The sequence below is a fragment of the Bufo gargarizans genome, chromosome 5 (assembly GCF_014858855.1).
Source record: "Bufo gargarizans isolate SCDJY-AF-19 chromosome 5, ASM1485885v1, whole genome shotgun sequence".
In the NCBI taxonomy this organism is placed as follows: Eukaryota; Metazoa; Chordata; class Amphibia; order Anura; family Bufonidae; genus Bufo; species Bufo gargarizans.
Genome location: NC_058084.1, coordinates 437,674,811 through 437,818,989, shown reverse-complemented (window position 1 = coordinate 437,818,989; position 144,179 = coordinate 437,674,811). Strand labels below are relative to the sequence as shown.

At 42.5% G+C, this 144,179-nt stretch overlaps 1 long non-coding RNA gene across 1 annotated transcript; it reads left to right on the top strand.

Annotated features, from left to right (window-relative positions):
- Positions 1–43,013: 43,013 nt before the first annotated feature.
- Positions 43,014–101,766, top strand: LOC122939620. The gene is made up of 3 exons (XR_006390124.1): positions 43,014–43,271; positions 54,006–54,139; positions 101,566–101,766. It is a non-coding gene; the product is annotated as an uncharacterized LOC122939620 (long non-coding RNA).
- The last annotated feature ends 42,413 nt before the right edge of the window (positions 101,767–144,179 follow it).

The window sequence follows — 144,179 nt, the reverse complement described above, 5'->3', positions numbered from 1 at the left end:
ATTGGTGGCTGACGTGAAGCCTGATTCTCTGCTATGACATGCAGACTAATTCTCTGCTGACATGAAGCCAGATTGTCTGTTACGGGACCTCTCTCCTCTGCCTGGGTGCTGGGCCTAAATTTATGACAATGGACTGTTGCAGTGGTGGCTGACGTGAAGCCTGATTCTCTGCTATGACATGCAGACTGATTCTCTGCTGACATGAAGCCAGATCCTCTGTTACGGGACCTCTCTCCTCTGCCTGGGTGCTGGGCTTAAATTTATGAAAATGGACTGTTGCAGTGGTGGGTGACGTGAAGCCTGATTCTCTGCTATGATATGAAGACTGATTCTCTGCTGACATGAAGCCAGATCCTCTGTTACGGGACCTCTCTCCTCTGCCTGGGTGCTGGGCCTAAATATCTGACAATGGACTGTTGCAGTGGTGGCTGACGTGAAGCCTGATTCTCTGCTATGACATGCAGACTGATTCTCTGCTGACATGAAGCCAGATCCTCTGTTACAGGACCTCTGTCCTCTGCCTGGGTCCTGGGCCTAAATCTATGAAAATGGACTGTTGCAGTGGTGGGTGACGTGAAGCCTGATTCTCTGCTATGATATGAAGACTGATTCTCTGCTGACATGAAGCCAGATCCTCTGTTACGGGACCTCTCTCCTCTGCCTGGGTGCTGGGCCTAAATATCTGACAATGGACTGTTGCATTGGTGGCTGACGTGAAGCCTGATTCTCTGCTATGACATGCAGACTAATTCTCTGCTGACATGAAGCCAGATTGTCTGTTACCGGACCTCTCTCCTCTGCCTGGGTGTTGGGCCTAAATTTATGACAATGGACTGTTGCAGTGGTGGCTGACGTGAAGCCTGATTCTCTGCTATGACATGCAGACTGATTCTCTGCTGACATGAAGCCAGATCCTCTGTTACGGGACCTCTCTCCTCTGCCTGGGTGCTGGGCCTAAATTTATGAAAATGGACTGTTGCAGTGGTGGGTGACGTGAAGCCTGATTCTCTGCTATGATATGAAGACTGATTCTCTGCTGACATGAAGCCAGATCCTCTGTTACGGGACCTCTCTCCTCTGCCTGGGTGCTGGGCCTAAATATCTGACAATGGACTGTTGCATTGGTGGCTGACGTGATGCCTGATTCTCTGCTATGACATGCAGACTAATTCTCTGCTGACATGAAGCCAGATTGTCTGTTACGGGACCTCTCTCCTCTGCCTGGGTGCTGGGCCTAAATTTATGAAAATGGACTGTTGCAGTGGTGGGTGACGTGAAGCCTGATTCTCTGCTATGACATGAAGACTGATTCTCTGCTGACATGAAGCCAGATTGTCTGTTACGGGACCTCTCTCCTCTGCCTGGGTGCCGGGGCCTAAATATCTGAGAATGGACTGTTCCAGTGGTGGGTGACGGGAAGCCAGATTCTCTGCTATGGGACCTCTCTCCAATACATTTTGGTTAATTTTTATTTATTTAATTTTAATTCATTTCCCTATCCACATTTGTTTGCAGGGGATTTACCTACATGTTGCTGCCTTTTGCAGCACTCTAGCCCTTTCCTGGGCTGTTTTACAGCCGTTTTAGTGCCGAAAAGTTCGGGTCCCCATTGACTTCAATGGGGTTCGGGTTCGGGACGAAGTTCGGATCGGGTTCGGATCCCGAACCCGAACATTTTCGGGAAGTTCGGCCGAACTTCTCGAACCCGAACATCCAGGTGTTCGCTCAACTCTAATTGCAAGCCCTCAAGGGCAGGGCCCTCTCTCCTTCTGTACCGGTTTGTAACTCGTCTTGTTTATGCTTAGTGCAATTGTCTGTATTACTACTAGGAGTACTACAGGGGGCCTTATAGGTGGACTTTTAGTACTGGGAGCATTATAGGGGGCTTATTATTACTAAGGGCACTTTACGGGTCCTTAGTACTATTGGGGGCACTTTAGGGGACCTTATTACTACTGGAGGCACTTTAAGAGCCTTATTACTACTGGGGGGCAGTTTGGGGAGCTTTATCACTACTAAGGGGCACTACTGTGGGAGGGCATTAATATTATTGGGCAGAATATGGAGGGCACTACTACTAACTGGGGCATTCTCAAGGAACAGTATCACAGTAAGGGGCACTATTAGTAATGAGGACACTCTGGGAGAGAATTATAAATGGTGGCATTTTTGGGAGCACTATCAGTATGTTGGGGACTATCTGTATGGTACTGTTATTACTTCAGTATAGTATTTTGGGGGATTGAGGAGCACAGCGGCCACAGTATTGGGGTAGCAGCAGGATAACAGTTGGGGCACCAAAAGGGGAGGATGATGGAAAAGACTCTAAGATGACTGTGTGGCAAACTCTGCAGAGACAAGATATGACTGAAAGATGCCATCATAGTGTTCTGCTCCCAATGGAGAAGATGAGGAAAGAAAGCATATACGTTAGAGAAGACATGCTGGATATAATAGCTGTGTAGTGTATATATTTGGTAGTGCTGAATGTAATGTCCATCCAAATATGCCATTAGTAGTGGAGTGGGGGGTAGATTTTAGGAACAAACACATTTCACCAGACAGCTAATGGTCTTGTCTTTCTGTTCTCCAGCTGTTGCAAAACTACAACTCCCAGCATGCTCAGACTGCCTACGGCTGTCAGCCTACAGCAGGGCATGGTGGGAATTGTAGTTTTACAACAGCTAGAGAGCCGCACGTTGGCCATCCCGCAACAAGCCTCGGGGTAAAGAATCGTCAGGGAGATGCGGCGGGAGCCCAAAAGAAGAAATGAGTAGGGACCAGGGATGATGGAGATAAAGAGGAGCAGGTCAGGCAAGAGGCTGCAGGGAGAATAGGATATTTCCATGGTAGCACTGGAGCTCGCTGCAGGTACGTCTTTCTGTCAGCACGACTTGGCTCCGCATCCAACATGTTTCTTTTCTCATGAAGGCTATCTTACTGTAATTGTGTCACCTACTGTCTCCCAAGTAGCTATCAATATGTACCCAACATTAATTTACGTTATTTTATTATTTCCTAGACATTGACAAAATTATGTATCATTTTCCAACAATATTTTATTATGAGTGGAGCATTTACTGTTTGCCGAGTGCTCATCAACAGACGTACTGAAAATTTCAGCAAGATGGATGTTTACATCTACCGTTGTATGGTTACCATTGACAACAACCAAAGTTCTCTATTATTTTCTATTTTATTATGCTAGTGTAGTGCAAGCCTGCTCTCAGCTGTTTTTATAATGATAATTAATATATGTTGTTATTTTTAGATATTTCAGGACAAACATACAATATTTATATTTATTTTTATTTATTTTATGCACTTATATAGCGCAGCGCTTTACAGACATTAGCATCAAGCTGTCCCCAATGGGGCTCACAATCTACGTTCCAGATTATTATGTCTTAGGAATGTGGGCGGAAACCCACAGAAACACGGGGAGAACATACAAACTCCATGCAGATGTTGTCCTTGGTCAGATTCAAACCTAGGATGCAACATTATGGTTGCCGTTAGTAATAGCTATATTTTATATGTTTTTTATTTGCTATATTCAGTTACCATCATCTGTTTTGTAACCAGATTGCAATTGTTTCGTTTATGGGTTTATTATTCTCTAATGATCATAAATGAGATGAAAATCATTTACATGGTGAGTTCAATAGTTACATAAAACTAAAACCAGACACACATCCAGACCTATATGGGTTTAGGTTATTTTGGATATTGGGATTGAAATCCTGAATAGGATTTCATGATTCCCAGATTACAAATATAAGAAAGTCAACATAAGCAGACTCTTTGAGCTACTGGAAAAGTGGCAGGGAGAGGCCCGAAACGCGTGAAATTTCTACTGTCATCCTCAACAAATGTGCAAAGATTTTAATAAATCAACTACTACTTCCTCAAATGGGTTCTCCAGGACTTAATAACTGATGACCTATCGATAGGCTATCAATATTAGATCGGTAGGGGTCTGACCCCCCCGCACACCCGTCAATCAGCTGTTCTGCCGTAGCTCCTATGCTAATACTACACGGCTTTGACAGCTGGTTACTACATTGCTGCCCCCATTGAAGTAAGTGAGAGTCGCTCTGCTGTAGCAGCTCTGTCCTCTACACAATGGGTGAAGTTGTGTAATTCCAGTGACCTGAGCCAGCATTGAGGAAGGTTAACATGGCCAATTTCCCAGGGCCTTTATCCCTAAAGGGGCCCCTACTCCTAAGTAGCACCTAAGGCAGGAGAAGGGGTGCACGTGATGTAACCTGCAGCATCTAACAATATGTGCTGGCAGAGGTTCTCTGCATGTAGCAGCTGCTAGTGCTACCTTAAAGGGGTTGTCCCAACTGAGACATTTATGGCATATTCATAGGATATATCTGATAGGTGTGGTTCTCACTTCTGGTACCAGCTTTTATCTCAAAAGTTGCACCATGAATGGAGAGGGCTTCCAAAAAGGGCTTCTGTGTAGTCCATGTGTGGCTGGAAAGCACTTGGACATCCCTCTTTCTTGGAAACGTCACAAGGATAACTCAAGGCCTGTTCTTCTCCATCAGAATTTCTATGTGACGGTAAACCAGCAATATACTATGAACTACGTCATTACCGAATAGGTGAACATTGCTTGAAGCCACCACGACTGTATACTGAACTGTGATGATGGATCATGTATTTATTCTGCCATTGGATATATATGAAGCTTTTCTGAAAGCTTCTATGTTCTGCACTATTAGCTACTATTATTTGGACATTATTGAGGGACGAGAGACCCCTTATCTGCTAGAACTGTATGGTGGTTGGATGTATTTCACCTTTATCTTATTTTTACTACGATATCTGATGCATCCAGTGTTATGGTAGAGACTTCTAATAGAAAATGATGTGTGCATGGGCTCTATGTGTCTACAAGGTTAGACTTTTCTTTCAAGGGGTATTCTGGTTAGAGAAGGATAGGGGATAACTATTCGATCTGTGGGCGACCCCCACTGATCACAAGAATGGGGGCCCTGTACCCCATGGATCCCCTCTGAAATGGACAGAGTGGCTGGTCGGAAATGCACGCCGCTGCTCCATTCCTGTCTATGAGAGCGTCGGAAATAGCTGCTTTTATTTTCCAAAAGTATTAACGCTATTGTGACCAAAATAAGCAACGTCCTGAAGGGGTTAAAAAGATATCCAATTAAAGATGATAGTTTCACTTTAAGAAAAAAAAACTGCATAACTATAAGAGGTGATGTCGTCATAGCAACCGGACTGTTCTATTGTTGTGTATTTGGTTCTAGAACACGGACACCTAGAACGCATGTGAATTACACTCAGCTTTTCCTCACACGTCACACATTCCAGGTGAAGTGAACATTTACCTACCGTGCGATTACTGCGATATTACAGGAAGGAAATCTCTGGAAACAAATCTCCGGAGCTGAAACGGTAAAGTATAATAAGTGTAATATAGCGTAATATATCTAATCAGATACTGGGGGAAAGCTATTAAGACACTTGCCTCATACACTAGTATTAATATGTAATGCGCTGTAGTGAGGGGCGCCACAGTTATTAACAGACTTTTTTAAGTGGTGAGAGTGTAAAATTGTAAAAAAGTTGCAAAATGCTACTTGTGCAAAAATTTGCTAAACATCAATGTTAATTCCCTCTATTTGGTTTAGTTTACTATGGAAAATGGTGCACCTCTCTAGTGCCACCTATAGGTAGGTACTTCACAGTATACATATGTAGACAGCTCCAATTAAAAGTGAGAACTATAAATACGTATGCAGTAGCTCCCTCTAGTGGTGACTACCATATTGGAACAGCTTGTATTTTGGCAGACTCTTGGACAGTCGGGGACTGTAGGTAAATATGATATGACCTCCCACCGCTGACCTGCAGCCGTAGTTCCTGAGGTCTTATGCCGAACTATATTATTACGGTACATTAGTTTCAGGGCATTATTGATGTGTTATTCCCTTTGGTAGGTGAATTTTACAGTTGCCAACATAACTTGGGATATTTTAACACCGCCACCAAAGCACCCAAGAAATTCTCACAAACTACTTACTTTGGGGTATTTTCAAAAACCCCGCCCCTTGTTATTGACTCCACCCCCATCCTGTACATTTCCCAGGATTGTTGGCAACTAGCTTGTTACATAAAATTAAAATGTACTTTCAATAAATAAATAAAATGTGGTGTTACCATGACAACCAGGGCGCTCGCTATTGTTTTATAAGCGGTTCTAGAACTAACTGGTTTACATTTTGGTGGTAACTTAGGGTTAAATGTCTCAATTTTAAGTACTGTATCAATTTCCTGCACTTTTTAAGATCTCTCCTTGCTGTCATTCAGTAGAAACCTCACAGTTTATTTCCAGGGGTTAAAAATGTGTTCTGGACATGTGATGGGCACACGGCTCTATCATATATGTGTATGTGTCACATGACCAGGACGGATTTTATTCCCTGGAAGTAAATCATGGGAGTGTATTCACACGTAGCACTTGACGTGCAGATAAAGTCACATCAGCAGAACGGAAGTTTTACTGTAATGTACTGAGGTTTTGTAATGTGATATATGGAAATGTAATCTTAAAGGTGTAATATAAAATAAATGTTTATTTACCTGTACAAAAAATGGGGCTGATTATCGTCTCAGAAAACGAAGGGAAAAAATGCAGGTTCTTCTCAGCTTTGACGGAGCTCTAACTGAACATCAACTGCTATGTGTGAATATACCCTTAGGTGACATGGTACGCTTGTGCCACTTTTTTGCATGAAAATCATACAGCATTAAGTGTCTGATAAGTGAGTGGACTCGCCCGGAACCAAACCTGTTTCAAGATTTTGGCCGTGTTTTGTGGCGGCAGTGAATAGAGAGGAGGCCACACATTAGCAGTTCTCTCCATTCAAAAATAGTTGAGCATTCTTGGCTAATATTGGAACTCCCATAGAACTGAAAGGAGAGAGCCATACGTCCGTAACCACCTCTTCATTTCCTGTGGCCGCAAGATGGTCCCTGTTCTTGAATAAGGTGCGGGTCCTAGTAGTGGGTCCCGGACATGGCATATCCTGTGGAACTGCCATGGATGTCCAAATGGACATACTTCTTTAATGTATGACAGAAACCATGATTCATATACAAGTGCTTCACATGATGGAAACCACTGGAGTCCAACAGACCTCACTGACTTGGGAGGGTCCATCATTTTCTATTGGGGTCTTGTAGTTTTATAAGGGAGAACAGTGCTGCATGTATTATTTGACTAGAGTCTTACATGGTATTTCATTGTCTCGATGTATTGGTTTGTGAGCGTTGTATATATATAATGGATTTTTGTCTTTAAAGGCAGTGTGAGATACTATATAACAATGGCGGACAATGCACTTGAGAAGTCCAGGAAGAGACGCCACTGCTGCCCCGACTTACCAGCCAAGCGGCGTCTTATTGACCCTCCACAATCATCTCAGAGGCGTGTTGTGATCTACACCCCGTCCAGTGAGCTCCTGAGGTGCCTCGGACTCTTTCTACGTCGGAGGTGCTATAAGCTTGATCTTTCCCCTACACAGGTTATAGGATGGCTAAAATGTATTGACAACTATCTCCTTACTTAGGGTTACCAACCCGTAAGTTTCCTGTGCTCAGGCAGCGTGGTCTTCCTCTATATGCTATGCCGGGACCTCATCTCCCCAGAGGTAGACAGCGTAGAACAGCTTCAAGTGTCGGTCCTGACCTGCTACTTCATCACCCACTGCTACACCGGCAATGAGAATGGGTATCCAGAAACACCATTCCTGGTGGGCTCAAGGAAGGCCTTTTGGGACCGATGCCTGTCATACATCAGCATTATGAGCTCCAAGATGATGCAGATCAATTCCGACCGCCAGATTTATAGCGAGACACTCGCTGAGCTAAAAGCTATAGGGCAATAAGACACAACCTGTAACCTACAAGAACTGGATGGACAGAAGATGGATTAGAAAATGAGCCCAGAATATGACATTTTGTGAAGGGACCATGTTTTAGGGAGGTATTAACATCTGAGACCACCATGTTATACATATATGCCATATAATTTATCATGGCTCCTGGAGATTTAAGATCAGGATGTGAAAGACTCCAGGATGCATTGTATGAACTCCTGGTTTATTACATGTCCCCCTCACAAGCCGCTCTGGCTCTTTTTCAAGCTCCTAGAGCTTCTCATTTTTGAAATTGATATCTCTTAGAGATTTCAATATTGGAATTATACCGTATGGCTCTCAGAGCAGACATTGATTTTTCAGATTGCTGCACTATGGTGCAAAGACATAAGTTTTCAGACTGGACTTTACAAATGCATGATTTTTGCTTGACTCTGAGGATTTCTTTATAGGTGACAGCTGTCAAGTTTTTAACTTTATATTTAACTTACATGACATAATCATTTCCTTCTCCGAGCTTTCAGTCATGTGGCCCTGGAAGCACTTTTATGATCTGGTAGCGATGAAGTTTTGTCTACTGGTCACATGTCTTCCAGGCTCCTAAATCATGCCCCGTTGACAGCACATCACCAGTAATATCCCTTTTGGGGCTGGTGCTCTGTGCTGTGTGCAAGGTGCATGACATGACCCAGCGTACAATAGCTGGATACATGCATGCACAGACAAAAGAAGAGTGCTTGCCCTCTTCTACAATGAAGAAAGCAGAGAAGTGAGAGGAAGATAGACAGTGATGCCCGGCACTTAATACTGGAAAATGCAGTTTTTTAAACTACTGACCAGCTCTCCAAATTCAGCATCAGGATATCAACAAATGGTCCATGACAAGGAAGCTGATAGCAGCAGAAACATCCACTGCAAGCGAAGATCAAGTAAATATCATCACAAGGTCTTCTGAACAGAAGAAGAAGGCAGCAGCTGGAAGCTTTCCTGAGACTTGAACTGTGTGCCTTATACACCTAGTGGACTTAAGTTACTTAGGTGACTTTGCTTCTGAAGCATGCTGAATTGTCTATTATTAAACTTAAGCAAAACATTACTATTTCATTTGTTTCTATTTTCTGGAATTGTACTGCTTCCATGTAATGAAGATAAGAGATGAAAAACACAAACTACATTCTAAATCATAAATAGCACAAAAGCTCCAATGCTTGTTCTATTTCAGTAAGTTCTCAACAACCCTTTACCTTTAGAAAACCCCTCTGGGGTCAGTAAAATGAATGTATCATCGGAAAATGACATTTTTATGCTAAACATATATTTTAGAATTTTAGGTGAGGTCTTTTAATTTTCCTTGTCACTATCTATATAGTGTATATAATCCTACAACTTTCACACCGGCCACTAGGTCTAATAATAGGTCATGATTTCCTATTCTGCACAGGTAACATTTCAGTAGCGATTATCATTATCACGAGAGATTAAAAAATTTGAATCAGATTATTCACCGAATTTCCCAAAAAGATTTGATTTGATCAAAATTTATTTGTGACAAATCGCGTTAAAAAACCCCAGCTATTTCCTGGCTGCTGAGAGCCTGTACAGTGCTGTAGAACACTGTGCCTTGCAGTAACACGTATAGGGAGTCCACTGTGGTAGTGAAACAGTACTGTGAGATAGTATGACATGCAGATGACAGACGTCACTTCACACTTCACTTATTTGGTCAGTTACAGGGCCAAAACTGACCAAATAACTCAAGTGTGAACTCAGCCTTACAGGTCAATGTTAGGGCTAGGTATAAAGACCCATGCAGTGGCCCAAGATTGTACTATAGAGTGAAAGAGCGCACTCCTTTTACACCGTTGTCAGCTGATTCCACATAGATTTCTACAGAACCTGTTCTGTTGCACGCTGAGACAAGTAGTGTTTCCCTGACAGACTGAAGAGGGTGTCAGCAGTAAGTTTGTGTTGCCATCACTGTTTATTTTGCCCTTCTTCTCATCCGTCATAAGAACAACCCCCAAAAAATGGATCCTGTCTTTTAAGCACCCCCTTCACACGGTCAGCATTTGCTCAGTAATCCATCAGTATTGATAAGGCCCCCCAAAAAAACAGGAGTGGAACCAAAACAAAAATTTCACGTGATTGGAAAGTTTGCATGTCTTCGGGGTATTGTACCAACTCCTGCTTTTGACTTCCAAATCATGAGCATATCCTGCTACAAAATAGGGACTGTGTGATACAGGCCTTACTGATGCTCCAAAGACAGGATCCATTGTATTTCTCATTTTTCCATCCTTCTGACAGATCAGAAGAAGGGTAAAATAAATAGTGATGTCCACACGGCCAAACAGGGACAATAGTGGCCCGTCACAGAGTGGTGAGGTAGCAACCACATGAGGAGTCAACACAGTGGCCCAGTGACAGAGTGGTGAGGTGTCAACAGCATGAGGAGTCAACATAGTGGCCCAGTGTCAGACTGGTGAGGTGGCAACAGCAAGAGGAGTGAACACCATGGCCCTGTCACAGAGTGGTGAGGTGGCAACAGCAAGAGGAGTGAACACAGTGCCCCAGTGACAGAATGGTGAGGTGGCAACAGCATGAGGAGTGAACACAGTAGCCCAGTAACAGAGTGGTGAGGTGGGGGCAAAAGCAGTGGCAGTAACAGCACAAGATGGTGGGTGGCAGCAGGAGCACATGGCAGCTGGTGTGTGGCATCAGGCGGGTGGCTGCATCTGAATAGTGGCTGAAGCAGGTGGCCAGAAGAAGCGGGTCTCTTTTGACAAAGTTTGGGTTTGTCACCCAGAATGATCTAGTGTGATGCATCAGGTATTGGCGTGTAGAAATCCTGGCTGATCCACCCCTGGTTCATCTTCACAAAGGTCAGTCTCTCCACATTTTGGTTGGAAAGCGAGTTTTACTTGGGGTAACTATGACCCTGCCGCACCAAACACCCGCTCTGATGCCACACTACTGGCGGGGCATTAACGCTTGACCAGGACAAACTCGTCCAGTTGCGGCCAAAAATTGAGTTTGGCTGCCTAGTAGTCCAGGGGATCTTGAATGTGGTATGGCAGTCAGCAGTCCAAGTATGCCACCGAGAATTGTGGCTGAGCCCACTTTTACATGGCCTCTGCTTCCTATGCTGAAACTTGTATCAAATACTGCCCACCCAGCAGAATGAGAAGGGAGGGAGGAAGGAATTATATAAAACTTAAACTTTAATGAACATTTAACTAAAAGATTAAAAATAACTCAGGTTAAAAACCACAGTGCACCGAGGTATATAGAGGAAAGACGGCGGTTACACCATAGATTTAAACTTCTTATAGTATTCACATAATTTTACCTTGAACAATTATCAAATAAGAAATGGTTAGATCTTACCAGAACCTGCAGTGTATTTCTTAGAGGATCCGGATGAGTTGAACAGGATTCCGGACACAATTTTGGAAAGGTCGCCCCAGGCGGAGATGTGTTAGTGTGGCGTCTTATTGTCCAGGGACTGTAGCGTAGTCAGAAGCCACCTATCCCTAAATAAACCCTATAAAGGTTGGGAAGGGACTACAGTACTCTACCTATCTTACACAGAGCACCCGCCCTGAAAGGGGTGACCCCGTCCGGATCCTGTCCCTATCTATAGACAACTCCCTAATCCTGTCCCTGAGTAATTGCTCCCGATGTTTCTGTCCACTCCGTTACCGCCGGACTTTTCAGGGGATAAATATCACAGTCATATGGAACTGACTGTAGGTTCAGATCCACTCTATAATTAGATAATTATATTTACTAGACACCAATTGATAGGGAAAGAAACTCATAAGTAATCCATTAAAGGGATTCTGTCATCTCGTTTTAGCTTATAGAGCTGCAGACATGCACGGCTAGATCGCCGCTAGCATGTCCGCAATATACTTGTCCCATAAAGCGGTGTCCTTTTATTGTGCTTAAAAATGTTTTTTTTTGAGATATGTAAATGAGCCTGGTAAGGTGCCCAAGGGGCTGTACTAACCTTCTTCGTGACTAGCCACGCCCCCTGTGAAGGAGCCCAGCACCGCCTGCGTCCTCCTAATCTCCTCCTTTCTTCACAGTTAGATTGCCGTTAGATTATAACATTGTACAAGGAAGGCAATTTATTAGAATTAGGGATGAGCGAACCCGAACTGTATGGTTCGTGTTCGTACCGAATTTTGGGGTGTTCGTGACACGAACCCGAACATTTTCGTAAAAGTCCGGGTTCGGGTTCGGTGTTCGGCGCTTTCTTGGCGCTTTTTGAAAGGCTGCAAAGCAGCCAATCAACAAGCGTCATACTACTTGCCCCAAGAGGCCATCACAGTCATGCCTACTATTGGCATGGCTGTGATTGGCCAGTGCAGCATGTGACCCAGTCTCTATTTAAGCTGGAGTCACGTAGCGCTGCACATCTCTCTGCTCTGATCAGTGTAGGGAGAGGATGCAGCTGCTGCTGTTAGGGCGAGATTAGGCAGGGATTTACTCAGCAAAAACACTTAATGAAGTGATCGATCTACAGCTGTGAATCATTCAACCTCTGCTATTTAAATGCTCACTGTTTTTAGGCTGCCCAGAGCTTTTTCTGTCACTTTTTTCTGGTGGCAGCTTGTGTCTTGTGGTGCGCCAGCACAAGCTGCCACCAAGTACATTTAACCAATAGTGTTTTATTTTTTTTGCTATATCCTATATCAGGGGCTTGGCTGTGCTTACTATTTTATTGAGGGGTGAAATACAATTGCCAAAATAGCAGTACCCTAAATCTGGTGTTTCAGCTGTGGCTAGCCAATTGTAATACTGTCTGCTGTCTGGCAAAGGATATATTTTTTTCTGGGTTGAAATACAATTCCCAAATTAGCAATTCCCTAAATCAGTGGTTTCCCGCTGTAGCAGGCCAAGTTTAAATCTAATCATAAAAAGGGTATATTACATTGAAGGTGCTGATAGGGTCATCCTCAATAACTTCACACGCTACCGTGCATTTCCAAGTCTAATTCTGTCCGTAAACGTATACCTGTCATCCAGGGCCTAAATACTAGGCCTACAATTTATATTCAGCTAAATCTGTGGTTACTGCTGTGCCTGTATTAGTGTAATACGGTACCTAAATAGATAGCCAGATAGTGTTAGGTGCCTGTAAAAAAAAGGCCTGAATTTGAATTCAATACATTGGGCCAAATAATTTTTTTCTTATTGTTGTGAACGGTAACAATGAGGAAAACATCTAGTAAGGGACGCGGACATGGTCGTGGTGGTGTTAGTGGACCCTCTGGTTCTGGGAGAGGACATGGCCATTCTGCCACAGCCACACGTCCTAGTGTACCAACTACCTCAGGTCCCAGTAGACGCCATAATTTACAGCGATATTTGGTGGGGCCCAATGCCGTTCTAAGGATGGTAAGGCCTGAGCGGGTACAGGCATTAGTCAATTGGGTGGCCGACAGTGGATCCAGCACGTTCACATTATCTCCCACCCAGTCTTCTGCAGAAAGCTCACAGATGGCGCCTGAAGATGGCGCCTGAAAACCAAGCCCATCAGTCTGTCACATCACCCCATGCATATCAGGGAAACTGTCTGAGCCTCAAGTTATGCAGCAGTCTCTTATGCTGTTTGAAGACTCTGCTGGCAGGGTTTCCCAAGGGCATCCACCTAGCCCTTCCCCAGCGGTGGAATACATAGAATGCACTGACGCACAACCACTTATGTTTCCTGATGATGAGGACATGGGAATACCACCTCAGCACGTCTCTGATGATGAAACACAGGTGCCAACTGCTGCGTCTTTCTGCAGTGTGCAGACTGAACAGGAGGTCAGGGAGGAAGACTGGGTGGAAGACGATGCAGGGGACGATGAGGTCCTAGACCCCACATGGAATGAAGGTCGTGCCACTGACTTTCTGAGTTCGGAGGAAGAGGCAGTGGTGAGACCGAGCCAACAGCGTAGCAAAAGAGGGAGCAGTGGGCAAAAGCAGAACACCCGCCGCCAAGAGACTCCGCCTGCTACTGACCGCCCCCTTTTGGGACCGAGCACCCCAAAGGCAGCTTCAAGGAGTTCCCTGGCGTGGCAGTTCTTCAAACAATGTGCTGATGACAAGACCCGAGTGGTTTGCACGCTGTGCCATCAGAGCCTGAAGCGAGGCATTAACGTTCTGAACCTTAGCACAACCTGCATGACCAGGCACCTGCATGCAAAGCATGAACTGCAGTGGAGTAAACACCTTAAAAACAAGGAACTCACTCAGACTCCCCCTGCTACCTCTTCTGCTGCTGCCGCCTCGGCCTCTTCCTCCGCCTCTGGAGGAACTTTGGCACCTGCCGCCCAGCAAACAGAGGATGTACCACCAACACCACCACCTCTGTCACCAAGCATCTCAACCATGTCACACGGCAGCGTTCAGCTCTCCATCTCACAAACATTTGAGAGAAAGCGTAAATTCCCACCTAGCCACCCTCGATCCCTGGCCCTGAATGCCAGCATTTCTAAACTACTGGCCTATGAAATGCTGTCATTCAGGCTGGTGGACACAGACAGCTTCAAACAGCTCATGTCGCTTGCTGTCCCACAGTATGTTGTTCCCAGCCGCCACTACTTCTCCAAGAGAGCCTTCCCTGCACAACCAAGTATCCGATAAAATCAAGTCTGCACTGGGCAACGCCATCTGTGGCAAGGTCCACCTAACCACAGATACGTGGACCAGTAAGCACGGCCAGGGACGCTATATATACCACTGGGTAAATGTAGTGGCGGCTGGGCCCCAGGCGGAGAGCTGTTTGGCGCACGTCCTTCCGCCGCCAAGGATCGCAGGGCACTATTCTTTGCCTTCTGTAGCCTCCTCCTCCTACTCGGCTTCCTCCTCCTCTTCTTCCACCTGCTCATCCAGTCAGCCACACAACTTCACCACCAACTTCAGCACAGCCCGGGGTAAACGTCAGCAGGCCATTCTGAAACTCATATGTTTGGGGGACAGGTCCCACACCGCACAGGAGTTGTGGCGGGGTATTGAACAACAGACCGACAAGTGGTTGCTGCTGGTAAGCCTCAAGCCCGGCCTGGTGGTGTGCGATAATGGGCGAAATCTCGTTGCAGCTCTGGGACTAGCCGGTTTGACGCACATCCCTTGCCTGACGCATGTGCTGAATTTGGTGGTGCAGAAGTTCATTCACAACTACCCCGACATGTCAGAGCTGCTGCATAAGGTGCGGGCCGTCTGTGCGTGCTTCCGGCGTTCACATCCTGCCGCTGCTCGCCTGTCTGCGCTAAAGCGTAACTTCGGCCTTCCCGCTCACCGCCTCATATGCGACATGCCCACCAGGTGGAACTCCACCTTGCACATGCTGGACAGACTGTGCGAGCAGCAGCAGGCCATAGTGGAGTTTCAGCTTCAGCACGCACGGGTCAGTCGCACTGCGGAACAGCACCACTTCACCACCAATGACTGGGCCTCCATGCGAGACCTGTGTGCCCTGTTGCGCTGTTTTGAGTACTCCACCAACATGGCCAGTGGCGATGACGCCATTATCAGCGTTACAATACCACTTCTATGTCTCCTTGAGAAAACACTTAGGGCGATGATGGAAGAGGAGGTGGCCCAGGAGGAGGAGGAAGAGGGGTCATTTTTAGCACTTTCAGGCCAGTCTCTTAGAAGTGACTCAGAGGGAGGTTTTTTGCAACAGCAGAGGCCAGGTACAAATGTGGCCAGCCAGGGCCCACTACTGGAGGACGAGGAGGACGAGGATGAGGAGGAGGTGGAGGAGGATGAGGATGAAACATGTTCACAGCGGGGTGGCACCCAACGCAGCTCGGGCCCATCACTGGTGCGTGGCTGGGGGGAAACGCAGGACGATGACGATATGCCTCCCACAGAGGACAGCTTGTCCTTACCTCTGGGCAGCCTGGCACACATAAGCGACTACATGCTGTAGTGCCTGCGCAACGACAGCAGAGTTGCCCACATTTTAACGTGTGCGGACTACTGGGTTGCCACCCTGCTGGATCCATGGTACAAAGACAATGTGCCCACCTTACTTCCGGCACTGAATCGTGATAGGAAGATGCGCGAGTACAAGCGCACATTGGTAGACGCGCTACTGAGAGCATTCCCAAATGTCACAGGGGAACAAGTGGAAGGCGAAGGTAGAGGAGGAGCAATAGGTCGCCAACGCAGCTGTGTCACGGCCAGCTCCTTTGAGGGCAGGGTTAGCATGGCAGAGATGTGGAAAAGTTTTGTCACCACGCCACAGCTAACTGCACCACCACCTGATACGGAACGTGTTAGCAGGAGGCAACATTTCACTAACATGGTGGAACAGTACGTGTGCACACCCCTCCACGTACTGACTGATGGTTCGGCCCCATTCAATTTCTGGATCTCCAAATTGTCCACGTGGCCAGAGCTAGCCTTTTATGCCTTGGAGGTGCTGGCCTGCCCGGCGGCCAGCGTTTTGTCTGAACGTGTATTCAGCACGGCAGGGGGCGTCATTACAGACAAACGCAGCCGCCTGTCTACAGCCAATGTGGACAAGCTGACGTTCATAAAAATGAACCAAGCATGGATCCCACAGGACCTGTCTATCCCTTGTGCAGATTAGACATTTATAACTACCTCCCCTTAACCATATATTATTGTACTCCAGGGCACTTCCTCATTCAATCCTTTTTTTATTTTCATTTTACCATTATATTGTGGGGCAACCCAAAGTTGAATGAACCTCTCCTCTGTCTGGGTGCCGGGGCCTAAAAATATCTGACAGTGGCCTGTTCCAGTGTTGGGTGACATGAAGCCTGATTCTCTGCTATGACATGAAGCCTGAATCTCTGCTATGGGACCTCTCTCCTCTGTCTGGGTGCCGGGGCCTAAAAATATCTTACAATGGCCTGTTCCAGTGGTGGGTGACATGAAGCCTGATTGTCTGCTATGACATGAAGCCTGATTCTCTGCTATGGGACCTCTCTCCTCTGTCTGGGTGCCGGGGCCTAAATATCTGACAATGGCCTGTTCCAGTGGTGGGTGACGTGAAGCCTGATTCTCTGCTATGACATGAAGCCTGATTCTTTGCTATGGGACCTCTCTCCTCTGTCTGGGTGCCGGGGCCTAAATATCTGACAATGGCCTGTTCCAGTGGTGGGTGACAAAAAGCCTGATTCTCTGCTATGACATGAAGCCTGATTCTCTGCTATGACTTAAAGCCTGATTCTCTGCTATGACATGAAGCCTGATTCTCTGCTATGGGACCTCTCTCCTCTGTCTGGGTGCCGGGGCCTAAATATATGACAATGGCCTGTTCCAGTGGTGGGTGACGTGAAGCCTGATTCTCTGCTATGACAGGAAGCCTGATTCTCTGCTATGACATGAAGCCTGATTCTCTGCTATGACATGAAGCCTGATTCTCTGCTATGACATGAAGCCTGATTCTCTGCTATGGGACCTCTCTCCTCTGTCTGTGTGCCGGGGCCTAAAAATATCTGACAGTGGCCTGTTTCAGTGGTGGATGACGTGAAGCCTGATTCTCTGCTATGACATGAAGCCTGATTCTCTGCAATGGGACCTCACTCCTCTGTCTGGGTGCCGGGGCCTAAATATCTGACAGTGGCCTGTTCCAGTGGTGGGTGACGTGAAGCCTGATTCTCTGCTATGACATGAAGCCTGAATCTCTGCTATGGGACCTCTCTCCTCTGTCTGGGTGCCGGGGCCTAAATATCTGACAGTGGCCTGTTCCAGTGGTGGGTGACATGAAGCCTGATTCTCTGCCATGAGACCTCTCTCCAAATTATATTGGTTAATTTTAATTTATTTTATTTTTATTTTTATTCATTTCCCTATCCACATTTTTTTGCAGGGGATTTACCTACATTTTACAGCCTTTTTAGTGCCGAAAAGTTCGGGTCCCCATTGACTTCAATGGGGTTCGGGTTCGGGGCGAAGTTCGGGTCGAGTTCGGATCCCGAACCCGAACATTTCCGGAAAGTTCGGACGAACTTCTCGAACCCGAACATCCAGGTGTTCGCTCAACTCTAACCACTAGCTGATAACAACCAGTTGGCATTATATTTACAAGCTTTTAATAGGAATAATATAGACACAGCACAACATAGAGTAAAAGAAGTTCCAGAGTTATTTAATGGGAAATACATTTATTAAAACAGACAAGTTAAGAGTGATGACTGACTGATTGCCTCCTTTGCTGGCTGGATTAATTTTCTAATCACAGTATACACTGCTCTTATCCAGCTGCAGTGGATATGCTTGAATACTATAGAAAAAAAATGGTGGACATTGTGTGCTCCCTCAGTCCTGGCACCTGGGAAGCTGGTGCTTTTTCCTATGTTGAGCAGGCTTGGCCACCGCTGCTGGAATGCAGGGTGGTCATAACCATGGAAGCAAAGTCCAGCCAGCAAAGGGACAAAGAGACAACACCTTTAAAATTATTTTTCAGAGAAGCCTAGTAATGATTCTGTTTCCGGACATTATATGTCTTGTATATTGCATTTATTTATCATCCCTTCGACAGTCTCTATGTCAGATTATACGGTGTGCCTGATCTGCTATATACATAAACTACACACACACAGAAAGTAGGAGAAATAGACTTCCTAAGGCTACTTTAATATATTCTGCACAGCTCTCCTGCAGGCTGTCCTAGCAGATAATGCCGGGAATTGACCAATCAAAAACCGTTGCATTATTTGTTTTCCCAAAATCTACCATATTTGCCAGGTAGCAGCTGGATCTGTTTATCGTCAAGTTCTTATTTTTCTTGCTGTGGCGTGTATGTGTCTCGCTCTACCTATGCCTGTTCACTCTCTAGTTCACTTATGCCCCCTCACCTCTCCATAGACCTCTATGTTACCTGTAATCTGACAACTCAGTATTACCCCCAGATGCCTTTGCAGAATGAAAACCAAATTAGGAGGTGAGGGATGGAAGAAAGGAGCTGATATATGGAGATAGGGGCATTTTTTCCTGATTATACAGAGTATATATTACAACGAATCTTATATTTGCCTGTTCTATCACATTACCAAAAGTTATGAAATAGTTAGTAACCATTAAAGGTTATTTATACTATTTCTACAGAGTGTCCTGATGTCGTTACCAACATCTCAGTGGAGCTCAGAAGCGCAAAAAAAAAAAGAGAGAGGAAAGCCAAAAAACTGAAAAACTTCCAAAAATTACTAGTTTCTATAATGCTCCTAGCTGTGGTAAAAGTTATTCTGTTACTGAAGCCACTCAGAATGTAGAAGGCATGCTAGAAAGTCTTACCCCCTCAGCTGCCATAGTGCAGGAGTCTGTACAGGTCAGCAAACTCAGTACTTCAACTGACTTGCACAGTATCCGTGAATAAGGTACTACAGAAACTGGTGAAAGTGAGCCAAGTTGCTCTGATGATGTTGAATTATCTAGCAGTGATTTAGCTACTGGTGCTGATGCCACTGGTATAAATATAGATTTGGCTTCTGAAAAATATGAGAAGGTCAGAGCAAACTTCCCAGTATTTATTACTGATGCCAGTGTGAAGAGATTTGTTATTGCCAATGGTCCTTCTAAACCTCCAGGACCTTTCCCAAGAGATAAAGATGAGCAAAAAAAGGTGCTTTTCTGAGACCTACTATGAAAGAGTAACTAAGACTGGCCACAAATTTCCAATTACTTGGCTATGTTACTCTCCAAATTAAATGCAGCCTACTGTGAGCCATGTTGGCTGTTTGGTGATTGTAAGCTTGGGCCAAAGGCATACAAAATTCGAAAGGCTTATCCACCAAAATACAGCATCATGAAAGTTCACAGACTCATATTGACGCTTGTGTTGTTTATGATGAGTGGTGAAGGGAGGGAACAATTGAGCAGGAAACTAAAAGGCAAATTAGAAAAGAAAAAAACTTCTGGAGTCAAGTTTTAAAACGAATAGTTAATTGCCTTGACAATGGAAACATAGAAACATAGAATGTGTCGGCAGATAAGAACCGTTTAGCCCATCTAGTCTGCCCAATATACTGAATACTATGAATAGCCCTTGGCCCTTTCTTATATGAACGATGGCCTTATGCCTATCCCATGCATGCTTAAACTCCTTCACTGTATTTGCAGCTACCACTTCTGCAGGAAGGCTATTCCATGCATCCACTACTCTCTCAGTAAAGTAATACTTCCTGATATTACTTTTAAACCTTTGCCCCTCTAATTTAAAACTATGTCCTCTTGTAGCAGTTTTTCCTCTTTTAAATATTCTCTTCTCTTTTACCTTGTTGATTCCCTTTATGTATTTAAAAGTTTCTATCATATCCCCTCTGTCTTGTCTTTCTTCCAAGCTATGCATGTTAAGGTCCTTTAATCTTTCCTGCAATCCATGTGCTAGTTTAGTAGCTCTTCTCTGAATTATCTCCAAAGTATCAATATCCTTCTGGAGATATGGTCTCCAGTACTGAGCACAATACTCCAAATGAGGTCTCACTAGTGCTCTGTAGAGCGGCATGAGCACCTCCCTCTTTCTACTGGTAATGCCTCTCCCTATTCACCCAAGCATTCTGCTAGCATTTCCTGCTGCTCTATGACATTGTCTGCCTATCTTTACTTCTGAAATAATGACCCCCTAAATCCCTTTCCTCAGATACTGAGGTTAGGACTGTATCACTGATTTTATATTCTGCTCTTGGGTTTTTACGCCCCAGGTGCATTATCTTGGACTTATCAACATTAAATTTAAGTTGCCAGATTTTTGACCATTCCTCTAGTTTTCCTAAGTCCTTTTCCATTTGGTGTATCCCTCCAGGAACATCAACGCTGTTACAAATCTTTGTGTCATCAGCAAAAAGACACACCTTACCATCGAGGCCTTCTGCAATTTCGCTGATAAAGATATTAAACAATATGGGTCCCAGAACAGATCCCTGAGGTACCCCACTGGTAACAAGACCATGGTCTGAATATACTCCATTGACTACAACCCTCTGTTGTCTGTCCCTCAGCCACTGCCTAACCCATTCAACAATATGGGAGTCCACGCACAAAGACTGCAAGTTATTAATAAGCCTTCTATGTGGGACAGTATCAAAAGCCTTACTAAAGTCTAGATAAGCGATGTCTACTGCACCTCCGCCATCTATTATTTTAGTCACCCAATCAAAAAAATCATTAAGATTAGTTTGACATGATCTCCCTGAAGTAAACCCATGCTGTTTTTCATCTTTCATTCCATGGGATTTTAGATGTTACACAATCCTCTCCTTAAGTATGGTTTCCATTAATTTCTCCACTATTGATGTCAGGCTTACTGGCCTATAGTTGCCCGATTCCTCCCTACTACCTTTCTTGTGAATGGGCACAACATTTGCTAATTTCCAATCTTCTGGGACGACTCCTGTTACCAGTGATTGGTTAAATAAATCTGTTAATGGTTTTGCTAGTTCACCGCTAAGCTCTTTTAATAGCTTTGGGTGTATCCCATCAGGCCCCTGTGACTTATTTGTATTAATTTTAGACAGCTGACTTAGAACCTCTTCCTCTGTAAAGACACATGCATCAAAATATTCATTAGTCTTCCTTCCTAACTGAGGTCCTTTTCCTTCATTTTCCTTTGTAAAAACTGAACAGAGTATTCATTGAGGCAGTCAGCTAGTTCTTTATCTTCTTCCATATACCTTCCTTCTTTTGTTTTTAATTTGTTAATTCCTTGTTTTAGTTTTCTTTTTTCATTTATGTATCTGAAGAATGTCTTATTGCCTTTTTTCACTGACTGAGCTAATTTTTCTTCTGCCTGTGCTTTAGAAGCTCTTATAAATTGTTTGGCCTCTCTCTGCCTAATCCTATATATTTGCCTGTCATCCTCTTTATTTTATTTTTTATAATTACTACACATGGCAATGGCAAATATGACGTTTCGTGGTCACAGAGAAAAAGTTGGAAAAAACAACAGTGGTAATTTCCTTGCAATCATAGAGTCGCTAGCTGAGTATGATCCTCTTCTTAAACAATTGCTACAATTACCAGAGTGAACAGCAAAATACATAAGTCCCCGAATTCAAAATTAATGAATAGATATTTTATCGAAAACGGTTCAACATCAGATTTGTTCGGATGTGAAGCAATCTCATTTTTATTCCCTGAATATTGACACTACTCAAGACATTGCAAAGATAGACCAGATGAGTCAGGTAGAGATATATATCTATAGAGAGAGATAAAAACATGAGAGCCTCAAAAGTTTGCATACACGAGAGTTTTCTTGGCTTTCAGGTAGTGCATGACCAGAGTGCTGCTGGTATAGAAAAAAAAATCTTGGAATGTATTGATAGGCATGGTCTTTCTTTAGATAAATGTCGTGGTCAGGGTTATGATGGAGCTGCCACAATGAGTGGGGTCTACTCTTATGTGCAGACTCGCATTTTATAAAGAGAAGAAAATGCTCTCTATGTTCATTGTGCAGCCCATAATTTTAATTTAGTGCTGCAGGATGCCGTTTCTGAAATCACAGAAATGTCCAGCTTTAATAATATGGTACAAACATTGTACAAATTTTTTAAGGAAATTATAAGGCGTTGGGAAATTCTTTCTTCATTCCAAAGCCAGTCTTCTGTAACTTTAAAGAAATTGTGCCCAACATAATGGTCGTCTCGCTATGAAGCATTCCTTGCCCTTCGTTTTTGCTTTCCAGATGTTTTGAAATCATTGTCAAAACTTATTCTTACTTCCTCCCAAAAAAGTGAAAGAGATGAGGCAATAAAACTTAAAAAGAAAATGGAGTCATTTAACTTTGTTTTCCTGATTGTCCTTCAGACTAAAGTTTTTTAGAGTGTTAATGCATGAATTTATTAAAAGCAACAAATTTGATAAAGAATGTAGCTGATGAACTTTCAAGCTACAGAAACTTTTTAGAAATGGCCAAAGAAAGCTCTGTCTCACTAGCAAGCAACTTTTGACAACAAACGAACTCCCAAGGTGAAAACTCATTTTGATGAGATTTGTGTTGATCACTAGTGTTGAGCGCAAATATTCGAATTGCGAATTTTTTTCTCGAATATCGCGATTTCGCAAATATTTAGAACATAGTGCTATATATTCGCGAAATCGAATATTCGTTTTTTTTTTGTTTTTTTTTTAATGCTCCAGTCAGTGCCCGTTGCCGCTTCTGCCGACTTCCGTGCTCATGGAGCGTCCCCATCACCATGGGAACGTTTCCATATACTAGAATGTACTGTCGGATTTGAGAATTACGTTGAAATCGCAATTCGATTATTTCAAGTTATAATAATCGAATTGCGATTTCAACTTAACACTGCTATATTCCATATTCGTTAATTCTAGCCTAATATGGAATATAGCAGTGCTAAGTTGAAATCGCAATTCGATTATTATAACTTGAAATAATCGAATTGCGATTTCAACGTAATTCTCAAATCCGACAGTACATTCTAGTATATGGAGACGTTCCCATGGTGATGGGGACGCTCCATGAACATGGAATATAGCATTACTAAGTTGAAATCGCAATGCGATTACTTCGAGTTATATTAATCGCATTGCGATTTCAACTTGGACCTGGTTTACTTTGGTTGGCTTCAATGGCTTGGTAGAATTAGCGAATATGACAAATGTATTCGTCATATTCCACAAAACGAATATACGAATGTATTCGTCATATTCCACAAAACGAAGATATTCTCCATCTTGGTTTTAGCTACCTATTCATCAACTTCGCAAATTCTAGCAATCATATAGGAAAGTTGACTATAGAGACAGCTGAGTTTAATTCGCTATGCGATTATATTACTTAGCTTTTTTTAAAAAAATAAATAGAATAATTATAATACCTGATAATTATTATAATTATTCTATTTATAAAAAAAAAAGCTAAGTAATATAATCGCATAGCGAATTAAACTTAGCTGTCTCTATAGTCAACTTTCCTATATGATTGCTAGCATTCGCGAAGTTGATGAATAGGTAGCTAAAACAAAGATGCAGAATATCTTCGTTTTGTGGAATATGACGAATACATTCGTATATTCGTTTTTCGTCATATTCGCTAATTCTACCAAGCCATTGAAGCCAACCATAGTAAACCAGGTCCAAGTTGAAATCGCAATTCGATTAATATAACTCGAAGTAATCGCATGGCGATTTCAACTTAGCACTGCTATATTCCATATTAGGCTAGAATTAACGAATATGGAATATAGCAGCAACCATAGTAAACCAGGTCCAAGTTGAAATTGCAATTTTGATTAATTCAAGTTATAATAATCGAATTGCGATTTCAACTTTTTACGTGTATTCTTAATATTGCTATAACTTCGTCTTTTAGAATATTCGTAATATTGCTCTAACTTCGTCTTTTAGAATATGACGAATATTCGAAAAGACGAAGTTAGAGCAATATTACGAAATTTTCGTAAAACACACATATAGACTGTAATTTAGCTAATATACTGCTATAGTAATTTTTTTAACAGTGTACAAATTTTACAAAACTTAAGTTCAGAAGAGGCAAAAAAAAATTGAGAAAAAAAAATGATTATAGCACTATATTAGCTAAATTACAATCTGTATGTGTATTTTACGAAATTTCGTAATATATTGCTCTAATTTCGTCTTTCATAATATTCGTCATATTCTAAAAGACGAAGTTAGAGCAATATTACGAATATTCTAAAAGACGAAGTTATAGCAATATTAAGAATATACGTAAAAAGTTGAAATCGCAATTCCATTATTATAACTTTAATTAATCGAAATTGCGATTTCAACTTGGACCTGGTTTACTATGGTTGCTGCTATATTCCATATTCGTTAATTCTAGCCTAATATGGAATATAGCAGTGCTAAGTTAAAATTTCGTAAAATACCGTTGCCTTATACTATTAAAAGATAAAAAATCGCAATACGCGATTAATTAAATCGCATATTATTCCCGATAATTGGAAAAATTACGAATATTCGATTTCGACTAATATAACACGAATATTCAATAGAATATTCGCGAAATATCGCAAAATCGAATATGGCACCTCCCGCTCATCACTATTGATCACAGATTGCAAAATCCAGAAGAGATTTTCAAAATCACAGTTTTTTACAACTGCTCAGACATCATCACAAATCAACTAAGTAACATATTTAAAGGAATGAATCAGGTCGTGGAGCACTTTAATATCATTCGGCCAGCAGCTTTGGCTGCCGTATCAGATGACACTTTGTTTGAAACTGCGTCAAATCTGCAGAAAAAATATTAAAAAGACCTGTCACCCGAATTTCCAGGGCAGCTCCTTAGCTTTAGGTCTGCACTTAAACCTGAAATTGAAAAGTCGTCTTCTGTGAAAGACCTTGCAGATTTGCTTTTCGTGGAGAACAATGCACTTTCATCCCATCTTCTAGATGTGTGCATAGCTTTTCTGTTGTTCCTAACTCTACCAGTTACTGTGGCTTCTGCTTAAAGTTCCTTTTCAAAACTCAAGTTGATAAAAAGAAGAGAAGTACAATGTCTGAGCAAAGACTTTCTGGCCTTACTATCCTAAGCATCGAAAATGCCAGGGCAAAACAGCTAGACATAGACCACATAATCAACACTTTTGCAGAAAGCAAAGCACGTAGACAACCGTTCTGAAGTTGAATGTACACCTTGATTATGCAGGTTGGAAAAGTTTTCTTACAGAAATGGGTGACTAAGTGATTCTACTACAGTATTTGCCAGGATTTGAATCGGTTTTAGTCATATCCTGGCAGAGTGGTTCAATTGTCTTATGCATTACAAATTTAGTTTTATCATTATTTAAGATGCATACCAACCGAGATTACCTGTAAATGTTAAAGGGAACCTGTCACTGGGATTTTGTGTATAGAGCTGAGGACATGGGTTGCTAGATCACCGCTAGCACATCCTCAATATCCAGTCCCCATAGCTCTGTGTGCTTTTATTGTGTCAAAAAAACGATTTTACATATATGTAAATGAACCGTCGATGAGTCCTGACTCCTTCATGCTTCAGAGATGAATCCAGCATTCTCTGACTCTGAGCCCAGCCACGCCCACTGCGAAGGAGCCCAGCACCGCCCCGCATCCTCCAAATCTCTTCCTTTCTCTCCGACGTCACAAAGCAAAAGTGCTGTAATCTCGCGATATGCGATCTAGCGCATGCGCAGTTTGTTCCCTAAGGCTGATGCCAGCACAGGGAAGGTACACTATGCCGACACTGCACATGCACTAGCTTTTACGACGCTCTAGCGTTTTGATGTCGGGGAGCAAGGAGGAGATTCGAAGTATGCGGGGTGGTGCTGGGCTCCTTCACAGTGGGTGTCGCTGTGCTCCTGAAATGTTAGTAACAGCTCCTTGAGCTTCTTACTTGCCTCATTTACATATATAAAAAAATATTTTTTTGACACAATAAAAGCACAGAGAGCTATGGGGACTGGGTATTGCGGATGTGCTAGCAGCGATCCAGCAGCCCATGTCCTCAGCTCTATACCCAAAATCGAGGTGATAGGTTCCCTTTAACTGTTTTCATTAATTCACCCATTTCTGTTTATGAAAGTTTATTCGTTTTCATTCTATCAGTTGTGTGATGTTTGCATGAACTTGTTCTTTTTCATATTAATTAGGGCTTGTTTATGTCTGCATTGGAGTCTTCATTTGGGGCCTTCCTGACAGACACATAATATGTTAGAAAAAGCGGAAAAACTAAAATCCCGCATGCAGGACTTTTTTCTCCAGTAAAAAACAGGATACTGAATGGAAACAGTAGTCAATGGAATCTGTTCAGCTTTGTTTGCGTTAGTTATGTGCCCTATCCAGCATTTCTGTTATTTTTGTTGTTCTGCTCCTTGCAGCCCTTAAACGTTATATTTTTCCAGATATCTATACAGCTGATGTATGCCCTATTTCATATAACTATATGCCCTTGCTTGTAGCATGCGAAATAACAATGGAAAATAAAGTAATTCAAATAAATCTAGCTCTTAAATTTATGTTTCTGTAGATACCACTAATTACATTGATTGGTACAATGTTTTTTAGATTGGTATACTACACACAAAAAATGCCAGGCCTGTTAATTAAAAATGAGTTCTTGGTTTTCAGGCCTGACTAAAATGTATTCACAAATTTATCAGTGTAAGATCTAAAAGAATAAGATGGCAATAATATCTGTCAATATTAAAGTTTTTGATTATAGGGTATAAAGCAGCCGTACATACAGTCATGTGAAAAAATTAGGACACCCTTTGAAAGCATGTGGTTTTTTGTAACATTTTTAATAAAAGGTTATTTCATCTCCGTTTCAACAATACAGAGAGATTAAAGTAATCCGACTAAACAAAGAAAACTGAAGAAAAGTCTTTTCAAGATCTTCTGTAAATGTCATTCTACAAAAATGCCTATTCTAACTGAGGAAAAAGATAGGACACCCTTGCCCCTAATAGCGAGTGTTACCTCCTTTGGCTGAAATAACTGCAGTGAGACGGTTCTTGTAGCCATCTACCAGTCTTCGACATCGGTCTGAGGAAATTTTACCCCACTCCTCAATGCAGAACTTTTTCAGCTGTGAGATGTTTGAGGGGTTTCTTGCACGTACAGCCCTTTTCAAGTCACCCCACAGCATCTCAATGGGATTCAAATCTGGACTTTGACTTGGCCATTCCAGGACTCTCCATTTCTTCTTTTTCAGCCAATCTTTGGTTGATTTACTAGTATGTTTTGGGTCATTGTCATGTTGCATGGTCCAGTTCCGCTTCAGCTTTAATTTTCTAACTGATGGTCTCACATGTTCTTCAAGCACCTTCTGATACACAGTAGAATTCATCGTGGATTCTATGATGGTGAGCTGACCAGGTCCTGCTGCAGCAAAGCAGCCCCAAACCATGACACTTCCACCTCCATGCTTCACAGTTGGTATGAGGTTCTTTTCTTGGAATGCTGTGTTTGGTTTACGCCAAACATGTCCTCTGCTGTTGTGTCCAAATAATTCAATTTTGGACTCATCTGTCCAAAGAACATTATTCCAGAAGTCCTGGTCTTTGTCAACTTTATCTTTGGCAAATGTCAGTCTGGCCTCGATGTTTCTCTTGGAAAGCAAAGGTTTCCTCCTTGCACACCTCCCATGCAAGTTAAACTTGTACAGTCTCTTTCTGATTGTAGAGGCATGTACTTCTACATCAACAGTAGCCAGAGCCTGCTGTAGTTCTCGAGATGACACTTTAGGGTTTTTGGAGACCTCTTTTAGCATCTTGCGGTCTGCTCTTGGGGTGAACTTGCTGGGGCGACCAGTCCTGGGCATGTTGGCAGTTGTTTTGAAAGCCCTCCACTTGTAGACTATCTTCCGGACAGTGGAATGGCTGATTTCAAAATCTTTTGAGATCTTTTTAAATCCCTTCCCAGACTCATAGGCTGCTACAATCTTTTTTCTGAAGTCCTCTGACAGCTCTTTTGCTCTCACCATGGTGCTCACTCTCACTTCAACAGTCAGGAGCACACCAAACTAAATGTCTGAGGTTTAAATAGGGCAAGCCTCATTCAACATGCAGAGTAACGATCTACTAATTATGTGCACCTGGTGTGATATACCTGTGTGAGATCTGAGCCAATTTAAGAGGGAATACATGTGAGGGTGTCCTATCTTTTTCCTCAGTTAGAATAGGCATTTTTGTAGAATGACATTTACAGAAGATCTTGAAAAGACTTTTCTTCAGTTTTCTTTGTTTAGTTGGATTACTTTAATCTCTCTGTATTGTTGAAACGGAGATGAAATAACCTTTTATTAAAAATGTTACAAAAAACCACATGCTTTCAAAGGGTGTCCTAATTTTTTCACATGACTGTATAACATGGAAACAGAAATACCAACCTGAGAAAAGGACCTAATATATCTTATTTATGTTAAAGGTTGGCCGATCGTTTTACTGTTTGAAAGTTTGAAAGTTATCAAAGTTTGTTGAATTTGGAAAATCTGAAGCTCTACTGTTGGTTCTGGATGAAAAATGTCACTTGGTTTATATCTGAAAATTCACCGGTAAATACTGTAAGTATTCTGCGTGTAAGGGTGCATTCATACAACCCTATGTATTTTGCAGTCTATTTGGCATCCACATTTTGATGTGGAGCCATTGACATGTTCTATCCTTTGCGGAACGGACATATAGATGCGGACAGCACACATATAGCATTCATATTTTGTAGAACATTAATTTGCTATGTGCAAAACAGATATGGTTGTGTGAATGGTCACGAATGGAATAGATATCCTGTGTAAAATTTGTAGTTCGGAAAATCTTTTGTTAGGTTTCAAAATTTTTACTTTGCACAAAACTTGGCAGGGTCATCTGTTTTGGCTAATATAACAGGAGGTAAATCCAGTATTATTATTGACAACAAATGTATTGAATAAGCTGTAACAGCTCAACTAAACATGTGATATGCATTTTACTCTTTCAGGTTTATTTTCTGATCCCTGCCATGCTACTGTACTTCTTTTGACTTGGACTTTCAGATGCAGAACCATGTCATCTTCAAAATAAGTTAATAATAAAAAAGTTAAAAAAAATGTGGGAATATTTTAAATATAGCTTATCTATAATATTTGATTTCTGTTTTATTTCACAGAACAAATCCTTATTGGAAAATACATATAATTTTTTTTTTAAGTTACTGCAAGAAAGTTGGTTAATAAAAATATAAATAAAAAGATTTATCCCTAACGGTTTCAGTAGGTCATGTATACATTTCTTTAATGGTGGTGTGGCATGGGAGGAGCCAGGACAGGAGGTGGGACGGGCCAAGGGTGGGTAGTAGGCGGGGTTAGGGGGCCCAATTCAGATTCTTGCTTTGGGGCCCAGTGGTTTCTATGTACGCCCCTGCTTCCAAAGTAACTGTTTACTGCATATCTGCATGCCTGAGGCTAGTGATTGGCTGCAGTGGTCATGTGAATGGGAACGGAACATCATAATTTCCGGGCCAGGTCTGAAACGGCAAGATCTTCAAAAGGTGTGTGATGGTTTTTTTATGTTTATTTTTTTTAAGACAGAAAAAATCCCTTTAAGTAACTCCACATTTCTCTTTATCTAGCAGAGAAGGAGAGAAAGTAATAAAATTCGCATTCTGCATTAAATGCCGTTACTTCACCAGTCTCCCCTATTTTCAGAAAATTGGATGTGGTGAAGAGTGGAGGGGACGAGGACAGCGGCCTTTTACCATCTTCTAAGCCAGTAGTAGGCCTTGTTATAAATCAGGCACAGAATCCAGCAGCGCGTCTGGTTATCATAGCCCGGTGTCTTCATACATACACAGACAGCATATGAACTTCGTAAACTATGAAGGGAATGCAAATGAAAATAATATGGTCTAGACGTAATCAAAGTGACATTTTCACAGTAGGAACTGGATTTTATCTTTTAACCCCAGCCAACCAATTGTAGTGTCAGCAAAACAGGTAATATGTTTTAGTATTTTTATCTTCAATGGTATCTATTTATTCTTTTGTACTGAATTTTGCAATGTTATATTTGATATTAAGATGCATAACAAATGTGTTTCTTTATTCCTTTTATATTTTTATCATTTTCTATCCCCACCTTCTTAGAGCCATAACTTTAAAAAATATATATTCCTGGATGAGCTGTATTTTTCAATGGTACAGTTTTGGGGTAGATATAATACGATCAAAAATTATTCTTAAAGCACTTTTTTTTTGTTACACCATGTACAGTATAAAGCCTCATGGAAACTTACCCATTTCATGGTCCACAAACTACAGATCCGCAAAATATGGATACTGGCCGTGTACATAGTGGACAAAAGTAGGGCATGTTTTATAATTTTCAGAACGGCCACACGGATGTGGACGGTACATGGATCATGCTCACCTCTAACGGCCCCTTTTCCGTTTTGGCGGCAATTATGTCCATGTGCAGTAAAAGTATCGGGAGGAGGAGACTGAAGCTTTCCTCAATAGGTGTTGACTTCTTCTTCACTGTGATGCTGTCCAATCGATGCACACTGTTTTGCGTAATCTTGCGAGAACATCCTATGTAAAGAAGTCATTCTGGAGCCGACAACAGAATAACTTCTTTACAAAGGACTATATTTTCCTGCACACCATCTACATTGTAGAGGCTAGGTCATCAATATCATTAAGCTGGAATACTCTTTTAAGGAAACTATCTGCGGCCAATGTGGCTAAGTACTTACTAAGATTTAGTTACTTTCCGGTAGTTCCCTTAACTAACAACTAAAAGTTACAATCTGTTGAGCACAATTCATGTTTTAATAGGATTATCCATTTTATTGTATTCTGATAGATTTACAGTTTTCTAGCAAACCACAAACAGAGAGATTGAGAACCTCAGATCAGCCAAATGAACTGCCAGTGAACATTTTGTGGCTGAATCTAATACATTTTAATCTGGTTAATGGGATTTCAACTTGTTTTCAAAAAGTTGTCTTCCACATTTCACTTTGACTTTAAACCAATGAACACTCCTTTCAATACTTGTCAGGTTTATGGAGGAATTGCTGTTTAGTTGTGTTTTTTTTATGTTGTGAAGATCAACCAGTAATTGGCTAGATTTACAAGATTTTTCTGCTTAGAAAATAAAAACAATCTGACATCATGGGAGGGAAAACTCCTGGAGGAAAGGGGTTAGCAGTAAATTTGCCAAAGTTACATAATTGCATCACAAGGCACGTTGTGCTAGATTTTCCTGGTAGCTGAGAGAAACTTCCCTTTGCAAAATTTCCTCTTTGCCAAAGATGTAAGAAGCCAGAATAGTCTTCACTCTTCAATGTATACGTGAGACAATACTTTCTAATAATGGACATAGCCATGAGATAACTATGGGGTAAAAGGGTAACAATGCTTTGAACTTTTGACTTTCATGCTCCATATCTCACCATTGACTACAGCTTTGGATCCATCATTTTATAGACAATCATCTTGGCTATCTCATACATAAATTGGACTTGCAACTATTTAGCATATAATTAGTTATGCAGATTCTTGTCATGTAACTGCATTGTTACTGTTTTGTTCCTTGTGGTGAAACAATCTTTCTGTTCTTGTATACTACAAATTACAACCTGTTCTCACATTCCCTAATAGCTCAGTGTGTTATTAGGTTGATTCCCAAGGTTTGGAGCGACAAACATGGCAGTGGAGGTGGCTCGTATGCTTCGTAATAGTGAGATTAAAGACATGCAAGCACCATGTGACACGCATTACACAAATCTGGAATGGTGGCCCGAAAAAAGGTAAAGAAGCCTCCACTTCAGTATCGTCATAAGTAGCGTCAGCTCGGGTTTGCAAAAAAGTACGAACGGTGGACAGTAGAAGATTGGAAACAGGTGATTTGGAGCGATGAGGCAAAAGTCAATAGACTTGGCTCGGATGGGTGCAAATAGGTCTGGAAGAAACAAGAGAAATTAGACGGATTGAGAAATTGAAGGAACTGTCCAGTTCATGGAGAAAGCTGTCGGGATTCGAACCCGTGACCAGCCACATCCCAGGCAGTAGCCCTGCTTACTAGGCTACCATCCTCTCTGGACATTCCTCCCTGAAACCTATTATGTAACCTCAGTCCTGCCAAGCCTTGCTCATCACCCTTGATTCCCCACACCTGGTACTTCCCTATATAAGTCCAGCCCCTTGCACTCTAGCTTGCTGATTATTGAGCTCCTGAGCCTTGATCAAGCTTCTCCTCATCTGTTGCTCTTGCTACTGCTGGAAGTCCACTGCTGACCAGGAATTGCCTACCGACTACTCTTCTGCCTTATCCCTACCTACTGAACTGCTACCACCGTTGCCATCCGGATTGTCTGACCACGCTTACTGCCGCCTGCCCTGACCCACCGCCTGCCTACCGACTACTCTTCTGCCTTATCCCTACCTACTGAACTGCTACCACCGTTGCCATCCGGATTGTCTGACCACGCTTACTACCTGCCTGCGGTCCTTGCCACTGGGCTCCACTCCTACCTCCAGCCAGCGGTCCTCTGACACAGGTGAGCCTGTAGGACTGTTACAAAAGCCTAATGATATGGGGTTGTTTCACAGCCAAAGGCGTTGGATACTTGACCAGTATCGATGCTGGTCTCAATACTGAGCTATATGTAAGTATCCTACAAGACGAGTTACTTTGTACACTCTAGTACTATGGGTATGAAAAAGATGACATTGTTCCAGCAGGACAACGACCTAAAGCATAAATCGAGATTGGCAGAGAAGTGGTTCAATGACAATGAAGTAGAGGTGCTGGATTGGCCCTCACATTCCCCAGACCTCAACCCTATCGAACACTTGTGGGTAAAGTTGAAGAAAAAACTGTATTAGTACCCAATTAAGTTGACCAGTACGCACCAACATTGGGAACGTGTAGAAGAGACCTGGGAACAGATTTTGGTCTGAATCTGATCACAAGCATGCCCAGAAGGATTCAGACAATGTTGAAAGCCAAAGGTGGATTTACAAAATACTACCGTAGCAAAATTATAAAAAATAAAATGTTGACATTTAGAAGCACAACAGTAACAATGCAGTTACATGACAAGAATCTGCATAACTAATAGTATGCTAAATAGTTGCAAGTCCAATAGGTATGACATAGCCAAGATGATTATATATAAAATGATGGTAGTCTTACGTTTGAAGCTGTACTGCATCATGAGATATGGAGCCGGAAAGATCAAAACATTGTTACCCTTTTGCTCATCAATGTAACTTTCCCTGAATAAACTGAACATAAGATACCACGCATATACCACACCCACCACTACTGGTATAGCTACTGAAGGCTCACTACGGATGCAGATCGCTATAATCAAAGGTTTTTTTACCTTATTGCAGACTTCAATTTCCACAGCTCTTCTCTTACTTCGTTTGCAGCTAAGAACTCCAGTATATAGTGGGTTGGTATCTGTACTTAGGAGTGTGCCCCGGCTGGTGACTCAACTCCTTTCCTTATCCAAAGCTCGCGCTCCACTAGAGCACCTAGTGACGTCACTGCATGAGCTACGGATGGCTGGATGTGCCAAACTTCCAATGCGTTTCGGACAGGTCGCTATTCTTCGTCAGGGATTCCTATGCATGCTCCAGAGTGGCATCGGACCCATGATGGTGCAGATGTCCTGGCTATATGCGTATGGGCCTTTTCTCCACGTGGCACCATAGGTTTACAATCATAAATGTATCAGGCCTTTTTCTTTATTTCAGGTCATTCTATAGTATTCTTTAATACTATATCATCTGGCACAGTATTGCACAGTGCTCATTATATATTATTGCGTATTGCTGACTGTAGAGTGAGGACACGGTTTGCTTTCTCCATGCAGGGTTTGACTACCTACCTGACCAGGGGTGTGGGGCTGTTGTATTATAGAGTGTGTTAGTGGTTTTAATCATTTTTGCTGAAATTGATGCTTCAGTAAAGGAATATGTATATTTTTAGAGGTACAGTCTATTATATGCTTTCTTTTCTGAGTGACATGTCTATTTGATACAGCATATAGGCTAGTATTCTCTGTATAATCTATTAGGGTGGTGCGCGCTGATTGTTTTCTATATAGGCAGGAGATAATGACGGCATGTGCTAGCATTTTTGTTGACTCAAGTTTGAGGAAAGAGCATTTACGAGAAAGATTTTTTAGGTGGAGGCAGGAGGTCGTGAGGTTTGGGTGTGCAATTTGAAAAACAGAACAGAATCGAATGTTATCATAAGGCAGCAGATTTGTGAGACTAGAGAAAGTGTGGAACCATTAAAGAAGACCTGTCACCGCTCCTGACATGTATGTTTTAGCAATTAATCCTATTCCCCACACTCTAACAATTCTGGAATATATTTTCTTATGACTCTGTGTTGTACCATTCCTCTGTAATTTCTATTAGAAGTGCTGCCAGTAGCAGACTGGGCAGTAATACAGCCCTTTGACAAGGTGGAAGGAAAACACCTAGTTGTATTAAAAACATCTGATAAGAATAACTGAGGAACGTTACAACACAAAGCTAAAAGATAAGATGCACCAGAATTGTTATTTCCCTTGGTGTTACTGTATTTACTCTATCAGAGAGAGGAGATGTTACAGGTCATCCTTGGCTGTGATCAATAGGTCTAATGGGGGTTTTAATGAGATGGGAAAAAATGATGAATTTAGTTTTCTCTATATTGAGTTTTAGAAAGAAGAAGAATGAGGATATAGCTGATAGAAGCTCTGGGACTCTAGACAGCAGAGAGATAACATCGGGGGCAGAGATGTTAATCTAACCATCATCAGCATAGAAGTGATACTGAAAGCCATGGGACTGACCCAGGCTGAACGTATAGATGAACAATAGGAATTCACTTGAATAGGGCTGACCTGCACCTAGGTCATGTGACTGATAAACGTGACATCACATGGCTTAGGAAGAGGTCTAATTGCTCTTCGAAAGCCATGGCCTCTTCGTACAGCTGATCTGCTGATCTCATATTGATAACCTATCCTGAGGATAGCACATCAATATGTAAATCCCAAAGAACTCCTTTAATTGTACATACTAAACTATATTGTAATATGATAGCATTGTTACAAATTCGAACTGCACCTAAATGTAGATGCAGGATGTAGAAAGGGCTCCTGCAGCGCTTGTGGACCTCAGTGGAGCATTTGCGTTCCATTACTGCGTTCCACTGGGCTCTAGTGTCTGACGCGGCGTCACTTCCGGTTTCGTTATGCGCTCCATCGTGCGTTCCACGATCCCGGAAGTGACTCGCAGTCACTTGCGTTCCAACGTGCGCTCCAAAGGCCGGAACTTGTTCCTGAGCGTCCGGAAGTGACCGCTGTCTGGCGCAAGTCTTTAAATAGCTGACTCCTCTGCAGCAGAGGTCACCTTTGGACCCATAAAGCCCGACCTTCTGCGTGGATAAACCCCCATCTCTCCCGCCTGTAAGTTTTAACAGTGTCTTATTTTTCTTGAACTGTATAATTTTTACTAATATATGGGTCTGGACTAGTAATATAAAATACATGGAAATGTCACATCTTCTTATCTATTAACTATTTCAATGATCTAGTGTGTGTAACTATGCTGTATATTTCTGGCTGAGGGCCATTTTGGAGGCCTGTGTGGGCCTTCTATTGTGCGGCGTTTGATCTGCTTTGTTGGCCTGCCCCTGACAGGCCGCCCTTTAAGTTACACCTCTATTTACTCATTTATAGGCACCATTGAGCGGGACGAAAGAGGTCCATTTCCTCTTCCTGGGGACCAGCAGCAAAAAAAGTATCGTGGTCTTAACCTCTGGTCGCAAAGCTAAGTACCACAATTCATTTTTTACCCCCTGATGAACCTAAGAAGTATTAGGCAAAACGCGTCGGGGATTACTGGTGACCATTTTATTGTTGGGAACTAATAGTGACCAACAGTTGTTGATCTTTAGAGAGTAACGGTGACATACATCTATATAGAGCACCTGTTATTCTTTATCTTGTTTATCCTGGAGCATTTTTATGTAGGGATTTCCAGGGACCGGTTAGCACTAGGTACGGGGACAGGGAACCTGCACCTTTAGGGGGCCGCCCTGGGCACAGCAGACCTTTAGGGACTCTAGGGGTATTTGGTTTCTGTTCCTAGCCCTGTACATTTCGGGCTATAATTTATTATTTAATTTTCCTGTACCTTTCCATTGTAGTGTTTATCGTGTCATCATGTGTGTTTTTTTTTGTACAAGGGGCTACTACTCCCCTACTGAGTACTCTCAGCCAACATAGTTCTTTCACAGTTGGTATATATATACCTATACCCACTTGAATATTTATTAAAGGTATTTTTAACAAGTCACTTTCCTATTTCACATATGCTCTTTACTTAAAAAACTATTGTGACAATTTATCCTATTATAAAATCTTTAATACTGATAGCAAGTTTGTTAAATGTAGATGGACCATTCGGAGTCATCACCCAAGAGATGTTACTACCTGATACCTAGAGTGAAGTAAAGGACAGTAATATTGTGTCCTAGTAGATTTAGTCAGAGACAGCTGTGTGCCACAGCTGTGAGGTCGTTGCTGAGGAGCAGAAGCAAATGGAGAGAATATCTCCTCACAATAGAGAATAGCCAGAAAGCTCCAAAGCAAGCCAACTGCATAGTAAACAGCCTCCACCATCCAAACAGAAGAGTAACTAAGAACTGAACTTGTGTAATGCACCTAAATTGTGTTACCGGCAAGATTGTGCATAAATTATGTAACCACCAAGATTGTCAAACTATAAATAACCACAGTAGGTGGTGGTATACATTTGATGTTATGTCTCCAAATAATATTGTCAGGGAATCACATTGAATATATAACCAGGAGCATGCCTTTACTAGGAGAGACAATATTTAAAATGTAGCTTTTAATTAGTGTAGGTAAAATAAAAGACATAAAACAGAAAAAAACACCTTTTTCTAATAAAAATTTACAAAAGAGGAACAGTATTACCAGATCTAGGCTACCGTGCAAAATTAATACTCCAGGTGGGATCAGAAAGGGAAAACCTCGCTGTCCCTAGTAATCCCTAAATGCCCTACACCTGATCTGTTTGTCCAGGTGGGCGGAGTGACTGGTCTGTTGGGAGTGATCCTCCTGGATACAGTCCTATAATTGAAATGTCAAAAATGTCCTGATTCAGGAGTGGGTATGCGTAGCTAATGCTGTAGGCTATGTCCTATTGGACAAGATTATGCCTAAATTGTGTGACAACCAAGATTGTGCCTAAATTGTGCAGCCACCAAGATTGTATCTAAATAGTGTAAATGCCAAGATTGTGCCTAAATTGTGTAAATACCAAGATTGTGCCTACTTCGTGTAACCACCAAAATTGTGTCTAAATTGTGTAACTACCAAGATTGTGCCCAAATTACGAACCACCAACATAGTGTCTAAATTGTGTAACCACCAAGATAGTGTCTAAACTATGTAGGGGAGTGGACCGGTGGTGTTGCTACATGATATACTCAAATCAATTGGTCAGTATTTCTTCCATCATATGCTGAATTTAATCCTGATTATCGTTATTGCCTTAGCTTTGACAAATTTGGTGTATATCTCACACCAACTTTGTGGCAAATTTTGATATATATGCATGTGGATATTATTGTGGTATCTAATAGCTATAGCTTATGGATACTATATGTCCTTCAATTGATGACCAATTGGTTATAGTCATGCACTTGCACTTTATATTCAGATATATGTATTGGCAGCTCACCATCGGTCCCCTTGGTTTTTAATGTGTATTGTAACCTGTGTGTATTGTTCTATTTGTGACCAGTGCTGATCATGTGTCTTCTTTGTGATTTTCAAATAAATTGTGTTATTTTTGGACTATTGTAGTATATATTTTTTTGAATTAAAGTGTACTTTACTCATCTCACTCCTTTAATCGGTCATATATATTCTAATTAGGGGTGAGCCCGTAATTTTGTTAGGGCTACATATAGGTCTTTTTAAACTATGTATCCACCAGGATTGTATCTAAATTGTGTAAATGCCAAGAATATGTCTAAATTGTATAACCACCAAGATTATGCCTAATATGTGTAATCACCAAGATTGTGTGTACAAGACTGTATCAGTATCAACCATTACGCTTGAGAGCCTCCACATGAGTAAAGTTGAGTTTGCATTAACTTTCTGTGTCTGCCTGCCAATCCTTACTGCACTATTCCTCCATGGGGTGGTGACCACTTACACCCCTCATTTTTTAAGAGACCCATTCTACCATCTTACATATATAGTTGTTTCTGGGTTTTTTATGTTGCAAAGCTTTAAAAATGAACTCTTCTAAAAAGCAAATGATTACTCAATGCCACATGGAAGAAAATAATTTACTACGGGATCATGCACTTAGCACAATTTCCCGTTGTGCAACTAAGGTGGGACTTCAGCACACTATTTCCAAAATGAAATATATCTGGTATATGTTTCACTGGAACACGCACAAGTCCGTGACACGGTTTTAGGAGCGTGTGAATTTACAACTAGAAAATGAACGTAAACATGTGGAAACAGTACTGTAGGTAAACCAATACTGACGGGTGAGCCTTTGTTATATCACAAAAAGGCAAAGAAGAAAAACCTGATGAAAAACAACAGATGAGGAACAAAACTAAATGCTGTCTTTTCCAGACAATGTATTCCAGCCAAATGTCAACAAGAGGTATAACTTTGTTAGAACAAATTCTCATTTTTTTAATATTTAAAAAAAAATTTTTTTGTAAGATGTGGACTATACAAATATAATTATTGCTTATACTGTAACTGGAATTGAGTGATTTTGTGAAAATTGATGGGATCAGACTTAAGAACCTGAATCTCACATTAGACAGCCTTAGGTGTGTTTTAGATGTAGTGGAGATTATGGGCCAGATTTATCATTAGCTCAGGTCAGAATAATGGAGTGAAAAAGTCCCCAAAAAAGTCCCAAACGCTAAAACTGCGCACAAATTTGCGACTTTTTTCTGCTCTGCACTATGCTCGCCAGTTTTCTGAAAGTGGGCGTGTTTTCTTATGTAAATGAATCTCTAGACAGATTTACTATTGGGACTATTTAAAAAGTCGCAAAAAAGTTGCAATTTCACTCCAGTGAGGACCATGCTTATCTTATGAGACTTTTTAATAGAACATGCGACTTTTTCATAAAAACAAGCGACTTTTTCGTAAAGATGTGCAACTTTTGTAAAGCTGCTTACTGACGGATAAACTGCTACTGTCAAACCACATTTATTACAGTCTTAAAGGGCCGATCATAAATCTGACTTGGCTAAAACTGACTTTAGCCTTATGTTAATGTGGAGTCAGCTGTCAGAGTCATGATAAATCTGGCCCTATGTGTTTAACTTGCATATTTGGGGTATTTCTACCCGTCAGCATCATTTCTGTAAATGTACATTTTCTCTTTTTTTTTTTTCTTTTGTTCTGATTTTTCTTGGTGGCTCCCTTTCCCCCTCTCACAGCATGAGTTTCACTGGAGAAGATTGAGAGTCTGTAACATTATCCACTCCCTCCTCTTTCTTCTTGTATGTTTGGTATAAACTGCAAGGAAGGGATGCAAATGAGCTCTTAACAAGCTCTGCCCCTGATGCTACCAGAAGTAAGGCAGCTATCCTATAATAAGTCAATGTTCAACCATTTAAATAGGCCTTTAGACATGACTCGGATATTAAGTAAGCCAGCACCTCATTTTCAGACAGATGTTTTGGGGTGATTGCCCCTCATCAGTGCAGAGAGTACTGGCTTAACTAGGTGAGAGGCCTAAGTCAGGATTTGGGGGGTACTATCTCTCCTTGGGGAGAGAGCGCCTTAGTTGTCATGAGGAGTCTTATAGGCCATTCATGCTCCTTTGGAATTCTGAGAAGAAAGGGATGCAAATGAGCTCTTAGCAAGCTCTGCCTCTAATGCCACCAGATGTAAGGCAGCTATCCTATAAGTCAGTGTTTGAGCCTTTAAATAGGCCTTAAAAGATGACTCGGATATTAAGTAAGCCAGAACCTCATCTACATGAACTCTCACAAACAGCATTCAATGTTAAAATTATTTTGTGCACATAGGACCAAAGGCCCCTCCTTTACGTAAAAAGACACCCACTTATCGTGCGCTGTTTACAATATTGGAGTCTACAAATGCGTCAGAGGAGCTTTTGGGTCCCCTCAGGCTCCAGGGCGTTGGTATGGCTGCTACCTCTGGAATTTTAGGGGTCTGATCTTGGGTCTGATGAAAAAATATATATATTTTTTTTCTGGTGCATCTTATATTGCGGGAAATGCGGTACTTGTCTGGCAGCAGCATCACTTGTCCTGCCTTGGATGGTGACAGTGTCTATGTACACATTTTTGGTGAATGTATTCTGCTTGGACACTCAGTTTAGACCCCCAATCTTCATAAATAAAAGAACATACCCCTCCTGCTCTGGATGGCGCTTCCACTTGAGAGATTCAAGGTACCCCTCCTGCAGCGCTGCACTCTGACCTGATGTTACACAGCATCAGGTCATAGTGCATGCTTATGCGCACTATGTCCTGATGCAGTACAATGTCAGGACACAGGGTAGTGCCCAGAGAAGACTAGACAGCGGTAAGTAAAGCCAGCACCCGCTATATTCAACACTCCTTGGCCCTACTGTACTAATGAGCACCATCATAATGGAAGCTCTCATTAGTATTCACATTATAGAAAGCACTGCCATTTCCACCAGTTTTAGAAGGAAAAGTGTGTCTTATAGTGTGGGAAATACAGCAACTGGCCAAAACTTTCAGTTGTAGAATTAAAGAACCCTATAATAATGATGTGCAGGCCTGGTGTTACCACAGTAGGCAGGAACACACAGACTGTGAGCCCTAACTGGAGCCAAGGCCACTTTACCTGCCGACTTGCAGTGCAAACGGTAGGCGGCAGGTCTGCAACTAATCGATGTTCCCTACTCTGCTATAGTGCAAGACAGACACACACACAGACAGAACAACACAGCGACGTTGTATGGGAATGAGTCATAACCGGAAGTACAAAACTGTGCAAAATCACAAGACAAAGGGTAGTCACAAAGCCAAACCAAATGGGACGGGAAGCACAGTGCCAAAACACGAGACAGAGAATGGTCAAATTCAAGCCGAGGTCAATAAAAATAATAGTAATCCACACGCACACAGAACCAAGAGCACAGCTAGGGAGTGAAAACCTATCACTGGCAAAGGTGTATGGCCAGCAAGGAATTTAAATAGAGCACCGAGTCCCAGGATCAGAACCTGATAGGTCCATGACTCAGTGCTCCATTAGTCAGACACAGCACAAAGCACGAATAGTTTTCCTCCAGCACATACCCGCTATGGAGAGAAACAGAGCACTGCATCCTGTTGCTAGGGATGCTGTAGCATCACAAGGGGGTGTAGCTTTGCAGCATGTCTCTCCTGGCGCGGTGGCGCCGAAGCTGAAGATCTTGCTGCTGGAACCCAGACAGGTAAGCTTGTGACACCCGATTCCAATATGGTGCCCTTAATTTCACAAGTATAAATGCTCAGGCTCCAAGTAGTATTCTGTCACCTCTATCTTTTCCCAAGGGATCTGCCTAATATATGATATGAGCCTTAGAAGAAAAGATCAAATAATTTCCCTTTGTTTTAGAATCAGTGGGTTACTGTGTTTGAGAAGAACAACATTACTCAAGAGTCCACTAAATGTATGCAAGTACAGGGTCAAGATGGAAGTTGGTGGACACAATAGGGAGTCAAGCACCATGAATATTTGCCCATAGGGGCCAAGATATTTCTGATGGCAGGCCTGCCCAGGTAGAGTCTCAATCACTACAGGAAAATGACAGTACCCTTAAAGAAGCTAAGGTGCTAGGCACTAAAACAAACTTGGCAGATACCCATTAAATACAAAATGAAATCATTCCCAATGATACATTTTATGACCATTCAATAAAGTATAAAACCATCAATTAAGCTCTGCCTAGTGCAGTGATGCCTAACCTCACATGTGGCTTGCAACCCCCCAGGAGCCCTTCGTTTTAACCATATGCTTTGGCCAAAATACAAGATCCACACTGACAATATTGCAGACACATGCTAACCCCAACACCAGTGCCAGCTTGGATGGTATAATACCAGTGTCAAATTTCACACCGAAATATCTATCTGCACATGTTAGAAATTTTGTGATTTCTTGTTTCTGCAGGTTTAATATGTATCTGTTCATAAAGTGCAAAAGGTTGGGGACCTCTGTGCTAAAACAGTCACTTCTTTGATATTTGTGTGACTATTTGATTTAGTTACATCTAAATACTTTCAAAAATATATTTTAAAGTTCTGTGCATAAATTATATCCAGCCTTCTTATTACCAGTATACAATAAAATGTAGAATTATATTCTGGGCTTTATAAAAATATGTAAAATATTGACTATATAGCATTTTCATGATAATTTTATGATCAATAACCTGGAACCCATAAAACAATCTCCTCAAACTCTATAGCAGGCTTGCACAACCTTCTTCCCACAATGCTGTTCTGGGTGGCCCCCAGCCATTAGGAAACAAACATGTTTGTCTATGTCAAAATGGTTCAGCCCTTTCTGTAAAAAAAACAGCTGCATCTTTCTAATGCAGAGAGAACAGAGTGCAACCATTAGTCTTTTCTGTACTGATCATAGCTATCAATATGCTCAGACTGGTCCACCGGGACTCCAGAATCAACAGATTGGCATCCCTGTATATAAGATACAGGCGCTGTGCCACCAAAAACCACCTTCTCCAGTGAGGCGCACACTCTACAACCTCAGGCTGTCACTGTAGCGGGGCCAGTTGCCTCCCTCCATGGGCCCTCCTCCTGAATGCTGAAGATGAATGGGATTAAGCCAGTGTATAGCTTCTTTATTAATTTATTGCAATTCGTGGCTTTGGGGAAATTTTGGAATAACTCAGACAACCTCTTTAATTGTGGGTGTCCCATCGCCCACCCAATAAAACAAACTGTAAAAAGTAAAACAAACTGTAAAAAATATAGAACACATAGTATTGTTTGATTTATTGCTTGATATTCTGACATCCATAACTTTTTTAGATGTCTTTTCAGGACAAGCTGTAGTTTTTATTGGTACAGTTTTGGGGTATTGCTTGATATTCTGACATCCATAACTTTTTTAGATGTCTTTTCAGGACAAGCTGTAGTTTTTATTGGTACAGTTTTGGGCTTTTTTGATCACTTTTTGTTAAATTTGTACAGGCTAAAAACTTTAATATTTTAATAGTTTGGACATTTTTGGGTGCACCAAGCAATTATGTTTACTTTTTTATTGTTTATTTTATATGCAAATTTTTTTTAGTCCTCTAAAGGAGGTAAAATGTGATCATTCTATACCATAATGTATTGTTTCAGTCTATGGGATTTCTGCTGGCTTCCTGTTAAGTTCTGCTGCAGGCAGGGCTTAGTAAGCAGTTTTCTATGGCAGACTTGGGAGCCTTCACAAGGCACTAGACCAGGGATGGGCAAACTCGGCCCTCCAGCTGTTTTAAAACTACAAATCCCATCATGCCTTGCTGTAGGCTGATAGCTGTAGGCAGACTGGGAATTATGGGATTTGTAGTTTTAAAATAGCTGGAGGGCCGAGTTTGCCTATCCCTGCGCTAGACTGCCATAGCAACTGATCAGCACCCCGGGATTTTGCCATGTAGGTGCTGATTGGAAGTCAGAGATGGCTCCCTCCCTCTGTCTAACCTCTCAGATCCCATGATTGCTATTGAGTGTGGCATTTAAGGCATGAAATTACTAGGATCAGAGTTATCTGTTCCAGGTCATTGCTGGCAGGTGTCACCTACATTACAGTCAAGCAAGGTGTAAAAGTCTCTAAAACACATAAATGTGGCGCAAAATGTTTTCTACAAAATGAAGGCAGCATTCTGGTGCATGTAGCTTAGTGCTCTTTGTGCACACGTTCATGATGGCTAAAAATGAACAAGTAATATTTCCTTGTAGTTGTAGGGTGGGCCCCAGAATCTGTTTTACTGATGGGCCATTGGCGACCAAGGCTGACAGTGTTGTACTTGGAAGGTAAATGTGATTGCACTGTAGTTGTTACTTACGTGCACAGTATCTTCCATGTAAGAGAGAAGATAGGTGGAGAAAAATGTCTCACTGCACTGGAGCAGGGGGAGGTAAGTAGTTATGAGGCACTGTATGGCAGGCACTCTCATGGGGGAAATCCTTATGGGGCTTACTATTTGTCTAGCAATTTCTTGAGCTGTATGAGTTCTATTTAAATCAACTTAAAGGAACAATCCAGACAAAACTGTTCCTGTTTTGAATATCGAAACAAAGATTAGGAATCTCTGTATTTGTCATGCCCTGCCCCCTCAGTCAGTATACATAACACAGTGCATCAGCTTTAGGGCTCATGAACAACACCAACGTATGTATTTTTCGTTCCACAAAAACGGATCCGCAAAAAATACGGATGACACCCGCGTGCATTCCGTATTTTATGGAACGGAACAGCTGTCCCTTCATAGAACAGTCCTATCCTTGTCCGTAATGCAGAAAATAATAGGACATGTTATATTTTTTTGCGGAACGGAAATACGGACATATGGAATGCACTCGGAGTAACTTCCGTTTTTTTGCGGACCCATTGAAGTGAATGGTTCCACATACAGTCCCCCCCCAAAAAATGGAACAGACACGGAAAGAAAATATGTTCATGTGCATGAGCCCTTACAGAGAGTGCTCATTTAAAGGGGTTGTCACACTTTAGCAAATGTAGACCAAGTTAATACAAGGCGCTTACTAATGTATTGTGATCGTCCATATTGTCTCCTTTGCTGGTTTGATTTAGTTCCCCATCACATTATACACTGCTTGTTTCTAGGGGTTATGACCACTCTGCAATCCACAACAATGGTCATGCTTGCACACTATAGGAAAAAAGTGCCGACCTCTCTGGTGGCCTGGATTGTGGAAGCACACATAGACATGCATGCGCAGCAGCTCCTGTCCGGGCCATATCTGTGCTTCAGCGGTGGTCGAAACCATGGAAACGAGCAATGCATAATATCATGGAAAAATGAATCCAGTCATCAAAGGAAGCAATATGGATAATAACAATACATTAGTAAGTGCCTTGTATTAACTTTCTCTACACGATAAATGCTATTTGCCGAAGTGACCCAACCCCTTTAAGGCTAATTTCACATCTGCGTTTTTACATTTGGCAGTCTGTTACAGCAGAGGAACAGACTGTCGGATTTCACAGTATCATAGCTGGATACTGCAGTTCACTGCTGGACCCAACTGACTTTAATGGGATTCAGTTGGGTTTTGGAAGGACAAAAACTGGTGAATGTGCCAGGTTTCGTCCATGTGAAACCCAGCATTCATGCTGGAAACTGGCCGGATCGCCCTTGGATCCCATTGTAGTGAAATGGGAATCAGTGGTGCACAGCCCTATCTGGCTATGCTGCATAGCGCGAAACGACAGGCTGTTTTTTTTGCCGGAACAGCCTGGCAGATTTAAAACCCATATGTGAAACTAGCCTTAAAGGGGTTATCCGATGATTAATGTAAAACATGAAAAACAGACATCATATAGTACACGGCAACCTCTTTCTAACAAACCTAGAACATGTGCTGTACCTCAGATAGAACCAGAGATATCTGCATTCATTGCTCCAATTGTTCTGCTAGATTTTTTTTTTCCAAGCTGGCAGCTTTGGGGGCGTCCATTTTCTCAGGGGACATGTCCTTTCTACTGCAGCTGGTGGCAGTTGAAGGATGAAACTGAGCATGTGCTTTCGTCTTAGAATCTTGCTTCCAAAATAGAAACAGAGCAAACAGCAGGTGGCGCTATACAGATTGCTTTCAGGGAATAACTCAGTGGCTATGCTACATTTTTAATTATAAGCAAATACAAAACTATTCAGATCCAGGTGCTGGTTTAAGAAATCTAGAATGTGTTTCGTGGAATAACTCCTTCAAGGAGCATTTCAGTGTGAGAAATGGATGGTATATCCATAGCATATACTATAAATCAGGCATGCTCAACCTGCGGCCCTCCAGCGGTTGCAAAACTACAACTCCCAGCATGCCTGAACAGCCTACAGCTATCAGCCTACAGCAGGGCATGGTAGGAGTTGTAGTTTTATAACAGCTGGAGGGCCGCAGGTTAAGCATCCCTACTATAAATGTTTTACTGTGTTCCTTGGGAGCAGTGCAATCTGACAATGTAGCCCTCTAAAGAGAAAAGTTTGTGCACCGCTGCAATGTATATAAAACAAAGCAAGCACTGAAACAATATAAATCTCAAATCCAAACAGAGAACGGAATCAATTATCCTGTGTCTTGTCTTCTCTTGATTGGATTGGCTTAATTACAAGAAAGGCAAATGCCATAAATTCACAGCAGAACACTTGTGGTTTCTATGTTCTCTGGGTGACAATGTTTGGGTTTCTTATTCTACGTTACACTAATAAATCTGTTAATACTCCATATAATGTATTGTGCGTGATTGCCGTGAGATGCTGTTACCGGACTGTGCTCTCAACATCTTTTATGTGTCCATGTAATTTGCAAGCATTTCTTTTTAATTGTGGATTGGATACATTGTTTTATAAAATGTAAATGTTAAGTTATCTTCTCTTTTTTACTCATTAAGGTGTAACTGCCATTTTTTTTGTTAAATGTGTGTAAAAAATTTTTTTTCCCAAAAACTTTATTTATTGATTTTGCACTTTATTATGAAAAAACTGTCACTGAAGTTTTAGGTAATTCATCTTCACTGACTGCCTAGCCCTCTCTGCCTCCTTCATATATGGCTAAAGATGGCCATAAATACTATATATATATATATATATATATATATATATATATATATATATATATATATAGGGCCCTGTCTGGCATCGGTGCGCTGTCAGCAAAGATGAGCCAAAATGTAGCCAAAAATGAGGAAGGCAGTGAGTTCAGGGCAGCGCAGTGAGGGAGAAACGTCTTTACTGTTCAGGACTACGCTGAACAGCGAGGAAGGACAACTCACTCCAAAAGCCAAATTCAGGGTCTTTCTCTTCATTAAAAATGCTAAATCAATAAATAAAATATACTGAACATACAGTACAGACCAAAAGTTTGGACACACCTTCTCATTCAAAGAGTTTTCTTTATTTTCATGACTATGAAAATTGTAGATTCACACTGAAGGCATCAAAACTATGAATTAACACATGTGGAATTATATGCATAACAAAAAAGTGTGAAACAACTGAAAATATGTCATAGTCTAGGTTCTTCAAAGTAGCCACCTTTTGCTTTGATTACTGCTTTGCACACTCTTGGCATTCTCTTGATGAGCTTCAAGAGGTAGTCACCTGAAATGGTTTTCACTTCACAGGTGTGCCCTGTCAGGTTTAATAAGTGGGATTTCTTGCCTTATAAATAGGGTTGGGACCATCAGTTGCGTTGTGGAGAAGTCAGGTGGATACACAGCTGATAGTCCTACTGAATAGACTGTTAGAATTTGTATTATGGCAAGAAAAAAAGCAGCTAAGTAAAGAAAAACGAGTGACCATCATTACTTTAAGAAATTAAGGTCAGTCAGTCCGAAAAATTGGGAAAACTTTAAAAGTGTCCCCAAGTGCAGTGACAAAAACCATCAAGCGCTACAAAGAAACTGGCTCACATGCGGACTGCCCCAGGGAAGGAAGACCAAGAGTCACCTCTGCTGTGGAGGATAAGTTCATCCGAGTCACCAGCCTCAGAAATCACAGGTTAACAGCAGCTCAGATTAGAGACCAGGTCAATGCCACACAGAGTTCTAGCAGCTAGACACATCTCTAGAACAACTGTTAAGAGGAGACTGTGTGAATCAGGCCTTCATGGTAGAATATCTGCTAGGAAACCACTGCTAAGGACAGGCAACAAGCAGAAGAGACTTGTTTGGGCTAAAGAACACAAGGAATGGACATTAGACCAGTGGAAATCTGTGCTTTGGTCTGATGAGTCCAAATTTGAGATCTTTGGTTCCAACCACAGTGTCTTTGTGCGACGCAGAAAAGGTGAACGGATGGACTCTACATGCCTGGTTCCCACCGTGAAGCATGGAGGAGGAGGTGTGATGGTGTGGGGGTGCTTTGCTGGTGACACTTTTGGGGATTTATTCAAAATTGAAGGCATACTGAACCAGCATGGCTACCACAGCATCTTGCAGCGGCATGCTATTCCACCCGGTTTGCGTTTAGTTGGACCATCATTTATTTTTCAACAGGACAATGACCCCAAACACACCTCCAGGCTGTGTAAGGGCTATTTGACCATAAAGGAGAGTGATGGGGTGCTGTGCCAGATGACCTGGCCTCCACAGTCACCGGACCTGAACCCAATCGAGATGGTTTGGGGTGAGCTGGACCGCAGAGTTAAGGCAAAAGGGCCAACAAGTGCTAAGCATCTCTGGGAACTCCTTCAAGACTGTTGGAAGACCATTTCAAGTGACTACCTCTTGAAGCTCATCAAGAGAATGTCAAGAGTGTGCAAAGCAGTAATCAAAGCAAAAGGTGGCTACTTTGAAGAACCTAGAATATGACATATTTTCAGTTATTTCACACTTTTTTATTATGTATATAATTCCACATTCATAGTTTTGAGGCCTTCAGTGTGAATCTACAATTTTCATAGTCATGAAAATAAAGAAAACTCTTCGAATGAGAAGGTGTATCCAAACTTTTGCTCTGTACTGTATGTTTATTGCCACTTGCCCTACACATTTAACAAAAAAAAAATATGTCAGTTACACATTAAAATACAATCAAATAGTTTTGGAATGCATTTTTTTTTCTGATTGTTTATTTTTTATATTGCTCTTCGTTACTTAATTATAGGGGTGGCGATGAGCTGTGAAATGCAGATAAAGAGATTTCCTATGCAGCAGGAACTTGGATATAAGGACCTTCAGTCAGAAAATGGGAGGCGTGCAGCTGCCATCAAAGTTAAAGTTATAATAATCATGTCCTCTCTGGTTAGCGGAAACATATTTATCCAGTGTGGCATCACACTGTAACATTATAGGTACAATATGTTCCAATAGGGAGGTCCAGGAGGACAGACGGATTTAGTACATAAGCACCAAAACCCCATTCATCCACATACAGTCATGTGAAAAAATTAGGACACCCTTTGAAAGCATGTGGTTTTTTGTAACATTTTTAATAAAAGGTTATTAACTTATTTCATCTCCGTTTCAACAATACAGAGAGATTAAAGTAATCCGACTAAACAAAGAAAACTGAAGAAAAGTCTTTTCAAGATCTTCTGTAAATGTCATTCTACAAAAATGCCTATTCTAACTGAGGAAAAAGGAGTGTTACCTCCTTTGGCTGAAATAACTGCAGTGAGACGGTTCTTGTAGCCATCTACCAGTCTTCGACATCGGTCTGAGGAAATTTTACCCCACTCCTCAATGCAGAACTTTTTCAGCTGTGAGATGTTTGAGGGGTTTCTTGCACGTACAGCCCTTTTCAAGTCACGCCACAGCATCTCAATGGGATTCAAATCTGGACTTTGACTTGGCCATTCCAGGACTCTCCATTTCTTCTTTTTCAGCCAATCTTTGGTTGATTTACTAGTATGTTTTGGGTCATTGTCATGTTGCATGGTCCAGTTCCGCTTCAGCTTTAATTTTCTAACTGATGGTCTCACATGTTCTTCAAGCACCTTCTGATACACAGTAGAATTCATCGTGGATTCTATGATGGTGAGCTGACCAGGTCCTGCTGCAGCAAAGCAGCCCCAAACCATGACACTTCCACCTCCATGCTTCACAGTTGGTATGAGGTTCTTTTCTTGGAATGCTGTGTTTGGTTTACGCCAAACATGTCCTCTGCTGTTGTGTCCAAATAATTCAATTTTGGACTCATCTGTCCAAAGAACATTATTCCAGAAGTCCTGGTCTTTGTCAACTTTATCTCTGGCAAATGTCAGTCTGGCCTCGATGTTTCTCTTGGAAAGCAAAGGTTTCCTCCTTGCACACCTCCCATGCAAGTTAAACTTGTACAGTCTCTTTCTGATTGTAGAGGCATGTACTTCTACATCAACAGTAGCCAGAGCCTGCTGTAGTTCTCGAGATGACACTTTAGGGTTTTTGGAGACCTCTTTTAGCATCTTGCGGTCTGCTCTTGGGGTGAACTTGCTGGGGCGACCAGTCCTGGGCATGTTGGCAGTTGTTTTGAAAGCCCTCCACTTGTAGACTATCTTCCGGACAGTGGAATGGCTGATTTCAAAATCTTTTGAGATCTTTTTAAATCCCTTCCCAGACTCATAGGCTGCTACAATCTTTTTTCTGAAGTCCTCTGACAGCTCTTTTGCTCTCACCATGGTGCTCACTCTCACTTCAACAGTCAGGAGCACACCAAACTAAATGTCTGAGGTTTAAATAGGGCAAGCCTCATTCAACATGCAGAGTAACGATCTACTAATTATGTGCACCTGGTGTGATATACCTGTGTGAGATCTGAGCCAATTTAAGAGGGAATACATGTGAGGGTGTCCTATCTTTTTCCTCAGTTAGAATAGGCATTTTTGTAGAATGACATTTACAGAAGATCTGGAAAAGACTTTTCTTCAGTTTTCTTTGTTTAGTTGGATTACTTTAATCTCTCTGTATTGTTGAAACGGAGATGAAATAACCTTTTATTAAAAATGTTACAAAAAACCACATGCTTTCAAAGGGTGTCCTAATTTTTTCACATGACTGTAGTTACCTGTTAAAATCTTTATAATCTTTAGATGCAGACAAATTATACAGCAAAAGTCATAGTGGACATGTATTTTAAAGTGTATCTATTGTTATACCGTCTTTGTTGCAGACATCAGTAGTGATATATGGGACAGCATGGAAGCTCAGTGATTAGCACTGTTGTGTTGCAGCACTGAGGTTCTGGGTTTGAGTCTGACGAAAGGCAAAATCCGGTTAGAGTTTGTACGTTCTCCATGTGTTTGTGTTATGGATCAGCGAGTGTGGATCCACTGTGCCAATTACCTGGTTTGGCTTTGGGCTAACCCTAAGGGCGTTATTGTTATTATGGTTCTTCCCTGGTATTCACCCTTCAAGCCCTGTAGAAGGATCTGGCATTCACTGCATGGAAGCAACCGGACTGCTACCTTCTGGGATAGTCCTGGTGTAGTTGACAGCTGCCCCATTGAGGTCAGGGACTTCGGTGCAAGTACCAGGAGCTTAGGATACAGCAAATACACCAAAATCACAGGCAAAACAGCAGGAGGAGTCTGAACAGTCACTAAGGCTTAAATGAAGGTTACTAGATCTGGACTGCACACTAGCAGTGTACATGAATGGAGACACAGAATAACCTGGCAAACTGGGTGGTAGTAAAGACTCAGACAGGGGAGGCAGACTGGGTACTCTACTCAGCAGGAACACTGACAAGGCAGGTGGACAGGGTTAACTTAAACACGAACAGAACTTAAATTGGAAGTGCAGGAACACAAAGGCAGGGCAGGTACAGGGCTGGAGCAAAGACAGGAACATTGCATAAGTCAGATGAGGAAGTTCTGAGTGCATTTTGACTACTCCAGCATAATTGCTATCTGTGACCCACACTCTGTTTTTACATCCTAGTAGAACTTGCTTGAACTTTTCTGAAAAAACTCTACCCTAAGACACAGCATTATTGCTGACATGACATGTACAGGGCAGGGTCCAGGGTTTGCATGGTCATTCCATGTTCTCGTTGTGCTTCTTTGTCTTAGTTCGATGTACTCTGGTTTCCTAAAGGTTCTCAGAACTGGAGATATAGCTGTGTCTACACTTACCATTGCTTGAATTTGGTTGTTGACTCCAATTTCTCATCAGATAAAAATGCTCTCAGAGGCTACATTTGGGTAGTGTACCTCTCAGTGAGAGATTGTTAACTGCTAGACATGCCTCTACAATGCACTCAATGACATTTTGACCAGTTGACAGACTTTGAAACGCTGTTCTGGCCTAGTTGTTAGGAGGCGCTGGGAACAGTGGTTACATGAGAACATGCACACATGGAAAACAGGCTCTGGACAGCCCAGATAGATCACTAGTAGAGAGAGGATTATTTGATCCTATGACAAATACAAGCAGCTCCAACTGTTTCATTGTCCACCACCCAGACAAAGGTGGCACCTTTGCTAGACACCTCTGTCTCTTGCCAGGTCACTTCCAGACACTTAGCAGAAGAAAATTTAGTGTCACGGTGACCATTACATGTTCTGCCACAGACAGTCATCCCCCATCACCGTTTGCAGTGTTCTCATGAATGAGAAGCCTGGACTGCTATGGACTGAAACCATATAGTCTTTAGTGATGAATCTAGGTTCTGCTTGGGATCCCACAATGATCAGGTTTGAGTATGGAGACCTTGTGGTGAGCACTTCAGTCCTGTCTCTGCTGTGAAGCGACACATTACCCCAACTGCTAGTGTGATGATGTGGGGAGCCATCAGCCATATGACAGTCGGACACCCCTAGTAGTGATTTGAGGGATACTAACAACTCAGCGATATGTGCAGGACATCCTGCAGCCACATGTGTGTCCTCTCATGGCATTGCTTCCAACTGGCATTTTTGAGTAGGATAATGTTTGCCGACACGCAGCAAGGGTTTCCCAGGAATGTATCCACCAAATCACCACTTCCTTGGTGATAAATCGGGCAACCGGGCTGGTTGCCCGATTTTATCACCAACCGAGCATTTATGGGACCAGCTGGGACATCAGTGTCAGCAACCTACGAGTGTGCAGGATCTACAGGTCCAGCTGTAACTTCTGTGGGCAAATGTACTGCAGGATCCCATACAGAACCTGTATGCCTCCATGTCCAACCATATCTCATCTCACCATATCCAGGCTAGAGGTGGCTCAACAGGGGACTAGAACCTCCTTTCAATTCTATAGTGTTCCCAATAAACCCCTACTTTCGTTCTAATATTGTAATCATTTACAACTCCTTCTTGGTGCCAAATTTTTTGTCAATGCATGTATAACATAGAAAACATTATCTTCTTAAGCTGGTCTTCTCATGCCACACATCTCAGACACATCTGTATTTTATGGGACAGATATATTTTTGAAAACCTTCTTTAGAAATCTAATTTTAAAGCACATAGATTACATTGAACTGCTAAGCATGTGATGATAAAATAGGTTTCAGATCACGCTCACTTTAATGGGGCTCTGTTTAGTGTCCTGTATGCACTGCTGGCAAGGTATTGGCGGTGCTTGACTTGGTGCTGTTTTTCATTATGTGCTTTTTTGCCATGCTGAAGCATGAACCTGTAGGAAATTAAGCCTTGTCAGTAACTACAATGTGCGGCAATAAAACAAGTTTACATTCAGTCTAGATCAGAACCATTTCGATCTTCTGGACAAGGTTCCTCAATACAATATGACTTCCAAAAAACACAGAATAACAGCTCATGGATGACAGTTGTTCAGATGTTCTTGCTGTTTCTGTCAATTAATTTTAAAAAGCTTTTTTTTTTTTTTTTTTGTAAGACCATGTTTTATTAATTACTGCATGTTAGAATGATGCCATGGAATGTTAAAGAGCCGTGTTTGTTTTACTTTAAGACGCTGTTTACACATATGGAAAACACTTGGAGTTTTTTATTAACACTGGGGGAGCTGGAGGTGTGGATGAAACAGAAGGACAAGATGAGGGGACTTTGCCAAGGCAAGACTCAAGCAAGAACCATCTTCTCAAAGTAGGTGTAAGATGACAACTCATCCATTTACTTGATCACACATCAACTGCAAGGAGTTTGAGGATAATGTAGTATTGTAAAGGCTACGAGGTTAATGCCAAGTGTATGTTAACAGAAGGATTTGTAAGGGATTGATGTAAGACAGAGCAGGGGGATAATTCAGTTGGATAGTCTTCTTACATTCACAGCCTTGCAAATGATTAACTGTGATTCAGACAAGGCTTAAGATATTTAGGAAGATTTACTAAATGTATAAGTGGGTTTGTCATTGGAACTGAAGATCTTTTTGGCTTAGGCTACTTTCACACTCGCGTTTTGTGCGGATCTGTCATGGACGGATCCGTTCAGATAATACAACAGTCTGCATCCGTTCTGAACGGAACCATTTGCATAATCTTTAACATGGCCAAGACGGATCTGTCTTGAACACCATTGAAAGTCAATGGAGGACGGATCCATTTTCTATTGTGCCAGATTGTGTCAGTGAAAACGCATCCGTCCCCATTGACTTACATTGTGTGTCAGGATGGATCCGTTTGGCTCAGTTTATTCAGACTGACACCAAAAACGCTGTGTCCGTCTCCAAAGCGGAATGGAGACGGAACTGATGCAAACTGATGCATTCTGACCAGATCTTTTTCCATTCAGAATACATTAGAATGCAAACTGATCCATTTTGGAGCCCTGAACGGATCTCACAAATGGAAAGGCAAAAGCGAATGTGAAAGTAGACTTGCGTCCACCAGTTAAATATATGTATGAAAAATTATACAATAAACCTATGGATGTAATACGTTAATTGCAGTTTTGCAACAGTAATATTTTACTTGAACTTGAACTTCAATTTGTTTCATCTAAATACTGTACAGTAGGTCCAAATTGTTGTGCTGATTATTTATTTCAGTATATCTTTATAACATTAAGGGCTTTGATCATTCCATGTGCACCAGAATTCTGGTGGGGAAAAAAGTTGCACATTTTGGCATAGGCCTTTTTTGCACAAATATTTGTGACTTTTTATGATTCTATGTGGATCATCATTGGCTATGTTACTATGTATATTAAGAGTATGCCAGATTGAGTGTAAAATTAGGATTAAGGCCTCTTTCACACGTCAGTGAATCACTGATGTATGCTGTCCGTGGTCTCCACAGACAGCACACATACCCATTGATGTCAAAGGGAATAAATAAATCTACCATCGCTGACAGTGGCGACCTATCACCCACCCAATGATGCAACTGCAGCTGTCTGCCTGTCCATCATGTTCCATACTGTACTGCTGCTGCAGCTACTACCATTGCTGCCACTAGTACTACGCCTACATAGCCACACATCTCCTGCCTCGCCTGTCAGGTTCCATACTATGCTGCTGCTTCCGCGGGTACTACTGCCACTACTACTCCTATACAGCTCCACTTCTGCCTTGTCCGTCAGGGTCCATAAGGTACTGCAGCTGCTCAAGAAAGAGGGATAATTTTTGGACCCCTTGTTCAGAATAAACCATATGTTTTTCCAATACTGTGTGTATAAACATGGGCAGGCAACTTCTCCCATTAAGGGATAATTTTTTTGAACCACTTCTTCAGAATATGTTATTGCTTTTTTGTATACTACTGCGTGCGTTTAAACACTAGCAGGCATCTGCCCCCAATAAGGGACAATTTTTTGAATTTTGTTATTTTAAAAATGCATAACAAATCTGAGTGCAGTATGTTTTTAAACAGGCTGTTACCACTGGCTTCCGTCAGTTTACCCATAGCTATATATGTTACTGGTACTTTAATATTACCAATTCTGTATTTACATTAATGAGCTTAAAAGGGGTTGGATGCACTGCTAGGAGATCCCAGAGTGTCATAAAAAAAATTCAGGGCAACCTGAGCACTTTCGATTTTGGTTAATATTATTCGTACCTAAATTTAATCTGCCGACCCATTCGTTAAAATTGGACCCAAAACTAATTTTACGAAATTCACTCATGTTTAGTTAATAATAATCATCAATGCAACTGGACCCCAACACGACTGCATAAAATGGGTAGGATCCCCTCTACAGATTTCAATTATCTTACTTGATGATGTTCACTGATACAGGAATTCTCGATAAAGTGTATTGAGGTATTGACTGCTGTAGTAAATGCGCTGGAGCTTCTGGAACCGGCAGGGCATTTTTTTTGTATTTTTAATAAAGTATGGCCACACTTGTATTTCACAGTTTAAGCCTCTATTTTTGGCTTGTAAGGCTATCGCTATGGGTCCGTGACCCCCTATCCTTAGTCCAGTAGTGAAATATGGTTAATGAGTAACTACACTTCATATAGCTAGTGTTGAGCAAATCAAAGTTCTCAAAGTGGACTTCGACATGAATTTCAGGGAAATTTTGATGTGCCCAAAGCTGAATTTCCTCCTGCTTCGTGGTAGCGAATCAATTTCCCCTGAAATGGCAGTAAAAATTAAAAATTAAAAATCATACTTAACTCATCCATTTGAGTGCAAAGAGAATGCTGCCACCATCTTGATTGAAGATCCCGCGCAAAATCCCCTGTGCGGTGGAGTATAACGTCATCATGGGCCGCACAAGATTTCGCAGTGGATCTTTAATCAAGATGGCAGTGACGGGCTCTTTGCAATCAAATGGATGAGGTAAGTATGATTTTATTTATTATGATTACAGACTTATACCTCATTAACACATCAGTGTTAAGTCAGTGATTTCCATCAGTGATTGTGAGCCAAAACCAGGATTGGAGCCTCCATAGACATAAGGTTTAAAGGAAAGATTCTGCACCTGCTCTGTGTTTAGAGCAGCACCTGGTTTTGGCTCAAAATCACTGATAGAAATTGCTGACCAAAACACTGATGTGTTAATGAGGCATTCAAAGGGTTATCCAACCACTATAATGACTTCCCTAATGCCCGGGCCCAAGCCTCCCTAGCATTGCGGGTGATGTTAGGGAGGCTCATCGCTGCAATTGGCTGCAACTCCCTCCATCCCGTCACCGTATGTTTTGATCCGCGCGACGGAGAGATGCAGCGGCGGCCATGTGGGATTAGAAGCGATGCAAGTGCCGGGGAGCGGGGTAAGTATAAAATATATGAGGTGGGTTATTATAGGGGTTGGACAACCGCTTTAAATATTAAAGTCAGATGCTGCGATCAGTGATGAACGCAGCATCTGAGGGGTACAATGAAGCGGGAGCCACAATCGCTGTTCCCTGGCATTGCACCTACTATTTACAAAGAAATGCGCTACGTGACGAAGTAATTCATTACAAAGCAAATTTTTATGTAAAATTCAGCGAAGCAGCCAAATAGAATTTTCCATAACTTTGCTCAACACTAATCATAGCAACATACTAAAGGTTTTGATTAGTGGGGGGTCCGAATGCTAAGACCCCCGCTGATCTTTAAAATGAGAAATTAAAAGTGCTCAGCTGAGCAGTCTCTTCTCATTGCTGAGAGTTTAGTTTAGATGGAAATTCTCTTTAAAGGGGTTTTCTGAGTTTTTAATATTAATGACCTATCCTCAGGATAGGTCATCAGCTGATATGTGGGGGTCCAACTTCCAGAACTCCTGTTGATCAGATGTTTGAAGAGGACAGTGACGGCTCATTCATCGTTCACATGGCCTAGGCACAGTCCCTTTCAAGTGAATGGAGATGAGCTGCAATAACTAGCGCAGCCGCTGTCCAATGGTTTTCACTGCGCTTGGTAAGCTGCGAGAAGACCAACCCACTATAATTCCGCAGCCTCTTCAACAGCTGATCGTGGGGGTGCTGGCAGTCAGAATCCCCCCATCCACCTATTGATGACCTATCCTGAGGATTGCATTGTAGTACCCTGGACTATGGACATTTGCTAGTATGCAAAGCCATCCACTCCCTACTTTATTGCACTATGAGGGGTTAACCTGCACTGTGATTTATGTTGTTTCATATTGGCTAACCTAATTTATATGTTTATTGTAATGTATCCTGTTGATTTGCACTGTTATTACACTATAGGTGCACTGCACTGTGGGTTAATCGGTTAAAGGGTTAATGCACAGCTGAGAGACTTTATGATTTTCTACCTATGCAAAGATTTGGAGAGAAAAGACCAGACACACTGACCTTTTGACTGTCTGGTTTAGCTTCAGGTGTTTATGTCTGAAGACTTGTTTATGTCTGGAAAAGCTGCTTAGTCATTCCCATATACTTGCATTGAAGCTCTGTACATGTCTGTGATAGAAATTATAACAATGTTTTTGTTTAGGATGTGATTCTCCACTCCACCCCTCCCACTAGAAGCTTCTAGTTCAGCTAGAAGCTGTATATAAGGAGAGCAGTCAGAGCCCCTAGTTGTCTGCAGATAGGGACCACTGCTTTGTAGAAGAGACTCTATCGACAGATAAGGACCAGTACTCTGTAGGAGAGACTCTGCCAGAATGCATGAGTGACCAGAACAACATACTGAGTTGGGGATGCTGAGCCACAGATCCTGGGTTACCAGTCCGTTGACAAGGGAACCACAGACCTTGGGCCCACAGCCTTTGGCTAGGGTAACAGGCTTCTCAGAGAGAAAGGGACAGCTAGTTATGGCATTACCTTAGCATGAAACCTTCTTCTGCCAGGGAGGAGACTGGAGAAGGCAGTGCCTTGCCTGTATTGCTTTGCACTTGAGTTCCTCCAATTAAGAAGCACACTGGTTTACTGCAGACTCTCTGGACTTATTTTCCAAGGGGGTGCACCATGCCTTACCATATCTTCTGGAGGGCAGCAACACATGGGGGCACCTCAACGGTGTCTGGGGGACCCAGTGTAGCATTGTGGCCGCCCCAAAACCGTGCACTGCAAGATCATCATGAAACAGTCGGAAAACCCCTTTAAGCAATCCTTAATATTGTGTGAGGGATATCTTTCGCATGTAGCTTCACTTTCAGCACCCTACATAATTTACTAACAGAGCTAAAATGCCACTGTGAAGCAGCCATATAGCAAATATAAGGTAGGCAAATTCCTTCTTAGTGAGGCTCTCTACAGTCGAGGACCATTGTGACTCAAAGTTTTGATCCAATAGAGAACCAATGGCAATTTATAACTTGGGGGTGGTTGTTGACAATCTGTTTATATTTCTTGTATTATATCTGTATAGGGTGCGACCAGTGTCACTGTGTAGCCCTAGCCTAAAAGACCTACTTAGAAAACATTACATACAGTGCTACAAAACATACAGAAGAATACCACGCGCCACATACCTCTTAAATCCAGTGATGTCAACTCTGATGTACAGTCATGTGAAAAAATTAGGACACCCTTTGAAAGCATGTGGTTTTTTGTAACATTTTTAATAAAAGGTTATTTCATCTCCGTTTCAACAATACAGAGAGATTAAAGTAATCCAACTAAACAAAGAAAACTGAAGAAAAGTCTTTTCAAGATCTTCTGTAAATGTCATTCTACAAAAATGCCTATTCTAACTGAGGAAAAAGATAGGACACCCTCACATGTATTCCCTCTTAAATTGGCTCAGATCTCACACAGGTATATCACACCAGGTGCACATAATTAGTAGATCGTTACTCTGCATGTTGAATGAGGCTTGCCCTATTTAAACCTCAGACATTTAGTTTGGTGTGCTCCTGACTGTTGAAGTGAGAGTGAGCACCATGGTGAGAGCAAAAGAGCTGTCAGAGGACTTCAGAAAAAAGATTGTAGCAGCCTATGAGTCTGGGAAGGGATTTAAAAAGATCTCAAAAGATTTTGAAATCAGCCATTCCACTGTCCGGAAGATAGTCTACAAGTGGAGGGCTTTCAAAACAACTGCCAACATGCCCAGGACTGGTCGCCCCAGCAAGTTCACCCCAAGAGCAGACCGCAAGATGCTAAAAGAGGTCTCCAAAAACCCTAAAGTGTCATCTCGAGAACTACAGCAGGCTCTGGCTACTGTTGATGTAGAAGTACATGCCTCTACAATCAGAAAGAGACTGTACAAGTTTAACTTGCATGGGAGGTGTGCAAGGAGGAAACCTTTGCTTTCCAAGAGAAACATCGAGGCCAGACTGACATTTGCCAGAGATAAAGTTGACAAAGACCAGGACTTCTGGAATAATGTTCTTTGGACAGATGAGTCCAAAATTGAATTATTTGGACACAACAGCAGAGGACATGTTTGGCGTAAACCAAACACAGCATTCCAAGAAAAGAACCTCATACCAACTGTGAAGCATGGAGGTGGAAGTGTCATGGTTTGGGGCTGCTTTGCTGCAGCAGGACCTGGTCAGCTCACCATCATAGAATCCACGATGAATTCTACTGTGTATCAGAAGGTGCTTGAAGAACATGTGAGACCATCAGTTAGAAAATTAAAGCTGAAGCGGAACTGGACCATGCAACATGACAATGACCCAAAACATACTAGTAAATCAACCAAAGATTGGCTGAAAAAGAAGAAATGGAGAGTCCTGGAATGGCCAAGTCAAAGTCCAGATTTGAATCCCATTGAGATGCTGTGGGGTGACTTGAAAAGGGCTGTACGTGCAAGAAACCCCTCAAACATCTCACAGCTGAAAAAGTTCTGCATTGAGGAGTAGGGTAAAATTTCCTCAGACCGATGTCGAAGACTGGTAGATGGCTACAAGAACCGTCTCACTGCAGTTATTTCAGCCAAAGGAGGTAACACTCGCTATTAGGGGCAAGGGTGTCCTATCTTTTTCCTCAGTTAGAATAGGCATTTTTGTAGAATGACATTTACAGAAGATCTTGAAAAGACTTTTCTTCAGTTTTCTTTGTTTAGTCGGATTACTTTAATCTCTCTGTATTGTTGAAACGGAGATGAAATAACCTTTTATTAAAAATGTTACAAAAAACCACATGCTTTCAAAGGGTGTCCTAATTTTTTCACATGACTGTAGAAGTTCTCTTTCCTCATCTTCTCCTTTCAGACCAGACCACCATGATGATTTCTTTTAGCAATGTTTACTCTTTGCAAAGTTTGACAAACATGTTAGTTTCCCGCCTTCTCAACACCACATCCTGCCCCCCAATACTGTGTCCACAGTGCTCCCAGATATTATACTGCAGAAGCAGTGCTCCTGAAAATACTAGTACCACACAGATAGTACCCCCTCAATAATTATTGGCACACAGTGTCCTAAAATATAACTGCATCCAGCAAATAGTGTCCCAGCAAATAGTGTCAGTGCTAAGCTGATACTGTCCCAGAGTGCCCCCCATAGTAATAATGCTACCAACACTGACAATATAAATAATAATTATCTACCAGAGTGCCCTTAGTGTTAACAGTGCCTCCAATAGTAATCATGCCACCGCTGTACCCATACTAGTAATCATGTTCCACATAGTCCTCTAGTAGTAAAAATTTATAATGTGCACTAATTCAAGCAATACCTTCTTATAATGTGTGCCAGTACAACGATACCCCCTTAAAATGTGTGCCAGTGCAAAAAGTGTCCCCTTATAATATATGCCAGTGCTCCCCCTTGGTGGCCCAACAGCATGGTGCCAACTGCTAAATATAAAACAATATGGGGCCCATTTTGATGTCTGCTATTAAGCTCCCATGTATGCCAATGACTGCTATCTACTTATAGGTGGACAGGTGCTAAGTGACAGCTTGTTGCCTATTAAGGCCTCATGAACACAATCATATCCATTTTGCAGTTTGCAAACCACAGATTCGCAAAATATGGCCAACAGCCATGAGCATGCTACAATTTTCTTACTTTCTTCACTAGAAAGGATGACATCTGTGTGCTGTCTGCATTTTTTGTAGACCCATAGAAATGACTGGGTCTGCATGCGGTGCATGCAGGATCAGACGTGGTCTTGTGCTTGAGGCCTAAAGCAGAAGACTAGCCCCAATGCTCCTGAGCAATGAGGTTAGAATAAAGTAAGCTTCAGGAGCATTATGTTTGAGATACCATATGTAATGATGTCACTCTTGTCAAAAGTGGTAGAGTACAGACCATCTGTATTCTATTTTGCCTTAGAGGTCATGGCATGGCACGGGGTCCTTGGTCACCTAAATTCTGATGCAGCTGGTACTGCTGAAACGCCTGTTGTTCACAATGAAATATTATTAATATCTGAATACTAAGCTTACATGCGGTTAGCATAACACTTAAATAATAGCAATAAAGAGCAAGCATCAATCAGAGAGTGAATAACTGATCCTTATATATCAGGGTTCACATTATTATCTCACTCGAGTGCAGTAAACTGACTCCCAGCTGGGCCATATTAATAGTTTAATTTGAACAACTTTGAGATTTGAGTCATAAAACCCCCTCCGCCTGCTACTATTTTACTAATACTGTGCCCTCTTTCCATATCCTCAATACTCTGTGACGCACTTCACTTTCCATTTTCATATTAGGTTACAATGCCTCCTAAAATCTTTGGCAACCTTGACTCAATAGCACTGCATTATCAACCGTCGTTTTCTGGAGATTTGTCTGGAAAATGTCTAAATTTAGTTTTGTTGGAACAGTGTTTGCACACCTCCTTGTCTGACTCCAATTTATGTTTCTTCTCAAAAAAATAAAATCCCATTAAAGTTCTGAAATGTAGTAGTAAATGTACACTTCTTACAAACATCCACCATGATATATTTTGAAGTGACTGATTTTCGTGACCTCTCGCAGCAGCAGGGATGTACCTTCCTTATTACCTGTGATACAATACTTTAATGAGATTAGGTATTTCTGAAGACCAGAGCAAGCAGATCTTTTCTTTTGTGTCAACAATCTGAAAGAACTTGTAGGAGTTCCAGCTGAAGTGCTATATATCTCCAAAACACATCAGGGGTGATGAGAACCTGTTGATCCTGAAAGCAGGACTTAGTGAGAAAATAGCTTCAGGCAGGAAATCGGAGTATTGATGCTGGGCAGAAGCGCAGGGCTTACCTTGGAAGAGCGCTAGGTGCCAACGCTTATTGCACTCATCAATGGACCGGGAACACTAAACCTTTTGAAGAGTTTGAGAGGAAAGATAATATAATATATACTGTATATTACAAACCGGATTCCAAAAAAGTTGGGACACTATACAAATCGTGAATAAATACTGAATGCAATGATGTGGAGGTGCTAACTTCTAATATTTTATTCAGAATAGAACATAAATCACGGAACAAAAGTTTAAACTGAGAAAATTTACCATTTTAAGGGAAACATATGTTGAATCAGAATTTCATGGTGTCAACAAATCCCCAAAAAGTTGGGACAAGGCCATTTTCACCACTGTGTGGCATCTCCCCTTCTTCTTACAACACTCAACAGACGTCTGGGGACCGAGGAGACCAGTTTCTCAAGTTTAGAAATAGGAATGCTCTCCCATTCTTGTCTAATACAGGCCTCTAACTGTTCAATCGTTTTGGGCCTTCTTTGTTGCACCTTCCTCTTCATGATGCGCCAAATGTTCTCTATAGGTGAAAGATCTGGACTGCAGACTGGCCATTTCAGTACCCGGATCCTTCTCCTACGCAGCCATGATGTTGTGATTGATGCAGAATGTGGTCTGGCATTATCTTGTTGAAAAATGCAGGGTCTTCCCTGAAAGAGATGACGTCTGGATGGGAGCATATGTTGTTCTAGAACCTGAATATATTTTTCTGCATTGATGGTGCCTTTCCAGACATGCAAGCTGCCCATGCCACACGCACTCATGCAACCCCATACCATCAGAGATGCAGGCTTCTGAACTGAGCGTTGATAACAACTTGGGTTGTCCTTGTCCTCTTTGGTCCGGATGACATGGCTTCCCAGATTTCCAAAAAGAACTTTGAATCGTGACTCGTCTGACCACAGAACAGTCTTCCATTTTGCCACACTCCATTTTAAATGATCCCTGGCCCAGTGAAAACGCCTGAGCTTGTGGATCTTGCTTAGAAATGGCTTCTTCTTTGCACTGTAGAGTTTCAGCTGGCAACGGCGGATGGCACGGTGGATTGTGTTCACTGACAATGGTTTCTGGAAGTATTCCTGAGCCCATTCTGTGATTTCCTTTACAGTAGCATTCCTGTTTGTGGTGCAGTGTCGTTTAAGGGCCCGGAGATCATGGGCATCCAGTATGGTTTTACGGCCTTGACCCTTACGCACAGAGATTGTTCCAGATTCTCTGAATCTTCGGATGATGTTATGCACAGTTGATGATGATAGATGCAAAGTCTTTGCAATTTTTCGCTGGGTAACACCTTTCTGATATTGCTCCACTATCTTTCTGCACAACATTGTGGGAATTGGTGACCCTCTACCCATCTTGGCTTCTGAGAGACACTGCCACTCTGAGAAGCTCTTTTTATACCCAATCATGTTGCCAATTGACCTAATTAGTGTTAATTGGTCTCCCAGCTCTTCGTTATGCTCAAATTTACTTTTTCCAGCCTCTTATTGCTACTTGTCCCAACTTTTTTGGGATTTGTTGACACCGTGAAATTTTGAATCAACGTATTTTTCCTTTAAAATTATAAATTTACTCGGATTAAACGTTTGATCTGTCATCTACGTTCTATTACAAATAAAATATTGACATTTGCCATCTCCACATCATTGCATTCAGTTTTTATTCACAATTTGTATAGTGTCCCAACTTTTTGGGAATCCGGTTTGTATATAACAGTACAATGGGTCACTGAAGGACAATGTGATATTAAAGGCAGTCTGTCAGGCTAGTTTAACACATGCCCTAAAGCTATCCAGCAGGCTGTTCCAGCAGAGGATCTGGCATAACCGGATAGTGGCACGCACCACAGAACCCCATTGACTATAAGGAAATCTGGAGGGATATGGCTGCTTCCCGGCATTAATGCCAGGATTGTCCAGCCAAATCCTGGCATTTACTTTCTCAGGTGTCCTTGTGGCTTAATTTATATAGGCAAGACAACTCGGAATATACATGATAAGACAACACAAATCTACCATTCAAAATCAAATGCTACTCCTGGTGCCATCCCATTTACACAAAGCAAAGCTTAATTTTTCTCAACCTCAATTCCAAGTAGATAACAATTCCCAAAAGAAGGAGAGATAGAACAAAGAGACTGAAACAGAGGCATTTTGGACATGCAGCGTCCCACATCAGTGTGTAAATGGGACACTTTAAACATCTGAATATATATATGTGTTTATTTGCAATGTATGGTATTTCCTATTATCTGGCTGGCAATGTCATTTACATCCATTCGCCCCTAGGTGGTGCTGGCACCACACTATATATAGCTTTGGGTGTGTCTAGCTTAGAGCAGAATGTTAGTTAATAGTTAGTAGTTGGTGAGAGGAGGAGAAGCAAGTTCATGGAGGAGAGTAACAGGCCAAAGTCACCATGTAACTGTTTTCCTTTCCTCTGGGCCCTGATCAAGCCCGGAAAAGACAACCACAGCAACCAAGCACCAGACAGTGAGTCTATATACAAAGATGCAGAGAGCCTAGCGAGGGTAACAGCTAAACTTAGCTCATGGACCTGATTAGCACAAGTGCCTGAGAGCAACTTTCCAAGTGCCACGACACAAATAGACAGTTAGTGCACAGAATTGTCCTTATCCACTACACAAGCCTTCCGGGTTCTAGTGGAAAAACCTATTTAGAAGAGTATCCTGCAAATAATGAAGCAGAAGTGTTTGCCTGTCATAAGGGAGATCGCCCTTAAAGGATAGCTCATAGTAACTATATATATCAGCATGCTTAGTACCAGAGTGCTATAGAGTGGACTTGGGATTACCACCAGGATCCTTGCCTGTAAAGCGCCTACTTTAAAAAGGGACAATTCCTTCATTGACAACTGCAACTACCTGATAATAGGATTACATGCAAACTTATTATTATTTGTGCTATACAAAAAGCTTTTCATTGATGAACTTTACCAACTGTCCAGAGACTCCTCATTCTTACTACTGCTACTCTCAACATTTGCACCTTACGGTGCTGGTATCACGGACCAGGGGCCCAGCCGCCACAAGCACCCTAAACACCGCCACCATCAAGGGCACCTCAACCAACATCTGGCTGGTGTTCCCTGTAACAGAGAGTGCCCCAGAAGATTTTGTGCTATCTTCCTCATCACTGCACGCCGGCACAGGGAGGCATCTGCTAACTGTGAGTACAAGCAACTACTACCCCCATCGGCCCACCGTGAGCCTCGCGTGTTTTCCCCTTCGTGTCCCGATCGCTGCAGACACAGGTTACAGAGTTTGGAACTATGTGGCTTACACAAGGAGTATGAATTCTATGCTTTCATCTAGGCTGGTTAATAGAGTTCATTGTATAATTTATGTCGACTGTAGAAACGTACCTCTCCTGTTTATACGTTGCAGCTTGATGGGCATTCCGGATTCCCGCTACTGTTGCTATACATGTATCTTGATATACTTTCTACCGATAGTCTTTCTTTGTGTCCTTCCCTTTTCTCCCTTCTCAGACCCTCTTTTCTTTCCCCTTTTCTTCTTCATCTTCCTTTTCTTTTCCTTGTATCTCTCTTGCTTTTTCCTTTTCCTCTCCCTCACCTTCTCTTTTTTTTATTTTTTTTATTTTTTATTCTAATTTTTATCTTTTTCCTTTATCTATGTTTTCTTCTCTTTCTTTTTTCTTCTCTTCTTCCTTTATCTGTGTTATTGCTTTCTCTGTCCCAGTATCACATACAGTATACAGTTTGTTAGTATCGCTTTTCATCATTTCTAATTCATTATTACACCATTACTTCATTACTTCACCCTTACCACTTCATACAGCCTTGCACTTTATTTTTATTTAGTTATTTTATGCAGTTATATAGCACTATCTTCAATGGTATACAATCAATATGTCTGAGTAATCATGTGGATATGGAAATGGTATTATGTTATTATGTTAATTTGTATTTTATGACTGTGTGTATTGGGTGGGCTACCTTGTAACTATCAGATGCTTATGTTATGTTAAGTTTTTGCAATTGCTGGATGTTCTTCTCCTTGATTTTAAAACTGATGTATATATTCTCTGTTTTCACTTATAGAGTTTGATAAAGGGCGCCTGGACTGAAATTTCACACATATAAGTTGCCTTGTAAAAAACTTCAATAAAATAAATGTATCAACTTATCTTCAACATGTGTTGCTGAAGTTTATGCTCTTATATAAAGTCTAAATTTAGATTTGCTAGAACAGAGCTTGTACACCTCCTTGTCTGACTCCAATTTGCTCACCTCACTGATTCCCACTATTGCTGTTGTGTCCACACTGGTGTCTACTTCCTGGTCGCTCTCGACACACAGGAACTTTATGCCCAGCCCACCGCTCTTTAAGGTGAGTCACCACTGGTTGTCTGACCTGTGTGTTGTTGGGAACCAGAAAGCAGAGGCCAGCAGAGACCTGAGAAGCATTGGAACAGGAGCAGTGGTGGATCAGTGAGTAGCTAGTTTTTATGCCACTCTGACTCTTAAAAAAAAAAAAAATGGTGGAAAAAAACTGTTAATATTGAATTGAATGCTGTTCTCCTTCATCACAACCTCTTGCTAGTACAGTACCTAAGAGCACTACTGAAAAGAGTTAATTATTGCTAAAAAGATTAATTTAATATTTCCAAGTTAAATGTTGAGATTTGTTGTTCAGGACCGAACAATTTTTCACTTTTAAGACCAGACCAAATTTAGCAAAATTTGCAAAAAATTTGGAAAAATTCTCTACTTTACAGGATAGTAATAGCTCATAAAATAGCTATTACTTAACATTCTCCATATGTCTACTATATGTTGGCATCATTTTGTAAATGTCATTTAATTTTTTAGGAAGTTAGAAGGTTTAGAAGTTAAGAAGCAAATTTTATAATTTAAAAAAAATTCCAAAACCCATTTTTTAAAGGACCAATTCAGTTTTGAAGTCACTTTGTGGGAAATACATTTTAGAAACTTCACTGCTCACATTTTTCAAAACTGATTTTAGAAACTGCAGTAACCCTTTAATTGTCCCACATGAATTTCAGGAAAATAACAGAAACATGTCAAAATGTCACATTGTTTTGCAAATTTTCAATTTCAAAACAATTTTCCTGTAAAACAGCAAGGTTTTACAACCAAACAAACCTCTATATTTATTACCCTGATTTTGCAGTTTGCAGAAATACCCCATATGTCATTGTAAACTGCTTTTTGGCCGCTCGGAAGGGAAGGAGTGCCATATGGTTTTTGGAGGGCATATTTTGCTGTAATAATTTTCTGGGCCCATGTTTCATTTGAAGACCCCCTGATGCACCCCTAAAATGGAAACCACCAAAACATAACCCCACTTTGGAAACTACACCCCCAAGGAATATTTCAAGGGGTTTTTTTTCATAGAAAAAATAAATGCTTGGCAGTGAAAATGAAAAATTACATATTTTGCAAGAAAATGTAACTATAGGCCTACAATTTTCATTTTAAAAAGGAGTAACAGGAGAAAGTGCACCCCACTATTTTTAATTCATTTTCTGTGGTCATAAACTGTTGTATGGGCACACCGCAGACTTAGAATGGAAAGAGCACCATATGGCTTTTGGAGAGCAGATTTTACTGGGATAGTTTTTGGATGCCATGTCACATTTGAAGAGACCCTGTGGTACCCCAAGAAAGGAAACCACCAAAAAGTGGTACAGACTAGCCAATCAGAACGTTCTCTGGCTCAGGAACGCCCTCATTGGTCCCGAGCTGGTTAGCTGAGATCCCTGGCTGTGTGTAACAGCTGCGATCTCAGTGCTGTCACTATGTGTATAGACAATTTAGTGCCATGATGCGTATATATCATGGAGCACTAAGTAGCATTGCTCTATGATGAGTATATATGTCATATAGCATTAAGGGGCTAAAGCACTTATTTTTCTATGCACTGTGTAAACCCAATTGCAATGTATAGGCAACCAAACATTTAACATTGGAAGTCTATGTAGGTTACCAGGGTGATGGACTTATTACACTACGCCACAGCTATCGGTGAAATGACGGGTATTGTAATGAAGAGGAAGCAGAGCTCACATGGAGTGCAGCCTCCTCTTCAAACAGCTGATTGACGGGGTGCTGGGTGTCAGACCCCTACAGATTAGATATTGATGATGTATCTTGATAGGTCATTAATATAAAACCTTTGCACAACCCCTTTAAGTAAAATTAACCAGCATCGTGGTCTAGTCTCAGTTAAACACAAGTCTATTGTTTGAGATTCAACCAATTGCTTTCATATTCAAGTTTTAAATGTCATGAAATCTCTAAAATATAATATTTTATTACAAATATTAATATTTAAATGTAATTAGTTTATTAAGGACATGCACTTGTTTTACTCAGAGTATAGAAAGCAGATGTGTCATCACATTTTCTCAAATGAATATGAATGCACTTCCATCGTGTTCTAGATGCCACTAAAGGAGACTAAAATTGTGCATGAAATCTTCTAACCCTTTCAGGAAACGGCCTAATTTTTGATTTTTTCACTTTTTTTTCCCCTTCTTTGCCCTTCAAGAGCCCTTTTTTTTTTGTTTTCTGTTCACATAGCTGAATAAGGGCTTGTGTTTTTGCAAAACAAGTTGTATTTTTCTGTGGCACTGTTTATTTTACCATAGCTTGTATATTCTTTGTGTAGTGAAATTGGAAAGAAAATGGCAATTCTGGCAATTTTTTAGTTTTTGCGCCATTAACTGTGAGCTAAAAATGATATGTCAACTTATTCTGTTGGTTAGAATGATATTTTTCACCCCATAAGGCCTCCTGCACACGAACGTGTGCACAAACACCCACCGTGGGGCAGCCGCAGCAGATCGTGGACCCATTCACTTTAATAGGTCTGCGATCAGGCTGTTCCACAAAAAGATAGGACATGTTCTAACTTTTTGCGGAACGGAATTACGCGACGTAACCCTACGGAAGCACTCCGTAGTGCTTCCATAGCGTTCCATGCTTCCGTTCTGCACGATTCCGCATCTCCGGATTTGCGGTCCCATTCCCAAGTAAATGGGCCCGCATCCATGATGCGGAGTGCCTACGGAATGGCACCCGTGTATTGCGGATCCGCAAATGCAGTCCGCAGTACGGCAACGGGCAGCACACGTTTGTGTGCAGGAGGCCTAAGATGCATTTTTTTCCCCCCAAAAGTAGAGTAAAAAAAGCCCCTGCTTCTTATGGGGCAAATACTAATGAGTGCTTCCATTATGGAAGCACTCATTAGTACCGGAGGACTAGGAAGCGGTGAAGGCTCTGTACTCACCTCTTCCTGGTCCTCGGCTCTAGGCTATGCAGTGGCTGTGCACAGTGTGAGGGCGCTCTGTGACCTCGCGCTGTGAGCGCCGGTTCACAGCACAGCCGACAGCAGTAAGAAGAAGAGCGCGGGTGGTGAGGAGCGGCGGCGTCCAGGAGCAGGAGTGGTTTATTTATTTTATTAAACATGAGGCAATAGGAGCTGATCTGAGACAATGGGGGCTGCTGGGGGCTAACATTACAGGCAATGTGGGCTGCTGGGGGGCCAATATGAGAGGCAATGGGGGCTACTGAGGACTGATATGAGGCAATGGGAGCTGCTGGGGGCCAATATGAGAGGACAGTGGGGGCTGCTGGGGGCTAATATGAGAGACAGTGGGGGCTGCTGGGGGCTAATATGAGAGGCAGTGGGGGCTGTTGGGGGCTGATATGAGGTGGTGCATGCCCTAATAAATATGATCTGTGATTTCTACAGAACATATGAATAAGGTGTAGCTTAAAAGTTTTATTCCTATTAAAAGGAGAAAGACTGACAGAATAAAAAAGAACAGTCATTAAAGGCTACGTACAGCTGTGTCTAGAAACCATACCAAGAGGGCATTGAGGGAGAACAGACTGTTCAGATATTTCTTAATATAGCTGATTTACTTGACATTTATTAACATAACCTGTGTTCTCGACAAAGTACACCATGCAGGGATTTACAGTAAAGACCAAAAAGATGGCATTGTTACACATATATATATATACATCTGAGAATAATTTTCCAAAGACTGCTCAGCTTTTATGTTCAGTATCATACTGTAAATGTTCAGCTTTGATTCCCGAGGGGCCAAACCCCATGTAAAAATACGTTATGGGAAAAGCAGTGAAGTATTACAGTATTGAAATATCATTCAGTCTGTAGACAACACAATGTTCTGTGAGTTACTCCAGATATTGCGGACTTCAAAGTCACTTATAGTAGCACAGTACAAGTTATATTGCGGTAGCTTACAAAGGCAAAACACTAAACCCAGGATTTGGTAAAAACATAAAGATTTGTTAAATTTAGGTTTTGCCAAATGTTAACAATTTAGAAAATATCATGATTTTTCTGGATAGGCATCTGTAGTCCCTCAGACCTGGGGGTACTACAAATTATATATAATTGTTTATAACATTTTACTTTTTGTTTCTGGCCATAACTATTAGCAAGAAAGGTTGGCAGTTTAGGAGGAAACTACCTGTTCCTCTCTGTAAAACAAATCATGCAATGTAACAGCTCTCTGCAAACCAAATAAAGTACAAAAATGCATAATAATTGCTAATGCTATATATTTTGTACAAAATTATTTGAGCCCGTCTGCCGCACGTCAAGGCGATCTCTATAAGACAGGTTCCTAACACTAAATTCTACCTGTGATGTGCCATGATGGCTACCATACAATTTAGGCAGTGTAGGTTCCACATGCATGCTGGGCCTGCTTTAATTTCTGTCATCTTTGGTGTTAAAATGGCCTCCATTATATCCAAGGAATGCAGGTACCAACATGCATGCCGAGCCCACTCCACACCTCTCCTGGTTCCAAATGGCCACCAAAGAATGAAATGAGAGTCCACACTATACCTCTCCTGGTGCCAAAAGTGCACTCCTGACCAGCTCGCCTGCCCCATAGGCTGATTAGTGTGAGTATATAGCTTAGCCTGCTCTGCCTCATTCACTGGAAGCCATTTGGCACCAGGAGAGGTATAGTGTGTACTCTCATTGCATTATTTGGTGGCCATTTGGCACATAACAGGTAGAATTTAGTGTTAGGAACGCGTCTTACAGAGATCGCCTTGACGTGCGGCAGATGGGCTCAAATAATTTTGTACAAAATGTATTTGCCGAGCATCTCTAATTTATAAGTATAGCATTAGCAATTATCATGCATTTTTGTACTTTATTTGGTTTGCAGAGAGCTGCTGCATTGCATGTTTTGTTTTGCAGTGTTGTTTTCAGCCATAGAAATGTGCCCCTGCGTATTGGGATGTGCTGACTGACCCCCTTTTTCCTTGCAGTTTGTACCTGTTCCTCTCCTCTTGGTAGGAGTGGGTTGGTTCTGCTTCCTGCCAGGATGGGGAGTTCTGGTCCAGAGACAGAAGGGAGAGGAAACAACTTGCTGTGCTCCTGTTACAGATTCTTTAGAGAGTAAATCTCCATTTCTCCTCAAGTAATGCCTTGAGAGTCTGGACAGCAGAGTAACCTGACCCCCTGCATCTACAGACACTGCTGTAAGGTGAGGTACTATATAAGTACTATATTGCACCAGTAAAAAGTACTATATTTCCACTGCACTGATCCCCAGAGAGCAACAGCCTGAGGGAGTTCACCATGACACAACATTTCATCAGGGCCACTACCACTCCTATTCTCTACACCAGCTCTTCAGGGGGTTGTAGGAATTTGCCAACCAAAGAGCCTTAGGTACTTCATGTTTTGCCATATGATGCCTCTGTATGACACCATATTATGAAAGCAAAGCCTCGGACCTGGGGAGAATAGTCTTTAATACGCCAGCAACTAATGAAATATTGTGAGGAATATGGATTATCATTTTTTGACAGCCCTCATTGTCATTTGATTCACCTTTTGGCATGTACATAGTCAGTGTACATGCAAAATATGTTCCCATCCCCCAGCCATCTGATTGTCAGTCCAGGCTTCAAAGAGGCCCCAGGTGGATAACTTCACACCTCAACCAGCCAGTTTGGAGGCAAGCTAATCCTGCAGGAAAACCCCCCAGCATGTGGCCTCACCCCTTGCCCAAGATCAATGATAAATCTCAGCACCTACATTTTATATGGAATTAGAATTCATAATTCAGTTATCTTTTTGTGATCCTGGGGCAAAGGCAAACATCCACGTAGTCCTGGCTTGAGGCTAGGATGCCCGGGAGGGGAGATATACAGACGTGGACAAAATTGTTGGTACCCTTTGGTCAATGAAAGAAAAAGTCACAATGGTCACAGAAATAACTTTAATCTGACAAAAGTAATAATAAATTAAAATTCTATAAATGTTAACCAATGAAAGTCAGACATTGTTTTTCAACCATGCTTCAACAGAATTATGTAAAAAAATAAACTCATGAAACAGGCATGGACAAAAATGATGGTACCCCTAGAAAACACAGAACATAATGTGACCAAAGGGACATGTTAATTCAAGGTGTGTCCACTAATTAGCATCACAGGTGTCTACAACCTTGTAATCAGCCATTGGGCCTATATATATGGCTCCAGGTAATCACTGTGTTGTTTGGTGATATGGTGTGTACCACACTCGACATGGACCAGAGGAAGCAAAGGAAAGAGCTGTCTCAAGAGATCAGAAAGAAAATTATAGACAAGCATGTTAAAGGTAAAGGCTATAAGACCATCTCCAAGCAACTAGATGTTCCTGTGAGTACAGTTGCACATATTATTCATAAGTTTAAGATCCATGGGACTGTAGCCAACCTCCCTGGACGTGGCCGCAGGAGGAAAATTGATGACAAATCTAAGAGACGGATAATCCGAATGGTAACAAAAGAGCCTAGAAAGACTTCTAAAGAGATTCAAGGTGAACTTCATGCTCAAGGAACATCAGTGTCAGATCGCACCATCCGTCGTTGTTTGAGCCAAAGTGGACTACATGGGAGACGACCAAGGAGGACACCATTGTTGAAAACGAATCATAAAAAAGCAAGACTGGAATATGCCAAACTACATGTTGACAAGCCACAAAGCTTCTGGGAGAATGTCCTGTGGACAGATGAGACAAAAATCGAAGTTTTTGCCAAGGCACATCAGCTGTATGTTCACAGACGAAAAAATGAAGCATATCAAGAAAAGAACACTGTCCCTACTGTGAAACATGGAGGAGGCTCTGTTATGTTCTGGGGCTGCTTTGCTGCGTCTGGCACAGGGTGTCTTGAATCTGTGCAGGGTACAATGAAATCTCAAGACTATCAAGGAATTCTAGAGAGAAATGTACTAGCCAGTGTCAGAAAGCTTGGTCTCAGTCGCAGGTCATGGGTCTTGCAACAGGACAATGACCCAAAACACACCGCTAAAAACACCCAAGAATGGCTAAGAGGAAAAAATTGGACTATTCTAAAGTGGCCTTCTATGAGCCCTGACCTCAATCCTATTGAGCATCTTTGGAAGGAGCTGAAACATGCAGTCTGGAAAAGGCACCCTTCAAACCGGACACAACTGGAGCAGTTTGCTCATGAGGAGTGGGCCAAAATACCTGCTGAGAGGTGCAGATGTCTCATTGACAGTTACAGGAAGCGTTTGATTGCAGTGATTGCCTCAAAAGGTTGCGCAACAAAATATTAAGTTAGGGGTACCATCATTTTTGTCCATGCCTGTTTCATGAGTTTATTTTTTTACATAATTCTGTTGAAGCATGGTTGAAAAACAATGTCTGACTTTCATTGGTTAACATTTATAGAATTTTAATTTATTATTACTTTTGTCAGATTAAAGTTATTTCTGTGACCATTGTGACTTTTTCTTTCATTGACCAAAGGGTACCAACAATTTTGTCCACGTCTGTATATATAGATCCCTCCATATTCGAATTTCTTGATATTTAATGTTTAGATTTTTGAGTTGTTTCTCTAAAATCTGAACATTCTGTGATTACAGAAGTTCCTATTCCCTCCATTCAGAGAAGGCGATCGGCGGAGGCCGTGGATGTGGTGGAGGTTGAGGAAGAAGAGGAGGAGGCCGGACCCCCCAGCCTATTGAGCCACCCCCACCAGATGTGGGAGAAGTTAAAGAGGTGGAGGTGGAAAGTGCTGGACCCTCCAGCACTGCCCCATCTCAGGACTCGGAGGAAGAGGAGGAGATCACCAGCCCCTGCCAGGAGGGTAAATATGTGCACATAGCAATATGATTATGTATTCATAACATGTACATAAACATTAAAAGGACCAACAATGAGGGGACAACATACACTATAGTAATACAAAAAAAGAACACTGGACAATAACTCTTTAATCTACATAAAACAATTAACTTAACAAATAAATAATATTAAACTCCATTGAACTATCACTAACTAACAAACAAAATACAATTATACTCTACTGAAATATCACAAACTAATAAACTATATAATCATCATAAATATCACTAACTAACGTATTGAGATTTAAATCGTCAATCTGTATAAAGACTTTAAATTAAAAAAGGTAAAAAATAGAAAAACAGACATATCTATAAAAATATCCTATGACCTAACCGCTCAGGTGAACACTGTAAAAATAAAAAAATTGAAACATAAAAAAAAAACTAATCATTTTGTCACCTAACATCACTAAAAGTGCAACACCAAGCTATCAAAAAGGGCATATGCCCCCCAAAATAGTACCAATCTGTCATTTAATTCGGCTAAAAATGAGCCCCTACCATTAGACAATCGCTGAATTAAAAAAAAATATATGTCTCTCAAACTATGGAGACACTAAAACATGAATTGTTTTTGTTTCAACAATGCTTTTATTGTGTAAAAACGGAAATGACTAAAAAATAAGAAAAACATATTAGGTCTTGCCGCATCTGTAACAACCAGCTGTAAAACAATATCACACGAAGTAACCCCTCAGGTGGACACCTTTCAATACAAAAAATTTAAACTATCCAAAAAGGCATTTTTTTGACTACTTTTATCACAAAAACGTGTAATAGCAAGCAATCAAAAAGTCATATGCACCACAAAATAAAGTTTTAAAGGTTTAATAAGAATTGCAAAGAATGTTGATATTTTTTTTTGACCAACATAAATGATGACATTGAAGGCCAAAATGGCAAAAAGGCTGAAAGTGCAACACCAGGATATGCGGGCCATTCAGGAGCTGATGATGGCCATAGAGGAGAGGCTCCGCCAGGCCATGAAGAGGGTGCAGGAGATGCTCCTGTTATTGGAAAAGTTGCCTTAAATTTTTTTTTTCTAATAAGTTAGATAATTTGTTTATACAGTTATAATGTGTATTTTGATTTTTGTAATATTGCTCTTTTTTAGTGTAACGGGGTAGTAGAAGGCTCCATTCACCTGCAATGTGCGATCCGCAATTTGTGGACCGCACATCACCGGCACTAATAGAACATGCCTATTCTTGTCCCCAATAGCAGACAAGAGTAGGACATGTTCTATTTTTTCGGAAACGGAAATGCGGACCCGGAAATTAATGGGTCCACAATTCTATTCCGCAAAATGCAGAATGAAATTGCGGACGTGTGAATGGACCCTAAGTCCTACACATAGCTCGGCCTAAATCAGCCAGAACTGACAGCAGCCGGTTAATACATGTCAAATACATATGTTTCTTGGTCCTTTCACACATCTTTTATGGTTTTTCTGATACGCAAATTGTGGATCCTAAAAACACGGACAACGGCCATGTGCGTTCCGCATTTTGTGGACCGCACATGGCCACAACCAAGTTATTTCTGTGACCATTGTGACTTTTTCTTTCATTGACCAAAGGGTACCAACAATTTTGTCCACGTCTGTACATATCTCCCCACAGAAACCACATAGCGGCACCATGTTTGGACTCTACTTGTAGCCGGAACCCAGACGGATGTGTTGGTCCCAGAACCATACCCCTGTGACGTTCTTGTCTGGAGTTATAAATCCTAAAGGGTTTTGTGGGTCAGTAAAACTGCCAGGATCAGCAGGGAGGGGGGGACCACTCTCAGAGGCCGGGAGGGGCCGACTACAGGTTTAAAGGCTTGTGCCAGCAAGCGGGCGTGTCTTTTTCTGAAAGGGGGGTCACATCGAGCAAATGTGTTTGGAGAGACCTGGAAACCGCTGACATCACCGCCCCCACGTGATTGCAGCCAAGGACTATTCCACCATCATAGAACTTTCAACTACCCGGTAACTGACTTTTGCTCTGCTTAACCCTGTTGTTCCTATATCGCCTGTATCTGTAACCTCAGACCACTGTATATATTCTCTGTGTATATTGTGTTATATCTAGTGTGCCCTTAAGGCGATTAAATATATAATTTAATCTTGTGCTATCTTGTATCTCGATCACCAATCTCCACGTCCGTGTTTCGGCCTAGTTATAAGCTACCGCGGGTTGGTTTCTCACCCTATATAATCCCGTTGGCGGACCGGGCTTATATCGAACGAGAAGCTGGTGGCAGATTACCCGGGCTAAGACAGCGCTGTTTTCACTGTGGCAGTGAAAAGGCTCTCTCAGCTTGTTGCCTCTCTGTACCCACGTGGACAGAAGGTGTCTGTGTAAGGCCCCATTCACACGTCCGCAAAAGGGTCCGCACCAATTCCGCAATTTAGCGGAACGGGTGTTGACCCATTAATTCTCTATGGGCCCGGACGTGAAGCAGAGAGCACACTATGTGCTCTCCGCTTCCGCATTTGCGGAGTGCGGACCCAAACTTCCGGGTTTCGGCCCGAACTTCCGGTCCGCAGCTCCGCAAAAGATAGAACATGTCCTATACTTGTCCGCAGCTGCGGACAAGAATAGGCATTTCTATAGGGGGTGCCGGCCGGGTGTGTTGCTGATCCGCAATTTGCGGGTCCGCAACACACCACGGACGTGTGAATGAACCCTAAACTGTACCAAGCTGACCTTACCTGCTCCTCTGGAGGGCGTAACGTCACGCTTTGGTAACAAGTGACCATACTGCGTCTCGTGAGCTCGACGTAGGTGATGTCAAGCGGGCACGAGGAGTCTTATTCGTCACAAACATGCATAGTTTCTTTTTTGTCAGATTCCATAGAAATCAGAGAGAAAAGACCTCCTGTATGCCTTCTTATGAAATCAAGGACATGGCAGTACAAGCCAGCACATATAGGCTGATATGGTATTCTGGCTCCACAGAACTCTGAGTTTGTACAAAGCTACTGTAGTTGGGATTAGGTTTTTGTGTTGGTGTGCACAGTGCTTTTTTCCCCTATAATCACATTGCACATTTGTGATAAAAAGTGTCACTTTTGACTCATTTGTCCATAGAACATTTTCCCAGAAGCATTGTGACCAGATGGTCTTTGGCAAACTTAAGATGGGCCGCAATGTTTTCTTGGATAGCAGCAGCTTTTGTCCTCACCATTGTACCAGGCGAGCAGGCATTGGATTCTTGTGGGTTTGAATTTGGGCCATTGTTTCTATGGCGGTTCATGTAGCCCCTGTTCTGTGCATCCTGGCATTGGTTACTCGTGGTTGTGAATTGGTGCCAATGTGCTTTGTATCTCCTTTGTCTCCTAAGTGATTCTGTTGGATCTTTGAACATTCTGTTTGTGTCTGGATTCTGTGATGTCTTTTGCTTAGTTTCTGTTTGGATCTGTTCGCTGTCTATCAGCCATCTTACCTTATCTATAGTTCTGTTTGCTTGCCTGTACCAGGGGTATTGTCCCAGAGTCCATTATATGGATTTTGCCTGTGTGTCTGAATTCTGTCCTAGTTCTGTTTGCCATGCTTTTGAGTCTGTTCCATGTATGATTTGAATTTAGTCCTAGTTCTGCTTGCCTATGAATTCCCTGATCTGACTTGCCAAGTCTTTGCTTCTGGACCTTCTATGTCTGAACTGTTCCCTAGAGTTCTGTGCCTGTTCTGCCTTCCGATGCCTTGCACTGATGATTCTGACCTGTTTGTGTCAGCTGCCTACTACACTAGGACTATTTCAAGAGGTAGCAGCTTGGTGGATCCCCTGCAGCAAAGTTCAGAAGCCTGTATAGGGGTTTAAAGAGTAAATACCATGGGACCGTCAGAAAAAAATCAACTTAAGGAAGGTTGAAAAATAAAAGGATTTATGTTTTGAATGGCCAAATCCTGACCATAACCATATCAAGATGCTGAGGCATGACATGAAAAGTTTCCTGCACACAATGCATCCCAGAAATACTCATGAACACAAACACATTTGAAGGGAAGAATGGTCCAAAATGCCACCTCATTTGTTGGGCAAGTGTGTGTAGCAATAAAAGCAGCTGCAGAACTTTTAAGGTTTATGAAAAGAAAGATAAAAACCTCTGATCTCAGTTGTAATATTACCCCTTTATAAATCCCTCATGAGGCCACATCATGAATACGAGATTCAGTTTAGGGCACCACATACTATAAAGTTTATAGGAGAGCTAGAGAGGGTTCAGAGACGGATGACCACATTATTACATGGGGTGAAAGGTCTCTCTAATAATGAGCTTGTTCATTGGGGTTGTTCAACTTGGAAAAAAGACACCTTACAAATGATCTAATTCTAATAGAAAGAATTGGCACATCATTTATTCATTCTTTACATGTGGAGGAAGGCGACTTGGACATCAATACAGGAAAGGATTATTTACAGTTAGAGTAGTCAAACTATAGAATGTCCTATCCCAAGAAGTAATAATGGCAGATACTATGACAACATTTAAATAAGGGCCAGATGCTTGTCTAATAGCAAACGACATTGAGGATTATAATTAATTTGGTAACAATTAATGTTGTATAATTAATTGAGAAACATTGGACCTTGGTCTTTTTTTCAATCTACCTAACTATGTATGCTATTGTTTAGTTAGATTGTGTTTGTCTATAATTGTGACATTGATAACAATCAGACCACATTAGTACTAAATTCAGAAATCCAGGTAATTCCAAAGTGTTCACTTATTTTTTCTTGCACATGTATGTCAGCAGAACAAGTGCAATCCCGAGAAGGCCCTTCGGATTTTACATTGAACATTGGTTCTCCTGGTTGCCGACTTACTGTACAGCCCCTTTTAAAGGGGTTGTCTTTTTCAAAATGAACCCCAGTTCTGGAACCCCATTTTGCTGGGGAGGAGGGCCCACTAGACAGCCAAAGATGTATCCTGCAGGAACAATGTAGTATTACATGTTGGCCATTCAGATGAGTGAACACATTTATAATAGATGGACCTACTCACCCCTCACCCATGACATCAATATGCCCTAAGAGAGCATATAGACAGGCACTGTCCTCTTCAGATCCCTTGAAAATGACTATGGCAGAGCCACACTTCGCTGCCCAGTAATTGCCCGTTATTGTCACTGCAGGTGAAAATTTTGAAGGAAATGTGCTTTGGCAGCGGCGGTACCAACACTTTGATCTCCACTCGTCAACATGTAATGACATATTAGCAATATGCCATTACTAGTTATAAGAAAAAACGAAGAGAACTAAAGCTCATAGACGTCCAATTATGAAAAATAGGTATACATTATTGATAAAATAGAAGAGCGAGCACTCACTCTATGGCAAAATACTCAGATTTAATATTAAAAATCGATAATCAATATTCAAATATCAATATCACAATAAAAATAAAAATGCAAATAAAATACGATAAAATATAATAAAATACTTGGTCGACCAAATTAGTATTGCATTCCACCTTGGTAGGAGGGCAAATCTCAATGGTAATGTAACGGTGTCTTAAATATAAGTGAACGTGATACTAAGCTGTGAATTAAATCAAATATGAATCCAATAAATTCTACGTGTGAAATCAAAATCAACAGTGCTTCAAATCAATCGGCAAGAGTGTACAATAGTGTAATCAACACATAATAACAACATATGTTGTAAATGAATGTGAAAAGGTGATAGGACACCTGGTATGGCCTTATGTGCCAAAAAGTTCCTCCTATAACGTTAAATAACCGCAACCAGCAATGGCCGAATCAGCCGTTAGAATGTCTCAGCTTGATAGCTGTAATACTTTCAATAATGGCAATAAAGTGACTGTCTTTGTTTCAAAAGATGAACTTTCCTGGGTATGGAGTCTTACCTCCTGTGATGGTATACTTCTGCTGTGCACGTGTGTTGTCATCCACGTACTTACTGTTTGTTTAAAAATGCCGGCAATCCGCTGTACGAGATGCGCTGACGTCCGCGCTCTCGTTGATGCTGCTTGTAAGGCAATCACGTCTGGTCTCGCGGTGTTACGAGTAAGACTTCCGTCCAATCTCTATATCCGCCCGGACGCTATACAGCAGTTTGATTATCCCAGCAAAAGTAATTTCTAATTTTCAAGAATGTCTCTTAGTGCATGGCCATGCATAGAATCTTTCTCCTGGAGGTTATAGCTGAGTATCGCCGAGTATCGCCGAGCATGGCGGCCGAAGCTCCGTGATCCCGCCCCCAGGCATCATGTCCTGACGCAGCGATCCACATGACAGCCGCATGACCCAGGCGTCATACCCTGACGGGGCGAGCCACATGACTGGTCACGGGATGCGCCCAGCTGGCATAGAGACGTCTGGGGGCAGGACACAGAGCGCAGTCCCGCGACCCCGCATGCACCATGTCAGGTAGGGAAATTAAAACCAGAGGTGCGTATTCTAGTCATCAGATCATATAACATGTACATGAAAAAAAAAGTATACATAAATAATTATAGGAGCATATTGTGCATGGAACACATTGTGAGAAAACCCTAATGCTAAGAATTTTACATCAACCATGGTGCCCACAAACAAATTCTAATTTAAATTTGGTTAATCTTTTAGCAAGTGTAATGCTAAATTTCTCCAATCTCCAATCCAAACAGGAAAACCATATTAGCAAATCATCTTCCAATACTAAAATATTTTCTCAAGTTTTTCTTTCTTTTGAAAGCAAAAAAAATTAAACATTTTTTGAAAGAGAGTCAAATCAAATTCTTCTTTCCAACATTAGTAACCTGGACTCAAGACGCTGAGCCAAAAAATGCTGAGAAAACGCTTAGACAATACCTAGGTAGCAGTAAAATGTGTTTAATATATTTTGTCATAATCCTCGATGTAGGTCAATGGTTCCTGTGTCAGCAAGTCCAATCACTTTCTCTCTCTGCCTGAAAAAATGTCCTGGCTCATGTTTAACACATACTTTTAAAAATGTACCTGGCTTGTATTCGCTTTAAAAATTAATGGTGCCAAGGACCAGGTTTCCTTTTCCATCACAGAAATATAACTGAGCTTTTTAAATATATGGACTGTAAAATTAATATTAAATTGAATAGGATCTCATCTGGGACGGTACATGGTGTCAGTGACATCAGAACAGTGTGCAGAGGATTCATAAGAGAATGTGAAGAGTGGAAATATTCATTCAATACGCCGTTAGCAGCTGATATGCAGAGACATAACTAACTAGAAAGTAGATTTCACATAGTAGCATTTTATTATTCTACACATCAATTTCATGGGTTGACTGATTGCTTGGAAAATGAGTCTCTACTACAGAGCATTGAGGGACACAGTGAAACTGCACCACATACCTCCTGCATTTTTTATCAGCATTCCCACAATCTGTCTGCCACTAGAGGGGGCTTAAAGAGGACCTTTCATGGGTCCAGCCATTATGAAATAACTACTAGGATATGTAGGGCATAGTGCACTGATGTAATATTGCTTACAAATTTTTCTGGGCGCCGCTCCGTTCCCCGCTGTGCCCCCCTGCAGTTTTCCCGGCTGGTATGCTAATAAATAGCCTCGGTACTGGGAGGAGAAGACTGCCCTGTTTCCCAATTCCCATACCAGCTGGGAAAACTGCAGGGGGGCACAGCGGGCGAATGAGCGGCGCCCAGAAATTTTTTTAAGCGATATTACATCAGTGTACTATGCCCTATATATCCTGGTAGTTATTTCATAATGTTTCATAAAGGTACTCTTTAATGCATACAGATTTATACACTATATTTCTCTATCAGTTCAATAAGAGCTAAATTGGGCTGCACTGTGGCTTAGTGATTAATATTTCTGGGGTCTTTGGTTCAAATCCAAACAAGGACAACATCTACATGGAGTTTGTATTTCTTACTGTGCTTCCGTGAGCTTCCTTCGACACTCCAAAGACATGGCGATAGGGAATTTAGATTGTGAGCTCTACTGAGGACAGTGAGTAATGATGACTGTAAAGTGCTGCAAATAAAAAATTGTAACAAGAAGGATAAGCTGTAAGTTAATACAAATCAAGGAAGTGTTGGTAAGATCTGAACATGTTAAAAATTTCTAGCACCTAGCTCCAATCTGTGGGAGGGGCATAAAAGCCAGATTGAAGGCAAAGTTTTTTTAGCCTAATTATACCTCAAAAATTAGATCAAGTTGTGTGTGATGGTTGTGCGATGCCTCCTGTTCATTGACATGCCAGTCATTGCCACTTGCCACAAACTGAGAGGGACAGAATCTTTGAGCTGAGAGACCTTGGTTTATCACTCCAGCAGATCACCATGCGCCTAGGCTGAGATGTCAGCACTGTTCAATGTTTTGTGTCCCAGTGGTTGGGAGCACAATGACAAACTGGAATGGAAGCAAGAGGTGCACAGAGGCTAACCTCTTCATGGATAGATCGTCTGATTATAAGAATGGTACGGAGTGAAATTGGAAGTCACATCCCAAGCATAGGGTGGCAAACATTATTACAACCCATCAGAAGGCATTAGCACAACACTGGGCTATGAGTAAAAGATCCAGTTACAGATCTTCCATTGAACTCATGCCACTGCATTCATAGTCTAGGATAAAATGGAGGTCTATCCTTTTCAGCAATTAATCCCTCTTTTGTCTCAGATGCAATGATAGCCAGAGATTGTTCTGGAGACCACATGGGCCACGCCATAAATATATCTTCAAAAGGGAATGTCACACTGGTCATATTCCCAGGATTATGGTGTGGGGTGTCTAGTCTTCATTTCAGGTAAAGTAACAGCTCAGCTTTATAGTGATTTGGTTGTGGAACCAGTGGTATGGCCATTTCCCCAAAATGTCCCAGGAGTCGTTTTTCATAGTATGCCAGGATGCATGTTGCTCGTGCTTCTGTTAATAGCTTGCGTGGCCTAAGCAAGCTGGCATGGCCTGCCGTGTCTCCAGACTTGTCTTTGCTTGAGCACATGTGGGAAGTCATTGGTTGGTAATTGCAAAGGGAGCTGCCAGCAATGGATCTTGATGATTTATGTGCCCAAGTGCATATAGCGTGGCAGAACATTCCTTAGACAACCATTAACCCTTTCGCTACCAGCACCGTACATGTACAGTGCTGGTAGCACTGTGCAAGCATGACGCCCGCTCCTGCATGCAGCGGGCGTCATGGCCGGCAAGTCTCTGCTGTTTCAAACAGCAGAGACCTGCTGCTAATTACCGCAACCAGCAATAATGCCGATCACGGTAATTAAATGCCTTAGATGCCATGATCAAGTGAGATCACGGAAGCTCACGCTTCAGGGATTAGTACTGAAACTCCGTGCGGTCAATCGGGACTTCAGTACTGAATGCTGAATGCTCTGAGTCTTGATGAAGAAATTCTGAGCATTAATGCTGTAATTCTTATTTTGGTCATTTTTTTTAATCCCTTATAATTCAAAATAAAAAACAAAAAAAACATTTATAAGGTCATTTATAAGCCTTAAAATGATATAAAATAAAAAAAAGTAAAAAAATATATATAAAAAATAAATGTTTAAATCACCCCCCTTTCCATATAATAAAAAAACAACAACCAAATAACAATAAATATAAACATCCTCGGTATCACCGCGACTGAAAACAGCCATAATATTAAAATCTTTTTAAAAAAAGGGCGTAACGGAAAAAAGGGTCAAAATGGCCGATTTGCTATTTTTTCATTGCTTCTCTTACCCAAAAAAGGAAATAAAATGTGATCCAAAAGTCATGCACACTCCAAAATGGTATCAATAAAAACTGAATTGTCCAACAAAAAATGAGCCCCTAAACAGCTCAGTAGACATAAGTATAAAGAAGTTATGGGAGTCAGAATATTGTGATGTAAAAAAAAATTCTCAAAGTTTAAATTTATTTTTACACTATTTACACATAAAAAACATATACATATTGGGTATCGTTGTAATCGTACTGACCCAGAGAATGAAGGGCATTCGTTTTGCCGTAAACAATACGCCACGGGAACAAAACCCGTAAAACGGTGGAGGGATTGCATTTTTTTTTCCAATTCCAGCTTTCCACTACATTTCATGCCATAATTAATAGTGTCATTAGAAAGTACAATTTGTCCCGCAAAAAATAAGCCCTCATATAGCTATGTGACTGGAAATATAAAAAAAGTTATGGCTCATGGAAAATAGGGAAGAAAAATTAAAAAAAAAAAACTCCGGTATCCAAAAGGGTTAATCACCCTTATGCCATGGTGTCTAAGTGCATCTATTTCTCAGCATGGTGCTCATAATCGATAATGAATAAAACAAGATGTTTTGAATGTTTTGTTGCCATTTGGTTATAATTTGCATATCATTAACATGTCTATCGATCCTGTGATTTCCATAATGTCACGACTTTTCCTTCTTGCTGTTGAAATTTCAATGTTGAGGAGTGTAAGTCAAATTAATAATAATAAATTCATCCATACACAGTAAGCTTCCATTACAATCAAACCTATGATGGTATGAGGCATCACAAATCAGGACAATGGGGGAGATTTATCAAACTGGTGTAAAGTAGAATTGGTTTAGTTGCCCATAGCAACCAGATTCCACCTTTTATTTTCCAAAGGAGCTATGAAAAAGGAAAGTTGGAATCTGATTGGTTGCTATGGGCAACCTAGCCAGTTTTACTTTACACCAGTTTCATAAATCTCCCCCAATGTGTGATGAATTTATAAAATATTACCAGGATATTAGAAGGATATGCCATCAGGTGCAGCAGCAAGTAAATTACACTCAGCAATCAATTCACTTCTAAATTTTCTCGATTTCTATTTACAAGGCAGTTATCTAAATCACTATAAAAGTAGAGCCTTAGTTTAAAGCCACAAAGTGAGCCACAAGTAATACAATAATACATACTACCATATATAACCATCTACTACATACTACCATATATAACCATCTGGTAACCCATAAGCCCATATAAAACAAATGTACTGAGTACACAGATTGAGAGAGCTCTACACTGACACCTAGTGGCTCTAAAGGGAGACAATGTACATTTGTATTCACAATGTACAATAATAATAATTATTATTATTATTATAATACATTAGTTGTATACCAATACATTAGAAGTCTGAAATAAGTTTAAAAAAATCGCATCCTCGCAAGAAAAAAATCACCAATATTTGATGTAAATTAAATTTTATTGTGCATACATTGAATTAAAAAATTTACATAGATATTCACACAGCAGAATAATAAATTTATCAGGTTATTTAGTGTGAAAAATGAAAAAGATAAACAACATGCCAAAAATAGTTTTTTTTCTATATTTGAAGAAAAAAATCTAAGCTACACAGTAATTTATTTTTACCCCTGAACAATGCCAAAAAATAACAACATTTCTCCCTCATAAATCAAGATGTCAGACGTCAGCCATGTCAGTGAAAAAATAAAAAGGCACAGCTGCATAAATTCAAAGAAGAAAAAAATGAAAAAAATTGCAGATCTTAAAATTTAAATTGCAATGAATTAAAATGAAAATATAAATACTGTTAACATGGAAGTGCATACTTTAACCCATTCACAAATTGTGCAGTACATGTATGGCACAAGCAAGTTCTTGGGCTTTTGCGGTCCGCAAAAACGGGTTCCGTAGTTCCGTGATCCGTGTCCATTTTTTTCTTCCTCCGTGGGTCTTCCTTAATTTTTGGAGGATCCACGGACATGAAGGAAAAAGTAGTTTTGGTGTCCGCCTGGCCGTGCGGAGTCAAACGGATCCGTCCTGACTTACAATGCAAGTCAATGGGGACGGATCCGTTTGACGTTGACACAATATGGTGCAATTGCAAACGGATCCATCCCCCATTAACTTTTAATGTAAAGTCAGGGTATATTTTAACTTGAAGCGTCCCCATCACCATGGGAATGACTCTATGTTAGAATATACCATCGGATTTGAGTTAGATTGTGAAAACTCAGATCCGACAGTATATTCTAACACAGAGGCGTTCCCATGGTGATGGGGACGCTTCAAGTTAGAATATACAAAGAACTGTGTACATGACTGCCCCCTGCTGCCTGGCAGTACCCGATCTCTTACAGGGGGCTGTGATCCGCACAATTAACCCCTCAGGTGCCGCACCTGAGGGGTTAATTGTGCGGATCATAGCCCCCTGTAAGAGATCAGGGGCTGCCAGGCAGCAGGGTGCAGACCCCCCTCCCTCCCCAGTTTTAAATTTATTGGTGGCCAGTGCGGCCCCCCCCCCTCCCTCCCTCTACTGTATTAATTTCATTGGTGGCCAGTGCGGCCCCCCCCGGCCCCCCTCCCTCCCTCTACTGTATTCATTTCATTGGTGGCCAGTGCGGCGCCCCCAGCCCCCCCTCCCTCTACTGTATTAATTTCATTGGTGGCCGGTGCGGCCTCCCCCCCCCCCCATCATTGGTGGCAGCAGAGAGTTCCGATTGGAGTCCCAGTTTAATCGCTGGAACTCCGATCGGTAACCATGGCAACCAGGACGCTACTGCCGTCTTGGCTGTCATGGTTACTTAGCAATATTAGAAGCATTATACTTACCTGCTGCGCTGTCTGTGACCGGCCGGGCGCTCCTCCTACTGGTAAGTGACAGGTCTGTGCTTTAAGCAATGCGCCGCACAGACCTGTCACTTACCAGTAGGAGGAGCGCCCCGCCGGTCACAGACAGCGCAGCAGGTAAGTATAATGCTTCTAATATTGCTAAGTAACCATGGCAGCCAAGACTGCATTAGCGTCCTGGTTGCCATGGTTACAGATCGGAGCCCCAGCGATTAAACTGGAACTCCGATCTGAACTCTCCGCTGCCACCAATGATGGGGGGGGGGAGAGGGGAGGCCGCACTGGCCACCAATGAAATTAATACAATAGAGGGAGGGAGGCCGCACTGGCCACCAATGAAATTAATACAGTAGAGGGAGGGGGGGCGCCGGGGGGGGGGGCCGCACTGGCCACCAATGAATTTAAAACTGGGGAGGGAGGGGGGTCTGGCCCCTGCTGCCTGGCAGCCCCTGATCTCTTACAGGGGGCTATGATACGCACAATTAACCCCTCAGGTGTGGCACCTGAGGGGTTAATTGTGCGGATCACAGCCCCCTGTAAGAGATCGGGTGCTGCCAGGCAGCAGGGGGCAGTCATGTACACAGTTCGTAGTATATTCTAACTTGAAGCTTCCCCATCACTATGGGAACGCCTCTGTGTTAGAATATACTGTCGGATCTGAGTTTTCACAAAGTGAAAAATCTTTTATGCAGACGGATCTTCGGATCCGTCTGTATGAAAGTAGCCTACGGACATGGATCACTGACGCGGATGACAATCTTGTGTGCATCCGTGTTTTTTCACAGACCCATTGACTGTCAAAAAAATAGGACAGGTCATATTTTTTTGACGGACAGGAAACACGGATCACGGACGCGGATGAACAACGGTGCATTTTCCGAGTTTTCAACGGACCCATTGAAAATCACGGAAAACGGAATAACGGACACGGATGCACACAACGGTCGTGTGCATGAGGCCTTACACAGCAGACGCACAGAGACAGAGTTAGTGATTGGCGATAATGTTGATCATTGACATTTAACCCTTCAGATGCCATAGTCAATTGCGACCACAGCATCTCAGTGGTCTTTTCTGAAATCGCGGTAGCTATTCAGTTGCTCTTGTAGCCTCAGGCTTTCTGAAGACTCCTAGGCCTGTCATAGTGAAGTTTCTTTCAGGCCCTGCGCTTTAAAGAAAGGTAGTGATTCTCCTATAGACTGCAACGGTAAATAATTGCAGTCTATGGGAGAAGTGATCAGACCATCGCATGTTAAAGTATGTTAAAATAAGTGTATAGTAAAGTTATGGCTCGCGGAAAACAGTGAACATAGAACAAAGATAATGTCAATTATACTGCACGGTGAACGGCATAAAAATATTTTCCTGAATCAATTTTTAAAATGTATTTACTTTGCCTTCTGATTGTCCTGGAGAGAACGCAGAGGATCATGGCTGCAGCCTAGGACAACCGCCTGTTGGTCGGGACACGAAATAACTAGCCAAGCGATCTACAGTTGTGACTTCTCACAACAACATCCGGTAAGCATATTCTTACTTTTAACCCCTTAAGGACCAATGACGTACATGTTAGTCATCTCTGGCCGTGACTTAAGGACCAGAGAAGTACATGTACGTCATGGTGATCGGGCGGGTGCAGGAGCCCGATCAGCGGCAGGGGTACAGCAGTCACTGATAGCCGGACCCTTGCTGCATGTGCTGCCATCGGTGAAATCACCGATGCCGCCGCATTGACCCCTGCATGGACGCGGTCAGTGCAGGGAGAAAGCAGCCATCGGCCATGGATCTCACAGGCAGGAAGGCTGTAAGTGTATTAAAGTGTGTAATACATTTACAGCCAATGCATGACAATACAGAGGTATTGTCATGCATTGTAAAGGGGATCAGACAGCCAAAAGTTGAAGTCCCAGAGTTAAAAAAGTTAAAAAAATAAAGTTTTCCCCAAACAAATTTTGCCTCCGTATCGACTGGCTCTAATAAACTATCACTTGACCTAGCACATCAAGTGAACACCGTCAAAAAAATTGGAATAAAAACTGGGCTAAATAAACCATTTTTTGGTCACCTTACAACACTAAAAGTGCAACACTAAGCGATCTAAAAGGCGTATACCCCCAAAAAGTACTAACTAACCATCACCTCATTCCGAAAAAAATTAGCCCCTACCTAAGACAATCGCCCAAAAAATAAAAAACTATGGCTCAGAATATGGCGACACTAAAACATAGTTTTTTTGTGTTATTGCGTAAGACTAAAGTAAATAAAAAAAAGTATATGTATTAGGTATTGCCGCGTCCGGAACAACATGCTCTATGAAAATACCACATGACCTAAACCCTCAGGTGACCACCAAAAATATAAAATAAAAACGGTGTAATAAAACCCATTTTTTGTCACCTAACATCACAAAAAGTGTAATAGCAAGCGACCAAAAAGTCATATGCATCCCTAAATAGTGCCAATCAAACCGTCATCTCATCCCGCAAAAATGATACCCTACCTAAGACAATCGCCCAAAAACTGAAAAAACTATGGCTCTCAGAATATGGAGACACTAAAACATGATTATTTTTTTTGTTTCAAAAATGATATTATTGTGTAAAACTTACATAAATAAAAAAAAGATGACATATTATGTATCGCCGCGTATGTAACAACCTGCTCTATAAAAATGACCTAACCCCTCAGGTGAATACCATTTAAATAATAAAATTAAAACGGTGTCAAAAAAGCAATTTTTTGCTCACCTTACATCCCAAAAAGTGTAATAGCAAGCGATCAAAAAGTCATACGCACCCCAAAATAGTGCCAATCAAACAGTCATCTCATCCCGCAAAAATGATAAAATACCTAAGACAATCTCCCAAAAACTATGTCTCTCAGACTATGGAGACACTAAAACATGATTTTTTTTATTTAAAAAATATCATTGTGTAAAACTTACATTAATAAAAAAAGTTGACATATTATGTTATCGTCGCGTATGTAACATCCTGCTCTATAAAAATATCAAATGACCTAACCCCTCAGGTGAATACCATTTAAATAATAAAATTAAAACGGTGTAAAAAAAGCTATTTTTGCTCACCTTACATCACAAAAAGTGTAATAGCAAGCGATCAAAAAGTCATACGCACCCCAAAATAGTGCCAATCAAACCGTCATCTCATCCTGCGAAAATAATAAACTACCTAAGACAATCTCCTAAAAACTCTCTAGTCTCTAGTCTATGGAGACACTAAAACATGATTTTTTTAATTTAAAAAATATCTCTGTGTAAAATATACATAAATAAAAAAAGTAGACATATTAGGTATCGCCGCGTTCGTAATAACCTTCTCTATAAAAATATCACATGACCTAACCCCTCAGATGAACACCGTAAAAGAAAAAACAGTGTCAAAAAAGTAATTTTTTGTCACCTTACATCACAAAAAGTGTAATAGCAAGCGATCAAAAAGTCATATGCACCCTATAATAGTACCAATCAAGCCGTCATCTCATCCCGAAAAAAATTTGCCCCTACACAAGACAGTCGCCCAAAAAATAAATAAAACTACTGCTTTCAGAATGTGGAGACACTAAAAAAACATTTTTTTTTTCAAAAATGCCTTGTTATGTAAAACTGAAACAAACAACCCCCAAAAATTGGCATATCCGTAACAACCTGCTCTATAAAAATACCACATGACCTAACCTGTCAGATGAATGTTGCAAATAACAAAACATAAAAACGGCGCCAAAACAGCTATTTTTTGTTACCTTGCCTCACAAAAAGTGTAATATAGAGCAACCAAAAATCATATGTACCCTAAAATAGTACCAACAAAACTGCCACCTTATCCCGTAGTTTCAAAAATGGGGTAACTTTTTTGGAGTTTCTACTCTAGGGGTGCATCAGGGGGCCTTCAAAAAAACTGTCAAGCAAAATCTGCCTTTCAAAAATCATATGGCCATCCTTTCCTTCTGCGCAATGCTCTGTGCCAGTACAACAGTCTACGACCACAAATTGGGTGTTTCTGTAAACTACAGAATCAGGGCCATAAATATAGAGTTTTGTTTGGCTGTTAACCCTTGCTTTGTAACTGGAAAAAAATTGATTAAAATGGAAAATCTGCCAAAAAAGTAAAATTCTGAAATTTCCTCTCTATTTTCCATTAATTCTTGTGGAACACCTAAAGGGTTAACAAAGTTTGTAAACCCTTGAGGGGTTTAGTTTCTAAAATGGGGTAACTTTTTTGGAGTTTCTACTCTAGGGGTGCATGGCAGCTTAAAATAATCCCAGTGAAATCTGCTTTCCAAAAACCATATTGTGTTCCTTTCCTTATTAGGTATTTTTTTTATAAATAAAAAAAAAAAAAAATTACTCAATTTTACCACTGTCATGAACAGTGGCGTACACACAATCCATGGGGCCCCGGTGCAAAACTGATCTATGGGGCCCCCTCCCCGTCCCCCCCCCCCCCAACCTGCCAAGGTCCCTGTGGTGAGAAAAAAAGAATAATCACATAAGGAAGGGATGGTGACTGCCCCTGTGAAATCACCAGCTGGCCTGTAAGACTGAGCCATGCCAATGTGTAGCAGGGTAATCTAGGACATTTCCCCTAAGTGCAACCACACGGTACTAATGCCCACCTTGTGGCCCCTCACAGTAGTTATGCCCACCTTTGTTCCCGTCACAGTAATTATGCCCAGATATGTGCCCCCTCATAGTAGTTATGCAAAATATGTGTCCCCTTACAGTAGTAATGCCAGATTATGTGCCCCCTCACAGTATTAATGCCAGACTATGTGCCCCTCACCTAGTAACGCCAGATTATATGCCCCTTACAGTAGTAATGCCAGATTATGTGCCCCTCACAGTATTTATGCCCGGTTATGTGCCCCCTCAAAGTAAATTTGCCCAGATATGTGTCCACTCAGAGTGGTTATGCCAGATTATGTGCCCCTCACATTAGATATGCTCACATATGTGCCCCTCACATTGGTTATGCCAGATTAGGCTCCTTTCACACTAGCGTTCGTCGGTCCGCTCGTGAGCTCCGTTTGAAGGGGCTCACGAGCGGACCCGAACGCTTCCGTCCAGCCCTGATGCAGTCTGGATGGAGCGGATCCGCTCAGACTGCATCAGTCTGGCGGCGTTCAGCCTCCGCTCCGCTCGCCTCCGCACGGACAGGCGGACAGCTGAACGCTGCTTGCAGCGTTCAGCTGTCCGCCTGGCCGTGCGGAGGCGAGAGGATCCGTTCAGACTTACAATGTAAGTCAATGGGAACGGATCCGCTTGAAGATGAGCCCATATGGCTCAATCTTCAAGCGGATCCGTCCCCCATTGACTTTACATTGAAAGTCTGAACGGATCCGCTCAGGCTGCTTTCACACTTAGAATTTTTTCTAAGTTATTAATGCAGACGGATCCGTACTGAACGGAGCCTCCGTCTGCATTAATATGATCGGATCCGTTCAGAACGGAACTGCCGGCCCTGTGTGTGTGAGTGCGTGCCCCCCCCCCCCTTACTTGACCCTCCGGCCCCCCCACCCCCCATATTATACATGTAATGGTGGCATGGAGCGCTCTGATGGGGCCCGAAATTGCCACTGTACTTCATGCCGGGCCCCACCAGAGCGCTCCATTACATCTGAGTACAGCGGGAGCCCTGCCAGCGGCCTGGGGGGGGGTCCACAGGCGGCCGGGCCCCCTGGAGTGCCGGGCCCGGTCGCAACTGCGACCCCTGCGACCCTGGTATGTACGCCACTGGTCATGAAGTTCAATATGTGACGAGAAAACAATCTCAGAATGGCCTGGACAAGTAAAAGCGTTTTAAATTTATAACCACATAAAGTGACACATGTCAGATTTGCAAAAAATGACCTGGTCCTTATGGTGAAATATGGCAGGGTCTTTAAGGGGTTAAACTAACAACAGATACCGCACATGGGGCGCCCTATTCTCCCTATTTTCATTTTCTTACCATGTTATTTTGGGAACACTTTGTGGTTTTGTCACAATTTTATATAACTGAAAGCGTACTTTACAAATAACATCAGTTAAGCTCATAATATCGCCAGCTCCTTGGTGTATAAGTGACAAGTACAGTTTAATGCTACGGTTTCCTCTGAGATACATTATCCACAATATCTTAATAGGTAACTTTACTCAAATGTACTTTTGGGCTATTTTTCCAAAGTTGCTTGTGATTTGGTGATTGCAATTAAGCTGCTGCAAGGCGAAACAATTTGTACGGCAATAGACGTGTGGTTGCTGTGGCCTAATGTCAAAGACATTGCTGAATCTCTGGGCAGTTACTGTACAGAGTTTCAAACCAGTTGAAATAATAATGTCTCGGGTGGCCAGCCGCTGTGTTATTTTAGCATTAAATTTGAAACTAATGGTAATTCCTGAGACTGCAGTATATGCACAAGAAATGACGAGTAGAAAAAAAGGAAGTTTTGTGAGAATAAAGGGTCTGATCTAGGAGAATATAGTTATTAATATTTAAGACAACAAAAGAAGAAAGGAGATGGGAATCATATGTAAAGGGAAATATAATTACTTTACTTAGGAAAACAGTGTGCTTTTCTTCAAGGACCACAAAACCAACACAGAGTTTGGTTACATAAAATATATAAGTTCAAAAGCTCTACAGAAAGGCAAGTCCGACATTCAGCCGTGCATGTCGTCTGTTTTTAGGCAACCTCATCTAGTTTTAACGGCAAAGATAATAAACGCTGTCACTAGCCATTAACAAAAAAAAAAACATTGAAGCCATTAAAAAAAGTCTTGCTGGCCTAGGGACAATTGCCATGTGTCCCCTCATATTGGCCCCTTAAAGGGTGATGTTGTATGGGTATTTTCCATACATCATTAAGTATTGATTGATTGTCCCCTTTAATTATGTCACCTTTCTATATTACCTTCTATATTCTGTGTAATGATAGTTAGATAACATACCCATCCCCCATTGTACTCAGAAAGTGAAATTCCTGAGTGCTTCCTTCAGAGGTATGAGTGCTGCACACTGGAAGAGGGGCTGAAAGGTCTAAACTTTGTTGCACACAGTTAATTGGCACTCCATTGAAGAACTTAATTTAGGTAGGATGAATTGATTTAATTAATATCCTTATCTCTTGTATCACCATAAGAAGTGCTACAACATGGAGGACTCAGAGTACCCCCTTATTGGATGTGTAGACCAGTGATGATTATTTAATTTTTACTACTCTGTATGTGATCTGTCTGTTTTACATAATCTTTTATCACACTTAGTAAATACTGGATATTTTTATTTACTTAGCTTGCATAGGCTTATTAATTCTCAAATCTTCTGAATTCACATCTTAAAAGAAGGGGTTTTCCAGGATTGCTTTGGTTTTAACAGATATTGCATAGTTGCGTTCCCATGTTTTGTTTTTTTTTTCAATTTGGACTCTCCTAACCCATTTTTACCATTTAGACCAATTGTTCTTGTCTAATTCCATCCTGTATGCAGCGCTTCCTGTTGCTGCATCCAACCAAACTCATGATGCTCTTCTCCTTTTCTGCCACCAGCACCGCCCAGCTAGATTATAGCTCCTCCCACCCAGCTAGTTACTCCTCAATCACTGCCCCGTCCTTGGACATAACATCACAGGAAATAAGAAAGAGCTGCATGGGCAAGGTCATGTGACCCCAGCCCAGAACAGGAGATAGGAGCCATAAAGGTTAAAGAAATACATTACAAAATAACAGCCACCTTCATAAATTATTATTTTAAAGCATGTTGATGCAAACTGGAAAACCCCTTTAAGGAGGTAGTTCTTTTAGGCCCAAAGAAGTTGTCCAAATGTCACAAACTTACCTGTCCAGGCTCAAGTGCTGCAGTCTCTGGGTTTGGTGTGGCCGCTCGGGGTAAGAAGTGTAGCCAGGCCACGCCTCCTTGTGACGCAGGTGCGTCCCTACCAATGCTCTGTTTCTCCCTGCATCGTGAATGCAGTATTGATTGACTGGAGGAGATTGGTGGTGGGCTGAGTCACAGCCCAGCTTCCCAGTTGCTGTGAAGATTGTATACTGTCCTATGGACCACCGAGTCCATGGACCTATCAGGTTCCGATCCAGGGACTTGACTTTCTATTTAAATTCCCTCCTGGCAATACACCTTTGCTAGTGATAGTCTCTGACTGTCTCTGAGCTGTGTTCCTGGCTCCGGTTTGTGTATTTGTGGATTACTTGTGCTCTGACCTCAGCTTGTCTTTTTGAACACTCTCTGTCTAACGTATTGGTACTGAGCTTCTTGTTTGATCTTGGCTTGGCTTTTTGACTACTCTCTGTCTCTTGATTTGGTACTTTGTTGTCCTCCTGGTTCTGACCCATTTCTGTACGACTCTGTCTTTGTGTCTTGTTTTGTCCCTTGGTGTTTGTCTCGCACCCTAGCAGATTAGGGAACATCTACTAGATGCAGACTTCCTATTTGGAGCTTGCACTGCAAGTAGGCATGGAAAGCGGGGGGGCGGAGTTAGAGTTTACTGTCTGTATCTGTGCCTACATACTGACATTACACCAATATAAATTAAACACTAGGAGCAACTCCACTTACTGTGACCGTTAACTTTTTTATTTTACTGTAAAAAAAAAACACATGACAGCTCATTGCATAATAATAGTAATCTTTATATATATATTTATATTTTTTATATTTATATTCCACAGCTCTCTGCATTTGAGGATATGAGGTGCATATTTCAATGAGGTACATATCATTTCTTGATTCACTTGTATTAACTCCTTGTGGTGAGAATAGAAAAAATCAGCAATTGTAACTGTTTTTTACATTTTCAATTTGCGTCATTATGCACCATAAATTACATGTTACCTTTATTCTGTGGGTAAGTTCAATTACAGCAATACGGAATTTATGTAGCTTTTGATACTTTAGTACTTTTGCACAATAAATACGCTTTTAAAAAATATATATATATTTTTGCGTCGTCATGTTCTGAGAGCCATAACTTTTATATTTTTATGTTTGCAGATCTGTATAAGGCTTTGTTTTGTTGCAAAATGAGCTGTAAGTTTTATTGGTACAATTTTGGGGTACATACAACTTTTTGGTCACTTTTCATTCTACTTTATGGGATTGATGATTAATTATCTATATTATTTTCATGTATATTATTGCAGCCAACCTTGGCGTGGTGAGTGGGCTTATGCCTTTTGATCAAAATGTACACTAATGCCTCATTCAGCATGTAGCATAGGAGGCGGTACACATGCGCTAGTTAGTGCTGTCTTCTGCAATAGTAGCAGGGATGAGATCAAAGCATAGCAGTGGATGTGCGATTCATTTCTTGTCTTTTCTCCCTTTATCATAATTATAGAGATTCTGTCTCTGGATCAGCACTCCTTCCATACGGCCAGGTGATTTTAATTAGCCTAGTATTCTGTAGTAGGGGTTAAATTAACCTATTATGCTCTCAGTTCCTGAGAGCTTCAGATGAGATGAGCTTTGACAACTGTTCACATGGTGCGGTGCTTCACAGGGGCCACTGTGCTGTTTTTCTGGATGGTTGGTGGGGCCCAGTGCTAGGTTTGGCATGGAGGGGTGCTGTTTGGCTGTTGGGTCCCGCCGCCGGCCAGGGTGGCGCTGCAGCGTCGGTGGTTGCTACGCAGCACCGCGCCAATTTTAGGTTAGGAGCCACTCATAGAGGCAACCTTGGCGTGGTGAGTGGGCTTATGCCTTTTGATCAAAATGTACACTAATGCCTCATTCAGCATGTAGCATAGGAGGCGGTACACATGCGCTATTTAGTGCTGTCTTCTGCAATAGTAGCAGGGATGAGATCAAAGCATTTCTTGTCTTTTCTCCCTTTATCATAAATATTATTGCCAGCTCCCACTGCAGATGGTGCAGGCTCAGTTTGTATGCCCATGCCATAAATGTACGTCAGCTCACGTTTAAAACCTCCCACCTGCATGATAAACAGGGAGGGGGTTAAAGGAGCTGTCGTAGGAAGACAACCCCTTTTTAACCCCTTGAGGATGCAGCCATTTTTTACCTTAAGGACCAAGCCATTTCAAATCAAGTGTCACTTTATGTGGTAATAATTTCGGAATGCTTTTCCATTCTGAGATTTTTTTTATGACTTTATGACATTGGTAAATGTGACTAGATATATTTCATCTTTATGTAAAAAAAAGATAATTACCAAAAAAGGAAACATTTATTTTGATCACTCTTTATAAAAAAATTATTGGGTAGTTGAAGTGACAAAAAATGGCAAATTGGCTGTTTTAAATTTTTTTACCGTAAGCCCTTAATATTGTTATATTTTAATACAAACCGGATTCCCAAAAAGTTGGAACACTATACAAATCGTGAATAAAAACTGAATGCAATGATGTGGAGGTGCCAACTTCTAATATTTTATTCAGAATAGAACATAAATCATGGAACAAAAGTTTAAACTGAGAAAATGTACCATTTTAAGGGAAAAATATGTTGAATCATAATTTCATGGTGTCAACAAATCCCCAAAAAGTTGGGACAAGGCCATTTTCACCACTGTGTGGCATCTCCCCTTCTTCTTACAACACTCAACAGACGTCTGGGGACCGAGGAGACCAGTTTCTCAAGTTTAGAAATAGGAATGCTCTCCCATTCTTGTCTAATACAGGCCTCTAACTGTTCAATCGTCTTGGGCCTTCTTTGTTGCACCTTCCTCTTTATGATGCGCCAAATGTTCTCTATAGGTGAAAGATCTGGACTGCAGACTGGCCATTTCAGTACCCTGATCCTTCTTCTACGCAGCCATGATGTTGTGATTGATGCAGAATGTGGTCTGGCATTATCTTGTTGAAAAATGCAGGGTCATCCCTGAAAGAGATGACGTCTGGATGGGAGCAGATGTTGTTCTAGAACCTGAATATATTTTTCTGCATTGATGGTGCCTTTCCAGACATGCAAGCTGCCCATGCCACACGCACTCATGCAACCCCATACCATCAGAGATGCAGGCTTCTGAACTGAGCGTTGATAACAACTTGGGTTGTCCTTGTCCTCTTTGGTCCGGATGACATGGCGTCCCAGATTTCCAAAAAGAACTTTGAATCGTGACTCGTCTGACCACAGAACAGTCTTCCATTTTGCCACACTCCATTTTAAATGATCCCTGGCCCAGTGAAAACGCCTGAGCTTGTGGGTCTTGCTTAGAAATGGCTTCTTCTTTGCACTGTAGAGTTTCAGCTGGCAACGGCGGATGGCACGGTGGATTGTGTTCACTGACAATGGTTTCTGGAAGTATTCCTGAGCCCATTCTGTGATTTCCTTTACAGTAGCATTCCTGTTTGTGGTGCAGTGTCGTTTAAGGGCCCGGAGATCACAGGCATCCAGTATGGTTTTACGGCCTTGACCCTTACGCACAGAGATTGTTCCAGATTCTCTGAATCTTCGGATGATGTTATGCACAGTTGATGATGATAGATGCAAAGTCTTTGCAATTTTTCGCTGGGTAACACCTTCCTGATATTGCTCCACTATCTTTCTGTGCAACATTGTGGGAATTGGTGATCCTCTACCCATCTTGGCTTCTGAGAGACACTGCCACTCTGAGAAGCTTTTTTTATACCCAATCATGTTGCCAATTGACCTAATTAGTGTTAATTGGTCTTCCAGCTCTTCATTATGCTCAAATTTACTTTTTCCAGCCTCTTATTGCTACTTGCCCCAACTTTTTAGGGATTTGTTGACACTGTGAAAATTTGAATCAACGTATTTTTAAAATGATACATTTACTCGGATTAAACGTTTGATCTGTCATCTACGTTCTATTACAAATAAAATATTGACATTTGCCATCTCCACATCATTGCATTCAGTTTTTATTCACAATTTGTTTAGTGTCCCAACTTTTTTGGAATCCGGTTTGTAGTATGGGCATTTTCGCACGTGGCGATGCCCATGATGTTAATTTTTTTTATTGGTTAAGTATTTTTATTTTAAGGAAAGGTGGGTGATTTGAACTTTAGTTTTTTTTTAAATGTTATATTTGTAAAAACTTTTTAAACTTAATATTTTTTTTAAGTCACCTTGGGTGACAATAACTGGCAATCATTATATTGCCCATTGTGTTTACTGATGGATAAAAAAAACATCATTGAACACTTCATTTGGAATATAATAATACAATGCTGCCATCTAGTGGCCTGTATTGATACATTCCTAAAATAGACACCGAAGCCTGCATGAGGCTTCGGTGTATTTCAGCAAAGTAACAGGTTCCCCGATCTCTGCGTGTGACTTCCGCTTCTGGACTGATCAGATGCCGTGGTCACATTTGACCACGGCATCTGAAGGGTAAAATGTATGCAATCAGCCTTATGGCTGATCGCATACATGTGCCGTAAGTCCCTGCAATTTAAAATAGCAGAAACCTCACAGCTATGGCACCCGCTGCGCACGCGATCGGGCGCCATGCTTAAAGACCCGACGGATGACGTACATGTACGTCATCAGGCAAGAAGGGGTTAAGGACCAGTTCAGTTATGAAGTCACTTTGTGGGGCTTACATAATAGAAACCATATAATAACATTTGCAAAGACAGGTGCACTCTATGGTCGTACTAAACCCTCATACTGATGTTAAAATTTAGAGATTAGCCAACATATCCTACTGTGGAGGACATGTCTGCCCCCCGAGCACCGCGCCAAAGTTTCTCAAGTAGCTCGGGACCTAACAATCACCTACCTGGGCAAATTACAGGAGCGTATGGTCCGACTCATAGCCAACTTACTAGTTACCTCCAGCATGTAGCCATGCTTGCGATGGGAGAAGGGAGGAGTCTGCCAGTCCCACTCAAGACTGGCTGATAAGGTGGATGGAAAAAAGGCAGATTTAAATTGGAGTTTATACACCTCCAAGCATTTCTATATACAAACCAACTGAAAAAATGGCATGATGTTAAACAGGCAGGAAGTGCTCCAACCCATATGAAGTTGTGCAAGTGTATACAGGGGAGCAAATCCTGCACTTGTAGCCCGCTGCTAATGGCGATCCCCAGCAAGACAGGTGCACTCTGCGGTCGTACTAAACCCTCATACTGATGTTAAAATTGAGAGATTAGCCAACATATCCTACTGTGGAGGACATGTCTGAGCCCGAGCACAGCGCCAAGGTTTCTCAAGTAGCTCGGGACCTAACACTCACTTACATGATAGAAACCACCCATAAATGACGTTTTAGAAACTACACCCCATAAGTTATTCAAAACTGATTTTACAAACTTTGCTAACCTTTTAGGTGTTCTACATGAATTAAAGGAAAATAGAGATGACATTTTAAAATGCCTGTGTTTATCATCCCTGTACTGTGGCATAACTGTGTTTATTATTTCTGTACCAGAAGAGGTAAGTGTAAAAAAAAAAAAACACGGAAACTCCGGTCGCTGTGCTGGTGTCTTGTAAAATGGTATTTATTGGTAAAAACTAATGATGATGCTACATCCAAAGTCGCTTTGTTCAAAACTTCAGATTAATGCTGTACAGAGATCCGTCTGCGTACAGTATTAAAATGTATGGTCTCCGACGAGCCGAAGTCAAACCACCCTAAAACTTAAAATCGAACTCAGTTTCGGTCCCAAGGTACCAGTTCGGAACCAAAGCAGAGTTCCGTTTCAAGTTTTAAAGCGGTTTTCCACTTTAAACATCAGCTACCTAAGTTATTCAACGAAGACTAGTGCAACTTTATGAATAACTGACGTAACTAATGTTTTGAACCTCTGATCTCAATTACAGGGTGCTCCGTAGTTGGAATGGAAGCAAGGGGCCTTCTGATGGTCTCCAGGACTGTCATGCCCTGGCCATTAAAAACTGATTGGCGGAATTTGTATGGATTCAGGAGCATTACAGTTTATATTACAAACAATCAAAAGCTTGTAGATTCAAGTTCCCTAAGGGAATTTAAAAATGTCAAAAGTTGAATAAAGTATTTAAAAATATTTGAAAACCAAAAATATAAAATATTCAACCCCTCTTTCCACTTCTCATATATTTATAAAGATTAAAAAGATAAACATAATTTTATTGCTGCATTCGCAATGACCTGATGTACTGAAATATAGATTATTTAACCAGGACAGTAAACACGATAAATAAATAAAAAATGCCAGAATTGTCATTTTTTGTTGCCTTCTCAAAAAAAGTTGAACAAAAAATGATCTAAAGGTCCCATGTATCCTGCAATGTATAGCTAAAACTATAGCTCTGTTGGCAGAACAATAAATAGGCATCAGAATATGGTGACACAAAGCAGTCTTTTTTTTTTTTTCAAAATAAGCACTTTAAAAAAAATAAAAGTAGTGCAGCATAACAAAAACCATATAACTTTATAATCCTACTGTCCCACAAAATAAAGTTAACGTGTATTTTTTACTGGACAGTAAACACTGTAAATATGGAACCATATAAACAATGGCAGAATTGCATTGTTTGTATGCTGATATTCGTGCCTTCCACCATCCCACTATCCAGGGTGGGCACATGTGCCGAATCACTTACCTAGATACTGCCTGGGCTAGCCGCCAGTGTCCCATGTTGCAGGCCAAAATCTGGCTGCTAGATCTCTTTGTGTGTGTGTATTAGTGTCTATTCATTGAACCTCACCCTGCAGTACTACAAAGGTTAATTTTCATTTTGTTATCTGTGTAGCTACTAGACTAATCAGCTCTACTATATATGCTGGGCTGTTTGTTCCACCCTTTGCCTGAGCAATCCCCTAGGTCTCACTAGCTTGTTAGGCCTGCCCAAAAGAGCTATGAAGCAAGCAGAACGGTAAACAGGCACAGGTCAGGTCTGGTGACAGAGTCAGAATCCAGGAATCAGGCAGAAAAATATCTATTTGTCTGCCTATGTACTGACTTCTGCCTGATTCCTGGATTCTGACTCTCTGTCACCAGACCTGACCTGTGCCTATTTACCGTTCTGCCTGCTACATAGACTCATACTTACTTTGCTTACCCTGACCTCTGCCTGTTTCCTGCCTATGGGTATTGCCTGATCCCTTAGTGCCCTGTGGGTCAGCAGCCAACCACACTGGGTGAATTCCAAGAGGTAATAGCCTAGTGGCTCCCCTCCTTAGGACAAATCCAAAATCAAATCAATTGATTGAGACAGTTGGTCCACACTCACTGCCAGTAACATTGTTTTTCACACTGTTACCTTCCAAAAATTTTTAACAAAAGTTATACAATTCACCTGATGTACCCCAAAATGGTGACATCAAAGAATACAACTTAACCTGTATAAAACAAGCCCTTTTTCAAAATAAAGAAAGCTATTGCTTTTGAAATGCAAAGATCAAAAAAATAGCTAAGCCTAAAGTACCAAACTGGGCTGCATCTTGACTATACGTATGTTAGCTGGAGAGATAGAAACCTTAGGTGCAGCTGTTATCATTACTTCCCAGGGTTCACGTCAGGACTCACACAGCTCACATCAAAGGAACTTACTCTCCTGTCAATTGTTTTGAGATCACCGTTCTTTCAGATCACAAAGAAATGGATGTCATCTAACCTTGCAGTCATGCAGTCAGTCTGCAAGGATCCACATCTTGTCGGCTTTGCCAGGGCCCTCATACAAGATTGTCTGTGACCTATTAGAATGTATCTAATACTGTAAACGATAGCAAAATACATCACATAAATCATTGGTGACATCTAAGAATCTTGCAATCAATAATGGAGCTGCATTATCCAAATAATCCTATACATTCACATTATCCAGGTAATCTTCATGTACAATAAGTTCACAAAGAAAAAACACTGAGCATGCTCTGCAGAAAAGAACAAAAAAGGTTAATATGAAATTAGATTATTTCATACCCCCTGCATAAAAATGTAATAAAAAGTTAAGCCTAAAACACCATCCAAAAGATGTCATCAAAAGGGGAAAGACAAAAGTAACAAACATAAAAGTGGGCCAAGGTTTAGCAAATACAGATGTGTTTGCTTCCTTTCCTCAGTATCAAAGCCACATCTCCAATGTGGAATTTATTAATGCTTGAAAGACAACGCACAGATAGTTACAAGTTCAAGATGTTATTGGATTCGACTTGCCACATTCTTTGTTTACCATTTGTTTCAAGTTTTAGGACCTTACTTGAAGTCTGTGCCTTTTCAGGTGGCACATTTTAACCTGAATATTTAAGACAAGGGACCATTTCAAAAGCATACAATGTGGAGAGATAAGGTCGAATCTGTAATAGATTTCAGCTCATTATGGTTGGTGTAAGATATGATGTCATTGACTAATTGGGTCAAGAAAGTCACCTAGGTCAAACAATAGCCTCAGTTAACATCTGTAACACAATGGAAAATATTAATCCTGCTGATACATTGCTGGCAATGAAACCCTAAGAGACATGGCTGCCAGTTAATTTTCAAATGTCAAGCTAGACATGCATGACTTTTGTATTACTATTGTTTTTATTCATGGTTCGAATACTTATTATGTCTAATGAACAAGTTACAAACATTATGTTCAGTCTTGTTAAGGATGGAGATGACATGTTTTCTAGTGGCCTTAGAAACAGAACATTAGTATACATGCGTAAGGTCAAAGATATTACAGGCTTTAAAGGGGTTGTCTCACTTCAGCAAATGGCATTGTTCATGTAGACCAAGTTAACACAAGGCACTTACTAACGTATTGTAATTGTTACGGTGGCCATACACATTCAACAGCTGTAGGTCAAGCAATTGTTTTGTCGACAGCTATATTTCTCGACTGCCTCTCGACTCTCTCATACACATGCACATTTGGTTTTGCAGAACATGTACTGTATGTGTATTTAATGGGGAGAGAGGAGAAAACCACTTCCAGACACCTCTGGTGGCAACTTTTCTTTCTCCTGGGAGAACAAAAGGATTGGGAGAAAATATTCGCTTCGTCTGATCATTCTCTCCCACAACATCACGCTGGTCTATGATATCCCCTGCCCTGCCGGAGAATGCACCTAATTTATGACCAGACGCATCCTCCTGCAGTGTGTGTAACTAGATTGAAATCTACGTAGATTTTTGTCTTCATTTACACCAGAAAGCTGGTGTAAGTGAAGATAAATGTGTTGGGCCTGCGGGCCCTGCCCTTCCTTCTCTCGCCAATCCCACTTTTAGGAAAGTGATGAGGGTAGAGTAGAAAGGCCTCTTGCAACATAATTTTGTCAAAGGGGGGTCATTTGAAAAATCTACTTACAAGCCTCTTAAAAGGGTTTTCTGGGATTCTAATATTGATGACCTATCCTTAGGGTAGGTGATCGATATCATATTCGCAGCCATCCGACACCCAGCACCACCGTTGATCAGCTGGTCAAAGAGAATGCCGCGCCCCCATGCCAGCGCAGCCTTCCCTTCATTGTTTACCTGCTCGCCGTCAACATTGCAGCGGTGAGCAGGTGTAATTACAAGAATGGTCCCATTCGCTTTAATTAAAATCCCAATATTAATATCCCAAACAGCCAATATGACATTGATGACTTGTGTATCGATTACTTTATCCACCTTTCTTTGACTCCCTTGCAGGTTCCCAATACAAAAAGGATAGAATTTTAGTGGAACAATCTGAATTCTATGCTCACTCCTATCCGAGGTCTGATAGACAGCAGTGATCAACACATATAGTATGCTTTAAATAGAATAGTATTATTGCCAAGCGTGCTCAAACTATAACTATATTGTGTAGGTCCATGTCGGTTGCTGGGTACATAAGGACAATATGGCAGTTAGAAAATGGCATTAAAAAAAGTCAATAAAAATAAAAGTAAGAATAAAACAATGTTCTGTGTGTATATTTGCACTTTGGTACGCAGTATTCAAAGTACGTAAAATAGTATGAAGAAAATATGCAGATCAAGAGAGGACGAGTGTCAGATGAAAATCAGATGAGGGCATAGTCCTCTTCACTTATGCGATAAAATGCCAAATACTTCTCGTATATTCACATATATCTACTTGGAGACATAGTAATTGGCTGTTGACTCCAAGTCGATTGTAAGTTTAAAATCTTATATATCCACTTTGTACAAGTTATATTGTCATTGCTTTTTCATTAGTATTATTAGACATGTGCGTTAGTGGAGTGGCTACATTACCCATGCGTTGACCCAGGGTTTGTATACGGGGCGTATGGATGTATCGCAGCAGTCCCTGATAGTTGCGCTATGTCGGCGTCTCACTTGGCGTCCCACGGGTTATGAGATTTGCCAATCTATCCTGCGCTTGGATGCGGATGGTTTGTCAGGGTAGTAGAGAGCTCCTGTTCGCCAATATGTTAATTATATTCAATCCAATTTCTGGTGCTCGTGAGTGCAATGTTTTCGGTATACTGTCTCTGTCCTTGTCACCAAATGCGTTTCGGAGCTGGCTGCTCCTGCATCAGTGGTGGACAGTATACTGCTGCTTGACTAAAGGAGAGCGTCAATGAGGGAGGTGAAACTTTGGTGAAAAGTAACATACCGTATGAAATGGAATTCGATTCTTTGTGTCCATGTCCCAATCACAGGCATTCACTCCTTATGTCGAAATGCAGGCAAGTCCTTGGTGTTTCATATAAATATATATGTACTTCAGTCGATATTATAAATTGAACTAACATACATAATTAAGACAATAGAGATCAAAAATAGATTTGAGTTAAAATTAGATTTTGGTTAAAAACGCTATTGCGTTTTTTGTGCGTCTATAATGCGTTAATGAATCCTATAGATCAATAATGGTAAATATAACACAGACCCATCGGCTATGCCCTTGCGATACTGCTTTAAGAGTGCAAAAGTAATAAATATGAATAAAAAAATTATGAATATAAATAAAAACAAAAAGTGAAGAAGTGAACATTTCTCTTTATGGTTTAGACCTACAATAAATCCAACTTTTTAAAAAATGTTTTATATTTTTGATGGCTTGAAGTGGGACCATCACAAGTGCCGATCTATGGTAAACCAAGTGATCAGCACTTAATTACAGGGCCATTACACAGTCGGATTGAAACTGTGTGTGGGATGAAGGATCGTTACTACGATCACTTATCCCCTTTACACTTTACATTATGTCTCCCACATATCACTGGTGTGACCAGAAAGAATGTTTATGCTCACATAAGATATTTAATCATCTTACAAAGGAATGTTCTCTGTTGGCATTGCTCTGCCCATTTTACACACATGGCAATGTTCAAACCAGTATGAATGTTCATTTGGCTGATCACCAGTCCTAGTAAAAGGACCCTTAAAGGGTAACTGTCATGTTTTCATAAAAAAATCAATTTTAGCATATGTTACTGCTGCAGCAGCATTATGCATAAAGCAATCTTTAGTTTCTTCACATACCACTGTTTTCCTTGAGTTTTTCCCTTAGTTACTGTTTTAATCTCTACAATATGAGGACCTTCTTAAAGGGGTTGTCCGGCTTCAGGCAGCCCCCTGAGGCTAGCATCGGAGCATCTCATGACGTCTGTTTTACTGGCTAGGGCAGCGCTAAATCCCGGCCATCAGTGCCAGTGACGTCACCGGGCTTCCTGGCATCCCCATGGAGAGCCCAGGTACGTCACCGGATCTCCAAAAAATGCCTTTGCCCTGTGAGATTTAGTGCAGGGCAAAGGAGAGCATCTGAGCATAAACTGGTACGATGCTCCTGTCAGGGGGGCTTTAGGGGGTGAAAATTGAGGTAAGTCTGGGTTCAGCTCTGAACTCGGACAACCCCTTTAAGATGGCTCCTCTGCCAGTTCTCTGAGGCCAAAACTGCTTTTCCTCACTTCCCATACACACTTGCAGATTGGACTGAGAGACACGCCTCCTCACTCTGAAGCCTAATGCAGCCATGCAGTGTAAAAGACCGCCCCTCCGTCTATCTGTCTTCTTAGCCAGAGACAGACAAGCCATAGCAACTGTCTTATAAGGGAGCAGTGGAAAGGGACAGAGGACATTAATGAAAGCTGTTATTATAAGGTAATCACAGATCTTTTGACAATCATTCACAGACTAACTCAGGTATATATGCCTAGCTCTAAAAAACTAGCAAATATATTTTTTTTTGACAGTTACACTTTAATGCACAATATCAGCAAACTAGAACATGATGGTCTAGAGTTGGAATTGTATTGTCTGAAGATAATTACTGGATAAGAACTGAGGCTGGTTGACCAGATGTGGCATTGGTATGATCAGACCATCATATCTATCTAGATTAGTAATCTAACATTGATGACATGATTCAATAACATGCTAGCATTGTCGATTCACTATTGTGTATTTCTTTTGCCTTTTTAAGCCTTCGTCTGATATTACAAGCTATTCCACTGTCAATGATAATGTAACCTACATATGATACTCTTTTTAAACGACATTAGAGACCCTCAAGGGACATAGGTGCAAATGAAAGGTAAACATCTCAATTTCTTCAGGAAACATACCATTCAGTACATATAATATGGATGTATCTTGGCAGGTTCCAAGAGCTGATGCTAAAGATTTACTGCTGCTCGTTAATTACATGGTCTCCACAGGATAGCGCTGAAATATAAGATGGGATTTCTGTGCCAAAGTTGTAATATCTAAATGTACCATCAACAACCCAACAATTTTTAGACTAGCAATAAAGATGTTAACATTTTGTGATGTGCACACCCACCTGGGTAATTTATACCTCGGGATGTCCCTACGATTTATACCGCACTGGCAACGTCCAAATGTTTGAACAGTTTTGGAAGTAGAAACATTTTTAAGACCTTTTGTTAAACCTGTGTATGATGAATGTGTTTTCCAGACCTATCAATTTCACACTCTGGTTGAAAAGTTGAAGAAGAACTTTACCTTTGACCTGACTTTTACCCTAGAATTTTTTTTTTTTAAATGCTGTCTGCTGCTGCAGCTCAAATACATGGTGCATTTGCCTTCAAAGTACCAATCTTGGGAACATCTATGAGTGTTGGACTAGGGTTCCTTGGGCCCACCAGAAAAAAATATTTTCAGGCCCAAACTATATAATCAATAATGTCTACTAGGTTTTAAAGTATAGAAATAGACCCTAGTGGCATGTGAATATCTCTTTGGCCCATTACTGAATCAGAGTCTGGGCCCACCAAAAGATTCTCTGGTACTCTGGTGGGCCAGTCAAACCCTGGTTGGGAGATGAGCACAGGTACGGTAAGTGGCAGCTTCAGGTCTTCAGGAAAGCTTACCTAGACTCCAAGAGATGGAAGATGTTTAATGCACTTCTATGACTCCAACAAAGCATTTTCATCTATGGGATGTTGAAATCTGCAACTACAGTGGGATGCTCGGTGGGCTCTATAGTTCTGGTATGACAGAGACCTGGTCCTGTGCAGCGTCCCACTAGTGTACGTGGGCACTGCAAAAGCTTGTTTTGTCATATGTTGTATCATGCTGTATTTTATTCTTATGTGAAATCCCTGTTACCAGGCTGTCGGGTACACTACACAGATTCCACCACTAGATGGGGGTAGCACCACAGTATATATAGCTTAGTTCAGGCCTAGTTTTTTTTAGAGTGTGGGAGTTGAAGAAGGAGATGGAGTGAGGAGGAAGGAAAGGACCCCTCTCCTCTAAGCTCTCTCTTGGGCTCCACGGCTGAGAGGAGCCAATTTATATCTCAGTGTCAAGCCAGGAAAATAGGCAGAGGTGAAGTCTGTATTCTACCGTCTACTCTTCCAGAGTGCCAAGTGGATTTTCCTAAGTTTATTGTGGAAAAGACAAAGAAAGGACAAAGCCATTATTCCAGGCTCTAGGCACCTTTGTACCAAGGTGAAGGATTTATTAGCTTCCAGCACCGTTATTTTAAGGACAGATAAGATATCTGTTGCATCACTTGTGTGTAGAAGATAAAGACTTGAACTACCTCTACTGAGACTGAAGCAAGGCAAAGAGCTGAATATCAGTGAGTACATAACTACCTACAATAGCCTGAGACATAATTACATGTACAGCCTGTTACTGGGATTCACCACATCCAACCTGCATGTTTATAAGAGACTGTTTCATAACTGGATATAAACTGTTGACAAGATCCTAGGTTACAGGATCTTGGTTGGATTCAACCTGCCTCATTCTTCTATCTCCATATTACAACCACTCGCATCATTTTGCACCACCAAGGTGATGGCGTCACGACATTACTTAAGTCAGGGGCCCAGCTGCACCACCACTCAGAAACCCAATCACCATTAAGGGCACCTTGATCACCACATGGCCGGTGTCTCCTATAATAGAGTGTGCCCCGGAGAATCCAGTGCTGTGCTCCCCTTCACTGCACTGTTGGCCCAGGGAGGCATCTGCTAACCGTGAGTACCCGATGAACTGTTGCACTTGTCGGCCTACCATAAACCTCACGTGTTCTCCCCTGCGGACCGGCACGTTGCAATAAATTGACGTCACAAACAGGATTCAATTCCTCTGTGCCTTTTAGAACAGAATCAATATCCTCTGTGCCTTATGTGAATAAGCCCCATTTGTTTGACTGTTTTATTGGGCTAAAGAACTGTTTTAATTGCTTAACAACCGCATGGATATACCTACTTGCCTACTTTGAAATCGCACTGTTAAAACTGAAGAAATCGCAGATTTTTGTGTCACTAAAACTGCTTGCTGTGACCGAATTGACTTTGACCTTGAACCTAAAATGGCCGCCGGAGGCCTTCTTGTTTACTCTGTGGCGCCATCACTCTGCAAAACACCTGGTTCGGCCGGAAAAATTAAGTGTTGCCTCTTGAAAAGTGCAGGAAAAAAATTTCTGCTGCGCCATCTCTTCATTACCATGGATTACAATATGAGCACCGCCTCCCCTATGCTGTAGAACCTAGGGGGCATGCAAGAGGAAAAGTGGAGCCTGCATGATCAGTGGATCAGTCTGCTGGAGGAGCTGCTGTTTCCAGACACGCAGAAAGACGCTAAGCTTACCGTTATGTCACAGCCTGAGCCAGAGTACGAGATGGGTGCACCGCCTGCATAACAATCAGGTGAAAGACTGCTGCCCTATCCTTACCCGTGGCCGCATGAGGGATCCTGGAATTACCATCAAGGCATCTACAGGTCTACCGCACATGAGCCGCTGTCACCACAGCCACAAGGAGGGTTTGCCCCACCTAATCCATTATGGCCTGCTCTTATGGCTGAAATTTGCAAAGCTGCGATAAAGAAAACTAATTGCACTAAGATTTATTTTAAAGGGCTCACCAAGAGACTAATTGAGCATCCAGAAGACCATCAGCCCGACTGGAACGGAGGGCGGGGACCGCGCTCGCCTTCGATAAAGAAAAAGGCTATGGCTTAATAAAAGATCATGATACCGGTAGGGACATTTATGTGAATCACCGGTCTGAGAAACTTAATTATCTGGCGGGTCACCTACATAACCTGACGGAAGGAGAGAAGGTCGAGTTCACCCCTGATGAGGGTCTGCAAGGTCCATACGCGACAGCAGTATCCAGATTGCGTACCGAACCAGAAGACTGGGAGTGCACACATGATGCAGCGGAATTGGAGAGCACATCTGAATTCCCGTCAGGGCCTGTCCGGTCCACTTATCAGCAGAAATTGTCTTTCATAGGTCCTAACATCTTCTGGCAGCCGACTGTGCTGGAGAGAAATGTCAACCCTTATCCAGCATTTGACCGTAGTCATCAAGCCCAAGTAATGGCCGAGATGGAGGTGCAAGAAAAGCTTCAGGCCTACCTGGAAAGCCAACACCAGATGACTGACCCACAAGGGGATAAATGATCCTCCCGCATCGAAGCCTGAAAAACAGGTTGTCACATCGAAACTTACACATGTTCCAGAAAAATTGTGCTATGCTTGGTCGAGAATCCGTACCCAGGAGGAGATCTTGGCTGACGCAATTGAGCCTACGGGAGTTCGAGTACAGATCCTGTCCCCTGACGGTCGAGTCCTTTGGCCTGTACCTGTTGAAGATCCAGAGGAGGAGGATACCTATTTGTAAGTAGGCCTGTAGGCTATTCTCCAATGACTATGCCACTAGGGAGTCCTTCTTTGTTGCCCAGCATGGACTGTTGCCAGTTTTCCAGGGCACAGTGACAATTTTTACAAGTCTTTTCTCAGCCTGCTGTCTCTTTAAGGAACTTTCTAGCATCCCTTCTGGCCTGTGTTTTTCTGTCCCAGTTGCGCCTGTTTTGTGCACAATTTTACCCTTCCTATTTCCTTCAGGTTGATAAGGGTTATGCAACAGGACTATCATAATGTTTAAGTCATGTACCCAGAAAGACATTCTTCTGTGCTTGTTTTTATGCGATTCCTATGTTCACAATTTAACAGTGTCGCAGAGGGGAGTGGGGAAAAACCCCTATTGAGCAAAGGCAGAGACTGCAATGCCAAATAGGAAGGAACAGGGAGCAGGTCACCACCTAGCGCAACTCTGAACTCACCTTAGACTCCTACCGCATGAGCCGCCTCAGAAGGTAAGGGGGCTCATGCTCACCAACCTTTGACCCTGCTATCCCTTAGCACTAGGCCTAATGACAGGGCAGAGACCACTCATTCATCCAACACCACGGATGAATGGCGTCTCAAATGGCCCAGTGGCAAGCAGGATAGAAGGCCATGGGCTAAACAGTACGGCAGGTAAGTTACACAGTAAAATAACTATGCCATTCTCACTTACCTGCCGTAGCCATGATGAAAGGTGGCTCCAAGCTGGAAAAGCCCACAGGTGAGTCTTTGCTTAAACCCCTCCGGGAAAGCATGCCACTTCCGGAGCCTCATACAATAATCAAACCTCCAAGCAAAACCCACACCATAACTACATATACCAGGTGGGGAAAGGAATGACAGAAACACACCGGAGGGGATAACAGACAGAGTAAGATAAACAAAATAACAAATAGGGATAGCTCACACAGTCATAAGCATTCAGCCCAGGAGCAGAGCTCCACACTAAGCTGACAAACAAACCAAACTGACACTCAGGCTCCACCACAATAACATATAGGAGGCCTGAGGTCACACCCACCATACCTACCAAGCACACCTTAACCCCGTGCACACCAAAGCAGGGAAAGGAAACATCCTAAAAGGGAAAGCGCACACACATGCATAAAAACAAGTTGCCATCGGCAACCAGCATGCGCGGCGAAAGTGTTGCGGCCCACACCAAGGCCATGACAAACAGACTGTTTGCACTTTCCTTATTATGTTGCACTAAAAGGTTTTATAATCTTAAGACTTGGTTGTACTTTGCCATGGACTTTATATTATGTTTGTGAGATCAATGCCCATGTGTCATCCGCAAGTTCAGAAGAAACGCTGCCCCACATCCCTTTTTGCGTCGTAATCCACATACTTTATGATGTTTTCATAATGTGCCTTTCTATAATGTGTATTTTCATACTGTTTGTTGTATTTATATCTGTATGCCTGTCTGCATGCTTTCCCTTTATGTTTTTCAGGAGATTTCATCAGGTCCTGAATGTGTTCAGGGCAACACATATTAAACAAGGAGGTATGCAGCGTCCCACTAGTGTACATGGGCATTGCAAAAGCTTGTTTTGTCATACGTTGTATCATGCTATATTTTATTCTTATGTGAAATTCCTGTTACCACATTCCACCACTAGATGGGGGTAGCACCACAGTATATATAGCTGTTCTCCCATTCACTTCACTGTTGGCCCAGGGAGGCATCTGCTAACCATGAGTACCTGATGAACTGTTGCACTTGTCAGCCTACCGTGAACCTTACGTGTTCTCCCCTACGGATCGGCACGTTGCATCTTTTGAAAGTTCAGTTCACGTGACTATCTAACTATGTGTAATAATGTGTCATTTTGCAGCACCATCTCAGTGTTGATAGTTTCAGCAGTTTGTCCTGTTCACTTGATGGGTATTATAGGCATATTATCTTAGAGTATTGGACCCTTTTAAAATATAGCTTTTATTAATTCTTATTAAAAGGAGAGTAAATCACCCTGTGATATCTGGGTGACCTCAAATAAATAAGGACAGGATGTCGCCCAGCTACCACAGTGAAATGGTGAGTTTTATGCCGTATAGATAGTACAGGTTCTAAAAGGGCACTTATGACATTGGCGATGAGTATAAGTTAGGGGAAGGCCAGGGTACTTGAATAGGTGCTGGGGATAATCCCTAATGGTGGAATCTCCCTGTCCCCAACTTGGCAGAGAGAAGTCCAGACATCGATGGGGCATATCACCAGTGACATTTTTCTCTAACAACAGGAGAGCCTGTGTTATACATCAAGCCCTAAGCATGGTCTGCCTCATTGTCTCATCCAGGACATAGTACCGTCTTTATTCTTTTGATTTAAGATGTTATTTATATGAATTATCTATTTTTAACTGACCCCCTGATGAACCCTAGTGGGGAAACGCATCGGGGTTAAAAATACTATTGACATCATTCCCAATATATAGGGTTTTACAGTGCCAGACAGGGCAGGTACGGGGACAGGGATATCCCACCATTAGGGATTATCCCTGGGCAAAGGCTAACCTAGGACTGGTGCAGGGAGAGAGTTATCCCCAGCACCTATTCAAGTACCCTGGCCTAACTTATACTCATCGCCAATGTCATAAGTGCCCTTTTGGAATCTGCACTATCTATACAGCATAAAACTCACCATTTCACGGTGGTAGCTGGGCGACATCCTGTCCTTATTTATTTGAGGTCACCCAGATATCACAGGGTGATTTACTCTCCTTTTAATAAGAATTAATAAAAGCTATATTTTAAAAGGGTCCAATACTCTAAGATAATACTCACTCTGCGGACACCTATATGACTGTGATATATCTAACTTTCTCTGAGTTGAATTGGAGGCATACAATGAATAGCATACTTTATAGACATGCATTGATAGTTCCCCAGTAAACTACAAAAAAACACAAAAGAAAACAAAAATATTGTGCGTTGATGGCCATTTTTTTTTTTATAAAAGGCTCCTCATGGTGAAAATCCCACACTGTTCCCATTCCAATGCTTCACAGTCCCCTGGCTGGTCCCTCTCAATAGGCAGGAAATCCCTCTCAGACAATCGCTTGCTGGAGTGGTGATCTGCCTCAACTACTGATTGGCAGTGTCTCAATATGGAACAGGAAGCAGAGACTGTAATGGGACCGTCAAGTATTGGAGCTTGGGGATCGGTAAGGTAAGTACTGGTTTTTTTTTGTTTTGTTTTTTACAATGGAAAGTTGATTTTTAATGGACCATTCATCGTGTTACTGTACTAGGGTGTGAACACTAAGATGTGCATAGTTTAATCTTAAAGGGGTTGTGCCACTTCAGCATGTGGCATTTATCATGTAGAGAAACTGTAATCGGCTCGGTAATCCATCAGCGGTGGCCATGCTTGCACACTACAGGAAAAAGTGCGGACCTCTCTGGTGGCCAGGACTGTGGGAGCTCACATAGGGTGGGGCTTTTTTCTATAGTGTGCAAGCACAGCCACCACTGATTAATTGAATTGCAGGGTGGTCATAACCATTGTAAGAAGGAACAAGGGTCCGTCATTGACGGAAGATACGTGTCACCGAGGTTCCTGGCCTTGGTGAGGTAAGAACCGATTGCAGTTGCAGTCTGACACTTCCGCTGTTAGTGTGGCTGTAAAGCCGATCCGGGCCAGTTCTTATTGGGAGCAGCCATAGAGCAGGGTGGGTGGCTGTTCCCCACGGTTCCAGGCTGGGTTTTGGCTGGGATATTAAAACCCAGCCAGCACGTTCAGCTGTTGGTGGATTATCCTCCATGACAGAGAAGCTGTGAAGTCTGTGTCTTGAGACACTGAGGCCATCTATTTGTGAGAGCCGCATGCTGGGGAAACAGGCCTCTAAAGCCTGCTGTGGACTGCGGGTGGAAATCTGCTGACCAGGTGAAGGCTTTTTGCACTGTGGACTTTGTGTGGTGTGAACCGGCACCAAAACTGAACACTGTTACTTTTGGCTTGTTTTTTTTCTATGTCTGAATAAACACTGAACTTTGCTTTACAACCTTGTTTTTGCCTCTGTACTGTGTCCGCTTACCCTGCCTACCAGAGCCCACACCATGGAAACAAGCAATGTATAATGTGAATGAAAAATTAATCCTGTCAACTGAGGAAGCAATATGGATAATAACAATACATTAGTAAGTGGTTTGTATTACCTTCCTCTAGATAATAAATGCTATTTGCTAATGTGACACAACCCCTTAAAATACAAACATATGCTACTGTGATGATTAACCAAGGAGAACAATGGCAGAACACATCTGGGTGGGGGCTGGCCAGAAAAGCTAGGCAGAATGTCATTTGTCCAGATTTTCAGAAGATTAATTTTTGCATGTTTTCCCACCATAAGAAGTGATGGCAGATTTCAATGATGATTGCCAGAAGCCTCACTGATCCTAAGAATGAAGCTGTGGGGCTGAGTTGTAGCTTCCTATAAAGCCAAAAAGCTAAAGAGAACTTGATCCCTTCATTCCCACCATCAGCAGGGGCCCCACAGGCTGTACCCCTAACCGATTATAATGCTATGATATTTCTCCTGATTAGTCTATGCTAATCTGTGATTTTTTTTCCCCATTGCAGTGTAGCTTCACCAAAAGTCAATGTAGTTTTTAAAGGGCATCTGTCAGCAGATTTGTGTCTATGACACTGACTGACCTGTTACATGTGCACTTGTCATCTGAAGACATCCGTGTTGGTCCCATTTTCATATGTGCGCGCATTGCTGAGAAAAATGATGTTTTAATATATGCAAATGAGCCTCTAGGAGCAACGGGGACGACGCCATTGCACCTAGAGGCTCTGCTCTCTGCAACTGCTGCGTCCTCTGCACTTCGATTAACAGGGGCCAGGCAGCGTAAAGGTCATAATGCCTGGCCCTGACTTCTCCTAAAGTCAATCAAAATGGGGAGTGCATGGCAGCTGCAGAGAGAGCAGAGCCTCTAGGTGTAAAGGCAATGCCCCCGTTGCTCCTAGAGGCTCATTTTCATATATTAAAACTTCATTTTTCTCAGCAAAGCGGGCACATATGAACATGGGACCAACACAGATGCCTTCAGCTGCCAAGCGCACATGTTACAGGTCATCCGGTTTCATAGGTGCAAACCTGCCGATAGATGCTCTTTAAAGGGGTTGTCTCATCACAGACAATGGGAGCATATCGCTAGGACCTGCACTTATATTGAGAACGGAGAACGCATTTTCCATGGTGCACCATCTATTAGTTTCATAGTCTTATGACAAGATTATTAGTGTAGCCTTTTGTATGGAAAATTCACGATAAAAATTTGCAATTACAGTATTTGCGATCTACACTACTCATGAACAGCGCCATCTAGTGGATTCATAGTCTTGTCATAAGACTATGAAACCAATAGATGGCGCTGTTCACGAATCATTACAAGCAGGGCAATAGTCCTCAGATACACCCTAGCAAGCTTATATTGCCGCATATAAAGAGCTAGAAGATGTGTAAATGATAGCAGCAATCTGATATACACCTCAGTGTTAGCGCAGGCTGTTATAGGCTGAGTGCTACACAGTGTGTGGACTCTGTTGAGCAGTGTGCCCCACTTACTAGCGCCCCAACAAGATGAACAGCGCCATCTATTGGTTTCATAGTCTTATGACAAGACTATTACTCTTGTCATAAGACTATAAAACCAATAGATGGTGCTGTTCATGAGTAGCGTAGATCGCAAATTTTCCACGCAAATGGTTTTTCAGCTGCAAAACAAGGCAGATTCTGCTCATTTGCATGTCTTTCCCATATGCCCATGTTTATGAAAATGAGTTTTTACATGACAAAACTGTATAGAAAGGTTATTGAATATTATATTAGGACAATCAGAAAACTTTTTGTCTCCCTAATGATATTGATTTAGGTGCGCAGATCCACCCAAGCCATCCAACACATCTGAAGTAACTTTGAGGCTTACTGACTCTCAGTCAGATGAGAGCTGGTTTGGAATGTCTCATAGTGTACAAGGCTGCCATTGTAAGGTATGCTGACTAAGCCTGTCATCTGTCTCATGAATAGATTAATGGCTTGCATATACCTGGCTTTTGGCATATAGCCTTTGTGTGGTTGTCTATTGTATTTCGTAAATAATAGGAGTCCAAGACACATCCAGCCATCCTCTTAATGCTGTTTACAAACCATTTTGATGGGGTTTCCATCAATTTCTAACCTTTTTTTGTGAACCAGACACCCTCTCTTCTTCAGAGCAGGGGGTGCCTGCTTTGATGCTTGGGTCTCCCATTGACTTTCATTGTATTAAATTGTACTCGAGCACCTGCAGTATTCGGTCGAGCACTCAGATGTGCCGAGCATAGCGATGCTTGAGCCGAACAGCAGTTCGGCTGAGCATGCTCGCTCAACACTAGAGACAACCCCTTTAAACCTATTCCAATAGATACCTGTTTTATTATCTGGAAGCAGCCAAGCTAAACTTGATGGTTAACGTGTTAAGTAAAGAATGGCAAGAAAAAGATAACTAACTTCTCAATGGATTTCAATGGATTTTGTCACGAGATAACCAAGATAACACTGTGCCCTGTGTTATCAGAGTCAATTTTGGCTCTGCTACATCGGTATACAAACATTAGTAACTGCATCCCACAAAGCTGAACTGAATTCAATGATACAACATTACCATTTTTCAAGGACAGTTCAGTATGGAATCACTGAAGCTGATTTTGTTACAGTTCTAGTGAATCACAAAGGATTTAAGGCAAATACATTTGCTCTTGATCTGACCTACAAATGTTCCCTAGCTTAGTTTTTTGATCCCATCAGCCAATGTGTGTTGTTTTAACCCAACTATTTGTTTGAAAAAGAATCTGAACATGCTGTATTGTTTAGGTAAAATATGATATAACAATAGCACAAGCCAAAAGGCATTAGAAAAAAAAGTTACAAATATATATTTAAGTAGTACCTGCTACAAAAGGAGAAAAGTCAGTTTTACAGCCAACATCTAAATGAATTCCCTGTGAAAATAATTGAAGCTCTCTTTGCCAGCTCTGCAGTCATGTCTGCCAGTTGTGCCAATTTTAATTGTAATTTGCTGGACTAAAGTCTGAGATTTCAGAGGCAGCCACTGGAGAGGTAAGAAACAGGGCAAGGATGTCAGAAACATTATTCCTTACTGTGCAAAAGAACAAAAGATAAACTGTTTTGTCAGGATTCAACACACCAGAGACTCGTTTTGTTGAAGTTTCTATGCTAACATGCATATACATCAGTTTCAGTTCACTGTTATCCGGAGAGATTATTTTGCATATTAACTTTCAAGATAAAAAAAATACATACAACCCATTTTAAAGAAACTATAATGATTATGACCCTATAGTTCCCCCCTCCCCAAACATACCCAGGACCCCATACAGCTATATGATTAGGACTCCTTGGACTTTCACATTCTTCTTCTTCTATGCTACTGGGAACACTTAAAGGGGTTATCCATGAATAATGTAAATCATACATAATCTAGTACATGACAATCTCTAAACAAAGCTAGAACCAGCCCTGTACCTAACATGGATCAATTCATTGCTCCACGTGTTTTGCTAGATTTCAAGCTGGCAGTTTAGGGGGTTTGTCCTTTCTCAGGTTTGTGTCCTTTCTACTGCAGCTGCTGGCAGCTAAAAGATGGAACTGAGAATGTGCTTCCATCAGGACAGAGAAATTAGAAAAGACCAAACAGCAGGTGGCGCTATACAGATAGATAGACTTGAGCGAATCGAAGCATCCGAAGTGGAATTAGATTCAAAGTTTAGGAAAATGTCATGCAGCCAACCAATTTGTAGATTGCCATCCCCTGTGATGTCACAGCACTATAAAATCCTCGTCCTGCGTGGTCACCATGTCGCTATAAGCTGAGCATAGGGAGAGACGTGGAAAGCAATAAGGACAGTGTTTCTGAAGGCTTTTAATTGTAGAATTTTTGATAGGAAGAGTGCAGGGACAGTGTAGGGAGATTGTAGGGAGAGTTTTTATACACTGTAAGCAGAGCATAGGGAGACTGCAGGGACAATGCAGGCTGACTGCAATTGCCCTGTGCATCTTGTTCGCCTGCAGCGCCATTCATACCTTATCTGTTCTGCTATACATAGACTTACTGTGCATCAGAATAAGTGTCAACAGGTGGTCTAATATATTGGCGTGTTTATTTAGTTCACCTGCTGCTCCATTCATACTTAATCTGTTCTGTTATACATAGACTTACTGTACATCAGACTCTGTGTTAACAGGCGGTCTAATATATAGGTGCATTTCTCTAGTTCAACTCCGGCATCATTCATACTTAGTTACATAGATACATTACTGTACATTATGGCCAACAGACAGTTGCCTGGCAGGTCAAAAGGAATGGGCAGTGGCAAAAATGTTGCTGTAGCTGGCACAATTAGCAGCAGAAAAAGGGTCGGTGGCAGCAGCAGCCGCAGCAATTAGCCAGAGCTGCCAGTGGCATCCAGCAGTCATGTTTTGAGCAACAATCCAGCTGCACTGGAAATGTTGAATCGCTCTTCAACATCCTCTCGAACTATGTCAGACACACACAGCCAGGAATCGGTGGGTTTACTTAGTTGGCATGGCCCAGGAACAACCTTTGTGGCCCCACCTGCCCTGCAACTGCATCTTTCTTTTGCTGCTCCTTCTGCTCGGGAAGTAATGTATGCTGCCTACTTTTCAGCAAGGACGAGCTTAGTGAGGACAGTCAGCGGCTACAGGTCAAGACTTGGAGGAGAGGTCCACTACATCTTCCTTTTGGCATGCAACTAGTGAAGATGACTGTCGGGTGGGAGCAGTCAGAGATGTGACCATAAGACTAATGAGGGTGACATAAGTGACGACCAGACAGTAGAAGATGATGATGTACCCGATTGCACGTGGGAGACGGGTTAAGAGGGGGCATCATTATTATCAGGAATGAGGGTGGCAGAAGGCCCCTGTGACAGCAACAGACCGTCTGCTACTCAGGAGCCTACCTGTAAAGGAACAACAAGCAGTGCACAGGTTCATAAAGGCAGCGGCAGGCAGTCAGAATGAAGAGGTGGAGGTAAGATGCCATACTTCACAGTGTGGGAATTTTTTTATCAAGTCGCTGGGCGACATGAACGTGGCGGTGTCAAGAATATGGATTATCATTGAATGGCAGCCATGATTTTCATTTAATTCACCTTGGTCAGTGTACATGCAAAATAAGTTCTCACACCAGCCATAAGCTGTCAGATAGCAGAGGTAGTGAACTCCACAGGAGGGCCCTACTTCAAAGCCCCAGCCACATGGTAGGGAACTTCTTGCAGGCCACCTTTGTTTACAATTTCACACCCCATTCAGAAAGCATGGATCTACCCGGTAAATGACTTGTGCTCTGTGTAATCCTGTGTGTATCATATTACCTGTATTTGTAACCTCAGACCACCGTATATATTCTGTGTGTATAGTGTTATATCTAGTGTGCCCTTAAGGCGATTAAATACAAACCGGATTCCCAAAAAGTTGGGACACTAAGCAAATTGTGAATAAAAACTGAATGCAATGATGTGGAGATGGCAAATGTCAATATTTTATTTGTAATAGAACGTAGATGACAGATCAAACGTTTAATCCGAGTAAATGTATCATTTTAAAGGAAAAATATGTTGATTCAAATGTTCACGGTGTCAACAAATCCCAAAAAAGTTGGGACAAGTAGCAATAAGAGGCTGGAAAAAGTAAATTTGAGCATAACGAAGAGCTGGAAGACCAATTAACACTAATTAGGTCAATTGGCAACATGATTGGGTATAAAAAGAGCTTCTCAGAGTGGCAGTGTCTCTCAGAAGCCAAGATGGGTAGAGGATCACCAATTCCCACAATGTTGCACAGAAAGATAGTGGAGCAATATCAGAAAGGTGTTACCCAGCGAAAAATTGCAAAGACTTTGCATCTATCATCATCAACTGTGCATAACATCATCCGAAGATTCAGAGAATCTGGAACAATCTCTGTGCGTAAGGGTCAAGGCCGGAAAAACCATACTGGATGCCCATGATCTCCGGGCCCTTAAACGACACTGCACCACAAACAGGAATGCTACTGTAAAGGAAATCACAGAATGGGCTCAGGAATACTTCCAGAAACCATTGTCAGTGAACACAATCCACCGTGCCATCCGCCGTTGCCAGATGAAACTCTACAGTGCAAAGAAGAAGCCATTTCTAAGCAAGATCCACAAGCTCAGGCGTTTTCACTGGGCCAGGGATCATTTAAAATGGAGTGTGGCAAAATGGAAGACTGTTCTGTGGTCAGACGAGTCACGATTCAAAGTTCTTTTTGGAAATCTGGGACGCCATGACCAAAGAGGACAAGGACAACCCAAGTTGTTATCAACGCTCAGTTCAGAAGCCTGCATCTCTGATGGTATGGGGTTGCATGAGTGCGTGTGGCATGGGCAGCTTGCATGTCTGGAAAGGCACCATCAATGCAGAAAAATATATTCAGGTTCTAGAACAACATATGCTCCCATCCAGACGTCATCTCTTTCAGGGAAGACCCTGCATTTTTCAACAAGATAATGCCAGACCACATTCTGCATCAATCACAACATCATGGCTGCGTAGGAGAAGGATCCGGGTACTGAAATGGCCAGTCTGCAGTCCAGATCTTTCACCTATAGAGAACATTTGGCGCATCATAAAGAGGAAGGTGCAACAAAGAAGGCCCAAGACGACTGAACAGTTAGAGGCCTGTATTCGACAAGAATGGGAGAGCATTTCTATTTCTAAGGCCTCCTGCACACGACCGTTGTGTGCACCCGTGGCCGTTGTGCCGTTTTCCGTTTTTTTTCGCGGACCCATTGACTTTCAATGGGTCCGTGGAAAAATCGGAAAATGCACCGTTTTGCAGCCGAGGCCGTGATCCGTGTATCCTGTCCGTCAAAAAAATATGACCTGTCCTATTTTTTTGACGGACAACGGTTCACGGACCCATTCAAGTCAATGGGTCCGTGAAAGAACACGGATGCACACAAGATTGGCATCCGTGTCCGTGATCCGTGGCCGTAGGTTGCTTTCATACAGACGGATCCGAAGATCCGTCTGCATAAAAGCTTTTTCAGAGGTGAGTTTTCACTTCGCGAAAACTCAGATCCGACAGTATATTCTAACACAGAGGCGTTCCCATGGTGATGGGGACGCTTCAGGTTAGAATATACTGAAAAACTGTGTACATGACTGCCCCCTGCTGCCTGGCAGGTGCTGCCAGGCAGCAGGGGGCAGACCCCCCCCCCCCCTGTTTTTAACTCATTTGTGGCCAGTGCGGCCGCCCCCCCCCCCTCCCTCCCCTGTAGTTAACTTCTTGGTAGCCAGTGGGCCCCCCCTCCGTCCGCTATAGATAACTCATTGGTGTCCAGTGGGCCCCCCCTCCGTCCGCTATAGATAACTCATTGGTGGCCAGTGGGCCCTCTCCCCTCCCACCCCCTCCTAATTAAAATCGCCCCCCTATCATTGGTGGCAGTGGTGAGTACCGATCGGAGTCCCAGTGTAATCGCTGGGGCTCCGATCGGTAACCATGGCAACCGGGACGCTACTGCAGTCCCGGTTGCCATGGTAGCTTAGCAATTTGTCGAAGCTTTATACTTACCTGAAGAGCAGCGATGTCTGTGACCGGCCGGGAGCTCCTCCTACTGGTAAGTGACAGGTCTGTGCTATAAGCAATGCGCCGCACAGACCTTTCACTTACCAGTAGGAGGAGCTCCCGGCCGGTCACAGACATCGCAGCTCTTCAGGTAAGTATGAAGCTTCTACAAATTGCTAAGCTACCATGGCAACCGGGACTGCAGTAGCGTCCCGGTTGCCATGGTTACCGATCGGAGCCCCAGCGATTACACTGGGACTCCGATCGGTACTCACCACTGCCACCAATGATAGGGGGGCGATTTTAATTTGGTGGGGGTGGGAGGGGAGAGGGCCCACTGGCCACCAATGAGTTATCTATAGCGGACGGAGGGGGGGCCCACTGGACACCAATTAGTTAACTACAGGGGAGGGAGGGGGGGCTGGCTACCAAGAAGTTAACTACAGGGGAGGGAGGGGGGGGGGCGGCCGCACTGGCCACAAATGAGTTAAAAACAGGGGGGGGGGGGGTCTGCCCCCTGCTGCCTGGCAGCACCTGCCAGGCAGCAGGGGGCAGTCATGTACACAGTTTTTCAGTATATTCTAACCTGAAGCGTCCCCATCACCATGGGAACGCCTCTGTGTTAGAATATACTGTCGGATCTGATTTTCACGATGTAGCTCATATCCGACAGTATATTCTAACATAGAGGCGTTCCCATGGTGATGGGGACGCTTCAAGTTAAAATATACCATCGGATTGGAGAAAACTCCAATCCGATGGTATAAAAGAACTCCAGACTTTACATTGAAAGTCAATGGGGACGGATCCGTTTGAAATGGCACCATATTGTGTCAACTTCAAACGGATCCGTCCCTATTGACTTGCATTGTAATTCAGGACGGATCCGTTTGGCTCCGCACGGCCAGGCGGACACCAAAACGACTTTTTTTTCATGTCCGTGGATCCTCCAAAAATCAAGGAAGACCCACGGACGAAAAAACGGTCACGGATCACGGACCCACGGACCCCGTTTTTGCGGACCGTGTAAAAAAACGTTCGTGTGCAGGAGGCCTAAACTTGAGAAACTGGTCTCCTCGGTCCCCAGACGTCTGAGTGTTGTAATAAAAAGGGGAGATGCCACACAGTGGTGAAAATGGCCTTGTCCCAACTTTTTGGGGATTTGTTGACACCATGAAATTCTGATTCAACATATTTGTCCCTTAAAATGGTACATTTTCTCAGTTTAAACTTTTGTTCCGTGATTTATGTTCTATTCTGAATAAAATATTAGAAGTTGGCACCTCCACATCATTGCATTCAGTTTTTATTCACGATTTGTATAGTGTCCCAACTTTTTTGGAATCCGGTTTGTATATAATTTAATCTTGGTCTGTCTTGTATCTCGATCCGTGTTTCGGCCTAGTTATAAGCTACCGCAGGTTGGTTTCTCACCCTATATAATCCCCTTAGCAGACTGGGCCTATATCAAATGAGAAGCTGGTGGCAGATTTCCCGGGCTGAGAAAGCGCTGTTTCGCTGCGGCAGTGAAAAGGCTCTCTCAGCTTGTTGCCTCTCTGTGCCCACGACCTTACATGCTCCTCCAGGTAAGCAGGGGCCATACCGCTTTTCGTGAGTTTGACGTAGTTGATGTCAAGTGGGTATGAGGGGTGGTATTCCTCACATATTGGTGGCAGCAAAGTGGAATCGAGATACTAGTGTGTGTGAGTGTGAGACCCATGCTCCCAGACACTAAAGACTTCCAGAAGTAGGTTTTGCCTCTAGAGTCTTAAGATCAGCTCAACACTAGACAGTCTGAGGCAGATACAATAAAGTATGTGTGTGCATCAGGTTGCAGTCTGTGTCAGTGACCATCCGCGGCAATGATGGCCAGTTACACAAGAAGCAAGGCTAGGGAGATGGCCAAGGCTATGAATAATGATGGGAAGGACGCAGTCCAGATAGGGGGCAGAGAGGAGATGGAAGGTGACTTTCTTCCAGGCGAGGGGAAGCACAGCCAAAGCTCCCCAAGGACCCAGTTGCCGGAGGTGAGGTCCACAGTGGACCTCACTCCACCTGCCTATCCCCCCAGCCAGGCAGGCTCGGCTGCTCTTCTATAGAGATGGCCTTGCGGTTCGCCCGGTGGTCGGTTTGAGGCGAACTTCGCTTGTTCGCGATTCGCGGAACATGCGAACATATGGCGATATTCGCACCCACCATATTCTTTTACATTGTGAAGAACTTTGACCCATGACACATCCATCAGGTGGTACAGGACATACAATTGAAAAGTTTCAGCACATGGACATACACCCTACCTTATAAATAGACCTGATCTGGCCGCCATTTTACATTCAGTCTTTTGTCAATGTAGGGAAAGGTTGCTGTGTTGAGCAGGGACAGACTGTTAGGGACAAAAACGCTATCAAATAGGTCCACAAAAGTTATTTTAAGGACTGGTATAGGTGTACTATTGATAGGTGTGCAGTACAGAGGGGTGTAATACACTTATAATATACTTTCTAACATAAAAAGCCTATTATAGTGGATTTGTATTGTGCAGCAGTGGTGACTGGTGAGTGGTTCTGCAGCGATACTAGAGTGATAAACGCAATTACAAAAAAATATTATAACTGGTGTGATATACCAGTCACCCCCCAAAACGACTGATTGAAGCGGGGTGTTATATACCAATATACTTTCTTTATAGTGCATTTGGGTACTGCAGCATTTGTTTGCTGTTTTGCTGCGTTCCCTCTGCTACACACAGTGACAAACGGTACTGAAAAAAATAATTATAACTGGTGTGATATAACAGTCGCCCCCCAAAACAGCTGATAGAAGCGGGGTGTTATATACCTTCTTCCACAAATACTGTGCTTCTATAGAGACTTTTGTAACAGGGTCATTTAAAAAATGACAGGCAAAGGAAGAGGCAGACCCTTCTGCAGGGGTGGTAGGGGTCGGGCAGGAGCACCAGGCCAGAGCCTAAGTGGGAAGTTGCAGAAGGTGCGTGTGATTACGTCAAAGGACGCACCAGATTTCTTTGAGTGGCTCACTCAGCCTTCCACTTCTGCACCCTCCTCATCCTCTCTATCTGCACCCTCTTCACTCTCTGCTGTGTGCACCCCCAAAGACACCACCACCACCACCAACACCACTACCACCATATACCCTCCACTCGGGTCACAGGAATTAGTTTCCAATCCATTTCAAGACATTTCCGATGCGCAGCCATTCTTGGCATCGGATCAGGAAGAGGAGGTAGCAATGGCCGCCACTCAGCAGTCTGACGACAGTACCCAGATCAGCCCAAGGAGGTTGGTCCCCGCTGTTGCTGCCTACTCCGAGATCTCTAATGTTAGTGGTGGGGAAGGTGACGTCGATGATGATGTGTCGATGGACATCACGTGGGTGCCCACAAGAGAGGAAGAGGAGGAGAGTTCAGAGGGAGAGACGAAGCAGCAGATAGTTAGGAGAAGCAGGCAGAACTTACATTGCACAGAAGGCAAAAAGCAGACTGCAAATGTATCAGGAGCGAGCCATCTACAATGCACATCTTGCGCTCCCAGGACGCCTGCACATGGCTCCGCAGTGTGGGCTTTTTTAACGTGTTCGCTGATGACAATAGTTTTGCCATCTGCAGCCTGTGCTGTCAACGCATAAGTCGCGGTAAGCCAAACACTCACCTAGGGACGACTGTCTTAAGAAGGCACCTGGCTTCCCATCACCGAGCCTAGTGGGAGCAACGCCGTCAGAACCCACAAAGCCACACTCCAGGCGCTCACCATCCTGCCTCTTCTGCTTTCTCCTCCCAATTGTCCTCCACTCCACCTTCCACCATGCCGTGCACACGTTTATATGGGAAAAGGCAGGCTTCCGTGGCCCAAATGTTCAAGCATAAAAAGATGATGACGCCGGATAACCCTCTTGCCCAACGGTTGACTGCTGGCTTGTTGGAACTGCTAGCCCGCCAACTACTGCCATATAAATCGGTGAACTCGGAGGCCTTTATAAAATTTGTTGCTATTGAAACACCGCAATGGAAGGTCCCAGGAAGGAAATATTTCTCCCAGAAGGACATCCCAGAGCTATATGGCCACGTTAAGTGGCAAGTGCATGTATCTCTGGCACACAGTGTCGTTGCCAAGATACATCTGACCACAGACACGAGGTCTAGCAAATACGGGCAGGGAAGGTACATAACTTTTACTGCCCACTGGGTGAACCTTCTAACGGCCGTCAAGCATGCAACCCGTGGCACCCGTGTAGATTTGGTGTTACCGCCACGGATTGCATGCAGGCCTGCCTCTTTTTCTCCTCTTCCTACTCCATCCTCCCTCTCCTCCTCAGCTGACTCCTCGTCTCTTCCGATGCGCCCCCCAAGATCCCCAGAACCTATTTGACGTGCCAGGTGAGACGTTGCCATGTTGTGCTGCGTATGTTGTGCCTGGAAGCCAAGAGCCACACCAGTCCTGCACTCCTTTCAGCTTTGCGTTCACAGGCCGATCAGTGGCTAACCCCGCTCAATTTGACAGTTGGTAAAGTGGTGTGCGACAACGGTGCCAATCTGATAAGAGAGTTGAAACAGGGCAAAATGACACACGTGCCACACGTCCTGAACAAGGTTGTGCAGCGATTTGTTGCCAAATACCCCAGGTTCCAGGACGTTTTGCGGCAGGCCAGGAAAATCTCTGGCCATTTTAGAAGATCTTACACGGTCATGGCTCGCCTTGCTGACATTCAGCGTCGACACAACCTGCTCATCAGATGTCAGATTTGTAACTGCCCGACGCGATGGAACTCCACCTTGTATATGCTTGATAGTCTGCTTCAGCAGAAACGTTAATGACTAGTGATGAGCCGCAGGGGCAATATTCGAATTAGCGATATTTCGCAAATATTTGGGCGAAAAATCGCATTAAATTCTGCATAAAAATTTGCATAAACTGGTATTTTAAAAAAAAGTGCCGATATTCGCGATTAAAATTTGCAATTCGAATATTCGTGATCAACACTATTAATGACTACCTGTACGAACTCTGCAGCAGGACAGGTTCTGGGGATCTTGTTTTTTTTCACCGCGCCAGTGGCTGCTCATGCAGACTTCTGCGGCCATTTGATGAGATTACCAAACTGGTCAGTCTCAGCCAGGGCGCTATCAGTGACATCGTACCTTACGCCTTCTTTCTGAAGCGTGCATTGCATAGTGTCATTGATCAAGCCGTTGAGGAGCAGGAAGATGAGGAATTCGCAATGCTGGATGAATTCCCAGGGGGGGCTACTCCATCCGAGACAAGTCAACAACAGAAGTCTGAAGAGGAGTCAGAGGAGGATGGTGTCGGGGCCGAGGAGGAGCAAGAAGAGCATGCTTTAAACCTTTCTGGGATCCCTGGTGTTGTCCATGGATGGGGGGAGGAGAACGAGGACGACATTATCCTGGATGATGAGCAGGAGCCAGGCCACTACACCGCTTCCAGTTTAGTGCAAATGGGGGCCAGTACTGGGTGGCAATATACTTAGACCCCCGGTACAAACAAAAAATGGCGGATATGTTACCACCATCACAGAGGGCTGTCAGAATGCAGCACTTCCAAAAAACCACCTGAAAGTGGAAATCCCGTTTATTCCGGAACTTTTGATATTCCAGGTGGCTCCCGAGGGACAAAAGGTGACCCCGCTGGTACACTTACTACTGTTAGCAGCTAAGAGGTGTCTGTTTAGGGAATGGCTCCAGCCCAAAACGCCCTCAATGGAGGAAGTTTTTCTACATACCAAGGCGTGCTTCCTGCTTGAAAGAACGGAGGCAGAACAATTCAAGGGGAAATGGGTCAATGCTTTCTTTAGGAGATGGGAACCATTTATAAGAGTAGCCCTAAGTAATGCAGAGGTGTTGGAAACTATGCAACCATTCACAGGTTCGGAGTGGTATCTGAAAAGAAGACTAATGAATACCCTAGGGTCGTTGCAGGTAGACTGAGAGAAGAGGGTAGCCCAGAATCAAGTACATTAGAGAAGGTATTAAAATATACAGCAGACCTGGGTGGGAACGGGGGGAGGGTTAGTTGGGGCCTGTTAGATTGAAGTTGGGGGATAAGACTTTATGGAAATTAAAAATGGATAGTCATGAAAATGCTGGAGCGATATTGGGTAGCATGAAGAAGTGTATTGTAGAGGATATAAAATATGTACACCATTCAATGAACACGCATGATCCTAAGCTATGTAACAAATATATTGTGAACATGATATAATATGTACAATGTTACTTTATTGCGGTATCCAACAATACGATGCGCTGACATGATGTTATGATTGGATATGACTTATCTATTTCAATAAAAATGATATTTGAAAAAAAAAAAAGAATGCAGCACTTCCAGGCCTTGCTGCGAGAAATGCTGCATTCGGCTTTTGCGGGCGCTGGCAGAGGAATTTCCACTCACAGAGAAACAGTTGCGGGTACCAATCCAACAGCGCCTGCAAGAAGAGGGCGGTTTGAAGTTGTGTTGGTCACTTCTGATATGAGAACATTCTTGCAGCCAACCCATCGACAGCTGTCCTCCGGATCCAGCCTCAGGGAACGTCTAGACCGACTACATCAGGTTAACAGCCGATGTGGACGCTCTGAGAAGCGATGAACCCATGGACTACTGGGTGGGCAGGCTTGACCTGTGGCCAGAGCTGGCACAATTTGCCATGGAACTGCTGGCTTGCCACTCGTCCAGTGTCCTGTCCGAAAGGACGGTCAGCGCAGCAAGGGGGATCGTGACCGATAAGCGCACTCGCCAAGCTCACAACAGTGTGGACTACCTCACATTTCTAAAAATGAATGGGGCATGAATCTCGGAGGAATTCAACACATGTGACGAGTAGACCATGTTTGATTGAAATTCCTGATGACAGCCCACAAATATCCGCCACCACCCAGAACAAATAATGGTCCCTGTCTTAGGTAAATACAGCGATATAAAAGGCCTTTTATGTCGTTGGATGCCTAATTTTTGGGGCCTGTACTGGCCGACACGTACTTATTTATCCTGTGAATGGCTAATGTACCTCCAGCCACAGAATACAAAGTTCATTGCTGTCAGGTGAATGACTATTGGCTAATTTTCGGGGCCTGTACTGGCAGACACTTACTTCTTTATCCTGTGAATGCCTAATGTACCTCCAGCCACAGAATACAAAGTTCTTTGCAGTCAGGTGAATGCCTATTGGCTAACTTTTGGGGCCTGTACTGGCCGACACTTACTTATTTATCCTGTTAACGGCTAATGTACCTCCAGCCACAGAATACAAAGTTCTTTGCTGTCAGGTGAATGTCTGTTGGCTAATTTTTGTGGCCTGTACCGGCCGTCACTTACATATTTATCCTGTGAATGCCTTATTTTTCTGACTGGAATTGAAAATCAATGGGTCTGTAACCGTTCCACTAAATTGCGGAACGGATGCGGACCCATTTTACAGCCGTGTGAATGGACCCTTAGGGTCCATTCACACGTCCGTAAAAAGGGTCCGCATCCATTCAGCAATTTTGCAGAGTCCGCACCGTGGCTCAGGTAAAAAATAGAACATTTGCTAACAATAGGCATTTATATTATGGTTGTGGCCATGTGCGGTCCACAAAATGCGGAACGCACATGGCCGTTGTCCGTGTTTTTAGGATCCACAATTTGCGTATCAGAAAAACCATAAAAGATGTGTGAAAGGACCAAGAAACATATGTATTTGACATGTATTAACTGGCTGCTGTCAGTTCTGGCTGATTTAGGCCGAGCTATGTGTAGGACTTAGGGTCCATTCACACGTCCGCAATTTCATTCTGCATTTTGCGGAATAGAATTGTGGACCCATTAATTTCCGGGTCCGCATTTCCGTTTCCGAAAAAATAGAACATGTCCTACTCTTGTCCGCAATTGGGGACAAGAATAGGTATGTTCTATTAGTGCCGGTGATGTGCGGTCCACAAATTGCGGATCGCACATTGCAGGTGAATGGAGCCTTCTACTACCCCGTTACACTAAAAAAGAGCAATATTACAAAAATCAAAATACACATTATAACTGTATAAACAAATTATCTAACTTATTAGAAAAAAATAATTTAAGGCAACTTTTCCAATAACAGGAGCATCTCCTGCACCCTCTTCATGGCCTGGCGGAGCCTCTCCTCTATGGCCATCATCAGCTCCTGAATGGCCCGCATATCCTGGTGTTGCACTTTCAGCCTTTTTGCCATTTTGGCCTTCAATGTCATCATTTATGTTGGTCAAAAAAAAATATCAACATTCTTTGCAATTCTTATTAAACCTTTAAAACTTTATTTTGTGGTGCATATGACTTTTTGATTGCTTGCTATTACACGTTTTTGTGATAAAAGTAGTCCAAAAAATGCCTTTTTGGATAGTTTTAATTTTTTGTATTGAAAGGTGTCCACCTGAGGGGTTACTTCGTGTGATATTGTTTTACAGCTGGTTGTTGCAGATGTGGCAAGACCTAATATGTTTTTCTTATTTTTTTGTCATTTCTGTTTTTACACAATAAAAGCATTGTTGAAACAAAAACAATTCATGTTTTAGTGTCTCCATAGTTTGAGAGACATATATTTTTTTTTAATTCAGCGATTGTCTAATGGTAGGGGCTCATTTTTAGCCGAATGAAATGACAGAATGGTACTATTTTGGGGGGCATATGCCCTTTTTGATAGCTTGGTGTTGCACTTTTAGTGATGTTAGGTGACAAAATGATTAGTTTTTTTTTATGTTTCTATTTTTTTATTTTTACAGTGTTCACCTGAGCGGTTAGGTCATAGGATATTTTTATAGATATGTCTGTTTTTCTATTTTTTACCTTTTTTAATTTAAAGTCTTTATACAGATTGACGATTTAAATCTCAATACGTTAGTTAGTGATATTTATGATGATTATATAGTTTATTAGTTTGTGATATTTCAGTAGAGTATAATTGTATTTTGTTTGTTAGTTAGTGATAGTTCAATGGAGTTTAATATTATTTATTTGTTAAATTAATTGTTTTATGTAGATTAAAGAGTTATTGTCCAGTGTTCTTTTTTTGTATTACTATAGTGTATGTTGTCCCCTCATTGTTGGTCCTTTTAATGTTTATGTACATGTTATGAATACATAATCATATTGCTATGTGCACATATTTACCCTCCTGGCAGGGGCTGGTGATCTCCTCCTCTTCCTCCGAGTCCTGAGATGGGGCAGTGCTGGAGGGTCCAGCACTTTCCACCTCCACCTCTTTAACTTCTCCCACATCTGGTGGGGGTGGCTCAATAGGCTGGGGGGTCCGGCCTCCTCCTCTTCTTCCTCAACCTCCACCACATCCACGGCCTCCGCCGATCGCCTTCTCTGAATGGAGGGAATAGGAACTTCTGTAATCACAGAATGTTCAGATTTTAGAGAAACAACTCAAAAATCTAAACATTAAATATCAAGAAATTCGAATATGGAGGGATCTATATATAATTGCAGTGGCTGCCAGTGTTATGCCGCATAACTCTATAAAAAATGAACAGCATGCAAACAGACATCCCCTCCACAGTGACTTGATGAAACAATAGGGACAGAGGAGACCCATGTGATGGGATAATCTCCAGAGTGTATCATAGGATGATATACTTCTCTACACCAGAGACGGCTACTTCTTAATCCCATCACTAACACAATAGAAAAAAGGGACAAATAAACTAACACATTCATTGGGAGTCTCAGTGCAGAGTTAACCCTTATTGCGTTTATGGATTCACACCATGCAGCTTTAATGTGGAATAGGAAAGATGTGGCCTATAAACTCAACCAAAAAACATGGTTTATAGTTCCCTCTAACCCAAATAGGTCAGAGTGGGGGTTTCCATAGTCCTGGGTCCATAGTCCGTAGGAAGGAGGCTAGCCCTCAGGCTTCTACTGCAGACCCAGTGATGTTCAGTCCGTCACTTGTACGAAATCAGCTGGTTACATCCGAAATCTCTATTGCGCTGTGTGTTTAAATATATATATATATATATATTGTGAGAAGGCACAAGGTGCCATAATAGATGATAGATACGTGTCACCGAGGTGCCTGGCCTCAGTGAAATGAACCAGTAATGTTTCGTCAGTAACCCTAGGTTACTGACAGTTGCTAGAGGTAGTTTAGCTGCTAGCTGCAGCTGATCCGGGCCGGGTTTCATTGGAGTAGTCAAAGAGCAGGGTGGGATGACTACTCCCACGTATCCAGGCCAGGTGTTGGCTGGCCTATTTAAGCCAGGAATCCCAGGAGAGCTGGGGGTGTGGTTCCTAGTCTGGAAGTGTAACAGACTGGGAGTAAAGCTGTGTGGTGTGTTGCTGTGGATAAGCCTGCCGTGGCCTAATCTTTTTTCCCCCTCTCCAGCGGGTGGTGGAACTCTGGAGCTACAGAGGACTGTGAGTTAGACCATTTCATATGAACTGTGTTTCTTTGTGTTTACCCGCTGAAGTAAGCGAGCATTTGTTTAAAGCTGTGTTTGAACACAATAAAAGACTATTGTTTAAATGACACCTGAAGTCACTGTTTGAGCTGATCCCCACAAGTGGTGTCGGATGCGGGCATAAACCCGCGGTCGAATTTCATGTCCTGGGTCAAAGCTGCAACACAGAGCCAACCCACACCAGCTGCCATGGAGGAAGTGATTAAGCACCTGGTGCAGGCAAACTTGCAGCAACAGAAAGCACATACGGACGCCATGCAAGCCCAGCAAGAGACCAACAAGCTGCTCATCCAGCAGATGGCCGTTCTGACCGACGCCGTTCGCACCCGGGAGAGTTCAACTCCTCCCACTCCGAATGATGGTCACCGTGTCAGGAGGACTGTGAGGGAAGCTTTACAAAAGATGACCCTGGAGGATGACGTCGAGGCTTTCCTCACGGTGTTCGAGCGAGTGGCTGACCGGGAAAAGCTACCACCGGATCAGTGGGCTGAAGTCCTGGCCCCGTATCTAACTGGGGAGCCCCAAAAGGCCTATTATGATCTTGCCCTGCAGGACGCAAAAGAGTACCCCAAATTAAAAGCAGAGATCCTGGCACGGCTAGGTGTTACTTTGGCGGTGCGAGCCCAAAGGGTACAGTACTGGACCTATTGCCTGGACAAACCTCCGAGGTCCCAGCTATTTGACTTGCTACATCTGGTTCAAAAGTGGTTGCAGCCAGAGGTTTGCTCCCCTGCTGAAATGGTGGAGCGTGTAGTCATGGACCGGTACATGCACTCCCTTCCTCACCCCATTCAGTGCTGGGTTACACAGGGTGACCCCCAGACAGCAGATGACCTGGTGGGACTAGTGGAGAGATTCCATGCCATGGAGAAGTCCCTGGGCGGTCCAGGGAACCTGAAATCAACATATTGGGGGGCCCGGAAGGACTCAGATAGTCAGAGACTAGGGGCCAAGCCTACTCGAGAGGGTCGTGTCAAGGCCAGGGGGATGCCTGAACCCATACCCAGAGGAATCTCTCGGGAAATCATTTGCTGGAGATGTCGGGCCCCAGGTCACATGGTAGCCCAGTGTCCCCTCACCACGGAGCCCATGGACTGTTCTGTGGGCCGGCGCAGTTCCCTCTTTGCGCAGCCAGCTTGCAGCGCCGTACCCACAGGGGGGGAGGGACCCCAGATGTGTACACTAACCGTCAATGGAACTCTGGTCTCAGGACTATTGGACTCAGGGAGCTTGGTCACCCTGATCTCGGCCTCTCTTCCTCATGTGTTGGTCCCTGGGAAAAATCTGGGAGTCACATGTATTCATGGGGACACCAGAGTTTACCCGGTGGCCCAGGTTACTCTGGAGACAGAGTGGACTGCCCTGACCCACCATGTGGGAGTAGTAAAATGCTTACTGCATGAGGTTATTATTGGCCGTGACTGCCCCCTGTTCTGGGACCTGTGGGCAAAGGTTGCTATGCCGAATCACCGCGCCGGCCCATGCAACCCTGGGGGTGGGAGTCCAGAGGCGACCCAGGAGTTTCCTCTGACTGTCCTGCTAGGAGACAATGAGGAAGAGGATACCCCAGAGGAAAATGTCCCCGACTTGGAGGTATCCCGGGGAAAGTTTGGTACGGCCCAACTTCGAGATTTGACCTTAAAAGGGGCACTAGAGAATGTGGAGGTCCTTAATGGGGTTCCGCAAGAGCCCGGGGTCGACCAACGGTTTCCACACTTTGCCCTGAATCAGGATCTATTATACCGGGTGACCAAGATACGGGACGAAGTGATAGAGCAGCTACTAGTCCCGGGACCATATCGACGTATGGTTATGGACATGGCCCATTCCCATGTGTTAGGTGGTCACCTGGGTGCAGACAAAACACTTGAGAGGGTCCTACAACGATTTTATTGGCCTGGGTGTTACCGAGAGATTAGGGAATTCTGTCAATCATGTCCAGTTTGTCAGGTCACTTCCCCAGTAGCACACTTCCGTAGCCCTCTCGTTCCCTTACCAATCATTGAGGTCCCCTTTGAAAGGATAGCAATGGACTTGGTAGGCCCATTGGTGAAGTCCGCTAGGGGGCATCAGTACATCCTCGTAATCGCTGATTACGCTACCCGGTACCCTGAGGCTGTTCCCCTACGGAACCCCACGTCCAAAAATATTGCCCGGGAGTTGTTCCATGTCTTCTCCCGAACGGGTATTCCCAAAGAGATTCTTACAGATCAGGGGACCCCGTTTATGTCAAAAGTGATGAGGGAAACTGTGCAAAGTTTTAAGAGTCACTCAGCTGCGAACCTCCGTATACCATCCTCAGACTGGATGGCCTTGTGGAGCGTTTTAATAAGACCCTAAAGGCCATGCTGAGGAAGGTGGTAGAGAAGGATGGGCGGGACTGGGATTGTCTGTTACCATACCTACTGTTCTCTATTAGAGAAGTGCCCCAGTCCTCCACAGGTTTTTCACCTTTTGAATTACTATATGGCAGACACCCCAGAGGTCTCTTGGATGTGGCAAAGGAAACGTGGGAAAGTGAGGCCACTCCCTACAAAAGTGTAGTAGAGCATGTAGCACAGATGCAAGAGAGGATGGCAAGGGTGATGCCCATTGTAAAGGAACATATGCTTCAGGCTCAGGAGGCACAGGCCCGGGTATATAATAGGTCCGCTTGTCTAAGACAGTTTAATCCGGGAGATAGGGTGTTAGTGTTAGTCCCTACTGTCGAAAGCAAATTCCTAGCCAAATGGCAGGGTCCCTACGAGATAGTGGAAAAAGTGGGAGAGGTCAATTATAGGGTACACCAGCCAGGGAAGAGAAAGCCCTACCAGATATACCATGTCAATCTGATCAAACTCTGGAAGGAGAGAGACCCACCTGAAGCTTCGTGCCTGGTGGCTCAACAGGGGTCCACCATTGAAGCTGTTAAAATTTCAGAGACCCTATCCCCCTCCCAAAAACAACAGTTTAGGGAACTGCTGCAGAGGAATACGGATCTCTTCACAGAAACCCCTGGCCGTACCAATGTGATAGTACATGAGATCCTCACAGATCCCCAAGTGAGGGTGAACTTAAAACCCTATAGGATCCCTGAAGCCCGCCGGGACGTGATTTCCAAAGAGGTTAGGAGGATGATGGAGCTAGGGGTGATTGAAAGGTCTAAAAGTGGCTGGTCCAGCCCCATAGTGTTAGTGCCAAAACCAAACGGGGAGTGGAGATTCTGCAATGACTACCGCAAGCTTAATGAAGTGTCCACAGTTGATACTTACCCTATGCCCAGGGTAGATGAGCTGGTCGAACGGCTAGGCCCCGCAAGGTATATTAGCACCTTAGATCTTACTAAAGGATACTGGCAGATCCCACTGTCGCAAGAGGCTAAGGAGAAGACTGCGTTCTCTACACCTGAGGGGTCTTTTCAGTATGTAAGAATGCCGTTTGGCTTGCAGGGGGCCCCTGCCACCTTCCAAAGAGCTATGGACCAAGTACTACGGCCCCATAAGGAGTATGCCGCGGCGTACTTAGATGACATTGTCATTTTTAGTCGCGATTAGGAAAGCCATCTCAGAAAAGTTCAGGCCATCCTTGATGCTCTAAGGAAGGCGGGGTTTACGATAAACCCAGCCAAATGTGCCCTAGGCATGGAGGAAACCAGATACCTGGGCTACGTAGTGGGGAGAGGGGAGATTAAACCCCAGCTTAACAAGGTAGAAGCCATTCAGAATTGGCCCCGTCCACTAACTAAGAAGCAGATTAAGGCATTTCTGGGTATTGTGGGCTACTATAGGCGGTTTGTCCCCAGGTTCGCAGAAATAGCGGTTCCCCTGACTGACCTGACAAAGGGCACAAAGTCTGCTATGGTGAAGTGGTCCCCAGAAGCGGAAAGGGCCTTTCAAGAGCTTAAACAGGCCCTGTGTAAGCAACCAGTGTTGATAGCCCCGGATTTCTCCCGTGAGTTTGTGGTCCAGACCGATGCCTCCGATGTGGGTCTGGGTGCAGTCATGTCTCAGGTAGTGAATGGAGAAGAGCACCCAGTGATGTACCTGAGTAGAAAACTGTCCCCAGCAGAAAGGAATTATGCCATCGTTGAGAAGGAGTGTCTGGCCATAAAATGGGCACTAGACTCCCTGAGGTACTATTTACTAGGAAGGAGATTTAGGTTAGTATCATGCGTATCATGCGAGTGGATGCGAGAGAAGAGGGGGAATAATGCCCGAGTTACCCGCTGGTTCCTTGCACTTCAAGAGTTCTCCTTCTCAGTAGAACACAGGCCAGGCAAGATGCAAGGGAATGCGGACGCCCTGTCAAGGGTACACAGTCTGGGGGCTAAAGATGTCCAAGCCCCCGGCTTTGGACAGAGGGGGGGGGATATGTGAGAAGGCACAAGGTGCCATAATAGATGATAGATACGTGTCACCGAGGTGCCTGGCCTCAGTGAAATGAACCGGTAATGTTTCGTCAGTAACCCTAGGTTACTGACAGTTGCTAGAGGTAGTTTAGCTGCTAGCTGCAGCTGATCCGGGCCGGGTTTCATTGGAGTAGTCAAAGAGCAGGGTGGGATGACTACTCCCACGTATCCAGGCCAGTTGTTGGCTGGCCTATTTAAGCCAGGAATCCCAGGAGAGCTGGGGGTGTGGTTCCTAGTCTGGAAGTGTAACAGACTGGGAGTAAAGCTGTGTGGTGTGTTGCTGTGGATAAGCCTGCCGTGGCCTAATCTTTTTTCCCCCTCTCCAGCGGGTGGTGGAACTCTGGAGCTACAGAGGACTGTGAGTTAGACCATTTCATATGAACTGTGTTTCTTTGTGTTTACCCGTTGAAGTAAGCGAGCACTTGTTTAAAGCTGTGTTTGAACACAATAAAAGACTATTGTTTAAATGACACCTGAAGTCACTGTTTGAGCTGATCCCCACAATATATATATATACAATACAACCACAGCTAGGCTGAGAGGTTTGATGTAATTTGGTTAATTTAAGGTGTGTCCCACCAGTTACTAATTAATCAGTTGTAAAGGGATGAAATACTTATTTGCATTACTGTATATACAGTACCTTCCAAATGTATTCACCCCCATTGACTTTTTGCTTATTTTTTTACATTACAGCCTTCTGTTAAAGGTTTTGTTAATCTGAATTTTACGTGATGAATCAGAACACAATAGTCGGTGAAGTGAAATGAGAAAAATATACAAAATAAAATTATTGTTTAGAAATAGAAAACCGAAAATTGCCATGTGCGTGTGTATTCAACCCCTTTGTTTGGAAGCCCATAAAAAGCTCCGGCGCTACATACAGTCAGGTCCATAAATAACTGCACTGCACAAGGGCAAATAACACATATAAATATTTCCTTATAATAAACCATGTTAATGGCTGTATCAAACAGCACTTGCACCCTAATAAGAACGGTTTGCTGGAATTACAGAGCTGTATAATGGCAATTTGGATCCCCAGTCAGTGCAGCAAGGTGTAATAGGATTGTTCCTATTACCCAGGCTGTAACCTCCCCTACTGAACCCTGTTCTGCTTCAATATTATGGAATGATTCCTCCCTATCCTTTCCCTTAACTTCTATACAGCAAAATAAAAGTTTTAAAGTCTTTTCTACCACTGTCCCTAGCGCCTGCTGACTTCTCTCCCTGCAATAAGTACACTGGAAAATGGCTGAATCCAAGATGACTGAGGCTATTTATAGGGCTGTGACATCACAGCTCATCTCTAGTAACCACTGCAGGTTTACTGCCCTGGAAAAATAATCAGCTTGCAGGGGTGCTGGGTGCGAGACCCACTGCCATCAGTTGATTGCCCTGTAGTCCAGAAGCAGTTGTCTCTAATAGGAGAGCCCCTTTAATGGTCATCTAGAATAAGAGAGAGGATTTTTTGCTGTACAAGAATCCTACGAGGGAGAACTTTAGGAAGATAATATGGTCTTTATATGCAATATATACCAAGGTTCCCTGTAAAAGGGGTTGTCTCAAGAAGACAACCTCTCTGTAAAAGGAGATCAGCACAACTGTTGACATGTCTGGCTTCTCTAACCCACATAGAGGAAGTGGCTGTGGAACCACTGTGCCAAATAACCAATTTAACTTTGGGCTAGACCTAAGGGAATTACTCTGGTGGTCCCCTGGTATTCACCTTTTAACCCCCATACATGGATCTGGACTTTGCTGCAGGGGAGCCACTGGGCCACTCCTTCTTGGAATAGTTCTGGTGGGTCAATACAGTAAACAGGCTTTGGTTAGGGCAGGCAGCAGATGGTCAGAGTCGGTAAACAGGCAGGTGTATGGTACATGGGCATACAAACAGGATAGCACACCTTCATTGGTAACTAGCACACTAGAAAACTTAAAGATCAAGGAACCCTCCCCTAGGGGAAGGTGCCTTAAATACCCAGTAGTGACCAACCAAAGGCGGGTCAAGTTTTGGGGCATACACACTGGCTCTTTAATAGCCAGAAAGCATGCACGCCCTAGGTGCAGCCTGCAAAAGGGAACACAGAGCACCAGGTCTGCCAAAGTGGGATCTGCTCTTCAATATACAGTATATAACAAAAGAAGATCCCTGAGCAGGGACCCCTACCTTTGACATCCACATGCCCTAATAGGAAACATGCATAGTAGTTGTCTTTATAAAATAAGAGCTTTAATCAATCGGAAATGGTGGAAATTGGCAGCTAAAGGGATATGGTTGTCTTCAATATGCATGTACATTAAAGGGAATCTGTCACCTCCAAAACAAATATAAAACCAACATCATTACTTTACAGTAGCCCCCAGTGTGTTCACAATGATGTTTTTCATTCTTCCATCGGTTGCTGCATACTGTAAAAAAACGCATTATCACCCTTCTCGCTATCTTCAGAGTCAGCTTGAAGTCAAGGAGGCAACGGCCTCCTTGCTTCAAGTAAAAATAAGCCCGCCCCTTACCCATCCTCTTCACTTTGATTGACATCCTGCCTAGAGGCTGGGATCGCGCAAATCTCCATGTTACTGCCCGATCCTGTCTTCGGCTCCCGCAGTCAGTCTGCATTTTTGTTCTCACTGCGCATGCGCTGGTGTTTCTTGTCTGCAGTGTCAGCGTGATCACTGGCTTCAGGCGCAGGAGAACGCATGCCAGTGATCACCCTTTGGCCCCAACCTCACCAGTATCAGGTATTACACTTTTTAGGCACATTATCCAGGGGCACAAATATTACCTCAAAAGAAAGCGCGCACACATTTGAGATGGCCGGCGCATGCGCAGTGAAAACAAAGCTGCCGGCTGACTGCGGGAGCCGGAAACGGGATTGCGCAGTAACATGGAGACTTGCGCGATCCCAGCCTCTAGGCAGGATGTCAATCAAATTGAAGAGGATGGGTAAGGGCCGGGTTTATTTTTACTTGAAGCAAGGAGGCCGTTGCCTCCTTGACTTCAAGCTGACTCTGAAGAAAGCAAGAAGGGTGATTAAAAATGTGTTTTTTTACAGTATGCAGCAACCGATGGAAGAATGAAAAACATCATTGTGAACACACTGGGGGCTACTGTAAAGTAATGATGTCGGTTTTATATGTGTTTTGGAGGTAAAAGGTTCCTTTTAAAGAAGCGATATCAGTGACTGGTTCGCTTTAAAAAGATGCAAATTTCTATGTACAGGTACTTTCACACTAGCCTTTTTACTTTTTCTGGACTTAGTTCCGTCAAAAGGGCTCAATGCCGGAAAAGAACTGATCAGTTATATCTCCATGCATTCTGAATAAAGAGTAATCCGTTCAGGATGCATCAGGATGTCTTCAGTTCAGTCATTTTGACTGATCAGGCAAAAGATAAAAACACAGCATGCTACGGTTTTATCTCTAGCGAAAAAAACTGAAGACTTGCCTAAATGGCGGATCCGTTTTTCTGGTCTGCGCATGCGCAGACCGATAAAAAGGTGAAAAAAGTAAATGCCAGATTCGTTTTGCCAGATGACACCGGAAAAACGGATCCGGCAGTTCAATGCATTTTTATGACTAATCAGGCATTCAGGATCCTGATCAGTCTTACTAATACTATCAGTTGGCATACGTTTTGCCGGATCCGGCAGGCAGTTCCAGCGACGGAACTGCTTGCCGGATCACTCTGCCGCAAGTATTAAAGTAGCCTACCTTGAAAACAGGAACAATTACTAATAAGATACTGCACATGTAAATTAATCTTTTGACAAAAAAAATAAAAACGCACCTACAACAAAACTTTGTGTGTGAATGTAATGATGATATATGTAAGTGATTACAATATTACAGTGAAAGGATACGTTTCATAGGGAAAGTAGTGATGAGCGGCAGAGTCATATTCGAATTCATGATATTTCATCGAATATTCGTTATATATTCGCGAATTCGTATATTCGTTAGATTCTACTTTCTTTTTTTTACGTGAAAATCGGCAAGGTAATGATCGCTTAATATGCGAATATTGCGCGCTAAATACAGGCGTGGGTCAAAAGTGCTATATGTATGTTTTTAGAATATTCTGCATTTTTTCCATCTGAACACATGATTCCTCCCTGCTTCTTGCTTGTGGGCCAATGACGTCATTGGCCCACAAACAACTTAAGCAGGGAGGAATCATTACGTCATTGGCCCACAAGCAAGAAGCAGGGAGGAATCGTGTGTTTGGATGGAAAAAATTTACGAATATTCGTTATTACGAATATACACTCACCTAAAGAATTATTAGGAACACCTGTTCTATTTCTCATTAATGCGATTATCTAGTCAACCAATCACATGGAAGTTGCTTCAATGCATGTAGGGTTGTGGTCCTGGTCAAGACAATCTCCTGAACTCCAAACTGAATGTCAGAATGGGAAAGAAAGGTGGGCTACGACAGCATAAGACCCCACCGGGTACCACTTATCTCCACTACAAATAGGAAAAAGAGGCTACAATTTGCACAAGCTCACCAAAATTGGACTGTTGAAGACTGGAAAAATGTTGCCTGGTCTGATGAGTCTCGATTTCTGTTGAGACATTCAAATGGTAGAGTCCGAATTTGGCGTAAACAGAATGAGAACATGTATCCATCATGCCTTGTTACCACTGTGCAGGCTGGTGGTGGTGGTGTAATGGTGTGGGGGATGTTTTCTGGGCACACTTTAGGCCCCTTAGTGCCAATTGGCCATCGTTTAAATGCCACGGGCTACCTGAGCATTGTTTCTGACCATGTCCATCCCTTCATGACCCCCATGTACCCATCCTCTGATGGCTACTTCCAGCAGGATAATGCACCATGTAACAAAGCTAGAATCATTTCAAATTGGTTTCTTGAACATGACATGAGTTCACTGTACTAAAATGGCCCCCACAGTCACCAGATCTCAACCCTATAGAGCATCATTGGGATGTCGTGGAACGGGAGCTTCGTGCCCTGGATGTGCATCCCTCAAATCTCCATCAACTGCAAGATGCTATCCTATCAATATGGTCCAACATTTCTAAAGAATGTTATCAGCACCTTGTTGAATCAATGGCACGTAGAATTAAGGCAGTTCTGAAGGCAAAAGGGGGTCCAACACCGTTTTAGTATGGTGTTCCTAATAATTCTTTAGGTGAGTGTATAGCACTATATTCTAAATTTTCGCGAATTCTCGAAGTGCCGATATTCGAGATTAAAATTAGCTATTCGAATATTCGTGCTCAACACTAAGGTAAAGCTGTACAATTAAAAGGATGCTCTAGGACCCTGTTGGCTGCCTAGAGCCTGGATACAAGTGAGATACGGCCTCTAGCCTGGATACAAGATGAGATATAGTTGACCATGGAGGCATACAGAATCATGTGGCACATTTGCCCACAAATGTTAAAGCTGGGCCTATAGATCTTACAAACTAAACTCATAGGTTGCCGAAGCTGGCATCCCAGCTGGTCCCATATATGCCTGATTGGTGATAAATCTGGCAAATGGCCAGGCCAAAGAAATGCAACCTGTCAGAGACATTCCTGAAAAACCTTTGTTGAGTGTGGGAGAGAATTATTCTGATGAATCCTGTCCTGCCATGAAAGAACCACATGTGACCGCAGGATGTCCTGCACATACAAGTATTTCTGAGCTGTTAGTGTCCCTCGTATCACTACTAGGGGTGATCAGCTGTCATATGTGGTCAAACCTGACCACTGTGGGATCCCAAAACGAACCTGGATTAGTTGCTAAAGACTATATGGTTCCAGTTTGTAGCAGTCCAGGTTTTTACGTTCATGACGCCACTGCAAATTAGGTCACCGGTAGCTGGCTATGAATGGCACGCACATAATAGGTACCATGATACCAAAGTTCCTTCTGCTAAGGACCTGGAATTGGCCTGGGCAGAGACGAGC